This window comes from Theobroma cacao, chromosome 4, assembly GCF_053813885.1.
Source record: "Theobroma cacao isolate CCN51 chromosome 4, ASM5381388v1, whole genome shotgun sequence".
Classification (NCBI taxonomy): domain Eukaryota; kingdom Viridiplantae; phylum Streptophyta; class Magnoliopsida; order Malvales; family Malvaceae; genus Theobroma; species Theobroma cacao.
The window spans coordinates 35,437,317-35,555,170 of NC_142642.1; the positions used below are offsets into that span (position 1 = coordinate 35,437,317).

A 117,854-nucleotide genomic window follows, 5' to 3' on the forward strand; every position below is an offset into this window, starting at 1 on the left:
TTTTTTGAACATAGCATATAACAACAACATTTTTTAATTGTTCTCTATTTTTATATTTCACTAAGACAAATTCTTGAAGTTAAACATTTAGAGATAAAGTTTAAAATAAAAAAAAATTGACATGTAAATGAAGATGTATTGAAAAATAACGTTAATCTTATTGCTGGGATGAAATGGATTTGGACAAAAAGATATTATCCAAAATCATCTAATTTAGATAATTAACTTTGGGTTATTTTATTTGTTATATTTCCTATAATCATAAAAAAACATAACATATAATAATTTTTTTTTTCAACATGACATATAACGATATTTTTTTTAACACATAAACTTGAATATGAAGAGATTTCATTAAAAGTAATTTTGTCTAAAAATCTTTTTTATTAGTTAAAATCAGTTAAAATTAAAAAATAAATTATTTTCGAAAACACCTTTTATCTTTGAGAGCTAAAAAAAATGGTTCCTTAAATAAATATGGCATAAACGAAAATATCGTGTATGTAATTGATTCTTAGCGTGCCTTGCGGCAAATGTGTCGACCTATTCAATGTCTGCCATATCACGTGCCACGTGGCATTCATGCCACACAATTCTCACATGGGAGATATATGTACATATGATTACATAATCACATGTATTTGTCCACATAAATGCTCCGTCCTGTGACAAGTTTCCAACGCCTTGATTCATGGATGAATGAACTGATACATTTACTTACAAATGGTTATAAAGTAAAAGTTAAATATCTCCTGTATACGTGAAACTCATTTAGATGCAGACTTTGAAGCAGTCTTTGTAACTCTTCCTTTGAATGAATACAAAGATCATTACCTTTCAAAAAAAAGTGAGCTGAGTTACTGGGTAATGAAGTGCATCAATTTGTGATTTACGTGCAAATCCTTGTTCCCTCGAAAAAGAGCAACCTGATTGAATTTTCCTATATTTCTGTCGAGCACAATCCATCGGTATATTATGTTTTTCATTCCACGCAGATAAAGAGGATGAGATCATAGAGTAGAAATATGATACATATATATATATATATACTTGCAGTAGACCATAAGTAAGCCATCAGATAGAATTCCTTTCTTCACGTCTAGCTCTCTACCATGTGAACCATATGTACTTCTACTTTTCACTTTTAATCAGTTTTAATTTGGTGGAATATGACAGCTAGATAATAAAAATTTAACTTTAAGAAATAACAAAATACAAAGTTTTACTTATATGCATGGGAAAAATTATGTTTTAATAATTATTACATTTTCATACTAATTACTCGCTTAATCAATATAATAATTCACCTTTTTTTAAAATAGAAAAAGGATAATAACACTGATGTCTGAGGCACATTGATCATTGGAAAACACAATAGCAACCACTTTCGCACAAAACCAATCCTATGTATCTTACAAAAATATAATTACTTGAACACCATGGCAGATATTATACAGCATAGAAGGCCAGTAGATGATTACGAAGCAGATTCCTTATAGCTGCGTTGTGGCACTTTTTGGCAGATAGCCCATAAAAGATCGAAGTAGAGCGGTAGTTGTGCGAGAGCAAAGAAGGAAATAGGCAAGCATGTTGCTGTGTATATTGGAAATGCTGCAAACTTTAACTCATCTCTCAGTTCAAAGAAATGCCCTGCACAAAAGGAGACCAGCATAGCAGCTATAGATGTAAATAGTGATGTTAAACCCCATATAAGTTTCCTTGGCAGTTTATTGGCAAAATCCTTCTCTTCGAATCGAGAGGTGAGAATTGCCAGGAAAAAGACTAAGGCTGTAACAGAGAAGCATAGAGCTACAAGAGATGAGATGGCAAAGACATCAAATGCAGGCTCATCTCTTAGAACTGGTTTACCATGACTGACACCACCTGGAATGTTTGCTGCTGTGGCAAATGCTACTGTTGCAATGAGTGCAGCAATAAGAGAGCATGATTCAGAAGTTTTGGTGAGCCATTCGCTGCCATCTTTGACAAGGGTTTTGTGTGTTTCTGTAAAGATTTGCTTTGGAGTTTGATCCTTATTGTTGTAATGACCAAGAAGATGTTTTGCCAGGGATTTCTTGACAAACTGGCATCCAAGGAAAAGAAGGTAACAGAAAACAAACAGAGAAAATGCATGAATCAATCAATAAGCCCATAAACATATTGGAGAATTAAGCATCAGTAGATCATACCTTGTACCATTTGATTGCCCATTGCATCTGCAATGCGGATCCTGGAATCAGCCAGGGTCGATAATTTCCATAGGTTGCAGCAAGATGCAATGCATTGTTTCCTTGGTTGTCCCGTTGTCGAAAAACACTTTCATGTAAACCTTTCCTTTCCACAAGAAATTGGAAAGTATGAGTTTGTCTGTTCTCTACGGCTAAGAGCATGACATTTTTGTTTTCAGTATCCACGTCCTGGATAGCAACTGGAAATTTATCTAAAATTTTTTCCACCATTTCGGTTATGCCTTTACTTGCTGCTGTTAGAATAGGTGTCTTCTGTTTTGTAGATTCAACAGCAGCTTTTGTTTCAAGTTTTATCTGCACGGTGTGCTTTGAAATCTTTGAATCCACAGTTCCTGTAATATGGTATTCTCCAAGATATTTCTCCACCGGTGCATCATTCCCTTCCATTTTTGAGGAACCTGTATGGTATATCATAACTTTAGTTAGTGTGAATAGATAGCATAGACATTCATGGAAGTCAATTTCTTAAAAAGATATCATAATGCAGCAACTATTAGGAGTGCAAACTTGTTAGCTACATCCGTAAAGTTTGGAGTGTCTTCCTCTATTGGTAATTGATTTTAAGTTTAGTAATATTTCACAAATAACCAAAAGGTTTAAAAACACAGATATCTGAGAACTCCTGAAAATAGGAAGCTAAGCCTAAAGATTGCTTCTGAAAGTTGGAATTTTTTGAAGTCAATCAATTGCTTCTTTGGGGATTCTGATTTTGTTTTCTTGTAACAGAACAAGTGCTCTAACTTGCCTGCTTCTCTAATAAAAATAAATAAATCATACCTGTTTCATTATGACATTCCCCTTGTTTGCCTAAGGTTTCAGATTTGGAACCATTGCCTGTATTTGTATCCTGATGAGATGCACTCGTTAGGCTTGGATTAGGTGGAAATTCTTCAGTCGTTCCGTCAATGCTAGTGCCAGTCTGTCCTCCAGAATACTTATACGTAGAAGCATTCTCAATCAACTTATCCATGACCTGAGAAGCCCATGTGTGTCTCTGCTTCTTTGTTGTTATCTTCTTTATCCTTTGAAAGCCTGCACCACCATAATCATAAGAAGTCTTGCTTTATATATATATATACACTGTAAAGAAATATGTACTAACCAAGTCCCAGAACAACCATCACGAATTTCGTCACAAATTTGAAAAATTGTATAAATGTGGTATAATTCTCTGGAACATAGTCTGTTCTATGCTCTTCCTCCGCCTCTGGGCTTGTACCTTCAAAAAAAAAAGAAAAAGAAAGAAAAATGGATTGGAGAGCATTACCCAATATATGTGGACCCAAAAGGGAGTTCGCACAAATTGATGAAGGTAGACCTCCTAGCTTGTAATGCATATCTAAGCAAATTAATTTATCAGAAAAGATATGAAAGAAACTCACTTGATCATATTTGACATGTTAAATTCATGTGTATACTAGTCCCTGTATTTGATGATCCTTTTGCAGCATCATTTGAACTATGTATATGTTTAAGAGTAATGATTTCTTCCAAGTGATAATGAAACTTTTTTTGCTTTTTGAGAAAAAGTGACGGTGAAACTTAAATTCTTTACCTTGATAAGTTAGTTTGCTCGTCCCTTGAGGATTCTCTTCGTCACATTTGCTGTTGCCCTTCTTCTCCTTCTTCTTGTGATTAATGCATGAAAGCAAGCTACTTGTACTTCTAAAAGAACATATTTCTACAAAACCAGGTTTTCTTCGGTTTATTAGGTCTAACCTTTAGAGGAAAGATGGAGAAGATGTATAAATTTTAAACATAAATATATAAATCCATTTTTGTTTCTCTTATATGGAAGAATAACCTACTTGGCATGCCAAAACAAACCACACCCAGAAACATTCCGAAGAAGCGCACGCAGGTTTCGTAGGTTGGTGGAAAGCGATCACTTTCATTTTCTTCAAACTTTTTCTGGTAATCGTTACTGTCATATGTTTTCTCCTTCATCTTATCCACTATGATACCTACAACATAATTAATAGCACTAATTTCCTGATTATATTTACAACAATATTTAGGCTCAAAGCTTGAATTTGGTAGAGAAAATTTGCTTACAGCTGTAGAGGATCGAACCGAACAGTCCAAGACGACTACCACTCTTAAATGCATTAGTCTTCGTGGCTAGAACATGGAGAGGAGATGAACCATTTTCATTGATAGCGTTCACAAGATCTGGATATTTGCATAGGATTTGAAATGCCAAATCTGTGAAAGAAAAGTTTTGTTATAAGAAGAGAGTTTTTCATCAAAACTGGTCAAAACAATGGCAAGAAATTGCAAATATTGAATCCAAGAGAGAGTAATCAAACGGAACTGACCAAAGTGTTCTCCAACAATGGCAGCATGAAGAATGGTATTACCCCTTGCATCTCTGCTGCAAAAATCCGAGCGGTTTCCTTGGTAACAAAAATAGAGGCAAAAGAAAGCATTTTTATGGCCATACTTAGCTGCCAAGAAAATTGGGGTTTCATTCCGTTCGTTTTTTTCAGCAATGAGCTTAAAATATTTTGAGGCCATACAACGGCACATGTGTGCGTTTCCTAGTGCTGCTGCTGTGTGAAGTGGTGTATTCCCTCTCTTATTCTTGGCGTTCAAAACATCCCAAGCATTTTCTTCAAGGATTTCCACCAATTGATACACGAATTCTTGCTTTCCACCTGAGACTGCTAAGTGCAAAGCAGTGTCTTCAGCTTCTGTAATCTTGGCCTTCCGGCTCTCAGGATTCTCCCTGTAGACCTTCACCACATCCTGCCACTGGTCTTTCATGGCACACTGGAACAGTCTTTCCGATGGCTTCATGAGTTGCAAACCCTGTTGCTCTGCCACTGTCTCTGGCGATGCTGATGGTTGCATCTTTGAAACCTGCTCCGTCGTCTCCTTCTCTTGTGCTTGCCCCATCATTGGAACTTGCTTTCTTCCCTTATTTTGATCAATGCTCAACTAAAGATAGTTGATGTGCTCCGCTATTTATAAGTGGAATCCTCCCCCAAGATAAACAGCCATCCAATCCATTTCACCGTCGTGTTCCCTGCATCCCCCTAATTTATTCCATTTTTAACATTATCGAAGAAGTTATAAATTTAAAGTAGAGGAAATTGTAAAGAATAACCCTTCTGATAAAAGGTATTTCACAAATAATCATAAAAATAAATTTAATTATATTTAGTCATAATTTATCAAAAATATTTTTAAAATTATTTCAAATAAATTAAATCATTCATAACAATTTTTTCCTATCTATGTTTCCAATTTCTCTCTCTCACCATCCAACTCTCTCTAATTTTATTGATTTCTCTCATTGGCATCCGTTTGCTATGCTCTCCGATTTCTCTCTTTTGCTCTTTCAAGATGTCAAGTGATAGTTTTGATGTACTTGGGTGGGTGATTATTTGAAAATTTTGATTTTTAGGTATTTTGGATTAAACTAAAACAATAGAAATGATCACAGATGTTTGAAATAATTTTTAATTGGATCAATTTAGGACTTAAATACCAATAAACTCCAGAATTTGAAATTTATAAATTTAGGGTTTCAAAAGGAATTTTTTTCGATTTTTAGTCGAAATAAGTGTTTTAGATAAAAAAATTTGTGTTTTGATTTATGTAAACATGTTAGAAACACTTAATTAGTGCCAAATTGTAAAAAAAAAAAAAAAAACAAAGGAAATGAAAATAATTGAGAGGATTTAAAGTTTTAGTTCGTAAGTAACAGCATTTTAGATATTAAAGTGTAACAAAAATTTTTTAAACATGATATGTAACAACAATATTTTTTTCAACATGGGATGTAATAATAACATTTTTTTCAACATAACGAGTAACATATTTATGTATATGGCATGTAACAATTATTTTTTTTCAACACAGCGTGTAATAACTTTTTTTTAACCATGACATATAACATGTTTTTATACATGACATATAGCTTGTAATAATAATTTTTTTTTGAACAGTAACAACTTTTTTTAACCATGATTTGTAATATATTTTTGAATATGACGTGTAATAATAATATTTTTTTAATATAACGTGTAACATCATGTGCATGGTATGTAATATTATTAAGGTAATTTTATCTAACTTGACTAAAAACAGTTAAAATTATAAAAAAAAAAAGTTAATTTTGAAAACATCTCATATTTGAAAGCTATATTTTTAAAAGCTTCCCTTCAAAGTATGCATTTCTCCAAGGTCGAGAATAGAGATATGCTTCCCCAAATTCACCTTTATTAGGGGCAAGCATCATCCGGATGAATTGATTTTTCATGTCACTTGAATCGCTACTTGCAGTAGAACATAAGCAAAGCCATATATGCCAACAAAAGAAAGTAAATCAGAATATATAATCACTTTTTAACTGCCTCTCTGCCATGGGAACCAAAACCATACATAATTAAATTCACTTTAACTTTAAGGACAATAAAGAACCTCTACAAATCCTGAACATCGAAGCAATCTTTGATGCTCAACTTTAAAATTTTTTTTTGAAGTTTTTTTTTTATGGTAATGGTTTGGTCTTGAGTTGATTTTTTTTTCTTTTTAAAAATATCCAAACATTTGATTTAATTATATGAGATGATTAGCTTTGATGAACTAATTAGGGAATTAGACACGAGAAGAGACAATCTTTTCTAATGGATAACCACCCAAAAAAAGTTAATTATTTGGTGATTAATCTCATCTGAGTCAAGCTAACTCAGCAGAAGCCATACTTCTCCTTCTGTTTTTGCCTTTTGCATTTCCATATAAATCCTTTTACAGAACTTGATGCTTCCTCAAACAAATGAGAAAGGTGTCCAAGACTCTTGCAAAACAAAGGAAGACAACAGAGTCACTAATCCAGCTCCAGCGGTCTACAATCGGTCAAGAATGGAGAAATCATTTAATCACTGATTAAGATACAGCGGTTAGAATGGTAGCAGCAAACCCAGCAAATCAAAAACAAAATCTTTAAACTAAAACGAGAGTCTTGGATATCATAAAGCCTATACTATTGGAGAATCCAATCTTTCATATAAATAGGAAATCGTCAAATTTTTTTTTTTTTAGATGTGATTGACAATTTAATTAAATTTATCTTTTCTAATAACATTTTAAGCTTGACTTAGTTTCATTCAATAGGATGAATTCTAATCTAAGAAATTGAATTAAGTTTCAAAAGTTCAGTTACATGCAAGAAAGGTATTAACACCCGTAATACTCGTTCAAAAACGATACCAATTAATCGTATGTTATTTTAATTTAATTTTTAATTAATTATTCTTAATTTTATATTTACCTATATTTCACTCAATTTACTATTTATTTTTTTTTCTTTCAACTTGTTTTTACCCATTATTAAATGTTGGAGAATAAATTCCTAAATCTTCCCAATACTATTAGAAAAGATTTTTTCCATCTCAAAAGTATTCAAGAAAACACACTTATTTTCTTGAAAAGGCTCCATCATCAGATTCATTCATGGAAGAGGGTCTTCATTTTAAACTTTATATTTTTTATTTTTAATTTGTATTATTATTTTACAATTTTTTGTTCTTTTTAGTTTCAAAATAATTATCAGCTTCATTAAATAAATGAAATCGGTTTTATTGAAAACTTTTCTAAACTCTTCCAACACTTAGTGAAATTTAGACTTATTTCTTCATTTAGAGAATTTTTAAAACAAATGTCTTTACAATTTTCCTAAAAATTCTCATCGTCGTAGAATTTCATTTATAAGCCAAATTAACATTTTTGAAGCCTAAGATGCAAACATAAAATGAATGATGTAATTTTTTAATTTTATTAATAGAAAATTAAAATAATTATGTCAGAAAATCTTTTAAAATTAACGGTTTGGTGGTATCTAAAATTATTACATCACCTAGAGAATTCCTAAAAAAATTTACTTCTATAATTTTCTCTAGAAAATCTCATCATCAGAGACTTCCATTCACTCACAAGAAATATCTCAAATTAATGCAATAGAATAAAGAATGGGTCATGATGATGCACAAAAAAGTTGTTTATTTTATTTATTAACTTTTTTCATTTTTAATATTTTTATCATTATTTTTTTATTTTTTAAATATACGTATTCCATTATACTTTATTTTTTTATATTTTCTTACTCTTTAAGAATATAGACCTTTCATTCATTAGTTTTTTGGTTGATTCAGATATTATTGCTATTTGTTCTCTTTTTTCCTATATTTTTATCATTTATATTTCTTTTAAAAAAAATATTACTTCTCATTAATACTATCTATTTATTTAGTATTTATATTTTTATTTATTTTCTTGTCATCCTACATTTTATATCATTCTTATTTTCCTTTTTTAAAAACATATTTCATTATCTATTTATTAATTAGATTATTATTTATTTTTCTTTTTGCTATTATTTTTATCCTATTATTTATTTTTTATTGAACCATATTTTTTAAGCCTAACCCTTTATTTTATCACTAATAATTAATTTAATATTAGAATAAAATATTAAGAAACTCTCTCAACATTTTCGTGGAGTCCTAAATTACTCCTCACCCAAGGAAAATTAATTTGAAATAAGTCTCTATGTGCCTTGCCCCCCACTAATAATATTTCCTTCTTCTCTCAATTGTGTCTTTTCTTATAAATTTCTTGATCCTGATCTTATTTTCTTTTTTACACCCAAAATGTAAATTCAGTTTAGACAAATAGTTTTATAATTTTTTTTTGAAAGACAAAATAATATTTCATTCAAAGAAAGAGCTTTACAAACTCTATGCAGAGGGTAGAGACAGCACCTCAAGAAGAGGAGAATACAATCGTAGCATCGCTGTATAAACAATCCTATTGACAAAATAAGAACCCCGGTTGCCTACATGATCAAGCTCTCTCACAACTCCCACCGAATCCTACCTATCATCCTCCTCCTCCCCAACTCCACTTACCACCCAGATAAGCTCATCCCTATGCATCACCCCTGTTTTGGGTAGGTTGTTTGCTACTTCACTAGCCTCCCTCGAAATCTTCCTGCAACTCCACTCATTCACTCTTTTTGTATACCATTCAATTTGCATTATGGCTGATCTTAGTTTCCAAGGGACATCCTTTGGATTAGTGACCCACTTTATGGCTGTAAAGTGTGTTCTTGTGATAGGGAGAGAAAGCGTTATAAACAAATAAAGGATGCACCGGAGATGATGAAGACGAAAATTGGAGCAGTATTTGAAAAATTGAATGTCGTTGCAGGTGGAAAAGAATAAGAAGAAAATTTGGGAGTAGAAGAGAATTAAGGAGATAATTTAGAGAAAAGCTTTGGAAGAGAATGTTTTAGCTCTGAGAGAGAGAAAAAGTCTTTCTAAATAAATTGTGAGGTTTTATATATAGTGCCAAAAGTGATAATTATTCAAAAGGTTTTCATGAACCTAAGTAACTGTTACTATAATACATTATGCAGATATTAAGGTGATGATTTTATGGCATATAATGTGAGTGACCGTTGAAGTAATTGGGTGTAATAAGACTTGTTATTAAGTAAAAGATAATAGAAAAGACGTATACATGAAAAGCTGTATGAAAACAAGTTAAGAGATAAAAATGTATATAAACAGTTATTAAAGAAGGTGTACGTGAATGGATACACGAAAACGAAATAAGAAGTAGAAACACTCGTACTTTAAGAAAATATTAAGAAGAAGACCTCTTAACTATCTTCATATTTAAGCCACCAAGTCAAATTATCCGAAATATCTCAAAATGAAAGTAACTCGTAAATCCTGTCACTTGTTTCAGGTTGCTTTCATTGTTATCCATATGAAGTGGTTATTCTACGTGAAGTAATACTTTACTTGTTCTAATTATTCTGCGTGAAATAGTACTTCACTTGTTCTAATTGTTTTTCATGATGTATTGCTTTATTTGTAATGACTTTTCTGGTTATTCTCTATATAATATTACATTATAAATAATTTTTTAAAAAATAAATATTAACCAAAATAAAAAATTTAACATGAATCACTTTCAACAATAATCTTATGAGATCCTGCCCATCTTGATGCAGAAGAAACCTGTAATGCCTTTAAAATAGCTAAAACCTCTGCTGAGTTAGCATCTCTCACTTCCACAGATAGTGAAAACAGAATCAAAATGCTGCTACTGTCATCTCCAAGAGCTCCTTCAATTCCCACTTCCCCCGGATTGCCCCTAACAGCCCTATCTACGTTGAACTTGAGCGTGCCACTAATGGGGGGCTGCACGCTACCATGGCAACCATATGTACTTCTACTTTTCACTTTTTATCAGTTTTAATTCGGTGGAACGTAAAAATTTAACTTTAAGAAAGAACCCAATACAAAATTTTACTTAGGTGAATTTTTGTACCGGTGCAATGATTTGAATTGATTTTTTTATAACCATTCTGTTAATATAATGGGCTTTGTTTGAGCAAAAAAAAAAATTACTTATATGTACGGAAAAATTATGTTTTAATGATTATTACATTTTCATTAATTAGTTACTCGCTTAACCAATATAATAATTTTATTTTTTGTTAATATATGATTTCACTTTTGAAACAATTTTTTTAATAAAAAAAGATAATAACACTGATGTCTGAGGCACATCGATCATTGGAAAACAACAATAGCAAGCACATTCATACACCATGCCAGATATTATACAGCATAAAAGGCCAGTAGATGATTACGATGCAGATTCCTTATTGCTGCGTTGTGGCACTTTTTGGCAGATAGCCCGTAAAAGATCAAAGTAGAGCGGTAGTTGTGCAAGAGCAAAGAAGGAAATAGGCAAGCAGGTCGCTGTGTATAGTGGCAATGCTGCAAACTTTAACTTGTCTCTCAGTTCAAAGAAATGCCCTGCGCAAAACGAGAACAGAATAGCAGCTATAGATGTAAATAGTGATGTTAAACCCCATATAAGCTTCCTCGGCAGTTTTTTGGCAAAATCCTTCTCTTCGAATCGGGAGGTGAGAATCGCCAGGAAAAAGACTAAGGCTGTAACAGAGAAGCATAGAGCTACAAGAGATAAGATGGCAAAGACACCAAATGCAGGCTCATCTCTTAGAACCGGTTTACCAGTATCATCACTGACACCACCTGGAATGTTTGCTGCAGTGGCAAATGCTACTGTTGCAATGAGTGCTGCAATGAGGGAGCATGATTCAGAGGTTTTGGTGAGCCATTCACTGCCATCTTTGACAAGGGCTCTGTGTGTTTCTGTAAAGATCTGCTTTGGAGTTTGACCCTTATTGTTGTAATGACCAAGTAGATTTTTTGCCAGGGATTTCTTGACAAACTGGCATCCATGGGAACAACTCAAATCAAGGAAAATAAGGTAACAGAAAAGAAATGGAGAAAATGCATGAATCAATCAATAAGCCCGAAAACATATTGCAGAATTAAGCATCAATAGATCATACCTTGCACCATTTGAGTTCCCATTGCATCTGCAACGCGGATCCTGGAATCAGCCAGGATCGATAATGTCCATAGGTTGCAGCAAGATGCAATGCATTGTTTCCTTGGTTGTCCCGTTGTCGAAAAACACTTTCATGTAATAGTTTCTTTTCCACAAGAAATTGGAAAGTATGAGTTTGTCTGTTCTCTACGGCTAAGAGGATGATATTTTTGTTTTCAGCATCCACGTCCTGGATTGCAACTGGAAATTTATCTAAAATTTTTTCCACCATTTCGATTATCCCTTTACTTGCTGCTATTAGAATAGGTGTCTTCTGTTTTTTAGATTCAATTGCAACTTTTTTTTCAAAGTTCATCTCCACGGCGTACTTTGAAGTCTTTGAATCCACAGTTCCTGTAATATGGTATTCTCCAAGAAATTTCTCCACCAGCGCATCATTCCCTTCCTTTTCTGAGGAACCTACATGATATATCATAACTTTAGTAATGTCAATAGATAGCGTAGACATTCATGGAAGTCAATTTCTTGAAAAGATATCATAGTCTAGAAACTTTTAAGAGTGGGAACTTATTAGGTACGTAGATCAAGTTTGGAGCCTCGTCCTCTATTTCTAATTGCTTTTAAGTTGCATATCTCTGCATGATATTGCACAAATAACAAAACATTTAAATACAGATATATCTGACACCTAGGAAATATATAGGAAGCTATGCTGAAGTATCTTAGTTTTGAATCTTTTAAAATTAATCAATTGCGTCATTGGGGAATTCTTATTTTGTTTAGTTGTAACAGAACAAGTGTTGTAACTTGCCTGCTTCTCTAATAAAAATAAATAAATAAATCATACCTGTTTCGTTATGACATTCTCCTAGTTTGTCTAAGATTCCAACTTTGGAAACATTGCCTGCATTTGTATCCTGAGGAGATGCACTCGTTAGGCTTGGGTTACATGGAAATTCTTCAGTCATTCCGCCAATGCCAGTGCCAGTCTGTCCTCCAGAACCAGAATACTTATACATAGAAGCATTCTCAATCAACTTATCCATGACCTGAGAAGCCCATTTGTGTCTCTGCTTCTTTGTTGTTATCTTTTTTATCCTTCGAAAGCCTGCACCACCATAATCATAAAAGGTCTTGCTATATATATATATACACATATATATTGTAAAGACTTTATACTAACCAAGTCCCAGAACAACCATCACGAATTTCATCAGAAACTTGAAAAATTGTATAAATGTGGTATAATTCTCTGGAAAATAGTCTGCTCTATGCAGTTCCGGACAAGACTCGTCTTTTCCGTCTTTGTTCGCCTTTGGGCTAGTACCTTCAAAAAAACAAAGAAAGAAAAATGGATTGGAGCACATAAAAGGAGCATTACCCAATATTTTGTTATTACTATATAAATCAAAATCCAATTGACAAACTCTCTGAATTAAATTTATTTTGAAAAAGAAACTTAATTCAGATGTTAATCTATAGGAAAAAGTAAGATATAAATCATACTTGACATGTTAAAATCAGTGCATACCAGTCCCTGGATTTAATGATCCTTTTGCAGGGCCATTTGAATTATTTGATTCTGGCTTTGATTGAGATGATGAAAATTCACCAACAATTCCACATTTTTTTTTCTTTTTACGAGCTACAAGTTCAAAAACTTAATTCCACGCTTTATTATGCATGGTTGCTTATATATATATATATATATATATATATATATAGATATATATGATTAGGAGTAATGATTTCTGCCAAGTGATAATGAATTTTTATTTTTTTTTTTGCTTTTTGAGAAAAAGTGATGGGCAAACTTAAATTATTTACCTTGATCAGTTACTTTGCTTGTCCCTTGAGGATTCTCTTCGTCAATTATGCTGTTGCTCTTCTTCTTCTCGCCATTAATGTAAGAAAGGAGTTTCCTTCCAAAAGAACGTATTTCTACAAAACCTGGGTTTCCATTGCTTATTACTTTTATTATTTGCTTTTTAAATTTAAAAAATAAAAAGTTATATTTTCCTTGTATGGGAGAATAACCTACCTGGCATGCCAAAACAAGCCACACCTAGAAACATTCGGAAGAAGCGCACGCAGGTTTCGTGGGTTTGTGGGAAGCAAGGATAATGACTACCATTTTCTTCAAACCTTTTCACGTAATCCTTGCTCTCGTTTTTTTGGTCCGTCATTTCATCCACTATGATGCCTACAACATAATCAATAACACCCATTTCCTGATTATATTTACAACAAATTCACACTCAAGCCTGAATTTGGTAGCGAAAATTTGCTTACAGCGGTAGAGGAGCTGATCAAACAGTCCAAGACGACTACCACTCTTAAATGCATTAGCCTTCGTGGCTAGAACATGGAGAGGAGATAAACCATTGACATTGAAAGTGTTCACAAGCTCTCGATATTTGCATATGATTTGAAATGCCAAATCTGTGAAGGAAAAGTTTGGCTATAAGAACAGAGTTTTTCATCAAAAGAGTCAAAATAATATTAAGAAATTGCAAATATTTATTGAATCCAAGAGAGAGTAATCAAACGGAACTGACCAAAGTGTTCTCCATCAATGGCAGCATGAAGAATGGTATTACCGCTTGCATCCCTGCTACATATATCCCAGCGGTTTCCTTGGGGGTAACAAAAATAGAGGCAAAAGAAAGCATTCTTATGGCCATACTTAGCTGCCAAGTAAAAAGGGGTCTCATTCTCTTTGTTTTTTTCAGCAATGAGATCAGAATGTTTTGAGGCCATGCAATGGCACATGTGTGCATTTCCCAGTATTGCTGCTGTGTGAAGTGGTGTATTCCCTCCCTTATTCCTCACTTTCAAAACATCCGAAGCATTTTCTCCCAGGATTTTCACCAACTGACACACGAATTCTAGCTTTCCACCTGAGACTGCTAAGTGCAAAGCAGTGTCTTCAGCTTCTGTAATCTTGGCCTTATGGCTCTCAGGCTTCTCAACGTAGGCCTTCACCACATTCTGCCACTGGTCTTTCATGGCATACTCGAACAGTCTTTCCGATAGCTCCATTAGTTGCAAAGCCTGTTGATCTGCTGCCTCTTTCTTTTGCGATGCAGATGGTTGCATCTCTGGAACTTGCTCTGCCGTCTCGTTCTTTTGTGCTTGCTGATCCATCATTGAAACCTGCTTTCTTCTCTTATTTTGATCAATGCTCAATTAAAGATAGTTGATGTGCTCCGCTATTTATAAGTGTCAGTGGAATCGTCCCCTCAAAAGGAAAACAGCTAACCAATCCATATCGCCGTCGTGTTCCATGCATCCCACGTAATATATCTACATATTCCATTTTTAATATGACCGAAGACAGCTATAGATTCAAAGTACGCATTTCTCCAAGGTGAAGAACACAAATATGCTTCTCCAAGTTCACCTTTATTAAGGGTAAGCGTCATCCAGATGAACGATGGGTAAACCACTGGGAAAAGATTATGAATTGATTTTTCAAGTCACTTGGATCGCTACTTGCAGTAGAACATAAGTAAAGCCATATATTCCAACAAAAGAAAGTAAATCATAAAGTATAATTACCTTTTAACTGCCTCTCTGCCATGCCATGGGAACCATACGCTTCAACTTTGCACTATAATTAGTAGTATTTTAGAACTAATTAAGTTCACTTTATATCAAAGGATGATAAAGAATCTCCACAAATCCTAAACATCAGAAGCAATCTTAGATGCTCAACTTTAATTTTTTTTTTTTTCTTCTGAAATGATTTGGTCTTGAGTTGATTTTTTTTTATTTTTCTTTTTCCTTTTAAAAACACCCAAACATTTGATTTAATTATATGAGATGGTTAGCTTTAATGAACTAATTAGGGAATTAAACGCGAGAAGAAGACAATCTTTTCTAACGGATGGCCACCAAAAAAGTTATTTATTTGGTGATTAATCTCATCTTAGTCAATCTAACTCAGCAAAAGTCATTTTTCTCTCTCTGTTATGCTTTTTGCATTGCGATATAAATCCCTTTACAGAACTTGGTCATAAGGTTTAGAATCCAACCGTTTGATATAAATAGAAAGTTGTCATTACTTTTTTTTTTTGTTTAGGTATGATTGACAATTTAATTAAATTCATCTTTTCTAATATAATTTTCAACTTGATTTAGTTTCTTTCAATAGATGAATTATAATTTATGAAACTAAATTAAGGTTTAAAAATACACTTACGTGTAAAAGAGGTGAAGGGAATATTCTTTGCAAAAATAATTAACATTAGGACAGTGTTGGATGAGCACAACCGGTGTTTGGGCTGCCTTGCAAAGGGAGGGGTGAGAAGAGAGATCTTATGTGTTGCATAGATATGATCCAAGAAGAAATTGGAGCAGACTAATGGTAGACTCGTCATATGTTGTGGTACTTGATACTGTGTTGATGTGTGGTTATCTCTATCTGTTGATAGGTGTTGTTAAGGTGTATGTAAGACTTACATTAATGGGTATATGTAATGCTTACAACATGGGCAGATTTAGGTTGGTTGCATGTATTACTGTCCTGTGTGTATATATATAATAGGGAATGTTGTTGTTAATTAAGGGCGATGAGTGACTTTTGAGGATTGGCAGTGCAAGGTATGGTTTGTAACAAGGGTGGTCATAAGGAGCTGTAACATGTTAGGGGAGAAAATTTTTTCCATCTTATCTGTTAATATTGATAAAATCTACGGACTTATCATAAAAAGAATAAAACACCCGCAATGTCTATTCAAACAACTGTACCAATTAATTGTATGTTATTTCACTTAATTACTATTTATTATTTTTTTAACCTTTTTTTACCCATTCTTAAATATTGGAGATTTTTCATAAGTCTTCCCAATACTATGATGAGACTTGAAAAGATTTTTTTCATCTCAAGAATATTCGAAAAAACACACTTATTTCTTGAAATGGCTCCATCGTCAGATTTATTCATGAAAAAGGTCTTGACTTTAAACGTTATATTTTTTAGTTTTAATTTGTATTTTATTTTACAATTTTTTTATTCTTATTAGTTTCAAAATAATTATCAACTTTATTAAATAAATGAAATCCATTGTATTGAAAACTCTTCTAATTTATTTCAACACCTTTGTGAAATTTAGAAATATTTCCCACTTAGAGAATTTTCAAAAAAATTTGTCTTTACAATTTTTCTAAAAAATCAGCCAAATTAACATTTTTTATGCATATATGATGCCAAGAAAATTTAATGATGTAATTTTTCAATTTTATTAAATAGAAAATGAAAAATCATTGTGTCAGAAATATTTCTAAAATTAAGACGTAGAAGGTAGAAAGATGAAAATCTTTTACCTTCTGTAAAAGCTTCTTGGTGGGAATTCATAAAATCTCATGTCAAAGAATTTTATCGTGATCTGGAAATCAAATACCTTGAGCTTTGTAAAATGATTTTTGCGTCATATATAGTAGAAAACTTTGTTAATACTCTTATCAATCCTCACATTGTTTGGTTGTCTTTGCTCATAGGGTTTTCATTTTACTTGCATGGGTAATCTTCTCTTTTAAACTGAATTTTGCTTTCTTTTTTTTTTAAATTCTATACATCTCTTCTTTGATACATGATGATCCATGTTATAAACAGAAAATGTTAAAGTATTTGATTGTTTAACTATTGGATTACTTTAAAAAAAAATAAATCCTCATAATTTCTTTGTATTATTTATTATATTCATAGTAATCCAAGAAAATAGCACTACCTATTGTGCATTTGGTTATTTGAATTTGAAAGAAGAAAAATTTGGATTTCAAATTTAGTATTGATTGTGTGATAAAACACATGTAAATATGACTTCTATGATTATTTTAAAATTCATGAATCTGTTGAATTCCTATTTAATCGTGAATTTAAAAAATCAATAATTATTTGTAAATTTGAAATCCATCTTCTTATATCCTTTCAAATACATAAACATATTAAAATTTAACTAATTTTTACATAGTGTGTGCATTTCATTCTCACCATCATTTGAAATATAGTAAAGCATTATATATATATATATATATATATATATATATATATATATATATATAGTCCTAATATACAATTTTATTCTAGAAATTGATGTGCTATAAATATATGTAGTGAAAACTATGTTAGAATTCCTCATGTCAAAGTCAAAAGATTGCACTTTTCTTCCAAGAATATATAGAATGTTGAAAGTTGAATAGAAAAAACATCAATCGATTCTACCACGAGGTGTTGAATTTAATTTGTTGACTTAGTATTTGATTAACAATTCAACAACTATAACCTATCTAAAGTTAAAAATGAACAGCACGTACATCACAAGTCTACCAGAACAAACTCTATCCATTTTATACTTTTATGATTAACATATATTTGACAGAAAGAGGAACCCACCACCTATTCAACATATTAACATATTCACGATAACTTGTTAAAATCATGACCGCAACCTTTAATCTAATAATAATTTTGTCATCTCCTTTTAAGAAGATTCAAATCCTTTAATCCATAAACTTTGTTCTCACATGAAATTACTCGTTGATAATTGGTACTTAATGTTTAATTGTTAGATTTAGGTCAAGGAAAACACAATTTTTGCCCCTTTTCAAAGTCATGCAATTTTCATTTTCGTTTCCTTTGTAAGAAATCAAATCGTGTACCCGGACACCGTCAAATTAATTGTAAGAGGTTTAACAATCTGCTTTGACGCACTACATAGAAAGCAATTGAAACCAATTCTAGAATATATTGGAAAGATCACAAGGTAATATAAGCTAAAATAACGAAGGAAATTAATTACGGTTATTTGAAAACTCAATCGATAGAATTATTAAAATGTATTATTTGCAACTTTTCAATGGTTTTGTGTTTTTCTTTTACAGGAAAGTCTATCAAACCAACGAAATATAAAGATGTATATATTAACGTTAGATATGTCTTAAGACTCATAACAAACGAGATATAAAGATGTATATATTGGCATTTATGACAGAATTTGATGCGATCTCAGTCCATAAAATAAGCTCTTTTGTCTTGACTCGCCTATACTTTGACCCATCTTTATTAAAGAGATCATCAGCCTAGACAGGTGAAGGGAGGGAGATTAACCCTACATTAATTACGTTAAAATCTATGGAGATTAAATCCATTTATGAAGTCAATTCTATTGCTTATAATCTTTCTAGCATAAAATTGCTGGATTTGTACATAACATTAAAAAATGAGGTATGCTGCTAAAAATATTGAGTTGATTACACAATAATATATATATATATATATATGTATATATGTATATTGTAATAATTGTGTCGAACACAAATTGTCAATTGATTATTTGCTTTAGTTTTACGCAACAAGAAAACAATATACCAACAGAAATTGTCAAGTACTGCCTCTATGTTGTTGGTAACTGTACCTTTCACTTGTAAAATGATCGTCTTGAAGGCATTATCCAGCTTTGTATAATCTTGTAATAATTACTATAGCAGAAAATATCTAAAAACTATATCTCAATTTTACAAATATTTCGTTTTATCGAAAAGAAAAGGCTATCTTCTATACAATATAGAGCCTGACTATATATTTCACTCTTGGACTTGAGATACGAAAATCCTAAGTAATTTGAATCTCTCACCAAAATAAATTGAAAAAGCCAAAATTATTCGTCTAACAGCGATGAATTCACATTAAATAAATATATTTCATGAAAATCAAATTTCGTAAAATGTTCTAGAATTTAGAATATTCTAAATTAAACTAAAAAGTAATATGTTCTAGAATTTACAATTATAAATAATGTTTAAATTCGTCAAAAAATTATTGTTTAGTGGAAATCACTTCAAGAGACAAATCATGAATGCACGAGATGGAAGTGGGAAAATACGCCTTTAATAAGATGGTTCGAAGATGGAATTTTGAGATACCGTACCATATTACCAACATGAAAAATCAGCATGGGCGTTGGCTTGCGTTGGCCGGCATGGTCCCAAAATTCAACAAATGCCACCCATAGTTGAATAAAGCACAAACCCAAAAAAGTTGGCAAAACCAACTTTTGGCTTTTGCCCTTGTCTTCATTCTAGTATATATATACCTTTTATTTGACATTTATTCAAGAAAAATGTGTCACCAAGTCAAATCTTTAATGCATAATCAGATAAGATTATACTTTGTTTTTCCTCTTTTGGGTTTTTGTTGTATTAATTTGAATGTCATTGTTAGTGGGGCATGGACTAATTGTCTGATTCTCTCTTGGGTTGATTTCAATTAGCTGGAAAAAATTAGGTTCATTTCAATTAACAGGGTAATTTCAGATTGAGATGGCTTGATGGCACCAGTGTTTATTTCCCTTACAGGCTCTGGACCAGATATGTGATAGGGATGTATCATGAAAGGGGGACAGCCAAACCAGGAAATTTATAAGCTGACAAGTCTGTGGCCCTTTTTGTTAACACATACCCAAACGCCTCACAATATTAATGAATTATGTCCACATAAATAATATTTAAATTACTCTCTTACATCCCTACAGGGGCAGAGCCCCCTTATGTGATGGGGGTCATGGCCCCTTCCCCCCAAAACTTTTAAAAATTGTTTATAACATATAAAAATTTTTAAATTTTTTTATATATTTTATTAATGGCTTTCTCAAAATAATTTTTTAATTTAATAATTAATATAAATAATAAAATAATTTCACATATCTTACTCAATTTTATTTTTTTTTCAATTTATATAATTATTTTTATTTATATTTATTTTTTTATTCTATTTATTCATATGATATAGTTTCTATAAATTTTCGTTCTCAAATTTCTACGTACAAACCATTAACTATATTATTTTTCTTTTTTTTTTGTTATGTAATATGTGGTTTCTACTTTTTACTTGTCATGTTCTTCTTTTTTATGTTACATAGATTTTATTTTTTATGATTTTAATATTTAAAAATTAATAAATTATTATATAATTTTCAAATATAAGTTGTAGTGTTACATTATTATTTAAAATTTTATCGATGTATCAATTTTTTTATTAATCCTCATTTTGTAAGAGGAAATTAACTTGAGTATATATTTTTATATGCTTTACGTTTTATATTTAATTGAAATGAAATTATCTTGAATATATAGTATTTAAATAATTTTGATTATATAAGAAGAAATTATTAATCTTATATATAATTTTTAACTATTTATATTTTATAAATTATAGTTTTATATTTAGTATTATATTTCTATTATCAATATTTTTATTGTTGATTGAATTTAACATATTAGTTTCTTAAAATTTTTAACTCTTATTCTTTTATGTTTGACCCCCTCAACAAAATTTAACTAGTTCCGCCCCTGCCTACAAAATTGGAATTTAAAATCCTCATTCGAATTTGTCTTCAATTAGATTAAATTATCTCTTATAATCAATGATTGGTTCTAAATTAATGGAAAAGCATTGCTCATAACCAAGTGAGATATGAATGACTTAAACACATAGATAATAAAGCAAAGCATTTTATCAACCCAAAATCTTATAATCACGGTGGAGTCAAGGTAGTAGTAAGTGATGACAGTCATTATGTCTTAGTTTTTTAATTTTTTTATTATTTTATTATATATATAAAATTTGAAATATATAAATTTATAAATTTATATAATTATCGTTTTACTACTTCTCATATAAAATCTTAAATTCATTATTGTTTATATGTGAGCTTTGGGTACAATTATATATCTTCTTAATAAAATAAATGTTATAAGTGATGTTAAAAAGTGTAATGGAACAAAACAATGACATGTTTTGTCACTTTAATATGCAGAATGAGTTACATAATTGTATTTTAGTGGGAATGGGATTAGGTGAACCTTTTCTTTTGAGTTTTGATTGATGTTAAATGTTTCCTTCCATCTTCTCTTTCCAATTTGGATCGGTGAATGTGTAGTTGTTGAGATTTAATTGTTTTTTTAACTAAGGGAACTGCAAAGAGAATAAAAATAAGTATTATGCCGTCATCAATCATCAGCTTCATCTTCCTAATCATCATAAATTGTAGTTAAATGTTTCAAGTTTTTCAAGCGTTTAGCTAGACTTATCTTGTCAACTTAACACGAACACCCTAACTTAAACAATCACAGAACAAAAAGCTTTGCATAAGAATACGGTTCACAAGTTTCTCAATCTTAAATTACGATTGTTATTATAATTTGTGACAAGAATTGTATTGATAATATCATTTTTATTATTATTATTATTAATTATTACAGCTCATTAGTAACATCTCTTAATCTTACTGTCACGTTTAGTGCTTCAGGAATGAAGTAGGCAAAGTGTTTTTAAAAATCTCATATCATATAGATAAAAGAGTTTTGAATGACTTATAAACGATAACGTTACATATCTTATCAGATTAGTCTTTTTGAGAGAGGGTAATAGCCTCGTGACAATGGGGAGGGGATAATGATCCCGTGACAAAAAATATCATATAACATCTAACCTTGATCAAATTTCACGTCAAGCACTTTCGAGGGAGGTAAGTAAGGTGATCAACGACAACGAGGACGTCATCAAATTGGGTGAGTGAGGATCACGCCTAGCTCTTCACGCCTAACCCCTAGCCCCTCTCAGGAATGAAGTAGACAAGATGTTTCCAAAATTCTCACATCGAACACGTAATTTTAAGTGACTTATAAACGATGACAACTATAATAGCTCCATGACACTTGCTCTATACCTTTATTTTCATATGCCTGTCGAAAATTGTATCCGCCTGATACAATGGAGCTCTTCCCGCGTAATTTAAAAAAAAAAGTTATATATTTGAAAAGGGACAAGAGAGAAGAAGCTAAATCACATCAATTGCAGTTAAATTTCTGTGCCAAAAAGTCAAAATCAAAACAGTTTGCATTACCCCACAGACATTTAATCTACAGTGTATTCCAGCTCCGACCGAGGTGCCCTCTTTGCAAAGTAGGCTACCCACATCACCCAACTCAAAACTACCTCTACCCAGCCATTATCCTTATTTTTCTTAGACATTAAACAATTTGTCTCCTTGCCAAAAAGTCCCAATGTTTCCCATCAATGCACCGTAAATTAATAGACTGGTGACAAATTTCTACACTGACATGCTCCTAATTGCGCCTTTCTTTGTGCTCTCACATGATTTCAAACACTCTTTTTGTTTTTTTTTTTAATAATCTTTGTCTTTTTGTGATATATCAAATGTTTATGGGTTTATTTATCCGATGATTTCATGTCTATTACGCATATTTTGATTTCTTCGATGTAATTTCAATTATGACTGAATAAATGATTGACAAAATCAACAGATAAATCATAAAGTAACCTTTATTTCTTTTGAAAATGAAAAAGTAGGTTTAACTTTTGATTAACAGATTCAAAGATATGAAACCACTGTGGTGCACTTGAATCAAAAAGTTGTTTTCATCAGAATGTCCATTAAATTGGGAAGCATTTGATAGTGGTGTATGTGACAAAGTGATGTCAATTTCATCCAGCTCAAGTTTTCAGTCCCCAGTGCGATGAATTAATTACCTTGTTCATTTAAATTTACATGCTAAAATTTATGAACTAGAAATGGCAATGTAATCAATTTTTGGACCAAGGCAATCTCAATAAATTTTCTTGTCCTTATTTTAGACCATTTGAAGGTAAATGGGCATAGTCTTTCAATATCGAAACAGATATATCAAACCATTTAAAAATATCAAATACTGTCATATAAGTAATTACTAAGGGTTATCATTTTTACCTTTTTTTTGGATAAATAAAAAAATTTGAATCATTTCTTGATTTTGTGCAGGTCATCTTTGCGCAAGGGTTGTGTTAATTTTTTTTGTATCATTCCAATTTTATGGGACGTCTTCAAAAGGACAGTTACTATTTCTAGCTAATAGTTACCTAATCCATATTTCAAAAAAGAATGTAAAAAAATTTAAGAAAAAAATAGCTACATATGACAAAGTTGGTTGCATTAAAATTCAATACCATGATATAATCCAAACAAATCAATGAAATAATTATTCTCCAGTACTAGAGAGGACAATAATGCACCAACCCAACCTATAGAAGCAGTTCCATATTCAATGCTTATCACATGAACTTTGATGCTTAGCAGGTAGCACATGGAGGGAGATTTGTTCTTAGTTGTGGCTATTTTTGGAAAGGATTTAGCAAAACCATAAAACGGTTTGCCAAAGGTGTTCCCACGCGCTCTAAAGGTGCGTCTATGACTAGCATTCCTAGTGTGAAATCATCCAATAGAAAGTTTATATTGTTGGTGTTATTGTTCCTGAAAACTATAGATTATTTTGCAGGATTGGAAAATTATGAAAAGAATCTTCTTTTGGTTTTTGTTTGTGACATCACAAAAAGGGCGGTAGGTTCCTGGTTGAGAAAGTTTACAGCAATACAATTCAACCATGCAAACCTAACAATGTTGAATTAAAGCACTAACCCAAAAGCCATTCACAAGAGAATCATTTAATACATACCCAAAGTTCCATTTCCTTTTGTTTTTCCTCACCACCTTCATTCGTGCTCATCTAGGCATCGCCACCCAACACCGCCACCACCATGCAGATAAACCGGCTTTGCTTCATTTTACCGGCTGATTTCGATGAAATCGCCCCCTTGGACCACACCAAATCTGATAAACCTGCCATGAAGGAGGTCAAGAAACATCCATACCGGGAATGTGGGAGTCAAATTCTTGATTTCATTGGCGGTGCATTGCGCCGGTTCTATGACTCGAAATGGGTTCATTTTTGTCACCATGATGTGCCGAGTAAACAGCAACCCAGTGTGTTTCATGACCTGGAAGGAGTTCAGATGTTGGAGAAGGTCGGTGGAGAGAATCCAAGGATTTTTAGTTATGCTGAGCTTTATATAGGTTCTAATGGCTTTAGTGAAGATGAAATTCTTGGAAGTGGGGGTTTTGGCAAAGTGTATAGAGCAGTTTTACCTAGTGACGGAACCGCGGTTGCGGTGAAATGTTTGGCAGAGAAAGGGGAGAGGTTTGAGAAGACCTTTGCAGCTGAATTGGTGGCTGTGGCTCATCTACGACATAGAAATCTTGTTCGGTTAAGGGGTTGGTGTGTACATGAAGACCAGTTGCTCCTGGTTTATGACTACATGCCCAATCGGAGCCTTGACAGAGTACTCTTTCGGAGGCCTGAAAACATTGGCGCAGCTCCTTTACACTGGGAGCGCCGCAGGAAAATTATCGGAGGCCTTGCAGCTGCATTATTTTATCTCCATGAACAATTGGAAACTCAGATTATACACCGGGATGTAAAGACAAGCAACGTAATGCTTGACTCGCACTATAATGCACGGCTCGGTGACTTTGGCTTGGCACGGTGGCTTGAACATGAACTTGAGTACCAAATCAAGACACCAGCAACAAAAAGGCATCAGTTCCGTTTGGCGGACACAACCAGGATTGGTGGCACAATTGGGTATCTGCCACCAGAGAGCTTCCAGAAACGAAGTGTGGCTACGGCCAAATCCGACGTCTTCAGTTTTGGGATTGTTGTGTTAGAGGTGGTTTCTGGAAGGCGCGCTGTGGATCTTACATTTCCAGACGAGCAAATCATTTTGCTTGACTGGATCCGTAGGCTGTCTGATGAAGGCAGGCTTTTACATGCAGGGGATACTCGACTTACAGACGGGTCTTACAGGCTTGCTGATATGGACCGGTTGCTTCACATAGGACTTCTCTGCACACTCCATAACCCGCTATTGAGGCCTAATATGAAATGGATTGTGGAAGTGCTTTCTGGTAACATTTCTGGCAAACTGCCAGCTTTGCCATCATTCGAGTCCCACCCTCTATACATCTCTTTGTCATCCCCTTCCAACACCAGCGGAAGCATGAGCACTACCGGGGGCAGGTCCTCCACCACCACAAGCACCAACACGACAGTCACGTTTGCTTCATCAAATTATGTCACTGCCACTGAAGAAACTTTATATGCAACTGCTGAATTTGGAATCAATTCTTCCAGCTTATACCATGACAGCTCTCGCCGACCAACAAACTTCTTTGTGGTTGAAACTCCCAGAGAAATATCCTTCAAGGAACTCATTTCTGCCACCAACAATTTCGCAGAATCAAACAGAGAAGCAGAGCTTGACTTCGGAACTGCCTACCAAGGTTTCCTTGACAACCATCATCACATTCTTGTGAAGAGACTTGGCATGACTCAATGCCCTGCATTGCGAACACGATTTTCAGATGAACTCCAAAACTTAGCAAGGCTTCGTCATCGTAATCTGGTACAACTCCGTGGATGGTGCACTGAACAAGGAGAGATGCTTGTTGTATATGATTATTCACTCAATCGACTGTTGAGTCACCTCTTATTCCATCACAATAACAGAATTGGCAGCCCTATTTTGCGATGGCAACACAGATACAGCATTATCAAGTCCCTTGCTTCAGCCATTCTTTATCTTCATGAGGAATGGGATGAACAAGTTATCCATAGAAATATTACATCTTCAGCCATCATTCTCGATTCCGAAATGAACCCACGGCTTGGTAGTTTCGCTCTTGCTGAATTCTTGACAAGAAATGATCACGGCCATCATGCAGCTACCAACAAGAACAAATCAGTTCGTGGAATTTTTGGTTACATGTCACCAGAATATATGGAATCCGGAGAAGCAACCCCAATGGCTGATGTTTATAGCTTTGGCGTGGTGGTGCTTGAGGTGGTTAGTGGACATATGGCAGCTGATTTTCGGCGGCCTGAGGTATTATTGGTAAAGCGGGTCCATGACTTTGAGACACAAAGAAGGCCACTGGAGGAACTGGTTGATATTAGGTTGAATGAGGAATACAATGATAAAGAACTGTTGAGACTGACAAAACTAGGAATTGCCTGCACACGCTCTGACCCAGAATTAAGGCCTACCATGAGGCAGATTGTGAGCATACTTGATGGGAATGACAAAATCTTCATGGAAGAAGGTCAAAGGAAGGAGGGTACGGAAGAATGGAAACAGAGAAATGCTTCTTCTTTGTCATTGGTTAAGGGAATCCATGCTCTGGGAATACATTAAAACTCACCAAAGGAGAGGCGAGTTGTTAGCACATATGTTTTTCATTACAATTTTCTTTTTCAATTATTGTATACTACTGAAGGATGTGTATAACAAGAGAGAAGAGTGCTTTTTATGGTATCTATCTGGACAACTTTGATGAAAATGTAGTGTAGTATAACACCGGTTAACCTTAACAGTTTCTTGCCATACCCACTGCTATGAACTTCTCATACATTGTAATTACAATTTTATTCAGATAGATCAGGAAATAGATTAGAGACACAGAAATAAAAATAATCAGTACTAATTTATTGTTTTGATAGAATATCTTGAATTTGTATCATTTGAAAGATGACAGTAATGATATATGACAAGATACAAAAAGATTAGAGGGACAGAAATAAAAGTATTCAGTACTAATTTTGATGTTTTAATAGAATATCTAATATTTGTTTCATTTGAAAGAAAACAGTAATGACATATGAACTGATACAGCACCACAGTTTGACTAAATACTTGGATGCCCTAGGTATATGAACAAATCTTAATCTGACCTCATTCCAGATTATTGTGTAGCTCCTTCAAGTGCAGTTAGCTTCCTCAGTCAGGTAGCTCTTCATCACTTTCGATCCCAACCCAGTTGATAAAAGCAAAGAGGAACTCTCTGAAGCTGACCTTTCCATTCTTATCCCAGTCCATTTCTTCTGCATTTTTCCATAGGAATTACCAAAAGAAGGATTAATAGAATTTATTAGAGACACTTCTGAGAAATTAGATAGTTGAAAGTATAATGAGTGAAGATGATGATACTGAATCTAGTCCTGGTGACATGCGCAGGGGATCTTTCCCAAGGCGAAGCCTCATTTAGTGCCTTGATCATGTCTTTCTTGTTCAATTTTCCATCACCATTCTTATCAAGAAACAAGAATGCTTCAACAATAGTATCGAAAGTGGCCTCAAGCTGTGGTGAATCTATCTTCAATGTCTGAAACATTCCCAATTCATCATGAAAGACACTGATTAGTACTTTCTAACTTAACATGCTATGTTCTTAAATCAGGAAAAGAAACAAAAATGAGTTTACTGTGGATACAGTATCAGGAGATGGGGAAGGTTTCATTAGGAGATAGATGAGACATAGGAGAACAATAAACTCATTAAATTGTATCCCTTCACTCCCATCAATGTCACAGGAATGAAACAAATCCTCAACCTCCTCTTTTGTCAGGTGAAATTGCAGTTTTTCCAAACATTTGTTCAGCTCCTCACGATCAATAGTTCCATTAGAGTCTTCATCTAGAGAGAGAGAGAGAGTCAATTTGCTGTAAAACTCCAAGATAATATCTTATAGAGCTGAAAAGCAAATTTGTTGCAACCCACCATACTGCTCAAATACACCTCTGAGGTTTTTCAATCCGTCCCTGAACTGAGGGAACCTCACAATTATGCTGTCAATTGATTTGAAATTTGATTGTCCTGATGCACTTCTCTTCATTTCAATCATTTTCCTTTCAAGCTTTGAATCCAGCTTCTTGTACTTATTTGGGGAACCACAATGACAAAGCATGCCTCCTATTGTGCTGGACAAAGACTTCAGGGATGGGCAAGGACGACATTTTCCTTAAGATAAGATATGGAAATTAGAAGTCAAATGAAGGCTCGATGTTGGGATGGAATGAAGATAATACTGCACATTTTGTGACTTTCTTGTTTCATAGTAAAATGAACTAATAAATTTTAACTGATGATGCTAGCTTAGTGAGTATAATATATTTAAGAATATTTCTCTCATTCAAAGTAAAAAATGAAAATGATGACCAATTCTCTGGACCATCTATTTCTATGTCAGCAGCAAAATCTGAGAAGAAATGGACACTTTCTTCTGCTTTCCCTGAATGTACCTTAACAGATACATTGAAGGATTCTATCACTATTCCTGAAGTTCATTTTTACAGCATGTTATAAGGGAAAATGTCGTTTCTGTTTAGTTTCATTTATTGATTCCCGCTCCAACCCCACCAACGGTTATTGCAGAAATGTCAGAGCAAACCTGTTGGTCAAGAGATCCATGAGGGTGATGCTAGTTGCATGTCAGTATCAGCAGTACTAATAGAGAAGGTAAAATACAAAACCACTATGAAACGAACTCATAATTGAGCTTGGCCCCTTGTACTTTCAAATCTACATTCTTTAGACTCAACTATATTAATCAAATGGAAAAGAAAACAAACTAAAAATCCCAAAACTCATTCTCTAAGGTCATAGCTATAAGAGGCAACAATCCATCCTTCTAGTCTCTCATGTCTCTAAGCAACCTATCACTGGTCTCCCTATCTACAATTCAGTCATTTTTTTTTGTTTTTTTTAATTTATTTTCCCTCACATAGCAAGTTCTCACGTCTTCTCCTCTTGTCTTTTTTCTTATTTTGCTGTCCTGGATGAGAAAAGGTAGATTTCCTTCGGTAAGTTACTGATAGTGTGAAATAGAATTAAGCTTAATCGGTCAACACTTTTGGGGTAGATATTGGCTAACCTTTGGCTGGGTACCAGAGTTGCTATATTGAGTGTAGAGTACCTTTATGTGGCTATGGAAGGTGATTGTGCTTGCAATTTTTATATTATGAAAGGTTTCTGGACACTTCTGAAGGCTCTTCTTCAGCATAATACTCCATGAAATTGTAATACCTGAATTACCTTTAACATCAATCACCAAAATCTGTCCTAATCTTGGATCTATCTCTTGTTGGCCATACTGATATTCACCCAGAAGATTAGCTTGACAGAATTGTGCATGAAGCATGATAATCATTATATCCATATAACATAAATTAACATTACAAAATATAAACTGAATTCTGAATCAGATTGATAATCAAGGTTTAAAACCATACTAAGTGAATACGTGGAAAGAGTCCATTAAGTTTTATCCATAAGTTATGTAGTCTATAGACACTTTATCAGTGTCTTGGCTAGTGAAGACAAGTTAGGTAAATAAAATTGGAATATGAGACAGACAGCCTAATTAGCAGACAACAGAGAAAGGACCTATGAAGTATTGACCAAGGAACTTTGGAACATTTTCGGCTTCATAAATGACAGTATGTAGAATTCATGTAGTCCTTCCCTCACCCCTGACAAGGGACGTGCTTGAAAGAAGAGTCAACTCAAGAATACAATTAATGACTTAACTGTAGCATTTGTCCATTTATGTCCTATCACCATATAGAAAAAGTCACAAAAAATCACTTTCTTTGCCTTAAACAAACATAACACTAACTCGTGAAGCTACCTTGTGACTGATAATTCATATATTTACAGTATGCACAGGAAATTGGAGTCCAGACTGCCAGTACATTATTCTTGATGAGGCTCATGTATAAAATTTAATTAAACCAACTATGATTTCTTCAAGAGTATTCTATAGTTGTTACTTAAAGAAAAGAATTACTTACAAAATGATGATAATCAGGTCCTATTCATCTTAATTCTTAACCTAGATACCGTTGATATATGCAAAAGCTATCTAAAATGGTTATCAGAACTTTGATTTTATGATTGTTAACAATCCATTAACCTATATTACTAGGAAAGCTAACAATTATCCATAATCAGCAATTTACAACCAAAACAAAAACACATGTTTACCAAAAGTAAATTCTACAAACATAAGTAAATAAAACTGATACCAGTAAAACAAAAAGCTGGAGAGTAACTCAATCCATGAGCCAAGCATATACATAAACAGGAACAAAAAAGAAAGCTTATAATCCAAAACTTGATTAACATTTAACCATATGGCATCACAGGGAAAAAGAATAAATAAAAAAAAAAAAAAAGGTATCAAACAGACAAATAAAAGAAAGAAAGAAGAGGAGAAAAGAAACAAAGACATACCCATTGAAGCTTAATTTGATGGTGTTAGAGATGACGATGAAGCTGCTAGTTCTTGCAAGGGAAGAAAGAGGTCACAAAAGAAAAAGTTTATAAGTCAACAGAGAATGATGAAGGGAAAGCTGTGGTTAGTCCCACAGAGCTGAGGAACAAGAAAAGGCGAAGGGAGAGAAGGGGTAAAGAATAAGCAAAATTGAGGGGAATTCTCAAAGTGGAGATACCATAATAATGGCCTTTGACAACAACGAGTACATCTTTATTCCCTTGTTTCAAATATCATAACGGTACAAAGTAAAGAAAGCACCAGTTCCGCTTCTCTTTTGGACCGCTGTCTCCCCTTGCAACCAATGGAAACATGCCATGTCAGCATCATTATTACAAACTCCACCTTTTTTTGCTCTTTCTATATTATAAATGAAATATTAACAAGCTGTGCTTAATTTAGTGGTATCTCTATTACTAACACAGTGTTTAGATAAGAAAAAAAGAAAATAGAACTTTAAAAAAAAAAGTGATTTAGCGGATAAGCTTGTACTTAAATTTCATGGTAACCAAAATCTCCTATTCCCCATTATTTAAATTACTGTTTGGGTGAAGTGACACTATGAGCTCATGTTCATAGAAAAGCTTTTTATAAATTTTTCAATCAATTTTTACTTAATCGATGATTATCATATGATGGGACTGTTTAGGAGTAATGAACATTGCATTTCTATATTAGCAGTTGTCTGATTATTGACCGCTCAATTAAAGACTTGAAACATAATACTTGCAAGTTGCAACCAGGTTAACTAATTATTTTACTTTGCATCTGCTTTATCTTTTGGTTTTCATGAAATATTATGTACATTTCCATGAATGAAACCTCATCCTTCATATAACTGAAACCCACCAAAAGATGTCTAAAACGTTGCAAAAATGAACTCAAAAGATACAAAGTTACAAACAATGAAAGAATAGCATGCAAGACAAAGTTGGTCGACCCTGCTTTTACTTGCTCGTAAAATGTGCAGAGCAGCATCCTCAAGCTTTTTACTGAAATTGTCATTGAAAAGATGGACCCTTTTTGGCTGAACTTGTGCATTTTCTAAAGGCTATATGTTTGATTTGATTCATCACGTACGCACTTGCAGCTCGTTTTCTTTAGCTCACATGGGTTGTTTTGCAGCAAGAGAAGTGGGGGGCTGATGAGCAGGGTTCTGACCTTACTAAATCTTCAATAACATCTTCATTGCATTATTGGAAAATAATAAGCAACGTAAAATTCAGCGGAATTCCTTGCTTTGAGCACCCATTACTACTAATTAGGAAACTCATAGAACTCCACCCAACCTTTCCACCACAATTAGACTCATGTTTATTTCTTGACAAAACCTGAGAATACTCTGACTGCATAACAAAAACATAATAGTGATGATTATGAGTACAATCTATTGCAGAATTTATAGCGAATGGATCTCATCATAAAAATGGGAAACTGAAATGGATTTGGAAATAAAGTCCATTTCTTATTGAAACAATTGATTAAAATTAGAAAAATCAGAAGCACTCCCATGGAGTAGGTCTTTTGATGGTCTTTGGAGATATGTTATGTGTAAACCCAACTATATTCTTGTCTTGATCATGCAATCTATGTTGACTTTAAGAAAAATACTTTTATCTTTAAATTTTGATCGAAATTATACAAATATTTATTAATTTTTAAAATAAATATTTCATTTTAAAAAAATATTTTTTACTTAACAGATAATTTCAAATGTTAATCAATTGTTAATATTTTCGTCAGTTTAATGCGTGGTAAAATAAAAAATAATTTTACTCTGATTAATTTTTAAAATTATTATTATATAATTTTATTAATTAAAAAAAAAAATCCCTAAACTCCAGTGCTGCCCTGAGGAGCCCAACCTGGTACTCCCCACTTCTGGGAGCATCGGCCAGCACTCTTCTTTCTTGGGGAGCTGGGAAGCAGCTCCCTCGCTCTTTATTTTTTATTTTTTTTAAATATAATAATAACTTTTAAATTTATAAAAAATAATATTTTAATTATTTTGTAATTTCTGTTAACAATGTTTGCATTCATAGGACGAAATATCTATTTAAAAAATTAATGAATTCGTTTGTAATTTCAATTAAAACTTAAGGATGAGGGCATTTTACCTAACTTTAAAGGTGGACTGCAGAAATCTTGTGTCATAATACTGTGCAAGGGAAGGCAATGTAAAGTTTTAGAGGTAACCCCATATTCAAAAGGATCTGCTTTTAGAATATACAGACCGCTGATGGTACAGTTGGTAAAAGAAAAAAGACATTTAGATTAATAACTAGACATGGAGTAAAAACAAAAGGGTAAAAAATAAAAAGAGGGAAGGTACCATTTCTAAGATGGAAATGTCCTGCTACTCAACTAATATTAGGCATCACCCACTCTATTTCTTGCCTTATGTTGCCATCCAAGGGCAAAGGGTCTGCATTACCAAACAAGGGCCTTGGCCTCTTCTTCATAATAGCAGCCTGTGAACCAACACCCATCGGAGAAACCGGCATACTGGAAGCAGTTTTGTTCTCTAGAGCTGCAGCAAGTTCAGACAAGGAAGGCAATTTTATGTTATCAAGAGGGATCATCTCTTGACAATCATTGGAAACCTTGATAGCAAGTTCAGAAAGCTCTTCTCTAGCAGCTTCAAGACCAGCAGAAGCAGCAGCCTGATCATTCAGAGCTTTACAGGCTTTCTCGAGTATTGACTGTAGGTATTTGCCTTGTGCTTCAATCCGAAGTTGAAGACGTCGCTGTACCTGCTAAGTGAAACCATTAGTATGCAGAAAAATCACACAAGAAAATGTTTCTTCCACCAGAAAGAGTAATCATATACTACAACAAGAAGGAAAACCCTTTTGAGGTCACTCAAAAATTTTCAAAATAAGCAAGTGGCTTTCTACAATATCACTTCATTAGCTAGCATATACATGTCAATAATTAACTATACAAGTACTGAAGAAAGCTAATGCTAACCAAAAGTCCAGGCCACTATCTATCAGCCACAGCCAGAACTAATGAAACCAACCTCCAACTGTTCATGTAGTCTTCGTTGCACTTCCATCTGCACTCGAAGAGCTTCAGTAACCTGGTAACCACTGTTTGGAAGATGAAATTCAGCACTCATCCAAAGCCTAAGAAAACTAACAAGATTGTCCAACAAGAGAAGAAATAGCATACTCATTCAAATCTTGCGCCACCATTCTCGATGTTGATGTTGTAGATGAACCAGTGTCCTGACTTTCTGCGACACAAGAAGCTGAAACACCAAAGATACATCTCATTACCAGTCAATTAAGAATTTGGATAGCTATTATCTGGCATCTAGCAGTTGACAAGAGATAATTCTCAGGACCTCCACCATGACCCACATCATACACATGGCAGAAAGGAAAACAATTAGAGACCTTAAATGCCAAGACTGACCTAAAACACAATTTGGTAATTTTATCAAAACCCCAAGAACTCATGTCTGAAAAACTTACAGTTTAAATGCCAAGACTGACCAAAAAGCAAAATTTTAAAAGCAAAATTTGATAATTTTATCAAACCCCAAAAGCTCATGCCTTCTAGAGCATAGTTGCTTCTCTTCATGATGATGTAATAAACCAGAGGAATATGATAGAAACCTTTCCTCAATGGTCTCTTCTTGGCAAAGTCAAAACAGTTAAATAGTCATGGCACTTGGTCATAAGTACATCAAAGGTACAAAACAAAAGGCAGAAGGAGGAAGCTACCATATTCATTATTGAATGCAAAAACTCTTTAATAATTACTAATTCAAAGAGACCAAGATGTGTACCATCCTTAGAGTTATCAGTTGATTCCTTGCATGATTGCTTCCCCAACCGGTATTTCTGCAAAGAAGGAGCACTGAGTAAATTATACGAATTTCAATTAGCTTAGCTGGTAAAACCCCCTCCTTCCAACACAAACACATGCAAAAATTATTGGGTACAGAGAATAACAAATTATGGTAGATCATGTTGCAAATCAACTCCATCTTTGACATACAAAAGACGGGCTGAAGACATGACAGCACCAATACATTGTAGGGAACAACTTCAAATCATGATCATTGAAGAGATGATAGTAACAACCAACCTGAAGGTGTGATTTCAAGTGATACAGCGTAAGGCCTTTGACTCCCATTGTTCTCATAATAGTCTTAGGGGTTGCTTCTGAAATGCATATCGGACAAAACAAGCTACATCAAGATTCATAACTTTAGAATAGCAAAATGCAAGAGCAACAAGACATAACAGAAGGGTACATGAACATTGACTCTAATAATGCCATTGTCAGTCAGCAGGTTTGGTTCACGTAAAATCACTCTGAGATTCAAACTCAGAGCATAACCAAGCCAGCTAAACTTTTTGACTCAGCAGAGCAGTAAGCCTCAATCAAACAAAAGATGCCAGAAAGAAAGTTTAACTGACAAACACTTGTGGCCTAAGGTGCATCTTTGGAACCTCTTCCAGTGCCTGTTTGAAGAACCAAGTTGGAAACTGTAGGTGGTTGCCAATTCACCATGACAAAATACTCATGGTTTTCTTAATTTGTTATTTATATGATGTTTATTTTACTGCATTAAGACAAACCTGTTGCCATCTTGTCCCAAAATCACTCATAGAATCAACTATGTCATACTCTTTTCCTACATTTTGTGGCCTCTAACCATCAATAGGATTTCAATTCTCCACCAGCATCATTGTTACAATTACAAGCAAATGGATTACTTTAGTCAGCAATATTCTTAGATTCCAACTTTAGACAGCAAAATAAATGAGCTACAAATTCATGGGGAGACAAGTCCAGGAGATTAACCTACAGTCTACTTGAGCATTGCATTTAAAAAGAAATATTGCATATTTCAAAAGGTAAGAGGAAAAGAACATTGTGCTATGACGCTTGTACAATTATTTCTTACAAGCTATGTTTCCAGCATAAATAACTTCATGCACAAACCCTGTAATTTGTTCTTATTTAAAATCTTAATCCTTTGGCATAATTTTTACAGGAGGAAAATACTAATACCAAGAATATTCTTCCCAGACCAAGACAAAGGACCATAGTTGCTCTAGTTTGTCTTCCAACAAAAGTAGGCTGACCAAAATTATTGAACTTAATGGCTCCAAAACATGTTTTGTCCTTTTGGTTGCATTTTATCCCTAGAGAAGTACCCCAGAAGCATATAGTGGGCACACAAAATTTGAATAGATAACCAGAAAGTAGTACTAGAAGAATAAAAAGCAAACAAAACAAAGCTTAATGAATGAGCTTGTCAATGTCTATGTGTTTATACAAACATATTTTCGGTACACATGTATAAGAAGAGAGTTCCTTCTAGTAATATCTTAAACAAGAGGTCAGAAATATAGAATTGGCAGATATCTTCTACAGAGAAAGAGCCAATAGCAATGAGGTAAAGTTCAAAGACGTCGTGATCCATTTTCAAATGATATTACCACTACCAATATAGAACATGATTTTAAATCATACCAATGATTACATTGAAAAACAATTGTGGCTGGTAATTAAGTCACAGCTGACATGAAGAACATGGTAAGTACATAACTTCTTCATCCAAAAAAAGGCAAAGACCACTCCTTTAATCACTTCAATTCAGCCTATAAAACAACTATATCAAACATCATCACACCAATTAGCACAACAATCGAAAATAGGAACAAAAAAGGGCAAAAATACCCTGAATTCCAAAAACAAAATAAAATTTTTGGACTGTGATCCATGACTACATAAATTCCAGAGTTACCAAAATACAGATTGACCACATTTCAAGCAACGAAAATAAGAAAACGAATTAATTTAAAAACACAATATTTCCAATCACATTAGCAAAAAAAAAAAAAAAAGACGCCAAGTCTCCAAAGCATGAGCTAAAACAAAGAAACCAACCCAAAAACCAAATACAATTATTAGTCCCAAAGAACCCAATGACCAAATCTTATCACTATTTAATCACATAACCCAAAAGAAAATTAAAACAACAGGGAGAAGGAAAAAAAAAAGCAACCACTTTTCCAGAACCAAATTCGTAGAGAGTTAAAACTACAACTAACTCAAAATTTTATTAAAAAAGAAACCTTGATTAACATTAGCATAACACATTATTATTCAATCAAATAAAAATAAACTCAATTGCTAAAGGGCGGGGGGAGGAGGGGGGAATCACGTTTGCACAGTTCAAAGCAAAGGCAACCCAGAAACAAAAACTTACTGTCAGGGCCACCAAGTTGAGTAACAGCATCAACGAAACGTTCATGGAGCTCGGCTGTCCATCGGAGTCGAGGCTTTGGATCCGTTGTTAGGACCAAGCAAGCATCACCAGGCAAGTTGGTCCCATCAAGCGACCCCTGATAATCTCCCACACTTCCATCCAACGGTAACGACCGAATAGCCGGGTACATTTCTTCTGAAACTTTTCCCGAGAAAGTGGAGGAAAATGCAGGGCAAACCAATGGGAGTAAATAAGTGGGTTTTTCTATCTCTGCTCTCGGGTTCGGGGCACGGAGCCCCGAAGTTGGACGGAGAGAGAGAATAATAAGAAGAAGAAGGGGACGCAGAAAGAGAGAGACGAGAGTAAGAGAATTATAAAAGCGAAGTGAGTGAATTTTGAGGCATGCAGAGGTTAAGACAGCGATGTGTTGTTGTGTCTTTGTCTTTCACTTTCAACTCTCTCTCTCTCCCCTCTTTATTCAATTTATTTGTACTTATAATACAATTTTTTTCTTCATAAAAATAATAAAAGAATACATCTTCTTTGTTTTTTCTCTCTCTATATGCATAGGTTTGGCGTGTATGTATACAAGCATTGTAAGATTAAGAGGGGGCCACGTGTTGTCTAGTCGGCCCAATTTTTATGTTTTTTTTTTCTAAAGTTTTATTTATTTGATTAAATTGAGAAATGTTGCTTTAGGTCTATATAGAAATGTTAATTATGATTATGGGGCTCAGTTTTGGTTAAGACTTGAGTTTATATAATTTTGACGTTCGACTCATTTTAAAAATAATTTCGAATTTTAATTATATTATATTTGACAGCAAGTTAAATTAAATATTAAAAATATATAATAATTAATATTTTTTAAAAAATTAAATTATTTTAAAATTTTTAAATAAAATTTTATTCTTGTATTACATTCAAATAAATTATTATATTTTTATTTTAAATTAAATAATTTTTTTTGCTAAATATCACTAATTAAAATATCAGTTGATTTTTTTTTTACTTTCACATGTTTAATTTATTAATATTTTTTTTTTTTTTGGTTCTTTTGTTGAGCCGTGGCAACACTTTTTGATAATAATTTCTTTATCAACTTTTGGCACGGCATCCGCTGAAACACCTTTTTTATTTAGTAATGTGCTGATCTAACAATTATAGAAGGAAGCCAAAAGATTTCTTAATAAAATAAACTTACATAGACAGCCACTTGCTCTCCTTTCTATCACTCTGTGCCCTTTGCCTTTTCCCCAGTAAATCTTGCTACATTACTAATTCACTATTCCAAAAGGATAAAGAAGATAGTTGGACTTAGATCATCATTGATATTAGCGGGAGTTTTGGTAGTGATTAAGGATAATTTATTATTTGTCACTGTTAATCATTTGAGTCTCAAGCACTGTTTCAAGTTAAAAATATACCTAATAAGTGAAAGATGACTTATGTTTATATAATCAAATTCATCTTATATTTTATTGATGTAAAATTCGTTGTATAACATGCTCGATACATTAATTCTTTATTAATAGAAAAAAAAAAATTTTATAATCATTGCATAGTAATTTATTATCTATAGAAGATAAAGATCTTTATACTAGTAATAATTTACTTATATTTTTCAATTTAAATTTATTTTGATATCACTCGTCATGAATTTATGTCTCTAACTCAAGAATAAAAATTCATACTTATATATTCAAAATTCATCATCTTCTGCTAATACGAGAATGGTGACTGCTAATACTTCCATTCTTCATTTGCAAAATTCAGGTTGCTTGGCCCCGTACGCTTTTACACTGTTAGAGACGAAAAGCGTAGGATTCTTACTTTGTCTTGGCATGTTAACAAGACTTCAAAGTCTTAAGTAACAACACAAAAATCGAATTCGAATCTTGATCGAGCAAGTCTTTCGCCAACTATTAAAAATTTTTTAGGCTAGCAGTCTAGAAATTTTGGCCCTTCAATGCCTCAACTATCGTGGGATTCAATTACCATAGCTTGTAGCTGTATTACTGTCTGGATAAAACAAACCCACAAGCTCACCAGAGGGTCGATATAAACAAAGTCGTCCCCCCCATATTTCATGGCTGCATATTTTTGGAATTTTTTATTTTGGAAGTTAGGGGTGGTCAATCAGTTCAACCTTTTTTTGATCAGCTAAATAGCAAATCATTGAAACCGTTGAATTCAAATATGATTTCCTCTCATAAAATCACTCCCTGTTTCCAACATTTATAACCAAATAAAACCCAAGGAATATGGAAGTTGGGGACTAGCGGGGTTAGAACCTTACTGACCTGCATTAATTTGTAAACCAGGAACAAGATCCATGACCCAAATTGCTTTCAGGGATAACAACGTTTTCCCCTGTTCCTAAGTTCCTACTCCTGTTAGATGGAAAAACATACACATACTGCACCCAAGGGTAGATATTGGTTGTTTGATTGAATAGAATTGTGCAGATAGTATCTAAAATATTCACCAGTAATCCCCTCCAAAATTCATTTCATAAGATTAGCACTATCTGCCATTCCTTCTTTGTATCGTTTCTCTCACAGCCAAGTGTCATAGCCATTCTAGAAACGAGCATGCGGAGTCATACCCCCTGGTTCCTGAGGGTGGGTGGATAAGGGAAGGGAAGACAAAGCCAGTCCAAGGGGATAGGAGGCCAGCAAACCAAGGGCGGCTAGATTGAGGCCCCACCAATGTGTAAACAGCACGGTGCTAAGAGAAGCTCCAGTTAAAGGAGAGGAAGAGGGGATGCTGACAATCAACTTTCAGACAAAAAGTCCAGCAGTTTTCCCAATAATAGTGACCGCAGTGGGGTTGCTTTGTTTTGTGTTGTTGACAAGACCACCTCCTCCTCCTCTCTCTCTCTCTCTCTCTCTCTCTCTCTCAACTTTGCAATTGCTGCAGCACTATGAAATGACATTACAACAATATTATCTTTTCTGAGAGCTTTATGCATTTATTACTGGGAAATGTTAAACAAAGTTGGGGCCTAGGTTTCTTTTCATGTTCCAGACAAAACATAGACCTGAGCTAAATTAATGCTCCAAAGTACAAACAGAGAGAATCAAATATTATCATTGCCTGCCTTGCTTCTAAGTTCCCCCCCCCCCCCCCCCCCCCCCCCCCCCCTCCTTTAAGCCCTTATTTTTCAAAATTATTCACAGTTTATTGTTCCTTTTTGAAAAAAATACACTAGGAAGAGTATGATCACAGAGTCCTCTGTCTGATATATCATTTTGCAGATTTAATTTGGATCAAGTTGCTGAAGGTCTTTATTTCTTTTTCCTTTTTCTAATGACAATCCAAACCGACCCAAGTTGGTGTAAATCTGCAACTTGCAAGAAAGAGATATTTCATGGAACTTTTATTACCTTTAATTCCTTCTGATGAAGTGTATTTTACTTTGCCCGTGGAACCAAAAACATGGACCATTGCCTCAATGGCGACTTACAAAAAGTTTATTTTTGACAAGGAGTCAGTTGTCAACAAAGTAATCACTTAAACAAAATTGGAACCATGCATAGCTTTTTTGGGTAATATAATATGTTCTATAAATTATATACAATAGATTTTTTTTAATATGATTCGTATCAAAAACAATGCATTTGAGGCATGATTAGGTTTGCAGGCAAGCCACCCTCCACCACCCTATTGGAAAGAGATTAAACTAAACTAAAACAGGATGTAGACATAATTTGGCCAAAGATAATTCACTTGTTTCTTGGTCTTATCTTATTCAAATAGTACCATAACATTAACATATTTTATACACATGAAGAATAGCCTATTTGTATACACTATCTAGAAGCAAGCTGGTTAAGACGAGGTTCTCATACATCAACCTAACTCCCTAATAATGTTTTAGCTCATTGATAGGAGCAATTATTGATGGTAGCCTTGTTCATGGGTTTTGACTTTTGATTTGATTGTCATCGATTAAGAAAAGCAGGGGAAGCAGAACATATTTAGTCACCTAGTTTTTTATCTAAGCAATTGTTAAGTGGGTTGATTTAAACCAGTGAACGTGATTTTGGGTCCCCCTCCACATTCTAAGATTTTCAGTAAAATGAAGGCTGCTCTCTCTCGTGTTCTTTATGGAAAGGAATTGGTCTGGGACTCTTTCTAAATTATGGCACTCAAGAATTGAAGTCAACCTATTGGAGAGGCCAGGACCACTCTTGAACAATTCTAGTCTTCTGGCCGAGTCCCCAACCAAATCCACTGTAGACTTTGATCACATAGGCAGACAGATATGAGCCAAAAATGGTTCCACCAACCACAATTATTTAGTCAATTATAGGAATTACATGAAGACTATGAAACCCATAGTCTCTCAGCAACTGACCTTGCATTTAAGGAATACATTCATTGCCACCTATGATCTTTTTTTTTTCCTTTTCTGATGTTTTCTTTCCCAACAAACAATATGAAGTTATGTTGATGTCTGCTCAAAGAACAACACTACAGCTCATAATTTTGCTGGAATATATCTATCGTACCTCATGATTCTAAAAATACTTTAATCTTGACTCTAGAGTAAGAATTAGTAGTGGTTGCAGGTGCTTGCATCACTACAGTTTGAAATTCTTTCAGCTCCTAGCCGGTCACCACTAAAATATATATATGTTTGTTTGTCAAACCAAATATCAGATATAATCCTTTCCTTCCCTTAGTCTTCCAAAGGGAATACACCAGGGTACTTGTTCATGTGAAGTGGGGGATGCTGCAGTTCAAAGTTATCTTTCTGGCTGCAACAAGAATACAGCCATTAGTAGCCAATTTTGAAGCCAAAAAACAATTGAGTCCAGATGTGTCACATGGCACAGTTGATTATCAATCCACCCTTAACTAATAGATCAACTGCCCTTGATGAGTATTAAATTAAGAAAGAATCAAAAAAGATAAAATAAAAGAAGATGGAAAGGAAAGGCAGTTCAGGCAACAAAGTAAGCTTTAAGCATACAAAGCCAACCCTTATTTTAATCAGCCAATGGACATTTTTGGATAGAATCATATGTATCTGCTCTATGTGTGGATTTGTTTATGACTAAGCAAAGAGTAAATAATTAAAAGCCCCATACACCTTTCTTTAATCTCCTATCATTATTTAGTTAGTTAGTTCCTTCATAAATAATACTCAGACTACTTAGATGATCCTTCTTGAACATACACCATTCAACAATACAATAAATAGAATAGAATACTTATTAAATAGATGAAATTCTTGAAAATATATGTCTGATGATTGAATTTTGCATATGTTAAGTCTTTTTATGTTTTCTTGTCACAATTAAAGAAAGGGTTTTGTACTTTTTGTTCCATACAATAATGACATAGAGTACCAAAAATAAACAAGTTGCTGCAATTTGATAGAAGCAACTTGCTTGCTTGCTTGCTTTTGATATGAACAGTATATTATTAATTCTTAAATAGTAAGTATTTCCTTGAGGTATAAATCCCATTGGGGTTGTGGGCCTTGCATGGTCCTTTCATAGACCATTGGTATTTCATTATCATTGAGCAGTATTCAAGTACCATACATTTTTTCTTCAAACAATGTCAAATAAACCAAGGACGTTTGTCCTGCTAGAAAAACCCAATTCTTTCTTTTTCCTTTCTTTGTTGGTACAGCTAATTTCTTGTAGCCCATCCCTATTTCTTCTCTCATATAATACATGGATAATAATTGACAAATGCCATGGTTTCAGTAAGACTTCTAGATGTCTTCATCCACACAAACATTAGATGTTCACATAGTAGAAGGTTGAGGTTGCCTCCATTATGATTCTTTGAAATTCCTTGATTTGTTAGCTTGAGAAACTCCAACTCAATAATGTAATTCAGAACCTAACTAGTACTTATTTAAGGAAACATGTACTGTTCTTCATTGACAAGTAATATCTAATCTTGAACTTTCATATCTATTGTGATTATTACTTTCCTCTATTAAGGAACATGTACAGTAAAATTCCTCTGAATATGCCCCTTAAAGAAGTACCTAACAATGGAACCCAAGTTTCACTTTTGTTTGCATAGACAAGTGAGACCAATCCAAGATAGCCTCAGGCATTTAGGCCCAATTAGTGACATCACAGGCCGACTGTATCTTCTCACAGCCTCCTTCCACTACTTATTATTAAAATCATAAAAACAGAAGAAAGAGGGAGAAGGGGCGGAGGGTTTAAGGAGTCCCACTCCCCAATCAAAAACCCAGAGCAAAGCTAAGCTAAAATTTTCAGTTTCTTCAACAAAGAATACCACCTGGCTCAAGTCATGCTCTCTCGTTCCCACACAAACAAAAAGCTTCTTCCTTTCATATTCAACAAGCTTAAAGGTTCTCTCTTTCTCTCTCTCTCTCAAGTGTAATTTACAGGTTTGCATTTTCTCTAACTCTTTATTTGTTTCTCTCAAGTTACCCCAAATGAGCCCTTTACTCCACCATTTCAAGCTCTCTTCTCCACCCACATTGTTGGAGAGAAACCCATTCTTGTAAGTTATTTTCACTTCCTCTCCACTTTCAATTCCAGGGTTTTTCTTTTTCTTTCACTTTGTTTTGATATTTTGTTAGTATTATTGCATTGTGCTAATTGCATTCAAATTTGTTTGTTGTCATTTCATTGTTTATTGTACTCTCTAAATGGGATTTTTCTTTTTACTTGGTTGCTTTGTGCTGGCTTGCAGTCGAAAGCTTGATCATTTGAATTGCGTTGATTGTAATTTATGAAACTTTGGTTGATGGGTTGAATTTTGTTGATTAAATTGTGATAGGTTAGGGATTTCATACATAGGGCATTGTACGATCCGAAACATGGGTACTTCTCACAGAGGTCAGGTTCGGTTGGTATGCTCGAGAGGAGCATAAAGTTCAACCAACTTGAAGGTATTTTTGGAAGTTTTGGGATTTTGTTGCCTGTAAGCCCTTTGAGATGTAATTTTTTGGTTGTTTGTCATTGGATTGCTGGTGAATTTTGAATATAATGACGGGGATAGTTAAGATACCAGACACCAACAGATTAAAAAAAAAAAAAGCTTTTCATCAAAGGATATGATTTATTGAAGTAGCTTTTAAGACTTCAATACTGATCACTTATTAGCTTGATTTAGTTACATTACTTTGCACAGGCCGCCGAATTTATGCTTATAGGATCTATGCTGTGCTTTTTTTTTTGTTTCAAGTGCTGTGCTTTTATATATGTATATTTATATATATACACTTTTTCATAATCCACCATTACAAAGAAATGCACAAACTACAATAGATCACTGTTATAAGTGAAGTAGATGTGGTCCTTAAAAAAGTTATTTGTGGATGCTCTTTTATTGTAGGCTATATTGCTAATGCTAGCACCAAACTTTTGGCATGTTTTAGGAAGGAAAGCTTATATGAAACACTTGGATAAAATATATAAGCAGAGTGGCATTGCATGGTTCACCCCTGTGGAGCTTTTTAAGGTAACCCACTAGCAGTAACAACCATAACATTACTGACACTGGAGCAAAGGCCCACTTATTCATTTATTTCTTTTATTTTTATTTCAAGAAAGAAGCTTAGTCTTCTCAGTATTACAGCATGTATTGTGGTTGGACATTGCTCATGCTACTTTTCCTGTTAATGCAGAATATGATTTTTATGGGTTTTATATTGCCCTTTTCACTTTTTCTTGTGTTCTTTTAGACTGTTGAGATTAAAAATACTTGAAGAGATATGATATCTTTTTATTATGGCTTTTATGCCAATAAAGTTCTCTAATTGATGCAATCATGTATGGATTAGATTTTTATTGAAATAAAATATTAAGGAAACTGATGTTCTTTCTAGTCCCTGGCTTCAAGAAGACCAGTCCTTTGGCTATGTAATTTACATGTGCCTTCATATTAAAATGGCAGTTTGACTTACTAATAAACATCAGACATGAGATGGTTTTGCAGTTAAGACATTGAATTCTTTGCATGTATTCTTGAATTTAAGGTGGCCATAGGAGTATGAGCCAGGAAATAAACATTGATTTATGTTTTATTTGATTTTCTCTGCATCCTGCAATATGATGGTTACTTCTGATTACTCTCTCTTTCTCTCTGTATGCATGAATGCAAGCATGTCTGTGTGTAGGTGGGCGTTTGTTGGACGTGTGACTGTGTATAACCATTTGCGTATTGTTGATCTCTTATTCTTCTCCATGGCCATTAAACTATTAATTTAAGCTTCATTTATGGCAAAACTGCTAACTCCTTTTTCACTGCTGGAGCTGTGTGGGTGTATTTTTTTTCTTTTTTATTTGTTGATGTTGTGAGCTTTATCTTCCTTGTAGCCATGGTATGCCCAAGGAATTGCTGAAGCCATAATGCGTACAGCAAACCTTTCAGTTCCACTAAAAGTGAGTTTCCTGTGTCTCTTTATATCAGAAAACATACAAGCTGTTGGTTTTTATTCTTTGAGCTTCCATTTGTTTTAATCTATTTGACCTATTTAAATATTTTTGTTAGAGAAACTGTTGTATGATTTTTAGGGAAAAGCACTATTTCTCAATTATGGATTATGATAACTTTCTATAGTGATCTTGATAGTATACATGTTACTACCATAGATAAAGGGATTGCTTGTGTTGAAAAGTAGAACTTGTAAATTTCTGGTATAAATTTTGGACTGTATGCTTTGGGACTCTTGGTTTGCTTCTAATTTCTCTTTGAATCCTCCTGAGTTAATGATTGGGTACAAACATTGAGCTGCCCTCATTCACAGTTTCATTTGGCAAATAGAAACTGAGACAGTAGCCAGAAGACGCCAAACTTGTGGAAACCAATTCATATTTCAAGATCCTAATATGTTTATCTAATTATGTGTGTTTTGTATATTATAGAACCTAAACTACTTGTGTTTCCTAAGCACAATGATGGTTTGCAGAGTCTCAGAAGCTATGATTTCTTAAGAGGCCCTTAGTATTCATGTGCAAGCTAGGATTATGGTACTGGTGAACAAATAGTTCTTGCAAAGGTGCAGTATCATAGTTTTATAAGGGAAATAATCTACATTCTGAAACAAAAAGATGAGTTTTTGTCACTTTATATCTGTTGTGCTTATCAGTGGTTATCTGGTATTGCATTAATCAAACTATGTTTGAAAAGATTTTGGATTGTTAATTATATTTGATCTTGTTGTACTCCAAGGATTAGCCATTCATGTCTGGTATCCTTTTTTGTAGAGTACATGACAACCACCTTGTTTTTGTATGACTTCTACAAAAAATAGACCTACAAAATGTAGACTCTGTTTGAATTGTTTATCTACATAAATATGCATCTTTTTGCCAATTTGTAACTCTGTAACTAATGGTGATATTTTGATTCAGCCATAAATTTGGGGGATCATTGTTTATTTGTGGATATAAACCTAATTTTTTAATCGATTAAACTTAAAACTTGATTCTGCTTCTTGTTATGTGTGCTCAGATATATGAAATTGGTGGTGGATCTGGAACTTGTGCAAAGGGAATAATGGATTACATAATGTTGAACGCACCTCCAAGAGTTTACAACAGTATGACATACACGTACGCATGTTAATTATACCTTTATTTAGCATGACAAACCCTAACTTCTTAGCATCTGATTGCTTATTTTTTGTGCATTTTTCTAATAAAAGCTAACCACGTTAGCTTTTGTATATGTTGCCATTTATTTGCCTTTTCGGTAAGATGTATTTTGTGCTAATTGAATAATTACTTTGTCTCTATTTATTTTGGACATGCTGATGGCCTGCATCCATGAATTTCTTGCTATCGTTGTTTTCATCATTTTAACACTGTGTTCAATCATGTGAAGTTCTCTGTTTTCTGCAGCTCAGTGGAAATTAGTCCTGCATTAGCAGAGATACAAAAACAGACTGTTGGAGAAGTTCATGGTCACCTATCAAAATTTAAAGTAGAACACCGCGATGCTACTGACAGAAGTGGATGGGGTAGGCACCTTCAGTATTGCCCTTATTTCAGTTCCATTTTAATAATTGTTAATTTTAATAGATGCATGTGATGCCAAGAATGATCCTTTTAATCTTCATGTGATTGCTTGTGTTAGGTTTCTGGACTCTGAACAATGTTATTTTCAAATGTTTCTTTTAGCCTTTCAAGACTCTGAGTTTGTAGAAATGGGTGATCCGTTTGATTTTCATGTATCTGCATTTAAAATTACAGTGTGCTGGGTAAAACAGAGAGGTAGAAGATGCCTAAGAAACCCAATGCTTGGAGAAGAGATAACTAAATTTAAGCAACTACATTACTTCTATCAACTCACCTACTGTAACTTACATAAAAAGAAGCAAACTTCCATCATACAGTCGGTTTCTATAAGAGATCTGTTCAAATAAAGCAAGCTTAAAAATCTCAAACCCAATTATTTCTTACTTCTAACCAGAAACTCATCATCACTGACCCTAAACTCTGACACGGGATTGCTTCTTATCCATTCTACTGCTTCAAATTGGATTGTATACAAACTAATATGAACAGGGAAGTTTTAACACCCAAATGATTGTGGTTCATACTTAACACATTATGAATGTGTTATTTTTTCTGTTTTAATGGTAGCCCCCGTAGTATTTGTGTACTTCTTCATGCATTGTGAAGCAAAACTTCATAAAAATGAGAAGATGCTTCAAATAAGCAATAATTAGAGATACTCGCATATGTTCCAACTGCCTTGGTGCTTTCTTTCTCTCTCTCTCTCCAAACAGCTGTCACAAATTCAGTATTCTGTAGTTTCTGTGATTCATTAGCCATAGAAGGGAATGAAATTTATGGCATCTGTATCATAATATCTCATCCATGTTCTCTTAAATGATTCATTAGTGGTATGCCTCTCTTTTTAGCTGTTTCTTGTCTTATATTATCAATCATAAAGAAATTTAAACTAGTTTTCATTTTTAACAGGAGATGTGGAGCAACAACCATGTTGGGTAATAATGCTTGAGGTATGCTTTAGCTTGACTCTATCCTACCACATCCATGTGGCTAGTTTTTGCTACTTGAGCAATGGGTAGATAATTTAAAAGTGTTCAGTTTGCACATTTATTGCATTGATGTAAATAATAAATGATTAGGTCAAGTATTAAGAGTAGAGTTAAAATGATAATAACAGGGATTTGGGACTTCTTTAATTTTACTTGTCCCAAGGGTGATCAATATAAACTTATAAATGTAGGTTTTGACTAGTTGCTATGAAGATGATCTTTTAGAGCTGATGGTTAGACCAGCTGATTATAAATTGATTGTAACAAATTCCTGCTATGCCATGTGAATAGACCCTACATCTTAACCTTGTCATGCTCACTGATACCAAGCTGTTTTCATGAATAAAAGAAAAAGATATTTACCTACAAATTTTAATAGTTTCTGGACAAGCTTCTATTAGAGTCCTAGTGGATCATTTTACATCCTGCATACAAAATTATATTTATATTAATGCTTTTTCCACAGGTGCTTGATAATCTTTCGCATGATCTTATCTATTCGGAAAATCAAGTTTCCCCATGGATGGAAGTATGGGTTGAGAAACAGCTTGACAGGTATTCAGCACTCTGCAGATAATTACAGCTTCCACATATTATATGTTACAGCATGACTTTAAGAGCGAGAGAAGGAGAGAAACAGAGGCAAACCCCAAACTAAACTGATGTGGCATAGCACCATTTAACCTTTTACCCTTCACGTCTTGGCCCCATAGTTATAAACTAATACATTCAGGCTACCATGTGGACAAAAAATACAGGGCAGCAGACAACTTGAACTCCAATACCATGTTTATTATCCAACTCAAAACCATGTTAAGCATCCAATTTAACAATTAGCGGTAGGTAGAGATGCCCAACCTATATATAAAGCCACAACATACTCTAGACAAATCAACATGTGATAAAGCCTCTTAACAGTGATATTATGTTGTGAAATAAGTCATCAAGTTCCTATTGAAATTTATTGATTATTTTCTGTTTAGAAAATAGAATGATGAGGAATCCATTGAAATTGATCATTGAGGCATCATTGTGAAATAGTCATTCAATCTTAATTTTTAATCTACAACTTATGCAAATGCAGAGAAATTAATCATCTTGGAGGTGATGGTGAAATACTTCAAATAAGCTTAATAGCTCATAACTTGTGTGCAGTGCGCTCTTAGCATGTTTGTAATACTTTCGACATTGCCTACTAGATTATGTTGGTGCAAATGGGGTTTAAATGGAATTGGGTGAAAAACCTACCTACAAGCCAATAGTCACATTGTCACTTTATGTTACGTAACTTTTGAGCTAAGATAGTTTTTTATTATGTGTTATAATTTTTTATTTTGAAAATGTACCAACAATCCCCCATCATTTTCAAAATTTTTGAATACCAACAATTTTTTATCTTGTGCATAAATGAGGATATCCCGCAGATTTGAACCTTCACTTAGTGAGTGTGATTGGTTTTAGTTTAAATTGAGCGATTGACCAAACATTAAACCATCGATTCTTCATTTGACTAGTCAAGCTACTAAACACACACAAACTTTCTCATTCAATTTGTATCCAGTTTTGCTAACAAGTTTTATGGCTTTGTGTTTTGGATCTATTCATGAGTACTGTTAAAGTCAAGCCTTTAGCTCCTAGAAGCGGCCACACTTCCATTCACGTAGGTATCCTTTATCGGAAGTACCTTGTAGTTATAATACTTTAACATATGCATGTTATGAGTCTATTAATAACTTTTGGTCAGTCTTACCTTACACATTATGGGAATTAAGCACTATACACATTGGCATAAAAAATGTAAATTAGTGCTTGCAATCATACATGTGATAGAATGGTCAGTACCCAAGCCTTGTAGGTTGGCCACAAGTGTCGAGGTAAGCTCCAACCATTGGAGGTTTAGTTGATAAGCTTGAGACCTATCCCTTTTGAGGTCTTTATTATCAAGTTCTTCGGACCTTTGGTAAACAGATTTGCTAAATTTTTATAAGATCTCACATAACTTATTGTGACTATACCATCACTAATTCTGTCTTACAATGCTATGTCGAAGTCCAATATATCGACTTTTTCCATTATGTGCTTGATTTTATTAATTTCATACTGTTGCTTCATTATCACAATGTATCAAGATTGGTGCCATTGGTTTAGGCCTCAATGAAATTTTATAGAGTAACTCTCTCAACCATTTCGCTTCTTAGGTGGTAGATGCTAAGGTTATAAATTCAATCGTCATGGTAGAGTTTGCTTGACAAGATCGTTTATTAGAACTCCACGAAACAACACCCCCACCAATTGTAAAAACCCAACCAATTGTAGAAGTATAATCTATTTTATTTGAGTTCCAATTAGCATCTGTATACTTTTTTAAAATCGAAGGAAAACTTAAATAACAAATACCATAATTCATTGTACTCTTTTAAGTACTTTAGAACTCTATGAATAACATACTACTGTTCTTTATTTGGATTACTTGTAAATCGACTTAGCATCCCAGCCGCAAAAGCAATATCCGGCCTTGTACACACTATAGCGTACATTAGACATCGAATCACCCTTGCATATTCATTTTGTGCTATTGGCTTGTCTTTGTTGGGTACTAATCTTAGATTACAATCATAAGGCGTAGATATTGGCATACAATCTGACTTGCCATATTTCATTACAATCTTGTTAATGTAATGAGATAGAGACAATATTCGGTCATTATTGTCTCTCATTATTCTAATACCAAGAGTAACATCCGTTATGTTCATATTTTTCATGTCAAAATTGATTGATCAGAACCTTTTTGTGTCCTCTACTTGTTCCAAATCAGTACCAAAGATTAATATATCATCCATATATAGATAAATGATGACATTTTTACCGTTATGGAACTTACTATAGACACATTTGCCAGATTGATTGATCTTGTAGTTGTTAGTTACCACAACTTCATCAAACTTTTGATGTCATTATTTAAGCGCTTGTTTTAATCTATACAAGGACTTTACAAGCTTACAAACTTGCCTTTCTTGATCAGGAAAGACAAACCCTTCAAGTTGTTCCATATACATCTCTTCATCTAATTCATTATTTAGAAATGCAGTTTCAACATCCATTTGGTGAATTACTATTTTATGTATAGATGCAAGTTCTATAAGCACTTCAATTGTAGCTATTCTTGCTACCGTTGCATATGTATCAAAATAATCAATACCTTCCTTTTGTTTAAAGCCCTTTGCCACTAACCTTGCTTTAAACTTATCTACGGTTTCATCAACTTTTGTTCTTTGTTTTTTTTTTTTGAAAATCCATTTGTAGTCTATTGGCTTGGAACCTGGTAGAAGGTCTACCAACTTTCAAGTTTTGTTTCCTATTATCGAGTCTATCTCATCTTCTATTGCTTCTCTTCAAAATGAAACATCTCGAGACTTCATTGCCTCTTTATAAGTTTGAGGATCACCTTCTCCTTCTACATTAAAACAGTAAGATAAGTATTTACATGTTTATTCTCTTGTACCGTTTACTAAGTACATGAAAAAATCGGATTCATACATCTTTGCTTTTCTAATTCATTTACTTATTTGAAGCTCAATAGTTTTCGCACCATTTTTCAAAAGTTTCACTTTTTATTACTAGTCCTTTGAGTTTTGGAATTGAATTGAACCTTGTTTCATCGAAGATATCATCCCTTGATTCTATGACTGTCATTGGAATATGAATCATTGGATTCTATCACCATGAAACGATATGTTTTACTATGTTCAACATATCTTATAAATATACATGAAACGATGGCTCGACATCCTCAATCATTTAAATAATTAAGTTTTGGCTTTCTTTCTTTCCATAGCTTATAAGGAGTAGTTTTACTCCTTTTGTTTGAGATTCTATTTAGTATAGGGCAAGCCATTTATAAGGCTTTGTCCTAAAATCCTTTTCCCAAACCCGAAGTAGAATGCAAAACATTGACCATTTTCGTAAGAACTCGATTCTTACGTTCCATTACACCATTTTGTTTTGGTGCGTACAAAGCGGTAATCTCATGAATAATACCAGTGGACTCAAAACACTTGGTTCATAATATTCACCTCCTCTATTACTTTGAAAACATTTGATAAGGCTTCGTCCTAATAAGGCAAGCCATTAATTAGGCTTCGTCCTAAAATTCTTTTCCTAAAACCCGAAGTAGAATGCAAAACATTGACCATTTTCGTAAGCACTCGATTCTTACGTTCCACTACACCATTTTGTTTTGGTGTGTACAAAACAGTAATCTCATGAATAATACCAGTGGACTCGAAATACTTGGGTTCATAATATTCACTTCCTTTATCACTTTGTAAACATTTGATAAGTAATCCACAATACAATTCAATTTCATTTTTATAAATTTTAAATTTCTCCATTACTTCATCGTTAGCATGTAATAAGTAAACATAGTAATATTTAGAGAAGTCATCTATAAATGTTTTGAAGTATTTCTTTTCACCAATAGATGGAGTACTAGACATATCACAAACATCGGAATGTATTAATGCAAGTAATTCGGAGTGTCTTTTACCTTAGGAAATGAGCTTCTTGTGATTTTAGTAACCATGCATATCTTACACATATAATTATTTCTATTAATATTAGGTATCAATTCTAATTTAGTCATATCATGCATTCTTTTATAATAAACATGACCTAATTCATTATGCCTTAAATTAGACAATGTTGCTTTACTATCATAAACGTTAAATGAGGTATTAATAAGTAGAACTAGTAACAGTTTTATTAATATTAAGCTTGAATATATTTTCACATAAGTATCCATTTCACATATTGTTCACCTTTTGTATGAACTTATTTGCTTTAAATACTAATTTAAAACCATATTTATTCAACAAACCACCCGACACACCATTCTTTCTAACTTCTAGTACAACATAGACGTTTAGTACAAGTATTTTTCTAGAAGTAAACATAAGTTCCATGTTACCTTTTCTTTTCATTTGTGTAGTGGAGGAAACTCTTGTACAGTATGGTACATAATTTAATCATGTATAGCACGGTTCCATCAGTAACTATTTGTAAAGTCTTGAAGAAACTCTTATCGTTACATACATGTTTAGTTGCACTAACGTCAATCCACCATGCTCCATCATCTTAGAGAAAATTGATCTTGGAAACCATAGCCACAAACTACTTATTGTTCACACCTTTTGTCTTGTTATTCAAAAGTTTATATTCCGCCTTGAAACGTCCAAGTTTGTTACAATGAAAAAAAGTCCTCGTTTTGTTCATTTTGATCTTATGACTTACGTCATTCATACCTACGAAATGTTTTATTTTGTTACGTGAGACCGATATGTTTGATAGTTTGTGTTCCATTACATGAACCTTTGAAGACTCAAGATTCTTTTCATTAAAATCTTTGACTTCTTGTTTACAATAACTTTCTTCTATTCAAAGATGATTATTAAGGTCCTCGAGAGACATTTTTTCTATTTTATGTTTGAGAGTTTTTTTAGTATCTCTCCATGAGAAGGGAACCTTATCAATTATAGAAGATACCACAATAGCTTCATCCATTTTAAGACTATATTCTAAAAGCTATTTAGAATGCATTTAAGCTCATGTAATTGCTCTATAACAGAACGATTATCGACCACTTTGTAGTTATTGAAACGACTAACTAGAAATTTTTTGCTACTTGCATCTTTGACAATGTATCTTTGCTTCCAATTTGTCCAAAAATTGTTTTGCAATAGCTTCATTCTGGTATGCATCAAACAATGCATTCAACATTCTATTAAGAATGTGTCGCATGTATATGTAGTCATCATTATCCCATTTTTGCCTCAAACGAGTTTCATTTACAGATTCTTTATCACCTTCTTCATCTGGTTTTGGTGTATCTAGAACATAAGCAACATTGAGAATTGTAGGGAGGAAGTGCATCTTTTTCTGTCATCAAATAAAGTTTCCTCCTTCAAAGCGATCTAACTTGACAATGTTAGTAGCCATCTCTTTAAATGAAGCCATTTTGAATTCCAACACCATGTATATCTTAAAATTGTTGGTACAAATAGGGTTTAAATGGAATTCAAAGAATCGGCAAAATTGACTTCAAGACGAGTTTCTCAATAGACGCTATCGTTAAGACTTATTTCGCCTTCATCACTCGGTATGCAAAGGGGAATAATTGAAATAGTTTTAGGGATACAATGAACCTAACATTTAACTTTATCTTGCACTTTACAAAAGTAGACTACTAGATACACTCGAGGGTTTGGAAAGTTATTTGATCTTAGAGTTTATTTTCCATTGCAAGTAGATTATAAGGAATTTGAACGTTTTTGTAGTTGATGAAAATTTAAATGTTTATGTTAATTTAAAAAAAAAAACACTTTTTTTGCTTTTAATTTTTTTATTTTTATTTTATTTTTGTTTTGATGTGTCAAAATGGTTGGCAACAGATCCTTTATATAAGCTTGCAAGTATCTCTTTTTTTAAAGATACAACCCTTTCATCATGGCACTATTTTGTCTAAGACATTTTTACATTTTGCAAGACAACCTTTGGACAAAGGTATTGTTACAGTAATCATCTTATGAAAGGACAACCATTAATTTCATAAAACATAATCTTTGAGCTATAATTTGAAATGATAACTTTTCATATTCAAACTTTTGAGTTGTGTTTTTTTAATTTGTCTCATAAATTTTGGATTCAGAGGTGTTTCTACAACATGTCATTTTACTAAGAAACGTAATCATTCACATGAAAAACCTACCTACAATCCAATAATCACACTATGTCACTTTATGTGACATAACTTTTGTGCTAAGATAGCTTTTCATTATGTGACATAAGTTTTGATTTTGAAAATACACCAACAGTTTATTCACACATCAATGTATATTGTCCAAATTCAAAAGTTGGAGTTTCTTCTGTTGAACATCCTACTTTCCTCAAAGAACTTCCTCTTGGCCTACTTATATTCAGCTCTATGGTCAAGGAACATATCTTTTAACAAAGCTACTCATTTCAATTTCCAATAAACCATTAATGTATAAATACTGTTCACTAATTGGTTAAAATTATTTCCTGAGCTTTTACATAATGTGATTGTGCTAGCTGGTCATTGCAAAGAATTAATATCTTTTCATTATGTTGAATGATCTCTGCTGACCCTGGTTCCTTTTCTAGGGAAGGACTATCAGAACTATATAAACCTTTACAAGACCCATTAATTAAATGTTGTCTTGAAATTCTGGAACTAGATAAAAGCAATACCAATCAAAGCAGTGCTGTTTCAAAAGCATGGTCTAAATTGTTTCCAAAACCTCGAAGATGTTGGCTTCCAACTGGTTGCATGGTAAGTAACCGTTAAAAGAAGTGATTTCTGTTGCTCAAAGTTCAAACTACCCTTTTGCAACAATATCCCTTTTGACATATGCAGAAACTGCTAGAGGTTTTACATGCAGCATTACCAAAAATGTCATTGATTGCTTCAGACTTCAGTTACCTACCTGATGTGAAGATACCCGGTGAAAGAGCTCCACTGGTTTCAACCAAGGTAGTTTTTTATCATTTACGCTGTTGACTTATGTTTTTCTCATTATCTTTATTCTTTGTTCCATAGTATTAAATGCTCATTTAAGATGAACATTGCTGCTCTACTATAAGTTTATGTGAATTTGCTGCAAATACTTTTTGCCTCTTCATGTGTCCATGTTGCACATAAATTTTCAAAATTTCTCTGTGCTCATACATATGCCTTCAACTAGGATTCTTGTCTTGTCTAGAACTAACCCTCCTCTTTTTGTTTATAGTAGATAAAACAGGGGTGTTAAGATCTACATCAAGCTAACCTCTTTTATTGGCCAGGAGTTCCATCATTGAAAGTTGTGCTTAGGTATTTGAAACTGTGTCATACCCTGGTTGGTAAGAAAATAAATGAAGATTTGTAAGTGCTTGACAAAATCTGATACTATGGTAATCTCACCATCTCACAGAGGGTGTCTAATGAGTGCTGATTATTGCTGATAGCCTCCTGCATACCCTATTGCCTAAAAGACACTTTGAAGAGTAACATCCATAGGTCTTAAAACAGGCAGAAGCGGTGGTTGTGTGGCTAGAGTATATTCTGCTATAAGATTGAGATATTATTTGAATCCATAGTATCCAGAACTTAATTTTAAGATTGATTTTCATACCCTTGTGCCTAAAGCTGTCCTAGGACAGGGAACTTTTCATCAATGAAGATGACTTTATGCTTCTATAGCTAACTAAATTTGTTTACTTAATTTACATGGCGAATGAACAAAAATAGACATTTGTTTTGTATGGAGTTCCTAATTTTTTAATTACAACAAATTCTAAATTCAACAACTTCCATGTCTCTTCAAAACTGCATTGATTAATTGATTTGATATGGAGAAAATTGCAATAGGAAGAAGTTGACCTAAGTTTGTTAAATTTGAATTTTCCTCTCATCGTTGCTTATTCGGCTGCTGATTGTAGTTAAGCTGTAACATTTCTAAGAGCATAACTTGGTCAAGGAGAATATAAAGTTTACTGTTGGTAATTGTTGTTGTTCAGTAAAGCCAATATAATTGGCAAACAGCCATAATCCATCTAATGCTAAATTTTTTTGTCTAGACATGCCTGAGATCCATTACGCAATTGCTCAAATATCAGGGTCACCAATTTTGAACAGAGAGAGAATGATTAGAAGCCTAGTTAGATATTTTTATGGTCACCAAAGTCAATTTTTTAGTTTCCAGGGAAAAGCGGACAAAAAGCTTGTCAATGAAGATTGACATTTGACTCCATTTTGGCTTTTAAGTCTAACCTCATTGACCTTTTGTTCTGCAGAAAGATGGCTACAGCTCAGATTACAGCAATTATCTGGATGCAAAGGTGCTTTATTTTTGTTTCCTTTTGACTTTTGGCAATCTCTTGTTTAGATGAGATTATGTAAATGACATCATAAGTAAATAAGTACTGTCTTCGAATAGTGGTGGTTTTTTCTAACGGGATAAAGCTCTACAACTATGAAAAAGTGACCAGAAAGATAGGCAGAAAACAGAGGATTTCATCACTATTATTAATGTACTATGGAAATCATTTAATAACTATATCTCCTAAGATGCTGAATCTAATATTATGTGGATCAATTCTTTGTAAAGCCCTTCAACTTTAATTAAGTGTCAACAACCTTTCCCATTTTCCAAGTGACAAATTCTAGAAGACCTGAGATATGAAGGCCAAGCTTACATTCATCTTCAGTCTATGAATGTGTAGCACCATGATGCAAATAATACAATAATACAAGTTGATAAATCTTGCAGTATAGTTTTGTTCTCTTTAATTATCAGATTTCAAACCTATCTACATACTCAAGATTTTTGCTTGATTCTTTCTTGCACAGGGTGAGGCTGATATCTTCTTTGCTACTGACTTTTGGCTTTTGGAACGCATTGATCATTACTGCTCTGGATGGCTGAAACTGCAAAAAGATAAATCATCCACTCAGGGGAAGAAGAGGCGCACTATCACTGTAAGTTCACTTCTGTTATGATGTCGGATTTCTGTTTCTAATAAAAAAGAGAGTAATTTAGGAGAAAAACTATTAATAGTGGCTGACTGGCTGGCTTATTGTCAAATTTCAAAACCATGGAAGGGTATATTTCTAAAACAGAATCAGGCATTTAGTGATCAGCCTACACTTTGCAGAAACAATTACAAACATAGCAAGTCTAGTTGGTCAGACTCGGTAGTCCTAAACTTCACGATATCTGTGTTAGAGGTGGCGAAAAATGCATTCTCACAATTCCAATTTGCACCAGAGAAAAAAATTATTAATAGCAATGTGTTAGTCTAACTACTTTGATGAACATGCAGTGTAATAACTCTACATATAATAAAATTGTTAACAGCACTGTTGTTGGTTAGATCTACCTCTTCTTATTCCAGAAGAGGATTTTAGTCCTTGCATTTCTAACATTTCCAGGGAAATCCCTAAAATTGTTGCATTTCTAAAATTTCCGGGATCTTAGTCCTTGCATTTCAGAAAAGTTTTACTTTTTAACAAATTTACTGTCAGTCACATGTTTCCCCTTTGCTATCTTTGTAGCTCGACACATCTTCATTCATGGAAGAGTTTGGCTTGCCTTCCAAGACAAGAACAAAAGATGGATACAACCCTCTTCTGGATGACTTCAAAAACACTAAATTTTATCTGAGTGTTCCGACACATAATATTAAATAAATTGTCAACGTCAAATTCTAAAACACTGGCCGCTTCACTTTCTGGGAGTAACAGGTTTAGAATACCTCAAGGATCATGAAGTAATGAGTTTAATCAGATGTGTTGTGAGTAGCGTGCTGGTCCCAGTGTTGCCATTTCTTAGCTCTATGGTTGTGCTATTAAAATTTTTGGACAATTGGAAGCAAAGCAGTCAGGCAGCAGGCTATTGGTGGGGTACTGGACTGGCTTGCTATGCATGCCCAAGAGATGCCTCATTGAGCACCAATGCATAATATAAGGAGTTCTGAAGACTTGAAGAAACTTGGAAGAAACTTAAAGTGTCAATTTTTCTCATCTGAATCAAAGAAGCTTCTATTTTTTGTTCATTTATTTCAACCACCGAAATAAAGAAACAATAATAATCTAACCTTTTGCATAGAAAAAAGAATTATAAATTTTGCTTTCATGTACACTGACGAAAGTTTTAAATTAATAGAGAGCTGGAACATTAGCCTTGAAGTACTCTTAGTCAACAGCATGTTGTGACAGTTCGAAAAGAAATGCTTCAATTGGCCAACACTAGGCTGAACAATGTATGTGGATTTAAGGTGTTGCTTATGATCATGTGCCCTCCTAATATTATGACAATTCAATTGAAGATAAAAGAATCCAGCTTTTGGCTATATTAAAAGTGAAAAGTTTGAAGAAACTATAGTGTCTATAGAGCTTCATATGACAAAGGAAAACAACAGTTGTCATGAGAAGAAAACTAGAATTTGAAATTTCGGACCAGCAGGTGAACCTATCATATCTAAACAGGCTGACTCTGAAGCCACCCTTCAGAGTCGATGAATGTCATGCTTGTCAACTGCTCCACAGCTTCAACGCTCAACTTCTTTTCCCAGCTCACCCGCTTGGAAGTGTCAGATCCAGGTCCATGGTTACCATACTCCGCAAAAGTTAATTGGTTCCTAAGCAAAACCCATTAAAATCAATCAATTATATGAGTTTACTGATTGAGTATATCTAAAAGAAACTTACTCATGGCCGGTAAAAGACCAAGCTTCCCAACCACCAGGCTGTATAATGTCTGAAAATTTGCAGTTATAGAATAACACCCTGGAATAACCTCTCCACGGCCTCCCCAGGAAAGTTGTACCACTGCCATAAACATTGCAGTTCTTGAAAACAAAGCCGTTTGCATCATTTGGGTTTGTTCTTCCTTGTGCTGTGATAAAACCTGGAAGACCTGGCTCTAACTCTCCTCCGAGAAAATGTATAGCAGAATCCTACAGATAGTAATGATAAACAAATTTAAGAATAATCTCATGTTCCTTCATATATCATCCTTATTATATAATCACCAAATTAATTAAGTTTAAATTACCTCATAGATAGATTGGCCACTACCAAAGATGAAATCAACAGCACCTTCAATGGTGCAACGCTTGAAGTAATGCCGGCCTTGATCATCCCACAAAGTATCTTGCAAACTCAAGAAGCCACATTTATAGAAGAAAGACTTGTCACCGGAAACCATTGCAGCAACCGCCGGTACCCTAGGATTTTTGCTATTCGGACTGTTGTATGAATTCTGTTCGTTCATATCGTTACAAGGAAAAACTTCAGAAGATTGACCTTTGATGATATCACTATATATGACAATGAATATAAAACCTTTCAGGAATCATCAAGTAGAAGAGGAGTGATTTCTACCACGAAGCTCATGGATTCGACAACAATATTATCAGCTAAAGATGAGAAAGTAGGGCTTTGTAGAAGTGATTGATGATCATCCCAAATAACCGACGTTGATCTCTTTCCAGCTCCTTTAAGAATTATAAATGGCTTATCATAGGGAATCTTCACCTTCTCCCTATATAGGCATACAGTGTTTCTGTCATTAACATACATGCAAAAGTATGTATCGATCGGCTTTGTAGAAATGAAATCCTTGAAAGTTATTTTTCCATAAACATTTTACCTGTATGTGCCGGCTTTGATATGGATACAAAACCAGTTTCTGTTATTGGGTGGAACGTGGTTTATAGCTGATTGAATGGTGGAAAAGTTGCCATGCCCTGACTGATCAACTAACAATTTTTTGCATCTTCCCTCTGCCGATCCTTGTTGAAAACTCAGGAAGAGAGCAATGAATAAACAGTAACAGCAATGAAGGAATGGCATCATCAAGAATGTCAACAAGCATGCAAAAAAAAATAATAACAATGAAGAAAAGAGAAAGGGAAAAGAAGGGCTAAAATGGAGTTGAATGGAGGAGAGGAGAAGAATGAACAATGTTGGTATTTACATTGTAACTAGAAAAAGTTCTTTTAAAGGAAAAAAAAAACTGCCAAAGGGTTTTGGAGGGAAACTTGAAAGTCAATGGTCTGTTTATGGAAAATATATATTGTGATTAAGCATCAATTAGAATTAACTGATTTTGATTTATATGATTTTGTTTCCTTTTTATTTTTTTTGGTTTGGACATAATTATTTCCAGCAACATTTTTCCTCTTTGGTAGTTGGAAAGCGCTCTAGCACTCAAGCATTTTACCCTTGCAAAACATTAGAAGAACCCAAAATAGAAAAAAAATAATATCCAAGGAAAAATAACATGGAGCTTGATTTGGGTAAATAAGAGATTTTGATTTAAACCAATCATGGGGAACCTTGTGTAATTAATTAAATGAGGAAAACATTGTAACAACAAATGCCTTTGCCATTCATATATTTCAAAGTGAATGTTCGAACCTCCTTGACTAAACCTTCTTAGTTGGTCTCCAGTCTATTCCCTTTCTTTTGGTTTTTCCTTTTCTGGACAGCATTTGAAGACATCATAAGGGAAATTCATGATCCTTGCTTTAGCCTTTAACTTGCAGTTATAGAATCTTTTTTCCATTTTTTTTTTTGTTACATTTATCAACCATGAACAAGGTAACAAAGAAATTATGTCGCCCCAACACACGTTGGAGCAAGGGGAAAAGGAACAAAAATAAATAATTCCCCATGCATGCTAAATTTTTTGAATAAAGGAATGTAATATTGTCTTTTTATTCCTTTGCTTGGTACAGTTGAAAAACGGAAATAAAGAACTGAAAACTCTATCTGATGTTTAATAGTTTTACCCTTCATTTTCTGTAGAAAAATTGATTAATTCAATCATTCCTAATCCTCCCGATTATGAATTATTTGTTTATAGGAGAATGAAACCTACTCTCCTTTTCTCCCATTTTTCTCTCCTACCATTACCAAGTATGAGTAAAATCCTCTGTCGCCCTTTTCTTCGACCCAACCGTTTCCATCTACCCATTTCTCTCCCAACATCCTACCACCAGTGAAGGTCTGTGGTTTATGTTAGGTCACCACATCAGTCTCCCATTTCTCTTATTAGTATTAGCAAATTTAGTGATGCATCATACTGATTCAGGCATGTTGTTAACACTTTTTCTTTACAATGGAGAACAACCCTTGATCCTAAGACTCGGCAAGATCCACTTATATTCTTCTATTGTAACAGAACCACAGCACAGTCATCTATGGGGAAAGGTTTTCCTTCCAATACCACTTCCACATTCACGGTGACTCATCGGCTTAATACTGTCAAGGATGATTTTCTGAACCATTAATCTCTGTTAAAATTTGGCCATTGTTTACTTAATTCAGCACATACATGATTCACAGGATTAATTAAAAACCCAACAGATAATCATTTTTCTGCTTCACTTGGCCACTGGTTAGCAAAAATAATTTTGCGCTACATGATAAACCAATGCAAAGGGAAGGCACTAGACTCAGTGCAACCAGAACATAGGCCTTGTAGTTATAATCAAAGAAAACATGAGGCTGGTTTCCAGTTCAACATAATGGAAAATCAAACACCATGTCATGCTGCTGCAATCTAAAGCGGCAAAATGAAATAACAATCACACAATGACCAACCAGAAATGGGTGTCCACTAAATAGCTAAAGGAAATGTTTTCTCAAGCAAATTTTGAGAGGAAAAAAACCAAGTACCATACAAATACATATCGCTTAACATCTACTTGAACAGATTACGAAAATAAAATTATGAGCCACTCAAAAGACACTATCAAAATGCATTAAACTTAACCGGAATGTTTTCAACTTTGTCTATGATCAATATTTGATAGGAGCAATAACAGCCAACTGGGCACCAAGCTTCTCCTCAGCAGCCTTCTCAGCTTTAACCCTAAGCTTATTGAGTTGCTTCCTTCTCTCATATGCCACTTGAGCTCTCTCCTTCCTCTTCCTCTCAAGCTCCTGGAGGGAAGTACAAAGCAACAGAAAGTTAAAAGATGTTATTCCAAGGTTTATATTGTGGTATGTAGTCAGAAAGATGAAAAAACCGCCCAATATCCCACACACAAATTAAGACTTTTTCATCCAAGCAAAAAAAAAAACGCAATAGGCAGGCAGAACAGTAAAAGCACTAATAAACTTTAAAGGAAAACAAGCCAACATCAATATTCAAGGCCTTTATAGGTAACGAAAGTATAGAGGAACAAACATCAGAAATCTATACAATAAACCCCAATTCCACAGTAAAAAGTCAGGCAAAAAGCATTGAAACATAAACTGTATTTAAATAATTGAGCAGGATAACCAATCTTCACCTTGATAGTGTCATAGTGGTTCCATCCAACCTCAGATGAGAGCTTGCCCAATAAGCAGTACTTATGTCCTTTCTGAAGCCTCAAAACCCTAATTTAAAAACCAAAAGAACAATAAAAACATTGAGCACAACTAGTCATTGAAACAAGTGAATCCAATTCTAATTCCGCAAAAGAAATCGACCACCGCAAAACTCACTTGAGAGCATCGGGAATCACCATCCTCTTCATCTTATCGTAGGGAGCCGGAATTCCCTCATAAGCCTTCAATCGAGCAAGAGCTGCTGCACCACGCTTAGTCTTGTGAGGAATCATCCTGCAATGAAAACAAACATTAACAAAAATATCAATAATCATCAATCAAAATACACCATAATTCATAACGACGCAAAGTTCATACTTCATAATGAACAATGCAAGAGTTTATTCTTCATAATTAAGCTAAACAGCCTTCCTTTATGAACATCAATAAACCTTCTCGATCAGTATTCCATATATTCAGCAATAATGACCTAAAGCACACTCATAACATTTCATTTGTTTCCTACATTTTCCCAATAACCAACAATGAGAAAACAGAAAATCTATCCTAAAACTTCAAAGTAAACTTTTCCCATTTACCAACTCTAATACCAATCATCAGAAAAGCGCAATTTTCATTCCTTTTCTCTATATCATCTCCAATAACCAAATAATAAACTTAAAAGAAACAAAAAAATTCCATCAAAATATTCACAATAAACTCATCCAAATTACCAAGCACCCAAAATAAAAAGCATTCCTTTCCTTAACACCACCACAGAAACCCTCAAACACCCCTCCTCCCCAATAAAACAACAAAAAACGACCTTAAAAACATACCCACGAATGGTACGCCAGAGGATCTTGGCAGGAGCACGGAAGTGGATGGGACCATGAGAAGGCTTAGTGTTCATACGCTTCCTCAAGAACCTCATGTACTTCATCTTCTGCCTCACCAATCCACCCGACATGCATATCTCTTCACATCTCACCACCACAACTTTTTGCCCATTCAGCAACTCCTTGGCCAATATGGAGGCCAGCCTTCCTAGCATGTGGTGCCTTGCATCCACCACCACCTTCTTGGCGCAGATCCCTGACCCTGACACCATGTTTTATTTTTTCTCTCTTCTTTGCCTGGAAGCTCAAGACAGCTGCTGCTGCTTCTCCCGATTGAAAATGAAAAGAGGCTAGGGTTTTGTGGGGTTAGGTTTTATAATTGGTTCTTTCTTGTGGACTTCTTGTGTGGATTTCGGTTTTGGTGATTATGGGCTTTTGGGTAGAGAATCTTGACACATAGCTTTGTTTCAAATGGGCTCTTCATGTGCTTGGGCCTAAGTTTTAGCCCGAGTTCCAGCCCAACAAACTAATTCTTCTTTTTCTTTTTTGTTCAGAAAATCTTATTGCATATTATAAGGCAGCTATAGTCTTTTGATTTCAATAATCATATATTACTATCAAAATTTATTAAAAACATATAATAAATTTATATTTTACCTTCAAGTTAAGCATTCCCAAAGTTGAGCCTGGTGCTGATGAGTTTTATTTCTAGGGAATATATATTTTTTTAATTTAATTTTTAGATTTTTCATATGCTTCTAATTTTTTCTTACCATCATAATTTAAAACAATATTAACTGAAAAACCAAGATTAGTTATAAAATTAACATCAGATCAAACATCAATCCAACAATTACAAAACCAGCTTTAAACGTGGTTTAACTTATCAAATATCGAATCAGATTGAAGAATTTTGATACATACTATGTAACTTATGAGGGAAGATGTGGTAAAAATGTCACTATCACATATACTAGAGCTGCATGTTGTAGAAAGAAGTTTGTAGTTCTATGTACATATAGTCTGTCGAGTCAAGCTGACTTTCAATTACATTGATTTCTGATGTGTCGAGAGAGGAAGAAATTTAATTAAGCAGAGAAACCCCACACGCTGAAACCTTCTACGTACAAATGAAGCAGCAAGGACAAATATTAAAGACGAGGCAAAGCATGGCCAAACCCAAAAACAGAAAGCAAAAAACGTGGTGGAGGCCAGGGAGGTGTATATGTGATGTTGAACCTTCCCCAAAGCCAGATTTGATCCAAAATGACAAAGGTCGGGGGCCCCAAAAAGGTCGGCAATAGCTGAGTGCAGCCTAATAGTACAAAATCTTGATTTCTGACGAGTCAACCCACGGCCATGCAAGAAGGTACGGGACCTTCGTTGACTTTCCCCCCTCTTCCTCTTAATCATATGTACACCATTGCCAATCATTTCAATTTAGAACAGGTACCTTTGCAGAACCCTGTCTCCCCATTTTCCTTTCTTTTCTTCCCTCTTCCTCAACGCCTTCCTCAGCCTCAAAATTAGTAAGAAAGAAGAAAGAGAGAGAGAGAGAGATATGTACCATCAAAATCAAAAGGATAATGTTTCAAATGACCCAAAGTTATTTCCAAGTCTAACGAAGTTACATTGCTTCAGTAAATTTCACGAATAAGAACAAGAATGGGAAATGAAAGAGAGAAGTTAAAACATCAATCTTCAAATAAAAACACTTAGAGAGAAGTTTTACTCTTACAGGGAAAAATATCAAATACAAGTATATGTAGAAAGTTTGCTGATCAGAGAGAGTGCATCTGGGCTCACTGACACTACTGCTACTATATGTTTCCATGACAAATTCAAAATATCCATTGAAGAAGGTTATTGGAAAGAGCCAAATGTGGGTATCTTTGACTGGACAAGGCAGCTCAATATTTTCCCTCAACCTCGATTCCCCATCACATTACATGCTGCCGTTTGCTTGAATGAAAGTGAATATTTGTTGAACCGAGCTCGCAATATCTTCTGCGCTGAACCTAGCTTCACTTGCAACCTGCATATATAGGCAGAGTTTTTAAGAAAAGATATAACTATGGAATCCTAGCAATGCTTTGTTTATCCATTCATGTTATCATAGCATAGGAGTAAAGGAATTTGTGGTGAAAAAAGAAAGATTATTGAAAGAATTGGAAGGAGAAAAATATTTATATACCTTAACATTAAATGAATATAGAACTGTTTGCTCAATGGTGGTGATGTTGGTGTGAAGGATATTAAGCTGCAAATCTTCTAGAGCTGCTATGGTCTTAATGAGTTGGCCTGGTCTTCTCCTAGACAGGATCTTAATCATAGCATCAAACCCTAAAAGCTTGACTTCAACATCTGCCAGGCAAGATTTGTTTTCAGCTGTTTCTTCGCGGAGTCCAGTATCGAAGTCCACAAGCTTGATTTGATCATTCGGGAGAGACATAGGAGCTGGAAAGAACGGTTGTTGTTGCTGTTGAATTGCCATGGAGGTATCTCCCATTGGACGTGATGAAGCTTCTCCATACAATCTTCTTCGTTTCTGAGATTCCAGGCATTGAAGAAGTTGCTCTAATTCTCTCACAAATTCTATGGCTCCACCAATAATTGAGGCTTGATCTCCCTGCAAAAACCAGAATAAATCTGTCTTTTAGCACAAACAAAGAAGAAAAAAGAAGAGATCGATTAATCTTGATTAATCATTTTCAGAATACCCTTTGCACGTATGAGCCTGGCATGAGGGACCTCAAGACTCGAAGATGCTCATTCATTTGCTTCCTTCGATTTCTTTCAACAGCTATGTGAGTCATCCGCTGGCTCTCAACTTCTTCACTTGTTTTGATAGTTCTTGGTCTCTTTCTCTTGTTCTTAGCTTCAGTTGTTGCGTTTTTGTTTTGAACATGATCTTCTCCAAGAAAACGAAGTTGCACTGATGCATTATCTGAAACCCTAGCTTCTTCATCTTCTCTATTCCCCTTTTCTTCCACTAATATTCCTGTAGCTCTATTCTCCACATTCTCAATCCCAGATGGAGTAACCATCAACGATTGATCCTCTAACCTGTCGTTTAAAACTGGAAACCTGAGAAAGTAACCAGCCGGGTCAATCCCAGTTTCTTCTTCAGGGATCCTTGTTTGGTTTAACGCTAATTTGGGACCAAAATCTGCAAACTGCATAACATCAGCAAAGCTCAGTTTATCATAAGAAGTTGGGGTACTACTGCAAAACCCAGATGAAGATATCTGTTGCTGTTGTTGAGGATTATTCAGCATATAATCAATCATTCCGTTGTTATCACCAGAAGTTTCACCAATCCGTGGCTGCTTCATTAGCTGGTCTTGATGATGATGATGATGATGGTCATGACCGTGATGGTCTAAAGAATAATCTAGCCCAGTAAAATTTGCCTGAAAGAAATCAAGTTTGTAGCAGAATAACATGGTGATGAAAAGATTCTTTTTTTTTTTTTTTCTTTTAAACAAAAAGATACGGAAAAAGTGAAGGAGATAAGATTATGAGCTCTGAGTACCGAGTAGTTTTCTTCTTTCTCCATTGCTGTATATATATATACAGTGATGACTTTAATCAATAACCCTAAGTCACGTCAATCCGTGTAGAGACAAACCCTTGGTAAAAAAATCCTCACATAGATTCTCCATGCACCTGAAACAGTAACAAATCCTTGTTAAGTTACAGCAAGTAAATAAAAATATCTTGCAGAATTAGGAATGATAAACAAAATCACCATTGAAACATGTAGCATATAGACACCATGACAACATAAAAGATTATTCGACAAACAAAATTTACATCGTACCAATAACGAGCCTTTGACCTAATGGTCAGGCATCTATCTTAACAAGGAGGTGAAGTTTACAAGTTTAAGATTTACTCTAGTCTACGTCCTTGGGAACAATTAAGCTGATGGGAATCAGAGAGAAACAGATAATAAGACAAGAGTGAAAATGAAGTGGGGTAGTTGATATTTGAAGGGCAGAAACGCATGGGGTACCACCAAGGGAAAGAGATGGTTTTGTATGAAATGAAAGCTTTGGGGAGGGTGAGGTGGTGAGTCGTGTCTTATGTAGTGGGTCAGGGAGCAGGGTTTGCCCGTAAGATCTGGGTTTGACTTTGGGATCGATGGCAGGAAGAGAGAGAGTAGGGAGAAGGAGCCTGTGGATTAATAATGTACACCTCACAGTTGCACCTCCCTTTCACCTCCCTGTTATTTATGTGTTTCACAGGCCACCAACGCTCTTTCCCTTGCTTTTTACCACCTCTTTTCATGACCTTAGTTAACTCTCTCATGGCTGCGGATTTCATCGTTCGAAAGCTTTCAACTTTGAAAATTTAGAAAATCAAATTTTTTCATGACTTTGAGGTAATTAATTATTGAGTAAGATATTAATTAGAACCAAACGAAGGAAAAAGACAAAAGTTAGAATTAACCGACCAACTCCAAGCCTTTTTTTTCTTTTCCAATTATTAAGTTGGAATTTAAAATTTTGTTGGTATTGGAGCACATGGATAAAGATGCAGCTTGTATTAATTAATTAGATATGTCTGGGACCATTAATTTATTGAATAGCAAGATATATATATAAAGTGTGATATTTTCATATAAAAACAAGTTACATTTATATCAAGTTGAATTCCTCTTTTATAATAATGAATTAATTTATAATTAATTTCAAGATAATTTAAAGCATGTACTTTTCTTCAGAAGTAATTAAAATCAAAGGGAGAATATAAACCTAAAGACTAACATTTTTTGAATATAAGATATAGAATATAATGAGTTTATATCTCCATCACGTGACACTTTAAACAAACTTTGTCCAAACAATAATTATCTCCCTAATACATAATTTAGTATCAAAAATCTCTTATCTTTCTAAATAGAAGTTCCATGGTGACATGAACAAGGAATATTATTAGTTTTCCACACTTGTCCAATCACAAATACCCAAGGCTAACCTTTCGTACTGTTCTGTTCAATACATTTGATCAGTGATTAGCTTCAATTATTCATGTTCCTATGTATATTTACAAGGGTTCATATCTTTTAAACGATAATTTTTCCTTTGATTATTGATAGGTTGGAAAAGTAAGCTAACATGGATCATAATGATTAAGGAAAATTAATTATTTTTCCCTGTCGATATACCAATATAATAACCTGAAAGATTGAGAGACCGTTAATTCAAAGTTGGAAAATTAAAAGTTAAAATGAAGGTGAGGATTCACATGATACAAGTGACGCTTTTAACTCAAAACACGACGAGGAGCTTTTGTCTCAGGAGCAAGTGGTTTTCTTTGTTACTTGTATTTCCACTTTATCGAAAGGGCATTGTTGGATGATAATGGTTAACATGTCTAGAAACCAGTATTCTATTGACGTACGAAAGTGGAAAACAGAAATAATGAGGAAATATATCGGGAATTTTGACTCATTCCAGATAATCACATTCAGTTAACCTTATAGCCTGCGGAAATACCTGAAAGAATAATGGTTGAACATGCATAACGTTTACCTGTAGAAAAGAAACACACGATAAAAGGAAACAATGCAGACACCACAGGATTACGATGCAACCTCATGAAGGAAAATGGAAATCAAGATAATACTTAAAAGAATATCTCATGGAGATAAGAATGTAACTAAATTGCTAGGAAGTTCCTGAACTGAGGTGGGGAATTGTGCCACCTTTCTCCTAGTTTTTCACTTTAGGTTGGAGAGCTATAATGGAACAAAACACTGCCTGTGTCCGAAATTATCATTGGAACTGTTCAGTTCCAGAATCCAGCAAAACATTATCTCAGGCTGAGTACAAACTCAAGCAGTAGCTCCCACCTCGCTGTTCACTTTAAACATAAACTATATTACTCAATATGGAAAAGTATGCATCGACGTGACCAGAGACCTCAACACCAGCAAAGCACCTTAGAAACCTTTGGATGCATGCAACTCAAGATTGGGTTCACCAATACCATGCAATACTGCAGTATGAACTGCCTCAACTCCAATTCAACTCTGTGTCCTTCAAGAGCGTCGTATTTCTCCATGTGAAAAGCATAAAATCACACACTCATCCAAATGAAGGAAAACCAAATCACGATGTGTATTCAAAAGGCTGAGGGGGCTGGGGTTCATCATCAACAGCCATAGCTGATGAAGAACTCTGCTGTCCTGCTGCTGATCCACCAGCTGCAGATGCCGTGGATGCAGGTGCATCTGTTAGAGAGAGCACTTCGGGTTCATCAGGGTGCAGGTCTCTAAGAAGAACAAACCCAGATGGTGCCAACTTCACTGGCACATATCTGCTGTCTTCTAAAAACTTGATGAATTTCTCTTGAGCAGGAACCACTCTGGCTGGGTTGGTCAAAATCTCAAACGATGGCTCAGGCTCCACTTTCTTCTCTGGAGGGTTATCAACCTGTCCAATAAAAAGAATCAATGAGAGAAGGTAAATATAACATTTTTGGTTGATCATCACCTGACCTAATCTTAAACAACACAAACATGCATCAAAAATATTACACACACATGGCATTTGAACAGATCTTTTGTCCTTACTTTTACTTTTTAGAGTTATAATGAAATTTAGTCCCCAACCCCAAAAGAAACATCATGAGTTACAATAAATTCTTAAGATTCTTAATTTACATTTAAATGGTTAAGTTATTGACATTATGCCCCATCACTAAGCCCCCACCAGATAAAAGCTTTAATTTCTATAGTTTGAACAGTAAAAGCAAAAGACTCAAGTAATGCTCAAATCCATCATGTGAATATGGCCACAAAATTAATGGTAACTTTATGAATCTTACCTGCATAGCCTCCCCATCCTTCTCACTAGATGATTTCCCTTTTCCAGTACTTGGACCAGTAGATGAGGACTCTGCCCCAGATGATATCTCAGCATTGGCCTTTTGTTCTGCCTCTTTCTTAGCCCTAGCTTTAGCTTTCGCTGAAGTTGACAGGACAGCTGCTGGAAGTTTAACTGCTGATGTAGTGGTGGGCACAGTGGTTGGTTTTGGATACTCAAAAAGTGAAGGTTTTGAATGTGATAAGAATTCAAATCTTGGAACTTTTAGGTCGTAGTTCAGTCCAATAAAAGCTGTGGGTGAGAATGACAAGTTCACGAAATAGATGAGGGGATACCAATACCAAAACTGGCTAAAAACAGCAAGACCGACAACTGCAGTAACTTTGTCATGTTTTGTCTTGGAAAGCAATCTTATAGTCACATTCCTCCCACCAGCATCAAGAATCCCAGAGGCCAAGATTGCTCCCATCTTGCTCATTGTGTCTTCATGCTTATCGAGTATTATTTTCTCTAATTGTCGCCTAGATTAAGCGATAAAAAAAAAAGTTGGCTTAATAGAGCAATACAAATGTAGAATTGTTAAACACCCCGAAGAAATGAAGAAAAAGCACAACATATAAATAATAGCAGACCTGAATGTTCCAACACGAGAATCACTGGCTTCATTGATATGGACCATGACCATAGCCATGGCAATGAGGGCACCTTGACGAACAAAATCAACCACATCTGATGTTAAGGGTTCCAGTAATGATATGGCCTCACTCAATCCTGTGCCAGCACATGAAATGCCCACTGCAAGTGCCGCACCATATCGAACATGTGGATTGTAAGATTCAGATAGTAAGGAGACAATTCGAGGAGTCTGCAGTGTTGACCAGACAAAACAGTGAGATCTACAGAAATTCATAGCCCAATGACACAGACCCCAAAGGTACATTAAATTTAGACAGGGAAAAAAGGTACCAAAGACATATAAACCAAACAACCCCCACCCCCCCCCCCCCCCCCCCCCCCCCCCACGCTACACACAAAGATATGAGAAAGAAAAAGCATCTACCTGCTCTGGCTCCGAGTAAAGGACAAATCCCAGAGCTAAAACAGCAGTTCTCCTAACATCATCACTCACATCTGATACGGCAAAGTGCAGCAGCTGACGTATGGCCTTGTTGTTTGCAGTCCCCCTATAGGCCAATGCTAATGCATACATACCACCATAACGTAGTATGGGGTCTTGATCCCGAGTCATCTGCTCAATTAATGTATCTGCTTCTTCTTCCCTTCCATAAACTGTAAGAGCTATCCCTAACGCTAAACCCCTGCAACATATGGGAACAACACAAAGGAGTAAAGACCACTAACAGAATAAAACTCAGTTAGTAAAGACCGCTAACAAGATAAAACTCAGTCAAAAAGACATTCCAAATTTACCTGATAATTTTCTCATGTTGTGTCTCATGTGCATAAGCAAGCATCTCACTTGCCTTCTCACTTGCAGTTCCAACCATAAGCAAACCCATACTGATGCCAGCAGCTTCACCAGCAACAGCACTGTCAGTATAAAGCACGCTTTTGATGTTATCATAGATTTCTTCATCAGCAGTTCCAAGAGCTGCCAAACCAAGACCTAAGCATGCACCATGTTGGATAACCTGCATAAAAGGTTCCCAATACTTATGTTACATTAAGTCGAGGGTAATGCTATTGTGTCCGAAAATTGGACAGTCCAACTGCTTGCAGAAGGTGCACAGAGGTAATAAATAACAAATTCATGGCCTGATGGGCATTTATTCTAGTGAGTAGTCAGACAGTCAGCACTTTAGCATTTCTCTTTACTTAAGGCCTATAGGTTAGGGAAAAAAAAAGGGAGCTATCATAGGCCAAGAAAATCATATACCTCAACATTAGTGCTGCGTAGGCTATCACGAAGGAATTGCTTAATGCCCTCACCATGGTTGGCATGAATGAGACCCAAAGCATATAGTGCCCCACCTTCAGAGTATGGACTTCCACCACCACCAGCCCCACCTTGGGGCAAGTAAGGAGCCATCAGAGACCTGCCCTGTTGCAGATGTCCTCTATGAATAACACCAAGACCAGCTGTTGCACTGAATTTGGCCCAATTGGTGGCTCTACTCAGCCAGTCCTGATGATCACAAATGTAATAGTAAGTATAAACAGTATGTATATTTGTCCAAACGAGTGAAAGTAAAGATGCAGCAAAACACATGTTCTACCAGATTGTCCCTCAGGAATGTATCCACGGTTGTTCCAGCATGCATTATAGCATTAGCATAAATTGTAGCACCATGGCAGATGCTATTCCTCATTTCAACAGACTGCTTTATTGTCTTCAAAATTAAAAGATCCGATCTAGACAAATCACAATCAATTAATAACTTGTATATATCAGAAAGGAACACAATAAGAATGTAATTCCACAATAAGATAGCACAAAAGAAATTGACATCTCACTTGTTATGACTGTATAAGAATTGTAGAGTCAACTGTATAGATGTCTCCCCAGACAAAATTCCTTTGATTTTTGTCAGCCTCTCAGCATACATAACTTCTTTGGGATCAGCCTCCTGCACATTTGTCGTAGCAGCAGCAGATCCATCTGTCATCTGAACATCCTCTGGATCCGTAGAATTTTCATTTTGAGCAGGGGCAGGATCGTTGGCTACCGGCTGCAGTGATTCTGAAGGCAGTGATTTGGGAGCCGAAAGGCGATCTCTTACATTTAACAGAAAAGCCTGGTGCTCATTCTCCACAAGATCAAAGGCAACTTGAAAAGCCAAAAGAGCATCCTCCTTCTTTTCAGAACGAAGAAGCTTTTCCAATATATTTGCAACACCTTCAGGTTCATCTAAGAACATAAGACACTGACAAATGCTCAAATAATCAGGAGAAGGCAGCTGTTGGTATACTCTAACAAGAAGCCGAAGCACCTGCATGAACAAAAGGATAACCAACATCATGGGTCTTGCAGAATATGCTCGGTTGCACCAAATTCCAGGAAAGGAGCAACTGGCAACAGATTTAAATTGTTCTAATAAATATCAAACAAGTAAAGGCTACAAACTACAGATCTTTATAAACTATTAAAAATCCCTTTACCTCTAAGCGATATTCTTGGCGATAAACAAATGAATGAGAGACACTGATGCAATATGCTAAAGCTCCACGAACATTATCACTCCTTGTTATTGCTTCCTCGAGTTTATCCAGTCTCAGGCACTCAACTGCAATTCCCATGGCTTGTTGGTATTTTCCATCCATGATACACCTGATTGAAAGAAAGTAAGATACCTAGACTAGCTCCAAAATATTTTCATCAGGTAATAAAGCAAAGTCTGCATACTTGTCCAGCATTCTCTCCACAATTGCCTCCAACCTAGGGTCAACCTTTGCTGCTTCATCGCTTGATTCTGCAGCCTTCGACCGACGACTGGCATACTCATCTATTGCCTTGGCTGAAATTAAGAGCATATCCAATCAACAATATCGAATTTAAAACAATTTAAACACAATATAATCAACCATAAAAGAATGTTTAGGATTGCCTAAACCCTCACTAGCATCTACTTTCACAGGAGCAAATACAATCACAAACCACAGGTTAATAACTTAGTGATCAGAACATATAGCATATGAATCAAAGTTCTTACCAAGGAGAGTATGAACATAATCAGAATCCTCAAAAACATCAAAAAGGGGACCAGCTCCAAGGGCATATGACAATGAATCATTAAGTTCACCCAAGTAATAAAAGACCTGAAAACAAGCAATACAGTCAAAATAAGTAAAAGTCAACATACTCAAAATTCAATAAAAGAGTAACTTGAGATAAGGCATCAACTTCAATTACTTTTCATTTACAAATTGTAAATGCAATCAAAACAATGTTCCACAAATCAAACTGTGGCATCATTATAATATTTTATTGTGTATACATATACATATATAAACAGTCTGAATAAATGATATTAGACCAGTTTTTTTCATATGCCTTTCAGAATTGGACTATCCTTTTGGGGTCACTAGAATTTGCTAAATTGGCAGTGTTAGTTAAGAATACTCGTCCAGAAAATGCAAAGATACAAAGTTGGAGATCATGGAGTTTAAATTTTTTTGCTATTTTAAAAAGAACTCATTAGTTCAATTTCCATAAAATGATTCAAACATGCTTGTTGCATGCATTCGTTCACTAACATGTGCATGCATACACACATAGAGCAAGAGGGACAGGAAAGGAGTACCTTTGAGACAAGCAATGCAGCAAGTTGTCTCTGATCCTGGCCAAAGTCTTCATCTTCATATAAACTTTCTCTGAAACACAAAGATAGTATCAGTAATCACATGCAGAACTCATGCAGTTCACTATTTTGAATTAGAGTCACTCCATAACAAGCCAAATAACATTATATAAACTTTCTAAGACTGGAACAATTTGCGTCGTATGCGCCCAACCCAAAACTTAATTTAGTGGAAAATTTCAAAAATCACCAAAGCCATTGCTTTTATTTAGTGGACAAACCATAACCCACATTACAAAATAATTGCTTTCAATTCTTCATAATCTGAATCTTGTAAAATTTGTGCAAAACATACAGCTTGACTAAAGCAATCAATTATCGCATATCCAGAAAAATTGCTACAATTTTGTTGAATCCAAAATTCACTGCAAACATAAAACATGCCCAAAACTTTCACAGAAGTTTCTGAATTCAAACTAAAATGTCACACTTTTTTATCGTACCTAAACCAAAACATCGAAAAGCCTTCAATTTTCCCACCAACCAATCAGATCAAAACAACCAAACCAAAAAAAATAAAAAATCAACATAGGATTACATGATAGGGACGCTGGTGGAGATCTCAGGCCAAAATTGGTCAACGAAACTGATGAGATTAGAGAGAGCATGGAACTTCAATTGAGGATGGCTCTCATTAAGCCTCGCCAGTAACCCTCCAGCCGAGCTCACCATCGTCGCCGCTGCTGCCGCCATTATTATTATTCTTCCCAAAATAAAAACCCTACCGTCATCCGGAGACGAAGCCGGTGGTTACTGGAAATTGGTTTGTTACGAGAAGAAAGAATAAAAAATTTATGTATTAAACAGAAAAAGTATATCTATATATATAAATTAATCCTAATTCTACTCATATTCTAACGGTAACTAATTACTATTGTATCTAATTAGTAATTTATATTTTAAATTCTCATAAATTCTATTTTTTAGCAACTCATAAATTCTTGTTGAGAGAGTTTATTTTTGATAAATTATTTTGAATAAATTAAAAAATAGATATATAATAAATAATATGTTTAAATATTTTTAACACTTATACTGTCACTAAAAATATTTTATAAAATATAAAACTGTATTTGAAAAATCTAAATTATATATTATGTGGATAACTTCTATACACAAGTCTAATAGTAATTTTATTTATAATTTCAAATAATTATATTCTAAGTTTAAGTAATTAACAATATTAAAATATAAATCATATTATAATTTAACTAAATAATATTATTATTAATTTAATTAAATAATTTATATAAGATTTGCCTTTGTCACATCTTTATATAAGAAAGGGAGGAGTGACTCAAAACTCTTTAAAAGTCTCACAAACCTTTAGAATGTTACGTATCATTTACACCACCGAACTTGTCTCCAAAACATTCTAGTGCTTGTGACATTCTAGAACATTTTAATTAGAGCTGTCAATATGGGCTGGCTCGGTCTAACCCAGCCCAAGCCATTATAATTTTACTTAATCAAATTTATAAATAAAATTATTTTATAGTTTAATTTATAAATTAAATAATAAAAATATATTAAATATATAAAATTTAACTATCATTTATATATAATTAAATATATAAAATTATTAATTTTTTTAACTCACAGGACTGGCTCACCTCAATCCACCTCAACCTACTGATTTGATGTGCTAGCCCATTTAGGTCTAGTTTAAATATGAATTTAAATTTTTAAGCATAACCCATCTCATATTCCATAAAAAATAAACTGACTCAATATTTTAACAGGTATAATTTTAATCTCCATTTGCTAACTCTCCACGGAGCACATAACAATTAGCATGAATCTTTTACCTTTTCAAATGATAAAAAATTCATGTCAAGATTATAACTTTTTTATCATCAAATTTTTTATAAATTTAATTTTAAAAATTAATTAAATCTTACAAATAACTAAATATCATAATTTTTTATTAAAAAAATTTAAATTAAAAATATAAAATAAATAAATAACATTTGCTAACTCTCTGCGGAGTACATAGCAATTAGAGTGAATCTTTTAAAAGATGGTAAAAAAATTCATGTCAAGATTAAGGCTTTTTTATTATCAAATTTTTTATAAATTTGATTTTAAAAATTAATTAAATCTTGCAAATAACTAAATATCATAATTTTTTATAAAAAATTTAAATTAAAAATATAAAATAAATAAATAATAATAAAAAATATGTTTATCTTTTCATTTAAGGTAACTTCAATAATTAACACCAATACTTTTTATGAGATAAAATCAATATATTTTTCAGAGTAAGTGAATTTTCAATTAAACCTAATGAGAATAAGAGATTATTTTTCAAATTCTTTACAAGTAAATATATTCTTTATATTTTACATTATGTTTTAAGATCTAACTTGAGATTAACATGGGTGGATAAAATGTGTCTCACAAAAGTTCCATCGTAACATTCTCAGTAAATTGAGTTGTTCTATGCAAGAGATAGGCTTCCATACCATCAACTCCCGACTGCTAATTTGAGATTAAGATTCCATTAGTCAAATTATTATTTGTTCAAAGTTTGCTTTAAATATTAAAAATACCCTCATTTTATTTATTATTTTCCTTTGATTATAAAAATAAATTAAATCCAACAAGTAACTAAATGTCATAATTTTGTTATTAAATAGAGAAATAACAAAGGGTTTATTTGTTTTTTTTTTCATTTTAAGTTAAAATCAGTAATTAATATCAGTATTTGTTGATATAGATAAGCGAATTTTCAACTAAATCATAGAGAGTAAAAGGGTGTTTTTCAAATCATTAAGAGTAAGTGTATTTTGAACTAAACCTCAGGAAAGCCTTGGGATTAGCAGGTCTATAAAATGTGTCTCACAAAAGTTTAATATGAGAAAGTTGGCTTCAAACTGGATTGATGCATTCATACCTCAGGTTATAGTTTGGTCGGTATTCGTGGCGCTGTTTCAATGGCAGTTGCACATAAGATTCGATTGGTTTCTATAACTGGGTTTTTACAACATATATAAAGGGCAGACATGCCGTTAGTCAAGAAAGATAAAAGAATAGAATCCAAATCAGCCCAACTAAGCTAAATCAACAATTATTAATTTAAATTACACAACTAAGATAGACACTTCTACTAGGAGACGTCTAAGTGGAAACTCCCTGGCATGGAGAGATATGCTTTTGTTAGAAGACGTCTGGATGGAAACCCAGGAGAGATATTCTTTTATTAGAAGACGTCTGGATGGAAACGCACGCCCTGGGTTTTGGTGTGACTGTCTCAAATGCATAGTCAAGCCATAGTTATTTACCTCTAAAGTTCGCAACTGCTCCTGATATTGAGACGCCAACTGCCTCAGATGTTGCAACTCATGGTTTTTATCATCAAGATCCTTACAAGTTTATAAAATATTTGCTACAACTTTCTTTTATTTTAGTTTTTTTCTTTTTTACAAACTTTGTGCCTGACATTAGTTTGATTTGATTTGATTTTTTTTTAATAACGAAATAAAAAGAAACCTAAATTGAAACTTTATGTTGTTAATTAATCAATAATCAATTCAACATAAGTCAAAGTTTTAGATCCTGTTTATCGATAGAATACAGAGACCAAGTCGGGCCTGAAACAAATGAGGCTTTCAGGCCTGGGTGGTGGGCTCCCTGGCCCATATCTACACTTTAACTTGAAGCTAAACAAAAGAGGGTACAAAAGTTTAGTTGGCAAGTGACTCTAAAAAAGATATTCTTCAACATCATGTTACCTAAGAACATAACCATATCTCTAAGAAATTAACATGTGTAGTGCGGTCCAAATATTAATTGATTGGTCCTAACTATAGATTTTCGGCTACTTGCCCTTCTTCTGCCTAATTTTTTTTTCTACATGAAGCTACTTATTATAGTTGAATTATAAATATTTATCCAACTCCTTTTTCTACCCCCTATCATCTCAAAATTTAGTTACATTTTCTTATCAAATAAAGTACATAGTAGTATTATTATCAAATATTATATCTATATGTATAAGAGAAAAACAAATTGCTTCAAATTAGTTTAGGACCCGTTTAGTTTAGAACGTACTTTACATTTTTCCATCTCTATTTTCAATATTGACATTAAGGAAAGATGAAGTCAGGTTATTCTAATGTTTTGTTGCAAAGCAAGTTCGGTTTAAAATATGGGCTTGTATATGATGTTTGCTGAGCTGTTAATATAAATATTGTAGAATACTATTGAATCAAATGTTATTGTCTCGTTAATAAATAAATTTAAAAATTATAAATTATAAAAATTAAATATTTATAATGTTTAAAAATATTTATTTAAAAAAATTTATAAATTTTTTATCTTTACATATTTGTGAGATAACACTCTATAATTAATTTTCAATAAATTAATTTGTGAGACAATTTAATATTTAGGTACATTCAACATAGTTACTTAGAAAAATGTACAAGTATCAAGTTTGGGAAAGAATAAAGAAATACTTGTGGATTAATAAAATAAACGTTTCTATTAAAAAAAAATTAAAAGTAAACACAAAACTCTCATAGAAAACAAAATGATGAATAATCTTACTAATATTAGGTGAGAGTTATAACTTATATGTCAATAAATATAACAATTTACTTATTTTAAGTGAACAATAAATATTAAAAGTAACGATTAAACAGAGACTAAATAAAGAGAAGGTGGGGAGTACGTGAAATAATTATTGGGTTCCGTAAAAAACCTTATTAATTAAAAATAGAAATCCAAAAAAAAAAAGAAATTATAAATAGAAAGTGAATAAGAAGAGAACGAAGGAACTAACTCATCTACCAAACAAAGAGAATGAAAGCTTTGGGGAGGGTGAGGTGGTGAGTCGTGTGTTATGTAGTGGGTCGGGGAGCAGGGTTTGCCTGTAAGAGCTGGCTTTGACTTTGGGATCGATGGCAGGAAGAGAGAGGGAAGGGAGAAGGAGCCTGTGGATTAATAATGTACACCTCACAGTTGCACCTCCCTGTTATTTACGCGTTTCACAGGCCACCAACGCTCTTTCCCTAGCTTTTTACCACCTCTTTCATGACCTTAATTAACTCTCCCATGGCTGCCGATTTCATCATTCGCAAGCTTTCAACTTTGAAAATTTAGAAAAGCAAATTTTTTCATGACTTTGAGGTAATTAATTATTGAGTAAGATATTAATTAGAACCAAAATGAAGGAAAAAGACAAAAGGTAGAATTAACCTACCTACTCCAAGCCTATTTTTTCCAATTATTAAGTTGGAATTTAAAACTTTGCTGGTATTGCAGCAAATCGATCAAGATGCAGCTTTATTAATTTATTGAATAGCAACACATATATATAAGGTGTGATATTTTCATATAAAAACAAATTACATTTATATCAAGTACTTGAATTCCTCTTATATAATAATGAATTAATTTATAATTAATTTCAAAACAATTTAGAGCATGTACCCTTTCTTTAGAAGTAAAATCAAAGGGAGAATTTAAACTTTAAAAGACTAATAGTTTTTGAATATAAAATATAGAACACAATCAATTTATACCTCCATCATATAATACTTTAAATTGAAACTTGTCGGAACAGTGCAATAACAATTATCTCCCTAATACATAATTTAGTACCAAAAATCTCTTATCTTTTGATATAGAAGTTCCATGCCAACATGAACAAGGAAAAATATTAGTTTTCCACACTTGTCCAATCACAAATACCCAAGGATAACCTTTCGCACTGTTCTGTTCAATACATTTGATCAGTGATCAGCTTCAATTATTCATGTTCCTACGTACATTTACAAGGGTTCATATCTTTTAAACGACAATTTTTCCTTTGATTATTGGTAGGTTGGAAAAGTAAGCTGGCACGGGTCATAATGATCAAGGAAAATTAATTATTTTTCCCAGTCGATATACCAATATAATAACCTGAAAGATTGAGAGACCGTTAATTCAAAGTTGGAAAATTAAAAGTTCAAATAAAGGTGAGGATTCACGTGAAACAAGTGACGCTTTTAACCCAGCTTTCGTCTTAGGAGCAAGTGGTTTTGCTTTTTACTTGTATTTCCACTTTATCGAAAGGGGATTGTCGGATGACAATGGTTAACATGTCTAGAAACCAGTATTCTATTGATGTACGAAAGTGCAAAACAGAAATAATGAGGAATTATTACGTGAATTTTGACTTATTCCAGATCGTCACATTCCGTTAACCTTCTTGCCTGCGGAAATACCTGAAAGAATAATGGTTGAACATGAATAACCTTTACCTGTAAAATAGAAACACACACTGAAAGGAAACATTCCAGACACCACAGGATTACGATGCAACCTCATGAAGGAAAGTGGAAATCAAGATAACACTTAAAATAATATCTCATGGAGATAAGAATGTATCTAAATTGCTAGGAAGTTCCTGAACTGAGGTGGGGAATTGTGCCACCTTTCTCCTAGTTTTTCACTTTAGGTTGGAGAGCTATAATGGAGCAAAACACTGCCCGTGTCTGAAATTATCATTGGATCCGTTCAGTTCCAGAATCCAGCAAAACATTATCTCAGGCTGAGTACAAACTCAAGCAGGCATATTGTAGCTCCCACCTTGCCGTTCACTTCAAACATAAACTATATTACTGAATATGGAAAAGTTCATACGTCGCCTATATGCAAGCAGAGACCACAACAACAGCTCAGCACCTTAGAAACCTTTAGATGCATGCAAATCAGATTGAGGTCACCAATACCATGCAATAGTGCAGTAGCAACTGCCTCACCCCAATTCAACTCGTCCCTCCAGAGCACCGTATTTCTCCATGTGAAAAGCATAAAATCACACACTCATCCAAATGAAGGAAAACCAAATCACGATGTGTATTCAAAAGGCTGAGGGGGCTGGGGTTCATCATCAACGGCCATAGCTGATGAAGAACTCTGCTGTCCAGCTGCTGATCCACCAGCTGGAGATGCTGTGGATGCAGGTGCATCTGTTAGAGAGAGCACTTCAGGTTCATCAGGGCGCAGGTCTCTAAGAAGAACAAACCCGGATGGTGCCAACTTCACCGGCACATATCTGCTGTCTTCTAAAAACTTGATGAATTTCTCTTGAGCAGGAACCACTCTGGCTGGGTTGATCAAAACCTCGAATGATGGCTCAGGCTCCGCTTTCTTCTCTGGAAGGTTATCAACCTGTCCAAAAAAAAGAATCAATGAGAGAGAGTAAATACAACATTTTTGCATGATCATCACCTGACCTAAACTCAAACAACACAAACATGCATCAAAAATATTACACAAATATGGCATTTGAACAGATCTTTTGTCCTTACTTTTACTTTTAGAGTTACAAAGAAATTTAGTGCTTTAATTTCTATTTTTTGAACAATAAAAGCGAAAGATTCAAGTATTGCTCAAATCCATCATGTGAACATGGCCACAAAATTAATGGTAACTTCATTAATCTTACCTGCATAGCCTCCCCATCCTTCTCACCAGACGATTTCCCTTTTCCAGTACTTGGACCAGTAGATAAGGACTCTGCCCCAGATGATTTCTCAGCACTTGCCTTTTGTTCTGCCTCTTTCTTAGCCCTAGCTTTAGCCTTTGCTGAAGTTGACAGGACAGCAGTTGGAAGTTTAACAGCTGATGTAGTGGTGGGCACAGTAGTTGGTTTTGGATACTCAAAAAGTGAAGGTTTTGCATGTGATAAGAATTCAAATCTTGGAACTTTTAGGTCATAGTTCAGTCCGATAAAAGCTGTGGGTGAGAATGACAAGCTCACAAAATAGATGAGGGGATACCAATACCAAAACTGGCTAAAAACAGCAAGACCAACAACTGCAGTAACTTTGTCATGTTTTGTCTTGGAAAGCAATCTTATAGTCACATTCCTACCACCAGCATCAAGAATCCCAGAAGCCAAGATTGCTCCCATCTTGCTCATTGTGTCTTCATGCTTATCGAGTATTATTTTCTCTAATTGTCGCCTAGATTAAGGGACAAAAAAAGTTAGCTTAATAAATTAATATATATGTAGAATTGTTAAACACCCAAAGGAAAAGAAGAAAAGACACAACATATAAATAATAGCATGCCTGAATGTTCCAACACGAGAATCACTGGCTCCATTGATCTGGACCATGACCATAGCCATCGCAATGAGGGCACCTTGACGAACAAAATCAACAACATCTGATGTTAAGGGTTCTAGTAATGATATGGCCTCACTCAATCCTGTGCCAGCACATGAAATGCCCACTGCAAGTGCCGCACCATATCGAACATGTGGATTGTAAGATTCAGATAGTAAGGAGACAATTCGAGGAGTCTGCAGTGTTGACCAGACAAAACAGTGAGATCCACAGAAATTCATAGCCCAATTACACAGAACCCAAAGGTACATTAAATTTAGAAAAAAGGAAAAAAGGTGCAAAAAACATATAAACTAAACATCCCCCCCCCCCCCCCCCAAACACACAGACACACACGGAGAGAAAGATATGAGAAAGAAAAAGCATCTACCTGCTCTGGCTCTGAGTAAAGGACAAATCCCAGTGCTAAAACAGCAGTTCTCCTAACATCATCACTCACATCTGATACGGCAAAGTGCAGCAGCTGACGTATGGCCTTGTTGTTTGCAGTCCCCCTATAGGCCAATGCTAATGCATACATACCACCATAACGTAGTATGGGGTCTTGATCCCGAGTCATCTGCTCAATTAATGTATCTGCTTCTTCTTCCCTTCCATAAACTGTAAGAGCTATCCCTAACGCTAAACCCCTGCAACATATGGGAACAACACAAAGGAGTAAAGACTACTAACAGAATAAAACTCAGTTAGCAAAGACCGCTAACAAGATAAAACTCAGGTAAAAAGAAATTCCAAATTTACCTGATAATTTTCTCATGTTGTGTCTCATGTGCATAAGCAAGCATCTCACTTGCCTTCTCACTTGCAGTTCCAACCATAAGCAAACCCATACTGATGCCAGCAGCTTCACCCGCAACAGCACTGTCAGTATAAAGCACGCTTTTGATGTCATCATAGATTTCTTCATCAGCAGTTCCAAGAGCTGCCAAACCAAGACCTAAGCATGCACCATGTTGGATAACCTGCATACAAAGTTCCCAATACTTATGTTACATTTAGTCAAGGGTAATGCTATTGTGTCTGAAAATTGGACAGTCCAACTGCTCGCAGAAGGTGCACAGAGGTAATAGATAACAAATTCATGGCCTCATGGGCATTTAATCTAATGAGTAGTCGGACAGTCAGCACTTTAGTGTTTCTCTTTACTTAAACGCCTATAGGTTAGGTAAAAGAAAAGGAGCTATCATAGGCCAAGAAAATCATATACCTCAACATTAGTACTGCGCAGGCTATCACGAAGGAATTGCTTAATGCCCTCACCATGGTTGGCATGAATGAGACCCAAAGCATATAGTGCCCCACCTTCAGAGTATGGACTCCCACCACCACCAGCCCCACCTTGGGGCAGGTAAGGAGCCATCAGAGACCTGCCCTGTTGCAGATGTCCTCTATGAATAACACCAAGACCAGCTGTTGCACTGAATTTGGCCCAATTGGTGGCTCTACTCAGCCAGTCCTGATGATAGCAAATGTAACAGTAAGTGTAAACAGGATCTACATTTGTCCAAAAGAGTGAAAGTAAAGATACAGCAAGACACATGTTTTACCAGATTGTCCCTCAGGAATGTATCCACAGTTGTTCCAGCATGCATTATAGCATTAGCATAAATTGTAGCACTATGACAGATGCTATTCCTCATTTCAACAGACTGCTTTATTGTCTTCAAAATTAAAAGATCCGACCTAGACAAATCACAACCAATTAATAACTTGCATATATCAGAAAAAAACACAATCAGAATGTAATTCCACAATAAGATAGCACAAAAGAAATTGACATCTCACTTGTTATGACTGTATAAGAATTGTAGAGTCAACTGTATAGATGTCTCTCCAGACAAAATTCCTTTGATTTTTGTCAGCCTCTCAGCATACATAACTTCTTTGGGATCGGCCTCGTGCACATTTGTCGAAGCAGCAGCAGATCCATCTGTCATCTGAATATCCTCTGGAGCTGTAGGATTTTCATTTTGAGCAGGAGTAGGATCGTTGGGTACCGGCTGCACTGATTCTGAAGGCAGAGATTTGGGAGCCGAAAGGCGATCTCTTACATTTAACAGAAAAGCCTGGTGCTCATTTTCAACAAGATCAAAGGTAACTTGAAAAGCCAAAAGAGCATCCTCCTTATTTTCTGAACGAAGAAGCTTTTCCAATATATTTGCAACACCTTCAGGTTCATCTAAGAACATGAGACACTGACAAATGCTCAAATAATCAGGAGAAGGCAACTGTTGGTATACTTTAACAAGAAGCTGAAGCACCTGCATGAACAAAAGGATAACCAACATCATGGGTCTTGCAGAATGTGCTAGGTTGCACCAAATTCCAGAAAAAGGGCAACTGGCAACAGATTCAAATTGTTCTAATAATAAATGACAAACAACTAGAGGCTAGGGATAAATACAAATTACAGATCTTTATGAGCTATTAAAAAACCCCCTTACCTCTCGGCGAAATTCTCTGCGATAGACATATGAATGAGAGACATTGATGCAATATGCTAAAGTTCCATGAACATTATCACTCCTCGTTATTGCTTCCTCAAGTTTATCCAGTCTCCGGCACTCAATTGCAATTCCCATAGCTTGTTGGTATTTTTCATCCATGATACACCTGATTGAAAGAAAGTAAGATACCTAGACTAACTCCAGAATACTTTCAGCAGGTAAGAAAGCAAACTCTACATACTTGTCCAGCATTCTCTCCACAATTGCCTCCAACCTAGGGTCAACCTTTGCTGCTTCATCGCTTGATTCTGCAGCCTTCGACCGAAGACTGGCATACTCATCTATTGCCTTGGCTGAAATTAAGAGCATATCCAGTCAACGATATCAAATTTAAAACAATTTAAACACAACATAATCAAACATAAATGAATGTTTAGGCTTGCCTAAACCCTCACTAGCATCTACTTTCACAGGGAGCAAACACAACCACAAACCACAGGTTAATAACATAATCATCAGAACATATAGCATATGAACCAAAGTTCTTACCAAGGAGAGTATGAACATAATCAGAATCCTCAGAAACATCAAAAAGGGGACCAGCTCCAAGAGCATATGACAATGAATCATTAAGTTCACCCAAGTAATAAAAGACCTGAAAACAACAATATAGCCAATATAAGTAAAAGTCAACATAGTCATAATTCAATAAAAGAGCAACTAGAAATAGGGCATCAACTTTTATTACTTTTCATTTACAAATTGTAAATGCAATCAAAACAATGTTCCACAAATCAAACTGTGGCATCATTTCACATGATAAATGCATCCATTGAAGATTATAATATTATATTGTGTATGCATAAACATATATGAAAAGTCTGAATAAATGATATTAGACCAGTTTTTTTCATTTGTCTTTCAGAATTGGACTATTCTTTTGGGGCCACTAAAATTCGCTAAATCAGTAGTGTTAGTTAAGAATACTTGTCCAGCAAATGCAAAGATACAAAGTTGGAGATCATGGAGTTCAGATTTTTTTGCTATTATGAAAAGAACTCATTAGTTCAATTTCCATAAAATGATTCAAACATGCATGTCGCATGCATTTGTTCACTAACATGTACATACATACACTCATGGAGCAAGAGGGACAGGAAAGGAGTACCTTTGAGACGAGCAATGCAGCAAGTTGTCTCTGATGCTGGCCAAATTCTTCATCTTCATATAAACTTTCTCTGAAACACAAAGATAGCATCAGTATTCATATGCAGAACTCATGCAGTTCACTATTTGAATTAGAATCACTCCATAACAAGCCAAATAACATTATATAAACTTTCTAAGAATGGAACGAATTGTGTCATATATATTTAAAATTACCTGAAAGTGGATGTATGCCTCCCAAACCAAAACAGACACCAAATTTTCAATTAGAACTTAATTTAGTGGAAAGTTTCTAAAATCACCAACGCCATTGCTTTTATGTACTCAAGACTTAAAACTTTCTAAGTGAACAAGCCATAACCCACATTGCAAAATAATTGCTTTCAATTCTTCATAATCTGAATCTCGTAAAATTAGTGCAAAACATATATCTGACTTAAGCAATCAATTATCGCATATCCAGAAAAATTGCTACAATTTTGTTAAATTGAAATTTCGTCAGCTAAACCCTAATTTAAAAGGCAAACAAAAAACATGGCCAAAACTTTCACAAACAAGAGAAAGAACCCAAGCTTACGAAGATTCCAAATTTACCCACTAAAGTTCCTGAATTCAAACTAAAATGTCACTCTTCTCTACCGTAACCAAACCCAAACCAAAACATCGAAAAGAGCTTTCTTGACAATGTTTTCTTCAATTTTCCCACCAACCAATCAGATCAAAACAACCAAACCCTAAACCCTAACCAAACAAAAGAAAAAAAAAACAAAAAATCAACATAAAAAAATTAGTATTACATGATAGGGACGCTGGTGGAGATCTCAGGCCAAAATTGGTCAACGAAGCTGATGAGATTAGAGAGAGCATGGAACTTCAATTGAGGATGGCTCTCATTAAGCATCGCCAGTAACCCTCCAGCCGAGCTCACCATCGTCGCCGCAGCTGCCGCCATTATTATTCTTCCCGAAAATAAAAACCCTACGTCTCTACTGTATTCTTGAGAGATTTCGTCAACAAAAAGAAGAAAAGAGAGGGGTAAAACAGAGATTTTACTTTTGATATCTGTCGGTAAAAGAGAACCGTCGACGATCCGGAGACGAACCCGGAGGAGGAACGACGACGGAGAAATAAAGAACAAAGAGGGAAGATATTCCGGTTGGGTTTTTGATTGTTGGATTTAACTTTGGAGAAAACGGGAAATTTTTTTAGTTACTTTTATAGTGTGTTGTGGATCCTGATTGAAGATCGAATATACACTTATCTTGACGGAAAAGAAATCATTTTTGTTTTTTTTTTTTGGAACTTTTAAATTAGCCTTGAAACATTTTTAATTACACGATTAGGAAATTTATCCTCCTAATTTTACTTTATTTTCTTTAATTAATTAATTTAAAGTATGTTAAAAGATAAAAAAAAATGCTAGCAATTTAGGCTTTGCGAAGCAATGATTACATTTTTTGAAGCCTATATAAATTTGAATGGTCTTTTTTCTTAAACATCTTAAGGTATAGTAAATAATAAAATAAATTTTTTAATATTGATATTTTTCTTTGTTTAATTTACATTTTAAATTAAAATAACATAAACCTTTTAATAAATAGATTGTCTAAATTAGAAATAATCAAAGTTTTAAAAATGACTATAATTTTTGTATTTGTTTAAGTATTAACCCTACTCAACTCGATATAAATTCTAGTACTTACAAAATAAAATCAAACAGTAAAAATATATCATTTTAGATTTTATTAGAGGTTGGACTATGGTTTTAAAATTATTGCTTAGATGTATCCGTCATAACATACTTAATAATTTATATATATATATATATATTTGAATAAATATAGAAAAATTACATCATTCTAGGCTAACAAACTCTCAAATTGTCTTCTAAAAGATAAGTGAGAATTCCTTCTGGTGGAGATTCAATGATATATAACCCTAAAGAGAGGTCTTCATAATGAGTGACCATCCAATTGGTACACTAATTGGCTTTACGATGGATGTGAGTGAGAGTGCAATTCCAATCTCGATGAATAAACTCCTTAATATCTCATAGTAATCTAGCGTTTGGATCTAACACTAAATTGCTATGTTCAATTTTCTGTAATGCCAAAAGAGAATCAGATTCAACCTGAACATCTTTAAAACCCCTGTCCCAGCAAAGTTTCAGTCCATGATAAAATGCCCTACAGTTCTGCAATGAGTGAGAAGGCGATACCAAACTTGAAAATAAATCATGCCACCTAGTTACCATTTGCATCCCGTAATATACCACCACCACCACCAGCCAAACCCAATTGGCCTTTTGCACTGCCATCCACATTCATCTTTACATAAGGGTCTCTCGACTGCTTCCAAGAGATAAAATTTTCTTTTTTTAATGTATGTTCCTATATATGCATGATATCCCATTCCTCTTTAGCCCTTGTCCATACCTGCTGCCATCTGTTACTTGGTCACCTAAAATATTCATCAAATTTGTTTAAGTTTCTCCAAAACCACAAGAACCACAAAGCATGGATGAAGAAAATGTTCCAAGGGAGGCTTTCATAATTTACCGTAATATATATGTTATCCAAAATCCAACCTTTTAAGTTCTTATAGAAGAAATCGTCCTCAATAACACGAGTTTCACAACTTGACCAAAATAGTTTTACTGATCTGTAATCCCTGAGAGCATGGAGAATGTCTTCCATACAAGCACCGCATCTAAAACAGGCAGCCAAGGATCCTAAGTTTCTAGAAATTAACCAGTCAACAGTGGGCAAGGAATCATGAATGACTTTCCATAAAAACACATGGACTTTCCTTGGACTTGGTAGCCTCCATAGTGTCGTAACGTGTGGGTCCGAGAACCCGACCGCTAGACGCGGGCGAAAATTAAATATGTGTGGGAGTCGCCACCAATATTTTTTTTTACCTAGGTGTGATCGGTCACCTATTAACCCGATTCTAATCGACGAAGTCCTAAATTAATTTTAGGTCCGTCGAAAGAACGAGAACTGATCCACGTTTTTTAGAGATGGGTTCGGGAGTGCGGTTATGCACGAAGAAGTGTTAGCACCTCCGTAGCGCCCGTTCCACGAACGGTACCATTTAATCTTAAGTTATCTTAATATAGCCTCCTTTTAATTTAATCCTTACTTTGTTAATTAAATTTTTATTGAATTGACAGACTGAGTTTTTCAATTGGTTTTACGTATGCACATGATGCAAGCGTAAAATGATATCATGACTTGTTTATATTAAATAATGGAGTTGGTAATCTTTTATTAGAAAATTATTCGAAGACCATCTCAACGTTTTGGTGCAGTCTCGAAATTCTCCTCACCTAGAAATATCCTCGAAATAACTCGTCTCTACAAGCTCTTCGGGAAAATCCCATTATCGAAATTCTCGCACCATTTGCAAGATAAACGTGACGTGTTATGATAAGATAAAATGCTGATGTCTACATGCACGCGTTTATTGAATTAGGTGGTTCATAATTCACCTGACTATGTATTTAAATGTTTATCACCTTGTTTATATACTTAGTATTATTTGTTATTAATCATTTATTATTATGATTTTTTTTTAGTTTCCTATCTAAATCTATATTCTTTAACTAGCATAGTGAATTAATATTCCATTTTATGTATTATTTTCCTTCTTTAATCGAATAAACAATTAATTAAATTAATGGTTAACTTAATTCTAATTAACTAACTATACTAAATTAGATTTAAATATATATTATTATTTTAGCAACGATTATTTGAGTTAATGGGTATTGAAGTTTGGAGTTCGGATTTATCCCGACGCTTCGGTGAAAATTCGTCTCGAATTTCGCGTTCAAAAAATCCCACTTAGAAGAGGCAACTCTTTACCTCTCTTAGGTGAAAATTTTCAAATAATCATTTCATTCATTTTTTTTTTTTACTTATCATTATTACTATATTTATTTTTTTTATTTTTTTTATATTTTATATTTTTTTATATTTATTATTATCTTCTTCTTTTTAAAAAAAGAACTAAATCTATTATGAATTTTTTTATATACTTATTGTATATATATATATATATATATATATATATATTATATTTACAAGTATCTAAATATGAATATTGATCCCAATTATATATATATTTACTATTACAACCATTATCATCTTTTTAGTATTTTTTTTTACTTTTTTTGAATATTTGTTTATATCCATTTTTTATCAAATATTTACGCATATTTTCATTTACCACTTTATATTTTGTTGTTATTTTTCTACTTTGAAATATCACATAATCTCTACATAATATATTTTTTGTCTTAATTAAATTATCTTTATGCTCCTAATAATATGTCTTTAACATAAATAATTAAACCACCACAATGAATAAAAATAAAAAAATTAAAGTAAAAAGGTATGCAAGTTAGATCTTACCTTGTGTAGGTTTAGAATAGCTCAAAAATGACAAAACTATGTGAGCTAAGGCAAGCCACCAAAGGTACAACAACATACAAAAATTTCTCCAAAAAATACCGTGAGGAGCCCCCCACTTCCTTTCTCCTTTTTCTTTTTTCTTTTTTCTTTCTTTCTTTCCTTTCCTTTCTCTTTCTTCTTTCTTTCACTTTCTTTCTTTCTTTCTCTCCTAGCCGCTCCCCCATTCTTTTCTCTTTCTTTTTCTTTTCTCTTTCTTATTTTTTTTTCTTTCTTCTCCTTTCTTTCCCTCACTCCCAGCCATACCTCTCTTCTTTTTTTTTTCTTTTTTTTTATTATTTTCTTTATTTATTTTTTATATTTTATTTTATTTTATTATAATTTAAATTTTTTATTTTTTTTAGGTGTCTACAGTTGCCCCTCTTTGTACATTCTTGAGAATCAAGGATAGTGCAAAGACGTAGACACCACATTCGGCTTATCTTAAAGTCAGTTGATTTAATCAAATTGATCTAGGCTCGACTTATCTCAAAATAAGTTCGATTTAAACAAAAATGAAATTTCTAGACTTGATAAATCCGATTAAAATTTCTAGATTTAATCTAGGCTCGACCTATCTCACAACAGATTCGATTTAAACAAAATTGAAATTCCTAAACTAAATTTAGGCTCAACCTATCTCATAACAGGTTCAATTTAAACAAAATTTAAAATTCCTAAACTTAATCTAGGCTCGTCCTATCTCACAACAGGTTCAATTTAAATTAAATTCTTAGATTAAATCTAGGCTCGACCTATCTCACAACAGGTTCGATTTAAATATTATTAAAATTCTTAAAATTAATCTAGGCTCGACCTATCTCACAACAGGTTCGATTTAAATATTGAAATTTCTAAACTTAATTTAGGCTCGACCTATCTCATAACAGGTTCGATTTAAACAAAATTAAAATTTCTAGACTTAATCTAGGCTCGACCTATCTCACAACAAGTTCGATTTAAACAATTAAAATTTATAGACTTAATCTAGGCTCGACCTATCTCACAATAGGTTCGATTTAAAAATTGAAATTTCTAGACTTAATCTAGGCTCGACCTATCTCACAACAGGTTCGATTTAAACAAAATTTCAAATTCTTAGACTTAATCTAGGCTCGACCTATCTCACAACAGGTTCGATTTAAATAAAATTAAAATTTATAGACTTAATCTAGGCTCGACCTATCTCACAACAGGTTTGATTTAAACAATATTAAAATTCCTAGACTTAATCTAGGCTCAACCTATCTCACAACAGGTTCGATTTAATTCCTTAATGCTAACTTAATTAGATTAACATAAAACGAAAAAACTCAAATCCTTCCATCAAAGTTTTACAATCTCAACACTTTAGGTCGAGTGACTTTCTACCTTCGACGCTTGGGACATGAATTAATTTTGATTCTTGTCGAGTGCATGGCTAGGCATGTATGCATGATTGACATGATAGAATGCTTTTCATGTTTGTGATTCATTAAGGTTCCAAGACCCTTCTCTTGTTTCATCCTATTTTTCACTGCAACTTTCGATCTTCTTTGCCTGTTTTCTTTCCTCCTGGAGAATTCAAGTAACTCCAGATTCTCCCTAAGTACCCTCTCTTTTGACATCTGACTTTGCCTTAGGTTCAAGGCTCTGCCATTCTCTTTTTTCATCATTAAGTCTTTTGCTGAACAATGAGTGTAATTTCTTACTTAATTAGTTTATTTCTTTTACCAATCATCATTCATTTCTATGACAATCACTATGTGAATCATGGGATGGTAAATAACGAAAGGGTTAAAATAAAGAGGCGAAGGAGAATTTCATATATGAGAAATCAAATAATTTAAGGCAAAAAGAATTTACAGGGCAAACATTAGATCTTTAAATAATGAACACTCAGACCACTAAAGAGAAAACAATCTGATATTCGACTTCAAGAATTGTCCTTTTTTGATGCTTTGAACAAATCTGTAGGTTGCAGACTCCTTAGCTTCCCCTATTTTGTGAAATTGTGGAGCTCCATTCATGGTGTATTTCTACCTCAATCTTGTGTTCCCTTTAGGCTGACATCTTTAAATTTCATTCTAACTTCCTGTTTTTCGACCTCAAGCCGCCCTTTTCGAGTTTTCAGCATGAGCCTCCTCCTTTAGGTACGAGCTGCCCTTTTCGAGTTTTCAGCACGAACCCTTTTTTTAAAATTTTTTTTATTATTTTATTATTTTTTTAAGCATAATACTTCTTCACCGCATCCGCATTTATCGGATTAGGCAAATCCTCCCCATCCATGTTAGCCAAAATCAAAGCTCCTCATGAAAAAGCTTTCCTTACCACATATGGCCCTTCCCAATTCGGCATCCACCTTCCTCGAGAATCAGTTTGATTAGGGAGTATTCTCTTAAGAACCAACTCTCATTCTCGGAAGTGCCTGGGATGAATTTTTTTCTCGTACGCTTGCATCATCCTTCGTTGGTACATCTGGCCATGACAAAGAGTCGCAAGCCTTTTCTCCTCAATCAGATTTAATTGCTCGTAGCGGGAGCGGACCCACTCAGCATCTTCCAATTCTGTTTCCATCCACACCCTCAATGATGGGATTTCTACTTCAACAGGTAGAACTGCTTCTGTACCATATACTAATGAGTACGGAGTTGCCCCGGTGGAGGTACGCACAGAAGTTCGATATGCATGCAAGGCAAAAGGAAGTTTCTCATGCCAGTTTTTATAAACCTCAGACATTTTTTTGACAATCTTTTTGATGTTTTTGTTGGCTACCTCTACCGCTCCGATCATCTTTGGACGGTAAGTTGTCGAGTTATGATGCTTGATCTTGAATTTAGTGCAAACATCTTTCACCATCGCACCATTCAAATTGCTTGCGTTATCAGTAATGATCCTTTCTGGAAGCCCATACCGACATATGATCTCTCTTTGGATGAACTTGCACATCACTTTTTGTGTCACATTGGCATATGAAGCTGCTTCTACCCATTTCGTGAAATAATCAATGGCCACCAATATGAATCGATGTCTATTAGAGGCTTTCGGCGTAATAAGCCCAATCACATCCATTCCCCACATTGAAAATGGCCAAGGTGCTGTGAAAACGTGCAACGGGGCTAGTGGAGCATGGATTCTATCAGCGTAAACTTGACACTTGTGGCATTTTCGAGCAAAGTTTATGTAGTCTGATTCCAATGCCAACCAATAATAACTAGCTCTCATAATTTGTCTAGCTAACATATGTCCATTAGCATGAGCTCCACAAGTTCCTTCATGGACTTCTTTCATTATTTTGTTGGCTTTCGTAACATCCACACATCTCAAGAGTACTTGATTTCGACTCCTTTTGTAGAGTACTTCTCCACTAAGGAAGAAACTCATTGCTAATCTTCTACGAGTTCGCTTGTCATTGTCCGTGGCATTCTCAGGATATGCCTGGTGCTTGATGTATTGCATGATATCATGATACCATGGCTTACCATCAACCTCTTCCTCAACATTCAAGCAGTGTGCAGTGACTTCACGGACTTCTAAATCAAAAGGGCGTACATCAGTCACTTCTTTTATTTTGAATATTGCTGCGAGGGTGGCTAAAGCATCAGCAATCTGATTCTCTTCTCGAGGCAAATGGTTGAAGCTGATTTCTTTGAACTGTTTGCTTAATTCTGTAACCAGCTTTTTATATAGAACTAGTTTAAAATCTCTAGTTTCCCATTCACCTCTCATTTGACATATCACTAAAGTCGAATCTCCGTACACATCTATCATGTCAGCTTTCATCTCGATTGCTGCTTGTAATCCCATTACCAACGCTTCATACTCCGCCATATTATTAGTACAATTGAAATTCAATCTCGTTGTGGCTGGATAATACTTTCCATTTAGAGAAATCAACACTGCCCCAATTCCATGCCCCAAAGCATTGGATGCTCCATCAAAATACATCTTCCATGGATTAAGTTCATTGGGACCATCATTTTCTATGTGCAAGACGGCCATCAAATCTTCATATGGAAAATCGAAACTTACAGATTCATAATCCTCATTAGCTCGATCTGCAAGAAAATCAGCGATGACGCTCATTTTGATTGATTTTTGGGACACATACACAATGTCATACTCAGACAATAGCACTTGTCATCGAGTTATTCTTCCAGACAGGCAAGGTTTTTCAAAAATATACTTGATGGGATCTAATTTTGCCACAAACCATGTTGTGTGATACAACATGTATTGTCGGAGCCTCTGGGCGGTCCATGCTAGCTCACAACACATCTTTTCGAGCGCATAATATTTTGACTCATACTCCATGAACTTCTTGCTCAAGTAATATATGGTTCGTTCTTTCTTCTCAGTTCCATCATGTTGTCCCAATACACATCTCATAGAATTCTTGTTCACAGTCAAATACAAAATAAGAAGTTTTCCAGCCATCGGTGGCACCAACACTAGTGGATTTGTGAGATATTCTTTGATTTTATCAAATGCTACTTGACATTCTTCATTCCACTCTCCCGGGTCTTGTTTTCGAAGCAGCTTGAAGATTGGATCACATTTGCAGGTGAGCTGGGATATGAATCGAGCAATGTAATTCAACCTTCCTAAAAATCCTCACTTCTTTTTGTGTTTTGGGAGGTGGTAGCTCTTGAATAGCTCGTATTTTATCCGAGTCCACTTCAATTCCTTTTTCACTTACTATGAACCCCAACAATTTCCCTGAAGTTACACCAAAAGTGCATTTTGCAGGATTCAACTTGAGCTAAAACTTTCGCAATCTCTCGAACAGCTTCTTGAGATTGACAGTATGATCCCTTTCTCTATGAGATTTTACGATCATGTCATCCATATATACTTCTATCTCTTTATGCATCATATCGTGAAACAAAGCTACCATTGCCCTTTGGTAAGTGGCACCTGTATTCTTCAATCCAAATGGCATTACTTTGTAACAAAACGTTCCCCACATGGTTACGAATGTTGTTTTTTCCATATCTTCGGGTGCCATCTTGATCTGATTGTAACCAGAAAACCCATCCATAAATGAGAACAAAGCATGCTTTGCTGTGTTGTCCATAAGAGTATCGATATGTGGCAAAGGAAAGTTATCTTTCGGACTCGCTCTGTTCAAATCTCTGTAATCGACGCACATTCGAACTTTTCCATCCTTCTTAGGAACTGGAACTATATTAGCCACCCATTTAGGATACTTAGCCACCTCTAAGAATCCAGCATCAAATTGCTTCTTTGCTTCTTTTTTAATCTTCAGCAACATTTCTGGCTTCATCATTCTCAACTTCTGTTTAATAGGCTTGCAGTCTGATCTCAAAGGCAACTTGTGGACAACAATGTCAGTATTAAGACCTGACATGTCCTGATATGACCAAGCAAACACGTCCACATATTCACAGAGCAGTTCTTCTAGCTTCTGCCATTCATCAGATGACAACGAGGTGCCAATCTTAACCTCTTTCTTCTCTTCTCCATTTTCGAGGTTAATCATTTCTATGAGTTCCTGATGAGGTAAAATCTCCTTTTCTTCTTGTTCCAACATTCTCGACAAATCAGGGGGTAAGCCATAGTCATCCACCTCCTCTTCATTTTTCAATTCATCAACGTTCGGAATCATCTCAAAATCGATATTTAAATCGTTGTCTAGATTGTCTTCGTGTTCATTATTTAAAGACCTGCAAACAGGTAAAGTTGGACGCGTGTATGGGCAAGTATTTATTGGCTAAAAGAATAGATGAAAGGAAATATGCAAAAAGATTGATGAATTATGAAACATATTATGCATTGTCATTTATTTAAATGATGAAGGTAACAAAAAGCCCTACTTAAATAAGAAATTACTCTTAACACCCTTGGGCATGGGCATTTAGATAAAATTGTTCATTACATTTATGAAGACTTAAAGATGATGGGCAATTTCGTGACTGTCCAATTGTTTAGCTCCTTTCCTGGCAGTACTGGATACACCACAAGGATCTTCTCGTTAAGTTCTTCATCTTTGATCATATGGATTGATAGCTCATCAAATATCCGTAGAACCTGACTGACCTTTGTTGGTGCTTCGGGATGAATGAAACCTGCAGAGCGAAAAGTCTCATATAAGTGTGGGATTGTCCGTTCCCCAAATTCTTCTTCTTTTCCCTCAAGTTGAGCCATCATTTTAATCTTCTTTCGAGCTACCAGTTTCTTTCTTTCTTCTTTGGTAGGCTTGTACTCCAAACCAAACCTTTCTTCATTCTTTATTAGAGTCAGAAGACGGTTAATTTCTTGTAAATTCTTTCCTAACCCCAAACCGGCACGGCATCCTTTACCCATTGTCTATTTAACCACCATTTTAGTTGCTACTGATAAACGAGAAGTCGGCATCACTTCTCTTTCCCCCACATAAATAGCATTAACAAATTCAAAAGATCTGAAAGAGCATTCTGGGACTTCTTCTGTCGTCTTTACATAGGGAGCAGATGATGGTTGAAGAGCCAGTATGTCTTCCTCCGCATATACACTTATCAGTTGACCCTCAGCTATGAATTTAACTTTTTGATGAAGGGAAAATGGTATGGCTTCCGCCATATGAATCCATGGACGCCCTAACAAGCAATTGTATGACGGGGTAATGTCCGTGACTTGAAATTGTACCTCAAAAATGCAAGGGCCAATTTTTATCGGTAGTTCAATGTCCCCTACCACCTCCCTCGTGGTCCCATCGAAGGCCCTTACAACCATGCGACTGGTTCTCATATAAGACACATCTACTGGCAACTTGGTTAAAGTAGAGCGAGGCATGACATTTAATGTTGAACCATTGTCGACCAAGACCCTAGGTACAACATGGTCTTTGCATTTGATGGTAATGTGCAGAGCTTTGTTACTTCCTCGACCACCCGATGGGATTTCTTCATCATTAAAGGCAATGAAGTTCCCCACTGTAATGTTCCCCACAATGTGGTCTAACTTTTCCACTGATATATCTTGTAACACATAAGGTTGGTTCAAGACTTTAAGCAGCGTGTTCCTGTGTGCTTCCGAATTCAAAAACAAGGACAACAGTGAGATGCGAGCAGGCATTTTGGTTAATTGTTCTACCACACTGTATTCACTGTGTTTGATAAACTTGAGAAATTCACCCGCTTCTTTCTCGGTAACAGGATTTTTGACCTCATTGTTCGTAGCAACTACAGATTCGACAACTTGATCCTTGAAAAAGGTATCTGTTTTCTTCAGGCCTCCCTCTCCCTGTGCAGGTTTCCCTTTTCCAACTCTTTCCGCTATCTCAGGGGAATAACATCGCCCACTTCGCGTTATACCCCCCACACCAGTTAGATCTTCAAAAGATGCTTGGGGGGCGGACGAAGCTGTGCCCAAAATATTACACTCATAATTCCATGGGACAGCCTTATCGCTCTTGTAAGGGAACGGACTGGGGACTTCGATGGTAATACCACTTCTGATCATGGTAGGGGATGTATCATTCATAGGGCTCTTGTTTTCTTCATAGAAGATGGTGAAAGGTTTAGGTTTGTTTGCCCCGAATGAACTTGATGCCATTTCAGTTAGGGTGTCTCCATTAATGGTTCGGACCAAATTCTCTTCGGCTTCTTCATAAAACTCAATTATCGATGAATCCATCAATTCTTGCAACTTACAACGAAAGCTATCACAATTTTGAATGGAATGCCCAATTGCCCCTTTATGAAATTTGCAAGAATAAGCGAGATCATGCCCCAATTTCTTTGTGTCAATTGGTTTTGGAGTGATGGCATTTATCTTGGACAACGCCTCAAACACTTTATCCATTGGCGTTTGAATCTCATCAATACTCTTTTTCACCCTTCACATCATCCCTTCATGTATGGCATTCACTGTCGGTCTTCCATGATTAGGTAAAGGATTCTCATCAACACTTGAACTGTCTTTTGTGGCAAAATTTAAAAGTCTTGCCTTAATGAGCACTTGGACTTTATGTTTTAAAGCAGTACAATTCTCGGTGGAGTGCCCTTGAATTCCAAAATGGTAATCATAATGTGCATTCGGGTCATACCATTTCGGAAAAAGTGGTCGGAGTGGTTCTAAAGAGGTTCGAGCAAGGAGTCAATTTTCTATGAGTTGTGGCAGCAATGTAGTGTAAGGGACTGGAATAGGATCAAACTTTGGTTTTTCTAGGGTAATTTTAGGTCTTCTTTGACCATGACCAAGATTATTGGTTGAAGCTAACGGTCTTGGTGGTGGAGTTTGTGGAAGAACATTGGTTTGAAACGTTGGTTGCGGGGCAGGTTGGTACACATATGGGTTTTGTGTGATGTTGCCTATGTTCGGATAGAAGGGTTGGTATGGGGGGTACGGGTAATATAGGCTAAAGTTGTGGGCTTGTTGGCTGTCGTGAGCGACTGCTTGCACATCCCCTTCTTTTTTCTTAGGCGTATTTCCTTTTTTTGAGTTGGCAACCTCATGCCCTTCAATTTTTCCACTTTTGATAGCTCCTTTTATTATTTCTCCCGATAAGACCAAATTTGGACAACCCGGCAATGGGGTTCTAGCACCAAGGAGTTGGTGGCTAGAGCCCCATCACGCATGGTGGGTGGGGAAGGGATGGCTGGGCGTATGCCCAGCCATACCTTTCTTATTTTTTTTTCTTTTTTTATTTTTTTTATTTTTTTTTATTTTTTTATATTTTATTTTATTATAATTTAAATTTTTTATTTTTTTTAGGTGTCTACACATAGTTGACCCCAGAAGCTTTCAGTAGGTGTTTCCTTCTCCATTTGAACATCATATGCAGTTTTCACTGAAAATATTCCACTGCTCGTTAATCTCCAATAACCCACATCTTCCTTGACACTTAAAGGGATCAATTTGAACTGCCAGTATTCTCAAGACTATATGATGAGGAAGGATTTGTAAGAATTGGTCGAAATCTCAACCACCATACTCGTTACAATAACTCGCTACAGGAAGTTCAACCTCGTGGTCTGAAATTTCCCTTATTACCAGTTGATAAAGAGGCCCACAATCTAGCCACGAATCTAGCCAAAATTTAGCGTTATGTCCATTGTTGATGATGATTCCTAAACCTTTAGAGAGAACATCTATGCTCTCAAGAATGCTTCGCCATACATGGGAGTCTGAGCTTTTCATTCTAACAGCCATGAAATCTATGCTTTTTAAATACTTCTTGTTGATTAACTCTACCCAGAAACAATCTCTGTTGGCCCAAGTATGCCATCCTAGATTTGCAAGTAAGGCTAAATTCATTTTTCAAGCCTCCCTAACTTGTAAACCTCCTTGTTCTTTTGATAAACAAATCTTGTTCCAGTGAAGTGCATGACATTTGCGTCTTTCACCTACATGTCCCCAAATAAAATTCCTGTTCAAACGATCTATCTCCTGTATCACATACTCATGTAAATAAGTGGTCTGCATCAAGTATGAGACCATAGTACTAGTCACATATTAAACAAGGGAAATACGGCCTGCCATGGAAAGATGTTTATTCTGCCACTTCTCTAATTTGTTTTTTAATCTTACTTAGCAATTCAGAGTAGGTATCACGTGTAATTCTTCCATGTATCATTAGTGTGCCCAGATATTTACCAAGATCCCTGGTTAAAGGAATTCTAACAATACTACTTAGTAGTCTGGCTTTTGACATCCCAACATTTGAAGACACTAGCATCTTCGACTTTTGCAAGCTTATCTTTTGCTTAGAAGCTTCACAAAAATTATCAACTACTCTCATCATAGTTTGGATTTGACATTTAGATGCTACTCTAAAAAACATGATATCATCCGCAAAGTAGACATGTGATAATAGAGGACCAATCTTAGTAAACTTTAATGGTTTCCAGTTTCCCAACCTCACTTCTTGTTCAATTAAATGAGAAAGTTTTTCAAGACATAACATAAAGAGATATGGAGATAGGGGATCACCTTGTCTAATTCCTCTAGATGGATTGCATTCATTAGTCTAATAGCCATTCCAGATGATGGAAAAAGTAGGCGATTCCACAATATATATCACTAGGGAGATCTAAGAAGTGGGCAAATTTCCATTTAATGGTATCATATGCTTTTTCCAAGTCTATCTTGATAGCCAAACCTCATTCTTTTCTTTTCATTATTCGCATCGTATGGATAGCCTCTTGCACAACAATAATATTATCTGTAGCCTGTCTTCCTGGAATAAAACTGCTTTGAGTCCTTCCTATGATCCCATCCAGTAAAGGTCTAATTCTATCCACTAGCACTTTGCTAATGATCTTCATAGGTATTGGGCATAAACTTATTAGCCTGAACTAGGAGAGTTTTTCTAGATTTTCCACTTTAGGAATCAAGGTTATCAAAGTGTGGTTAAGAGCAGCATTAAAAGAACCCGTGGCAAAAACGTTCTGTATAAATTGTTGGATATCTCCTCCTACCCAAGAGCAATTCTTTTGGTAAAAACCTGCTGGAAAACCATCAACACCTGGACTTTTATTTGGCCTCATACTAAAAAGAGCTTCTTTAACATCTTGATCATTGACTGGCTTAGATAACTCACGAATTTGTTATTCATTGAGTCTCCAATTTGGGTAATTAGGTAGAGTTTGAGTGACTCCATCATCAGTGTATAGATTAATATAAAAATCTACTGCCATACGTTGAAGTTCTGCTCTATCATAGCACCAGGACGCATCATCTCTTTGCAATACTGAAATCTTCTTCCTTTGTCGTCTTTTGACTACAGCGTGATAAAACTTGGAATTAACATCACCAAATTTAATCCAATCCATTTTCATCTTCTGTTGCCACATCTGCTCCTCTTGGAATAGTACTAAATTATAATCTTCCACCAAAGATACCTCCAGATTTTGTAGAAAATCATTTGGGCCCTTTTCAAGTTGTTTTTGTATCCCTTTTAGTTTGGATAGCAATCGCCTTTTCCTCTGAAAGATATCACCAAAAACTTCATACTTCCATTTAGTCAACTCCAGTAGCCAGATTATTCAAGGTTTCCATCATATTGTGTCCATCAGTGGACCACTTCCTTCTTAAAAACTCTTTAAAATTTGGATGTAACATCCAAGAGTTCTCAAATCTAAACCTTTTATTATTTGAGTCATTAAAAGTCGATCCTTGGCATCGAATCAACAGTGGATGATGGTCTGAGTGAGTGCGAGGGAGAGTTAATGCTTGTGCTGTAAGGAATAAGTCATGCCATTCTACGTTAACTATTGCTCGATCTAATCTCACCTTAGTAAAAGCCGCCCCGCCTCTTTTATTCCACCAAGTAAAGGTTGGACCCGATGTTTCAAGGGTTGAGAGATTACAGTAACTTAAGCAGTCCATCATTTGAATACAAAGATTAGGAATCATACTTCTATTACCCATTTTCTCTTCTAGCAGCATAACTTGATTAAATCCCCACAAAACAACTAAGGCAGGCTATGTATATTAATAGCTAAGCAAAGATATTGCCATAATTTGCTTCTTTCTTTAGACTTTGGACTACCATATACAGTAGTTAATAACCAATTCGTATTCGAACCACTTATCATTGCATGCACCAGTTGAGACGAGTGTGCAAGAATTTCCAACTCAACCAAATTACTGTCCCATAAGATCCATATGCCACCAAAAAAACCTGCCACTTCTACTCGGAAGAAATTGGGTAAACCAATACGTCTGCAAACATTATTAGCTTTAACATCTGCAATTCTTGGCTCGATAATAATTACAATATGCAGTTTGTGCAAACGAATCAAATTTCTGACATTTCTAACTGCTCTCCTTGAAGCTATGCCTCTGATATTCCAACTTAAGATATTCAACATAAATTAAAAAATAGGTATAGGGTAATCATTCCATTAGATAACATAGAGTTTCCAGCAAATTAAATCTGCATGCTATCCACCCCAACCAAATTAGTATCCATGGCAATTTCGTTATGAGTATCTAATCCTTCCTTTAAACCCTCGTCCACCATCAAATCAACATCTTTTTCTCGTGCCATTCCATTTCTCCCAACATCTACGCCTTTGTCCCTTCCTTTGTTATCTTGTGAAGGAAAGACAATCTAATCAAATTTAACAGATTGCAGTATCTGATTCGAACGGTCTCCTTCCTTTGTTGCAAGGGAATTATCATCTTTATGTATCCCATGAAAATCGTTTGGTAGAGACAATATTTCCAATCTCTGGCCTTCATTTTTTTTTTCGGTATGATATGAAGAAATTGATTTAGCTCCCTTGTTAACATTTGAAGAAACAAACTTATTTGGGACTCGAACAAGGCCTTTTCCCTCTGTTGAGGTATTATCACGATTGGACACATTAGCAGTCTCTTGAAGGCTTTTTTTTAGTATTTCTTTTTCTGTCTCCAAAGTTCAATAGGTGCTCGTTTTAATGATAGTAGGTTTCGGCATTTGCTGTTCATTTGTCTCTAGAATGACTTCCATTTCCTCCTGATTTTCTTCATCTTCTTCAAAGATAGAAAAGCGAGAGCCCCTCCTTGCCCCTATCTTAACATACTTAATAATTTTAAAGTTACCTTGTTTGTATAAGTTTTATAAAATACTCGCTTGAATTTTCTTTCTTTTTTTTTTAATCTTGAAACGTTTTTATTCCACGATTAGGCCCTTCACTTTGTTCAAATTTATCCTCCTAATTTTACTTTTGTTTTTTAATTAATTAATTTAAAGTATGTTGAAGGATAAAAAAGAAGGCTAACAATGAATACATTTTTTTAATTCTATAAAAAATTTAATACCCTCTTCTTCCTAAACATCCTCACATGTAACAAATAATAAAAGAAAAACTTTTTAATTATAATCTCTTTATTTATTTTACTTAAATTTTAATAAATATTTTTGTTAATAAAAATGAGTTTTCTAAATTTAAAATAATTATAATTTGAAAAATTATAGTAATTATTGTATTTTATTTGAGTACTAATTTAATTCAACTCGATTTAAGTTCTAACACTTACAAAACAAGATCAAGCAGCAAAAATATGCACTTTAAAATTGATTAGAGTTATAGGTGATGACTTTAAGATGATTGTTTAGATACATTATAATATATCAGTACGTAACATCATCATCAATACTTACACGTATCCTAACATAATTAAGGCATAATACTAAAAAAAATCCCTTAAACTATTTAATAAAATTTAAACAAATTTTTATTCTTTTATTTCCTTTAATCAAGTCTATATACTTTTATTTTAAGTTAAAATAAATCTTTATAATTAATTATTAATTAATTCTCATTAATTAAAATGTCACTTGTAATTTTATATCCACATGGTACTAATATGGATAATAAAAATGTCACATACTTATGTTATTATGTCATATTAACATATCATATTATCATCAATTATGACATATCAGTATGTCACATCATCATTAATATTACGTTAATATCATATGATCTAAAATGACAAATAACATTTTAGTTAAGTCAATTATTAATCATAAAAGGCTTATTTGACTCCAAATAAAAAATAAATATTTTATTAAAGGTAATAAAATTATAAAAACTTATTTAAATTTTGTTGAATAGTTTAGGAGTTTTCTTAGATATTATATCCATAATTAATATGTTTTTGTTTGTATTATTGCTTACAAGTTTATAAAATATTTGCTACAACTTTCTTTTATTTATTTTTTGTTTTTTACAAAATTTTTGCTTCACATTAGGTTGATGTGATTTGAATTTTCTATTTGTAACGAAACAAAGAGCAACCTAAATTGAAACTTTATGTTATTAATTAATCAATAATCAACTCAACAAAAGTCAAAGTTTTAGATTTCTGTTTATCGATAGAGTACGGAGCCCAAGTATGGCCTGAAACAAATGAGGCTTACAGGCCTGGGTGATGGGCTTCCTGGCCCATATCTACACGTTCACTTAAAGCTAAACAGAAGAGGGGACAAAAGTTTAGTTGGCAAGTAACTCTAAAAACGATATTCTTCAACATCATGTTACCTAAGAACATAACCATATCTCTGAGAATTTAACATATGTAGTGCGGTCCAAATATTAATTGATTGGCCCTAACTATAGATTTTCGGCTACTTGCCCTTCTTTTGCCTAATTTTTTTTTCTACATTAAGCTACTTATTATAGTTGAATTATATATATTTATCCGACTCCTTTTTCTACCGCTTATCATCTTAAAATTTAGTTACATTTTCTTATCAAATAAAGCACATATTAGTATTATTATCAACTATTATATCTATATGTATAAGAGAAAAAAAATTGCTTCAAATTAGTTTAAGACCCGTTTAGTTTATTATATCTATATGTGTAAAATAAACGTTCCTATTCAAAAATTAAAACTAAACACATAACTGTCATAAATAACAAAATGATGAATAATTTTACTAATATTACGTGAAAGAGTTATAACTTATATGTCAATAAATATAACAATTTACTTATTTTAAGTAAACAATAAATATTGAAAATAACGATTAAACAGAGACTAATTAAAAAAAACCTACTCCCCACCTTATTAATTAAAAATAACCAATAAAAATAATTCTAGGGTGCCATAAAAAAACCTTATTAATTAAAAATAGAAATCCAAAAAAAAAGAAATTATAAATAGAAAGTGAATTAAAAGAGAACAAAGGAACTAACTCATCTACCAAACAATTCCCTCACGATATGAATTACCTACCAAAGGCGGCCATCTAAATATCTAAAGTCCCACCCAACTACCTACCAAACCAAACTCAATGGAAATGACTTCTCCCCTCTCCTTCTTCTCCCACATTTATTACACTTCTCTCTCTTTAGTCTTAACCAATTCAACTAAGCTATTAGTACTAGTATACATGAAACAGTAGACAGCCTTCTTGGGTAGTTGGTTAGCCCACAGATAAATCTCTTTACATCATCCCCTTTCCAACCCAAAAGAAAAAGGAACCATCTTTCTATCCCTCTTTCACGGTTCTTTACTTCTTTGTTTATTAGCATATATCTTGTCCTTTGCTTAAGTACAAACTTCAGTTATTGAAAGAGAAAGAGAGAGAGACAGAGACAGAGAAAGCTTAAACGGAAGCAAAGTAAAGCAAAATGGGTGGCGATGGAAAGTTGTTCACTTTGGCTCAAGTATCTGAGCACAACACCCCCAAAGACTGCTGGCTCATCATCAATGGCAAGGTCATCTTTTTTTTTTTCTCCTTATTATGATGGCTTGATATGTTTGTTTAATGTCAAAGTTGAGGACTTTGCATGTTTCTGACATGTTGGTACTTTCAAGCTTGCATTTTTATATGTTTCATTTGCTGGTTTTGAATTGATCTATGAACTATGGACCCATTTAAGAATTGCAGTTTCTGAATATGGTTCAACTGATTAGTGGTTCGAATTTATGTCCTAGCACTTGCTGTCTTATGGTGCCTTTTGTGTGTGTGTTCTTTTTTTGGAGTTTAATCTACTGATCCATATGAGATTTAAATTGTTTTTCATGTGATTGAACTAAGCTGTTTTGTTTACATCTTTTACCCAGCTTGAAACATTGATTTGCATGTTTGAAGTTATATGTATATTCATATTCAAATTAGATCCTTACTCTCATAAGTTATGATGCAAAGGGGTCACTGTTGTGCTTTATCCGTGGAGTGGTGACAGTTATCATTTTGAGAAATTTTAGAATACCAAGAATTTGGATTGAAATTTTATCAGTGTCCTTCTCTAGATATGGGACAGCAAGACTTGAAAACTTTTTGGAAGAGGACTTGTAGTTGTTACTAACCTTCCTTAGATGGCTAATTTAATTCTCTATTATCTTCAGTATAGAGGGCGTGGGGGTGGTTGTAGATAACTTCTAGAGCTGACTAGGAAGAGCTATCAAACTTTGAGCCTTTGTGTGGTTGTGTCTGACATTTAGATCTGAAGCTGCAATTATGCCATTGTTGGTCTAGCTTTTTAAAAATATACCAAATATTAAAAGAAAGAGTTCTCAGGTTTAACTTTAAGAGATAGATACTTAGAGAATGCAGCTTTAGTTGGATGCAGTTTAACTTAAGATTTTGGAAATATTTAAATTTTTTAATGATTTATTTTAGGATTCATGATGAAGAAGTTACATCTTCTGTTAGTTGTCATAGCTCCACTATATTGTTCACATAGTTTCTGAGGGGACTTATGAAATGCATACTCAGATCCACTGGAGGTCTATGTTAGGTTGGGTAGCTAATGAGATTTTTTGTAAAAACCTACTGGAAGCTTGAGTGCTTAAGCTCCTTGAAGTTATCTGATTAAATGGGGGACTTTTCTTCATTTTGGGATATGCTGCCTTTGTGATATTTTTGTTTTAATTTTCAAAGGACATAATTGGGCAAAACTTTTATAAATTTCATGGATAATGGGCCTTGTAGGTTGATTGAATAGGAAAACTCTGTTTCCATTTCCATTTTATTACATGTTGACCTTTTGCTTCTTCATATGCCTGGTGATTTTGACTATGCCCATATTCAGTTCCCGCGCCTCTCCCACAAGAGTGAATGGCTTGCTGTAATCTATTTATATGAAAATACAAGTTAAATGTCTAAAATCAAATGCGTTTATTTTTCCAGTCCTAGTTCTTTAATTACGAAACATACCAATCCAAAAGAAGCCTAATTTTAGAGTCCTTTCTACTTTTGAACCAACAATAAAATAAAGGGACTACTATTAATAGGAGCCTCAAGATTTATCTTGTGATAATTGTTTGGATAATTCTAGAAATATTCATTGATTTTTGTTTATATTTGTGAAAAATTGGACTTCCTCAGAAAGCACGCATCTACCCTAGCTCAACTATGTTCTTTTGCTGCTTCAGAAGGACCAAAGAATATACAAGTTGAAGTACTCTCTTATGTCTCTTAATAGCTTCATATTTAAACATTATAATATAAATAGAATAAAGAGCAGAATCAAGGTTAAATTGAAGCTTATTATATGATCAAAGAAAAAAAACCAGTGAGAAATGAACAGGCTGGTATGCTGAGTGCTCTAGTTGCAGGAGAAATCATAAAAATTCAGTGTAAAAACCCATAAGTCTGTGCTGGTGATTTTGCTTTTGTGGTTGTTCTCTCTTTTGTATTTGGGTCACTCCATGATTTCTTCAATGGCTTTGTTACTTCATGCAAACTTCTATGTATTTGCTTTTATGATTGTGAACTTGAGCAGGAATTTATCAATGTTATTAGAAACAAGACTGCTTATATGCTGCTATCAAAGATAAATTTAATCACAGAAGTGACAAACTTCCATACTTGTGTTTTTCTGAACATTAGCATCATAATTTGTTAATAATAGATTGCAGGTTATGTTTTTGAAAATTTTGAAGAGCACAATTTCTACAAATTATGTAATTCTTACTTCGTTTTGGTGCCTGTCTCATTTCTTGAAACAGGTTTATGATGTGACAAAATTTTTGGAAGACCACCCTGGTGGTGATGAAGTTCTATTGTCAGCAACAGGTACAAACTTGGAGTCTAATTTTTATAATGCTTTCTTTGTAGTTTCTATTCTGCTTCTTAACATGTATACTGCTAAGAAGTTGACATGGTGTTAATATGTATATTATGCAGGGAAGGATGCCACTGATGATTTTGAGGATGTGGGCCACAGTGATAGTGCCAGAGACATGATGGATCAATACTATGTTGGAGAGATTGATGTCTCAACTATCCCCAAGAAGACCAAGTATAAGCCTCCTAAACAGCCTCACTATAATCAGGACAAGACATCTGAGTTCATCATTAAGCTCCTTCAATTCTTAGTTCCGCTTGCCATCTTGGGTTTGGCCGTTGGTATCCGCATCTATACCAAATAATCTTAAAAGTCCAGATTGTGTTCTGATGACAGAAAACTTGTGGTTTCATTTATGCTAATCATTGAAGACTGTTTGTCCTCTCCCTAGGTTGTTGTTATTGTTGTTGCAACTGGTAGTGTAGTGGAGTGACTGGAGTCTATGATTGCCAAGATAATTCAACAATTTACTTTTATTGAATGCAGAACTGAAAAAAGTATAATTGGAGATCATGAGAAGCCTCAAGTAACCGTAATCGGGTGCCGGTAACATGCTCTTAAAATCAAGGTGTATGGAAACCTGCATTTCTGTTACCCTGATTTTGAAGCAACATGGTCACAGTAGATAAGATTTGTAGGGTATGACTTGTTTAACTTAATGAACTTACTGCTTCTTAGGGATCTCCCAATATAAGCCTCTTTGCAAATATAGGATTATGGAGTGTTTAGTTGCGTTGCCTTGTCGTCTACAAATAGGTATGAATGAGGGTCCATAAAAAACAGACTGCAGGCTCCTATGGTGAATTTCAATCTCTAACACATAGCTAGTAAGATTGTCATTCCCCTTTTCTGGGGAAAAAGAAGGAGAAAAAGTTATATCCTCTTTTGAAAAACCAGGCAAAATAGACCAACTCTGTCTCTCATCCAGGGGAAGACATTGTACTCACTCACCAGAAGAGACATAGAAAGGGAAAAGTTAAGCCCTGTCGTTAATCTAGGACAAAGAAAGATGGTAAGAGTAATGAGTCCCTCTAGGTATTTTGTCATGTCGTTGGAATTATTAGACAGCTATGCTGGAGAAAAGTTGAAAACTGGACCAAAGAAAAGGGAAAGTTGGAAGCCTACTTGAGAGCTGAGAGTGGTCATGGGCCCCATGACATGCTAGACTCAAAACCTTTTTGGACTAATAGAAAGGGCCCCAGCCACAGGTCAAAAAACCCATGGGCCATGCATCTGCTTGCTTTGCTTCAGCCCTATCCTACAATTATTATAAATGCCACGTTCAATCATCTAATATAAAAAAAAAACAACATTTTGGGTAGACAAAGGTAATTCTTGTTAATATTAATATTTTTAAGTGAATTGTGTGTCTCTTGTGTAGCACTGAGTTTAATATTAGTGGCAAGTAAAAGGCAGATTGAAGTGGGGGAGGGGGATTCAAATTCAAATCGAGGAATGGATTTCGTCTGTTTCTGTAATTTGCTGATTGACAGAGAACTTTTTCACTTGAATGTGGTCCTTGGGGGAAAACAGGGATCTAAAGATTCCAAACCCAAGAATATGCTGAGGAAGGCAGCTTATTGCTTTTGTTGCCCAGTGATCCAAGTATCTAACCATTGTTGCAAGGCTTAAAAACTTTTGTGTATTTGTGGGGCTTCCCCCCAAAGAATCCATAACAAAAGGAAAAATCAAAGTAAACTAGCCTGGAATTTGAGGCTTCGAGATTGTTCAAATGCCCTTGAGAAAATATTCTTCTTTGATGGAAAACTGTAAAACATGCTCAAATCAGTTTCCGGACAGATTCCTCCTGGTATCTCGAGGTTTTTACTCTGATAAAACTGTTTTCACTTTTGGCCACACCAAGGGCATATTGTTTCAAGGGGAGTTCCAACATTCTAAATTATTGAATCTGATAACAGAAGACATGAATATGTATAGAAGCCAAAGGAATAGCCTTGAGCTGCTTTATTTTATCTCCTTTTGACACTGCAAATGGTTCTGTCAAATTGGCGTTCTTTTATCTTTGTAATTTTCAGCAGATCACCCCCATATCTTCACATTCTCAACTTCATCCACTAAAAAATTTTTCTTCTTTTTCTGTTCTGTTGGAATAAAATCAGAAAGAATCTTGGCCCTGCCCGAAGTATGGTAATCATCCAAACAAGCTCACTAGAAGACAAGTTCAAGGCAAATGGGATCAAATTAATCCAAGTATGTGTGATCAGTTTGCCAATAGCTAAACAGATCTCATTCTCTCTCACTTTCCCCCTTCCAAACCCTGTATTAAATTTATCTTCTTTCTTACTCTTTTTTTTTTATTTTATCTTAATTTTGTCTGCATCAGATAGATGTCATAATGAGTGCAGAAAGTTTTTGAGGACCACTTTTTGTGAAAATGGCAGGGTTCCGATTGCACATGCAATATCTTTGTATTTAATTGGGCAGAGGCTTCACGAAAGCTACCTTCAATTCCTTTGTAAGCCCAAAGAGACAGTGCTGAGTTTTTTGGTACTGTTTAACAGTTAAAAGCAGCATGCAAGTGTCCAGAAACAACATGAGTCACCCCCAGGCCTCTCCCAAGAACAGTAAAGATCCAAAATCCTTCACAAAATTGGTCAACTTGTCTCTCCCCGTTCAGCCAGAAGCATCACCACCACAACTTCTTTTGGCGAGCAGAGGTGGGGGCCATTGTGAGGGTTATGGAAGTACCATTTCTACCCTTGTCTGCAGGAACTTTGGGGGCGCCCTTTTCCTCATTTTCCCACGGTGTGACCTCATTGAATTTGGATACAGTCAAAGGCATATCAACATGCGGGAGGCAGTTCCCTTGTAATGGTCTTCCACTGGTAAAACAGACAATCAATGGCCAGTAGAAAGTTTTGATGAAAGCCCCTACTCACAGATTTTGAAACACAATGAAAAAATAAAAGTTTCGTTGGAAATTGAAGATTCCTCAGTTTCATCCAATGGCAATAGAGCAACACCCACCTCCACTATAACCACCAGGTACCATCATTTTTCCAATCAAAACTCCTTATCATTAGTGGGGTGAAACAAGATTCCATCAGATAACATGCGATGAGGAAAGACTTGCACCATTTTGGACTGAAAGGGAGGAGCTTTCACATTGCTTAATCCGACGACTTAGCTAGGGCATCTGGCATTCCAATTTGTGAAAATTATCTAGCGGAGAAGAAGAAAAGAAAAAGGAAAGGAACTTCTCTACCAAACTTATGTATTACAGGCATGTCCAATTAAATACCAAAGGCAAGAAAATGTGAAGTTCCTAGTTTTGTCATGAAAGACACCGGTTACTTTTTCCCCCATCAAGTCCATTTTCCCTTAAAGCTGAAAATATTTAATGTTTACCAGGTGCATTCTGCAAAGTGCTGAGCCAATATAAAATGGCTTTCCACTAAGTATGGAAAAGCATAGCAATTGAGAAAAAAAGACTTCTTGGTACCCCTTTCAATCATGTAATCCTCATCCTCCATTTCAGCATCTTTAACCCTAAAGAGGTTTACATTTCTCCCACAGAAGTGAGTTGCAGAGAAGTTAAAAAGTGCAGTGTGGACATGCTAGAGAAGACAAGATTCTTCCAATAGATTGCCACCAAGAAAAGGGACCCCACCACTATCTCCAAAAACCACCAACCATCTTCACATGAGGTTAAAAGCATAGCAGTCGGTCATGACTCAAATGTAACAAACAATATCGTCTCAGATCATAGTGATGGACCGCATTATTATCATCTTTAAGTTCATGAAATGATCAAAGTTCCATTGTCTCACATGGAGATAAAAAAGGCCAAAACTCAACTGTGAGGATCATAGTAGATGATAGAGGAAAAGACAAAATATAAGAGGAGGAAAGGGATCATGTTTATTCCATAAGAGTTTTTCGAAGTTCCATCAGTACAAGTATAGACAAACAAGGGGAGGAAAATACAGTACAAAAGAAAAAAAGAAAAGAAAATCTAGTAAATTCTGTACCAGATCAACTGACCTAATTGACTGACCCTGAAGTCCCTAAACTCTAACCTACTCCTCCTTTCCCTTCCCTTCTCAGATGATCTGTTAGACAAAGGACTTTGATTTGTATTTGTTGTGTAACTCGTTACCTCTGTTATGTTACAGACCATTAGTCTACACAATTCTTTTAACAGTCCTACTTCTTTCTTTACAAGTAAAATAAGGGTGATGGAAAATGGAAATAACACCACCACCATTACAACTAAAGGCTAATTCCTGCTAGCTGAAAAAACCTAACTTTAAAGATCAACTGAGAATTTGGCAGGAAAATAAGTCCTGATGGAACACTAATATCGTCTAGGGGTCCACTTTCTCCCATTCATAACGTCCTGGGAGTGGCTTATCATTCACTGGATCAAAGTTGTACCTGCAAATAACCCCACATCTTCCATCAGATTCCAACCCCAATAATACTACCAAGGAGCAATGCAAAAATTTCAAACAATCAGAAACGTGAGAAGCAGGGTGAAATAAATATAGTATACTTCTCAATGAATTGTCTTTGCTGCTCTTCTTCTGCAACGGCAAAGAACTCATCCATTTCTTGAGCTGTTGGGATGTGTCGCCGCGTTGAATTCTGTACTCTTTGGTTAGTCTCTGCAGAGCTGGTAGGCCTAGTAGTAGAACCAGGGGTTCTTATACTCTCTGGGTCCCTTATCAAGCTGCAAGGAGTTGATTCCCTAGCGCTCCTGCACAGAACAATAGCTATTAGTTAATGAAAAGTAACAAAATCAAAAGGCGAACACTCAATTCTAGGAAGCCGGTAAAAACATTAACTATTCTTTTCCCTGCTTTACATCTACCCCCCAAACATTACATGGAGAACCAGAACGTACCAATCATTTGAAGAATAACAACTGAAAGTGCTAAAAGAATAAGGGTTTCTCAGTGTACAATAAAAAAGAAGTGACTCTTTTTATCAACGTTCAAGCAAAAAGGCTCTGCAATTCTGGGGGGAAATAAATGATGGATAAAAGCCGATGTTTCCATTTTGTTTTTGATCCTGCTTCCACTTTGACATGCTTCAATCACCAATATTTCAGCAGAAAAGACTTCATAAATCCAAAGAGTTTAACATACACTCTAAAATCACAAAAACCTGTTCTACAATAATTTCTGCAAGGACAAACTGAGATGACAGAGACCTTTTTCTCCCTTAATTCTTTTCTCTTTTTATTTTTTTGGCCGCCCGGGGGCGGGGGGGGGGGGGGGGGGGGGGGGGGGGGGGGTGTTTAATGAACAGAGATAAAATTCATCACAGAAATTTGGCTTAACCAAGCAGATAGTAAAAAAAAAACAAAAAAAAGGAACAAAAATCAGACAATACCAAGCAAAGAGCAATAAAGTATACATATAAATCAATAAAGCCATATTTTCTGATTATTAGAATCTCCTGGAAATCAGATTTTCATCCATTAACTAAATAAGCTCAAAGCATGGAATCAGAGAGCAAATTAGAACCGTATCTTCCAAAGAGATAAGCTCAATCAGCACAATAATCCCCAAGAAAAAGAAATCAAACGCAAAAATGGTTTTGTAAATTTTAATCTTGAAACAGTCACAGCATCAACCACAATGAAAACAACAAAATGTTTTGTTTCTTTCCATTAGAATAATGTAGCAGCATACATGCCTAAAATTACCTAAACAAAAGAACCTACTGTAGGATATATTTTATTTAGATGACCACATAATTAGACAAACCCAAGTTTTAGAAGCATATGAAGTCACCAAAATTTAAAGGAAAAAAGCATAAGCAAAAATCAATTATATTAACAAAACAAAAAAGTTGTGAATGACAAGGGAATGGCTGGTAATGATATGGTTTAATTTCAGAAACAATGGTTTCTGTCATAACACAGCTGCTTGCTACCACCAAAAAGAAAAGATCAAAATTCAGAAGTAACAAAACTGTAAGAATCAATAATAGCCAACTTTTGCTTGTGACAAAAAAAAGGACATCAGCTGACAGATTTAATTTCTCTGCAGGGAAAGACTACAGGAACAGATGAAGAGTAAAATTGCATCGTTTCAATCAAAAAAAGCACCTCTCAGCAATTGATTCACGAGAATTTCATTTCATAAAGATAATTCTAAAACTTTCCCAGCACAAAAGCACTGCAGAAACTTTCCTAGCAGAAAAACACTGCAACGACTAAGAAAATTTAGAACCCAAAGGAGAAAATGGGTTTTCTTAATTGTGAAAGTTCAATCAGCCTCATTTAAAAAAAAAAAAGAAAAACCATAGCAGAACTCTATTTCAAGCGGGGAAGTAATCCCTTCATTCAACCAAAAGGAAATATAGAAATCATGTAAAAATATGAGGGTGACAGAGGAATTAAGGGTGGTTATTGTTTTTTCCTGTTTTGGCTGGTGAATCGAAGGGCTCAAGACATTAAGAAAAAAAATAGATGCACGATTTAATAAAAATACATAAAATAAATACCCAAATATTTAACACTTCCTCAAGACACCAAATAAGACTCAGGAGCTCAGTTGAAGTAAAGGTAAAAAGGACAGAAAAAGTTGAAATTTTTCAATGTATTTCATATCAAAATTTTCTAATATCTCCATATAAAATATCAACAACCACAATAATTTTTCTTTTAAAAAAAAAAAACCATCTTGTGTCCCATATATTAAAAAGAACAAGAGAGGAGGGAAAAAGATTTAAATCAGATTTTAAAAGAAAAAAACCCAAATTATAATCAATTAAAATTAAAGCTCCAATCCACAAAAAGAATCTAAATAACCCCTATGACGAACTTCCACTACAAAAAAAAAAAGAATCTTTTGAAAGAAAAGAAAAACCAACCTTTCTCTGGCTTCAATGTCCAAAACATTTTCGCCAAAGGAAGCTTCAACACCACCAAAATCCTTACTCTCATTATTATTATTGTTACTACAGTTATTAGTATTATCATTTCCATTATTCTCTTGCACAATTTCTTCCCTTCCAATTTCGCCCTCCTTTTTCTTTTCCGCGGCCGAACCCGACCCGCTACCCACCCGAACTCGAGAATTAGAATTGGGGTTAGGGTTTTGCCCACAGCTCTCCTTCTTACTCCCCTGTTGCTGTTGCTGCTGCTTCTGCCTCTTCGAATCATGGTGGTGCACCATAATCGGCGGCTTCTCTAACCGCCGACTCCGCAGCTGGAGATACGAGCCGTCTTCGGTAACCGGAGCCGTAGCCACCGTAGCCGGAGAAGTCGAGGATTTCTGTAGCCGTTGAAGGGCGAGGGTTTTGGCTCGGGTTCGAACCCCAAGCGAAGATTGCGAGACTTCCATTACGGCAACTTCCCCTGCCGTTTTGGCCTTCCTAATGTACTTACCCATTTGCGTTTGAACTTGTAAGGGTTTTGGGTTTTGGAAGAAAGAAGCTTAAGCTCTCATGAGAGAGAGAGAAAGAGAGAGGGAAATGAGAGGAAAAGAAAGAAAAGAAAAAGAAAAAAAAAAGAGAGAAATTGGGTTAGCAGTTGTTTGTTAAAGAGAGGAAGAGAGAGAGAAAGAGAAAGAAACGAAAAATAGTAGGGTTGGGGATGGATGGGAAGATTTTCAGGTGGCTAGGATTATTTACTGCTTCGCTGTACTTTCAATTTCTCTTTCCATATATATATCGTGATATTTCTACATTTTTTGTATTAGTACAACTTACAAAATCATTTTCTTTTTCTTTTTAAATTATAAGATAAATCCTTCTTACTACCTTAATTATATATTTAATAAATAAAAACATGATTTTTTCATAAAATTATAAAATAAATCTTTCTTTTTATATTAATTATTCATTCAATAAATAAAAATATAAAAAATTAATTAAAAATTATTACATCAAAAAATACCTACTTGTTAGTTTTCATCAAAATCATTTTTTATTGTATAAACTCGGTAATAATTTAAATTTACTTAATTTACTTCTATATATGAAAAAAATTCACAACCTCTTTCTATTTAAATCATTGAATTTCAACCACATAATTTTTAATCTCACATTTCAAAAACGAAAATCAAATATAAACACATGGATAATAGTGTAGATAATGATTTTTAAATGTATCTTTATCATTTTTTTTCTAGGATTTACATTACATTTTAGAATTTGAGTAACATTAGTTTTTTTTATACCAACAAATAAGGTTTGTAAATAATAATAAATTAAAATAATATAATGAAAATATAAGAAAGAGAACTATTGTATTAAGAAATTGTGCATGTATGTGATAAAAAGTAAATGATATATATAATGTTAATTTTATTCATAATCTAACTTTAATTAGTTAACAATATTATAATTTAAGTAATTAATTAACCAATCATTGTAATCTAATAATATTATATTTTAACTATATTATTGAATTATTGAATTTGTATAATTATCTTAATAAAAAATATTTTTTAAAAAAAATATAGGAAGCAAGGTATTGTGCACAGGCTAAAATACTTAAAGTTATTATATTAATATGAACTCCAAACTTGATATATAGCTTAAAGATATGTAAGATTATAGTAATTGAATAAATGATTTAATGTCCACCCATAATTTTAGAAAAAAAATAAAAGAAATAATGTCCACCCCCTCCTTTTATTTGAGAATAGTTACTAAATAATGATGCTTTAGAAGGAAGAAAGATGATTAATTGGGCGACATGTGGAGTTCAACTTTTGGTAGGTATGGTGTGTAAACTATGTCACGAGTTGGAACTTAAGTCTAATCTTATGCGACTTTAAAATCTGAAAATAAAGTTTAACTAAGTCTATAAATCACAAGTTTATGTTTCATGTTCTCAACCCAAAAGACATACCCGATAAGTGATGAAAGACTTATGTTTTATATACTAAAAATCATCCATTTATTATTTATGTGAGATTCGTGACATTTTACCTCACCTAATTGTGCAATGTCTCTGTTATACTGGCTCTTTGCCCATAGAAGAAAATGATTATTACACTAATCTAGATCTATCTCAACTCTTATATCTCTCATGGAACCTTACATCAGTGAAGATCTAAGTTCACTCTAATACCATTTATCTTGGGTGGGAACTTAAGCTCAACTTCATGCAGGCTTAAGCTTTAGCTATAAAAATATAGCTTAAATAAGTTTATAAATTATGAGCTCACATTTTCAATCTAAAAGACATATCTGATAAGTGATGAAAGCTCATATTTTATGTACTGAAATTTCATTCAATCTATTATTGATGGGAGACTCGTGACAAACTATATATCAACCAATATGCATTGATAAAAGAAATGCTTCAATTTCGTAAAATCATAATTAATTTTATTTTTTCATTGAATATTTAGATTTATAAGATTATTATGTCTTTATTTGAGTATTAA

At 34.5% G+C, this 117,854-nt stretch overlaps 13 protein-coding genes and 1 non-coding gene across 20 annotated transcripts; 3 read left to right on the plus strand and 11 right to left on the minus strand.

Annotated features, from left to right (window-relative positions):
- Positions 1-1,333: 1,333 nt before the first annotated feature.
- LOC18602731 (uncharacterized) lies at positions 1,334-5,232 on the minus strand. The gene is made up of 8 exons (XM_007034308.3): positions 4,568-5,232; positions 4,305-4,454; positions 4,058-4,213; positions 3,805-3,930; positions 3,352-3,468; positions 3,027-3,281; positions 2,190-2,647; positions 1,334-2,083 (listed from the first exon to the last, which is right to left on the minus strand). Exons 1-8 carry the CDS (start codon positions 5,148-5,150, stop codon positions 1,478-1,480), a joined length of 2,451 nt encoding a protein of 816 aa, XP_007034370.3. The 5' UTR covers positions 5,151-5,232; the 3' UTR covers positions 1,334-1,477.
- A 5,561-nt stretch (positions 5,233-10,793) lies between these two features.
- Positions 10,794-14,693, minus strand: LOC108661630 (uncharacterized). Its single transcript, XM_088805786.1, has 8 exons — positions 14,210-14,693; positions 13,944-14,093; positions 13,693-13,854; positions 13,479-13,601; positions 12,835-12,978; positions 12,499-12,759; positions 11,653-12,110; positions 10,794-11,528 (listed from the first exon to the last, which is right to left on the minus strand). The coding sequence occupies exons 1-8, from the start codon at positions 14,691-14,693 to the stop codon at positions 10,917-10,919; spliced, it is 2,394 nt and encodes a 797-aa protein (XP_088661912.1). The 3' UTR covers positions 10,794-10,916.
- An 8,748-nt stretch (positions 14,694-23,441) lies between these two features.
- LOC148763346 (U6 spliceosomal RNA) lies at positions 23,442-23,545 on the minus strand. The gene has a single exon (XR_016026122.1). It is a non-coding gene; the product is annotated as a U6 spliceosomal RNA (small nuclear RNA).
- Positions 23,546-23,987: 442 nt separating this feature from the next.
- On the plus strand, positions 23,988-26,915 carry AP4.3A (protein kinase family protein). The gene has a single exon (XM_018120009.2). The coding sequence runs from the start codon at positions 24,247-24,249 to the stop codon at positions 26,737-26,739; it is 2,493 nt and encodes an 830-aa protein (XP_017975498.2). The 5' UTR covers positions 23,988-24,246; the 3' UTR covers positions 26,740-26,915.
- A 192-nt stretch (positions 26,916-27,107) lies between these two features.
- Positions 27,108-30,850, minus strand: LOC18602733 (Calcium-binding EF-hand family protein). Of its 3 annotated transcripts, none has more exons than XM_018120013.2 (5): positions 30,616-30,850; positions 28,102-28,341; positions 27,935-28,017; positions 27,532-27,706; positions 27,108-27,425 (listed from the first exon to the last, which is right to left on the minus strand). In XM_018120013.2, exons 1-5 carry the CDS (start codon positions 30,617-30,619, stop codon positions 27,322-27,324), a joined length of 606 nt encoding a protein of 201 aa, XP_017975502.1. In that variant the 5' UTR covers positions 30,620-30,850; the 3' UTR covers positions 27,108-27,321. The 3 variants fall into 3 exon arrangements, with proteins under 3 accessions (XP_017975502.1, XP_017975500.1, XP_017975499.1); XM_018120011.2 differs by having other exon boundaries at positions 27,815-28,017; XM_018120010.2 differs by having other exon boundaries at positions 27,806-28,017.
- Positions 30,851-32,838: 1,988 nt separating this feature from the next.
- Positions 32,839-37,264, minus strand: LOC18602734 (Homeodomain-like superfamily protein). Of its 2 annotated transcripts, none has more exons than XM_018120394.2 (6): positions 36,891-37,264; positions 34,754-34,830; positions 34,452-34,506; positions 33,830-33,908; positions 33,678-33,747; positions 32,839-33,411 (listed from the first exon to the last, which is right to left on the minus strand). In XM_018120394.2, exons 1-6 carry the CDS (start codon positions 37,078-37,080, stop codon positions 33,016-33,018), a joined length of 867 nt encoding a protein of 288 aa, XP_017975883.2. In that variant the 5' UTR covers positions 37,081-37,264; the 3' UTR covers positions 32,839-33,015. The 2 variants fall into 2 exon arrangements, with proteins under 2 accessions (XP_017975883.2, XP_017975884.2); XM_018120395.2 differs by having other exon boundaries at positions 32,839-33,408; positions 36,891-37,262.
- A 5,779-nt stretch (positions 37,265-43,043) lies between these two features.
- Positions 43,044-58,521, plus strand: LOC18602735 (NADH dehydrogenase ubiquinone complex I, assembly factor-like protein (DUF185)). Of its 2 annotated transcripts, XM_018120387.2 has the most exons (14): positions 43,044-43,242; positions 43,321-43,397; positions 43,677-43,788; positions 44,278-44,360; positions 45,218-45,283; positions 46,356-46,456; positions 46,745-46,863; positions 47,831-47,871; positions 48,377-48,465; positions 55,090-55,258; positions 55,343-55,459; positions 56,761-56,805; positions 57,317-57,445; positions 58,022-58,521. In XM_018120387.2, exons 1-14 carry the CDS (start codon positions 43,182-43,184, stop codon positions 58,154-58,156), a joined length of 1,344 nt encoding a protein of 447 aa, XP_017975876.2. In that variant the 5' UTR covers positions 43,044-43,181; the 3' UTR covers positions 58,157-58,521. The 2 variants fall into 2 exon arrangements, with proteins under 2 accessions (XP_017975876.2, XP_007034380.3); XM_007034318.3 differs by lacking the exons at positions 43,677-43,788; positions 44,278-44,360.
- Positions 58,522-58,722: 201 nt separating this feature from the next.
- Positions 58,723-60,442, minus strand: LOC18602736 (Pectin lyase-like superfamily protein). 2 transcript variants are annotated; one of them, XM_088806032.1, is made up of 5 exons: positions 60,120-60,442; positions 59,855-60,011; positions 59,523-59,729; positions 59,177-59,424; positions 58,723-59,106 (listed from the first exon to the last, which is right to left on the minus strand). In XM_088806032.1, exons 1-5 carry the CDS (start codon positions 60,323-60,325, stop codon positions 58,947-58,949), a joined length of 978 nt encoding a protein of 325 aa, XP_088662158.1. In that variant the 5' UTR covers positions 60,326-60,442; the 3' UTR covers positions 58,723-58,946. The 2 variants fall into 2 exon arrangements, with proteins under 2 accessions (XP_088662158.1, XP_007034381.3); XM_007034319.3 differs by having other exon boundaries at positions 59,852-60,011.
- Positions 60,443-62,069: 1,627 nt separating this feature from the next.
- LOC18602737 (large ribosomal subunit protein uL13w-like) lies at positions 62,070-63,983 on the minus strand. Its single transcript, XM_007034321.3, has 4 exons — positions 63,631-63,983; positions 62,969-63,085; positions 62,773-62,860; positions 62,070-62,419 (listed from the first exon to the last, which is right to left on the minus strand). The coding sequence occupies exons 1-4, from the start codon at positions 63,900-63,902 to the stop codon at positions 62,276-62,278; spliced, it is 621 nt and encodes a 206-aa protein (XP_007034383.1). The 5' UTR covers positions 63,903-63,983; the 3' UTR covers positions 62,070-62,275.
- A 1,234-nt stretch (positions 63,984-65,217) lies between these two features.
- On the minus strand, positions 65,218-67,781 carry FMA (basic helix-loop-helix (bHLH) DNA-binding superfamily protein). 2 transcript variants are annotated; one of them, XM_007034322.3, is made up of 5 exons: positions 67,454-67,781; positions 67,166-67,299; positions 66,351-67,043; positions 65,825-66,259; positions 65,218-65,665 (listed from the first exon to the last, which is right to left on the minus strand). In XM_007034322.3, the coding sequence occupies exons 2-5, from the start codon at positions 67,187-67,189 to the stop codon at positions 65,576-65,578; spliced, it is 1,242 nt and encodes a 413-aa protein (XP_007034384.3). In that variant the 5' UTR covers positions 67,190-67,299; positions 67,454-67,781; the 3' UTR covers positions 65,218-65,575. The 2 variants fall into 2 exon arrangements, with proteins under 2 accessions (XP_007034384.3, XP_088661539.1); XM_088805413.1 differs by lacking the exons at positions 67,166-67,299; positions 67,454-67,781 and having other exon boundaries at positions 66,351-67,076.
- Positions 67,782-69,236: 1,455 nt separating this feature from the next.
- Positions 69,237-75,610, minus strand: LOC18602739 (26S proteasome non-ATPase regulatory subunit 1 homolog A-like). The gene is made up of 13 exons (XM_007034323.3): positions 75,324-75,610; positions 74,729-74,798; positions 74,138-74,243; positions 73,831-73,942; positions 73,587-73,755; positions 72,942-73,417; positions 72,704-72,839; positions 72,364-72,612; positions 71,898-72,118; positions 71,527-71,785; positions 71,099-71,331; positions 70,468-70,987; positions 69,237-70,073 (listed from the first exon to the last, which is right to left on the minus strand). The coding sequence occupies exons 1-13, from the start codon at positions 75,476-75,478 to the stop codon at positions 69,750-69,752; spliced, it is 3,030 nt and encodes a 1,009-aa protein (XP_007034385.3). The 5' UTR covers positions 75,479-75,610; the 3' UTR covers positions 69,237-69,749.
- Positions 75,611-81,102: 5,492 nt separating this feature from the next.
- On the minus strand, positions 81,103-87,760 carry LOC18602740 (26S proteasome regulatory complex, non-ATPase subcomplex, Rpn2/Psmd1 subunit). Its single transcript, XM_007034324.3, has 13 exons — positions 87,323-87,760; positions 86,527-86,596; positions 85,908-86,013; positions 85,600-85,711; positions 85,356-85,524; positions 84,697-85,172; positions 84,459-84,594; positions 84,119-84,367; positions 83,653-83,873; positions 83,282-83,540; positions 82,855-83,087; positions 82,227-82,746; positions 81,103-81,949 (listed from the first exon to the last, which is right to left on the minus strand). The coding sequence occupies exons 1-13, from the start codon at positions 87,475-87,477 to the stop codon at positions 81,626-81,628; spliced, it is 3,030 nt and encodes a 1,009-aa protein (XP_007034386.3). The 5' UTR covers positions 87,478-87,760; the 3' UTR covers positions 81,103-81,625.
- Positions 87,761-105,866: 18,106 nt separating this feature from the next.
- Positions 105,867-108,993, plus strand: LOC18602741 (cytochrome b5). Its single transcript, XM_007034325.3, has 3 exons — positions 105,867-106,122; positions 108,362-108,428; positions 108,540-108,993. The coding sequence occupies exons 1-3, from the start codon at positions 106,036-106,038 to the stop codon at positions 108,782-108,784; spliced, it is 399 nt and encodes a 132-aa protein (XP_007034387.1). The 5' UTR covers positions 105,867-106,035; the 3' UTR covers positions 108,785-108,993.
- Positions 108,994-112,339: 3,346 nt separating this feature from the next.
- LOC18602743 (cyclin-dependent kinase inhibitor 5-like) lies at positions 112,340-116,088 on the minus strand. The gene is made up of 3 exons (XM_007034327.3): positions 115,327-116,088; positions 112,997-113,200; positions 112,340-112,878 (listed from the first exon to the last, which is right to left on the minus strand). The coding sequence occupies exons 1-3, from the start codon at positions 115,845-115,847 to the stop codon at positions 112,809-112,811; spliced, it is 795 nt and encodes a 264-aa protein (XP_007034389.3). The 5' UTR covers positions 115,848-116,088; the 3' UTR covers positions 112,340-112,808.
- Between the last annotated feature and the right edge of the window lie 1,766 nt (positions 116,089-117,854).

Coding starts and splice junctions, on each gene's coding strand:
- LOC18602731 (XM_007034308.3), bottom strand. CDS start 5,150: ATGATGGGGCAAGCACAAGAGAAGGAGACGACGGAGCAGGTTTCAAAG. Junction 3,282..3,351: donor GATGGTTGTTCTGGGACTTG/GTTAGTACATAT, acceptor ATGGTGGTGCAG/GCTTTCAAAGGATAAAGAAG. Junction 2,648..3,026: donor GGAATGTCATAATGAAACAG/GTATGATTTATT, acceptor TATACCATACAG/GTTCCTCAAAAATGGAAGGG.
- LOC108661630 (XM_088805786.1), bottom strand. CDS start 14,693: ATGGAGCTATCGGAAAGACTGTTCGAGTATGCCATGAAAGACCAGTGG. Junction 13,602..13,692: donor GGCTTGTTTTGGCATGCCAG/GTAGGTTATTCT, acceptor ATGGAAACCCAG/GTTTTGTAGAAATACGTTCT. Junction 12,979..13,478: donor AAGCAAAGTAACTGATCAAG/GTAAATAATTTA, acceptor GTTTTTTTGAAG/GTACTAGCCCAAAGGCGAAC.
- AP4.3A (XM_018120009.2), top strand. CDS start 24,247: ATGCAGATAAACCGGCTTTGCTTCATTTTACCGGCTGATTTCGATGAA.
- LOC18602733 (XM_018120010.2), bottom strand. Junction 27,707..27,805: donor CTCCTGATACTGTATCCACA/GTAAACTCATTT, acceptor GGAATGTTTCAG/ACATTGAAGATAGATTCACC. Junction 27,426..27,531: donor TGTCACCAGGACTAGATTCA/GTATCATCATCT, acceptor GGAAAAATGCAG/AAGAAATGGACTGGGATAAG.
- LOC18602734 (XM_018120394.2), bottom strand. CDS start 37,080: ATGTACCCGGCTATTCGGTCGTTACCGTTGGATGGAAGTGTGGGAGAT. Junction 33,748..33,829: donor GTGGCGCAAGATTTGAATGA/GTATGCTATTTC, acceptor TCTTCCAAACAG/TGGTTACCAGGTTACTGAAG. Junction 33,412..33,677: donor GACTACATGAACAGTTGGAG/GTTGGTTTCATT, acceptor GGTTTCACTTAG/CAGGTACAGCGACGTCTTCA.
- LOC18602735 (XM_018120387.2), top strand. CDS start 43,182: ATGCTCTCTCGTTCCCACACAAACAAAAAGCTTCTTCCTTTCATATTC. Junction 43,789..44,277: donor AAAGTTCAACCAACTTGAAG/GTATTTTTGGAA, acceptor GGCATGTTTTAG/GAAGGAAAGCTTATATGAAA. Junction 44,361..45,217: donor CCCCTGTGGAGCTTTTTAAG/GTAACCCACTAG, acceptor TCTTCCTTGTAG/CCATGGTATGCCCAAGGAAT.
- LOC18602736 (XM_007034319.3), bottom strand. CDS start 60,325: ATGATGCCATTCCTTCATTGCTGTTACTGTTTATTCATTGCTCTCTTC. Junction 60,012..60,119: donor ATCAAAGCCGGCACATACAG/GTAAAATGTTTA, acceptor ATGCCTATATAG/GGAGAAGGTGAAGATTCCCT. Junction 59,730..59,851: donor TCGAATCCATGAGCTTCGTG/GTAGAAATCACT, acceptor ATGAACGAACAG/AATTCATACAACAGTCCGAA.
- LOC18602737 (XM_007034321.3), bottom strand. CDS start 63,902: ATGGTGTCAGGGTCAGGGATCTGCGCCAAGAAGGTGGTGGTGGATGCA. Junction 63,086..63,630: donor CTCTGGCGTACCATTCGTGG/GTATGTTTTTAA, acceptor TTTTCATTGCAG/GATGATTCCTCACAAGACTA. Junction 62,861..62,968: donor GTGATTCCCGATGCTCTCAA/GTGAGTTTTGCG, acceptor TTTTTAAATTAG/GGTTTTGAGGCTTCAGAAAG.
- FMA (XM_088805413.1), bottom strand. CDS start 67,076: ATGTTATTCTGCTACAAACTTGATTTCTTTCAGGCAAATTTTACTGGG. Junction 66,260..66,350: donor CAGGCTCATACGTGCAAAGG/GTATTCTGAAAA, acceptor TGGTTTTTGCAG/GGAGATCAAGCCTCAATTAT. Junction 65,666..65,824: donor TATATTCATTTAATGTTAAG/GTATATAAATAT, acceptor CTATATATGCAG/GTTGCAAGTGAAGCTAGGTT.
- LOC18602739 (XM_007034323.3), bottom strand. CDS start 75,478: ATGGCGGCAGCAGCGGCGACGATGGTGAGCTCGGCTGGAGGGTTACTG. Junction 74,799..75,323: donor TCCACCAGCGTCCCTATCAT/GTAATCCTATGT, acceptor TTTGTGTTTCAG/AGAAAGTTTATATGAAGATG. Junction 73,418..73,586: donor GCCAAGAATATCGCTTAGAG/GTAAAGGGATTT, acceptor TTGTTCATGCAG/GTGCTTCGGCTTCTTGTTAG.
- LOC18602740 (XM_007034324.3), bottom strand. CDS start 87,477: ATGGCGGCAGCTGCGGCGACGATGGTGAGCTCGGCTGGAGGGTTACTG. Junction 86,597..87,322: donor TCCACCAGCGTCCCTATCAT/GTAATACTAATT, acceptor TTTGTGTTTCAG/AGAAAGTTTATATGAAGATG. Junction 85,173..85,355: donor GCAGAGAATTTCGCCGAGAG/GTAAGGGGGTTT, acceptor TTGTTCATGCAG/GTGCTTCAGCTTCTTGTTAA.
- LOC18602741 (XM_007034325.3), top strand. CDS start 106,036: ATGGGTGGCGATGGAAAGTTGTTCACTTTGGCTCAAGTATCTGAGCAC. Junction 106,123..108,361: donor GGCTCATCATCAATGGCAAG/GTCATCTTTTTT, acceptor TTCTTGAAACAG/GTTTATGATGTGACAAAATT. Junction 108,429..108,539: donor AGTTCTATTGTCAGCAACAG/GTACAAACTTGG, acceptor TATATTATGCAG/GGAAGGATGCCACTGATGAT.
- LOC18602743 (XM_007034327.3), bottom strand. CDS start 115,847: ATGGGTAAGTACATTAGGAAGGCCAAAACGGCAGGGGAAGTTGCCGTA. Junction 113,201..115,326: donor GACATTGAAGCCAGAGAAAG/GTTGGTTTTTCT, acceptor TGTTCTGTGCAG/GAGCGCTAGGGAATCAACTC. Junction 112,879..112,996: donor CAAAGACAATTCATTGAGAA/GTATACTATATT, acceptor GGTTATTTGCAG/GTACAACTTTGATCCAGTGA.